We start from the raw sequence: 144,179 nt of genomic DNA on the forward strand, positions 1-144,179 counted from the left end.
AAAATGTACAATATAATTGACATATATTATAGCTTGCTTTAAAAGGGTTAAAGAAAAAAGAAGGAAAGGCTTCAAGCTGTCATAGTGATCAAAATGGTATTCATACTGCTTCATAGCCTACCCGAAGCAAATGTTGATCGGATATAGGCTTATTCAAGTTCATTCTGGAAAGCATGCGCGGTAAACTTTTGGCCCCTATGTCGTGACTTTTCAAAATTGCTACATTGAAACTGTAGAAAATAAGGAAGTGCTCTCTACTCATTTTCAGCGGGAGACCGCCCATATATTGAATCCGTATTTACAAGTAACTCCAGTCTTTCGCTTATTTTGCTATAACAGCACAAAAGCAAACAGGGGCGCTTCACTGTCCCGCGCTCCTCACCAAAACTGCCTTTTCCTCACCCGCTTTTCGAACTGCACACTCGTCCGTCGTCTTCCTCCAGCCTTTTTCTCTCTCCCTATTTATGAAAACGTCACTTCAAGTCCCTCCCTTTTTTGAATCTCATTAGTTTCTTGTGTGTTTCTCCCTGTCAATAATCCTGAATCCAGACTCTCTCTATTTCCATCCCTCTCTATCTGTCAATCAGCGCCGCCTTTGAACTGAAAACCACTCCGACCAACTTCAACTCACTCAATCCGAGCGGCTCAGCTCCATCTCCGGCTTCTTTTTCTGCCAAGGTTCCCCTCTTTTTAGTTTGTATAAACCGCCAGTGCTTGGAAAACGCCAATACAGACTCTAAACTTTAACTCGGATTCTAGATCACCAAGATCAAGGGTTTAAAACTTTGTGTTTTTGCCCCCCAAAATTGCTCGGGAAAATGCCGCAGCTCAACGGCGGTGGAGGGGACGATTTGGGTGCGAACGATGAAATGATTTCCTTCAAAGACGAAGGGGAGCAGGATGAAAAAATTTCGGAGAACTTATCGGCAGAAAGGGATTTAGCAGATGTCAAATCTTCTCTTGTAAATGAATCAGAAACAAATCAAAACAGCTCGTCAGATTCGGAGGTAAGTGAAATAATTGGAATCGATTGGGCATTCGTAGTTTACAAACATTTACTTATTGTGCGCGAAATGTGCAACCACGGTATATAAAAGTAATGATTTCCCTATGTTTTTCTTTAATGCAACCCCTGTGTTTCGTTGTTTTTCAAGGCGGAAAGACGGCCTCCGCCTAGGTCTGAAACTTTCAGAGACAAAACAAGAGAAAGTTTAGAGGAGGGTGAGTTTCTGCTTGTCTGTCTCTTAGATTTGTACACAATGGCATATGAGCGTACCGAGTGGGTTTCTTCTAAAATCTCAGATGTATAAAAGTTGTCAAGGCACTTATAAAAGTTTTTCTTCTTTCCCCCCGCCATGTTAGCTGCGAAAAGGCAAGATGGAGGGCTGTTCAAGAGCCCACCGTACCCGGGCTATCCATTTATAATGATCCCCGATCTAACAAGCCCGTACCTTCCGAATGGATCACTTTCTCCAACAGCTCGCACAGTAAGTTCATTTATTTACACCGATGTGCGTACATTAATGGACACACACGACCCACGTAGCCTTGAACAAACGCGCATTGACACCCAGCTAGGTGTGTTTAGCTGTTAAATGTAGACAGAAGTTTCGCAACTTTTCATGAACTGTACAATGGCATGCATGTCGCTTGCAACAGTGTGCCTGCATGTTTCTCTGTAGCATTCTAGGAATAGGGATAATCAATTCATTTCCATCACCTCAAATAAAACAAATGGTATGCAAGGTCATGCGCACATGATGAATATTCTATTTTTTTGTACACCTGTGATCAAATTATAGTACAAAATATGAACATTAATCTCAATAATAACATAGCAGTTTATAGTGGACAATTGAAAATTATGATTATTATGCTGCCTCTTCTTGATTTTATTATTATTATTGTTATTATTATTAGCATTGTTATTGTTATTATTATTATTACTGTATTATTATGTGAGTGTTTGTTAGGCTATCTCTGGCTTTGATTTCATACCGCCCCCTAATATAATGTTGTACTGAGCCTTCGCTACGTTCGCTACAACCTAATTGAAAACGTTTTTTTCTTTAACGCTTAACACATGACCCATTTAAACTTTTTTTAAAATCCTAGGGCAGTATAACAACACCTAACACAAGTTTCTATAAATATATCAACATAAAGGAAACTCAGAAAAGCATTGAGAAAGGACCTTATAAAAACAAAGCCAATGTGTTAATTAGTTTATTTATGTAATTTGCATTTGTCAAACTGCATTGACATTAGCTGAAAGAGCCCTGTCATTGACAGTTACTTTGAATATGCAGACATTAATATTTTTACCTCAAACATTTTAAATAAATTTGAAATAATTTATTTATAGGCTGGAAATTGTTTGGTTTTTACATGTTGTAGCCCATGTATACCACGCTAGCCTGTAATGGGTAAACCATCGCTCTTAAAAGCATGTGCCATGTAAAATGTTATTTATAAATAAATTCATGTTATTTATTAGAGGCAATCAGCTCAGCTATAATTATGTATACTTACTCATTTATTCGCCACCTCCTAGTCCCACTGGGCAATAGCAATGCTTAGGCCGGATCATTTTCTAAACCTTAAAAAAAAAAAAAAAAAAAAAAAAATTATGGTTGCAATTACAAGTCATTGCTTTAGGACCTGTCATCTCATCTTACAAGGTTAAGGCAAAGACCAGGCATTAGGAAATATGATCTTACCCCCACATATACCTCTGGGTAATGAAACTGATATTTGTTTCCTCAATTTAGTGCACCACACACACCTTGAAAATGAACACACATGTGATAGACAATGTAATGCACCCTTTTCTGTCTGACACATGTAAGTATTTTAAGCATGTCTTATAACATGTCTACAAAATAATTGCACATATATGACACTTTATTTACATCTTACCGAATTATCTTGCTATTTGTATATTTTATGATTTGGTGTTTTTATTAAATGTGTGTCTTGTGCATATTTGTGACCGTTTGACATTCTTTACCATTATTACGCAGTAGTGTGTCCCTCATGTTCACAATACTGGTGCATTTGCAGGACTAGTCATCCTTTATTCCCATCAGTGCACACACCCACACTGGGTTTTAGCTGGCTATTTGTTTCAATGGGTTATTTTCTTTTTGCACATGTTCACTATAGTGCCAGGTCCAGTGCTTGCGCACATAACTTCCACATTAGAATATGCTTATATACCCAACTGATATGAGCAAAGTCATGGAATGCCCTTGCAGTGTAAGAAGATGCTGCTGTACATGTCTCAAATCTGATATCAGGTCTGTGTACAGTCTACCTCCTTGTGCCCATTAGTTCAGTGGTTGTCAGAGGTAATTCAAACTTGGAAGGTTTTCATAGTAGCCTATTTGATCAGTTTTGTTACACACTGTCATTCCGTCATTCTGTCTACTCCATACTCCACCACCTCCCTGTATGCAAGATAAGATCATCTGCAAAAATAACATTTTAGAAAAACCCAGTGATCCGTGTTTAATTGGTTTACAATGCAAGGAGACGTTGCAAACGTGATCAAATGCACTATAAATGTTCAGTACAGCTTTATTCAAGATCACATCATACCTTTTTGGCTTATGATGGTTTACCTAGTGCACTAACCCAACCCTCCTCTCAGGTCGGTTACATTTAGCACCGTGTGTGTCCACCCATTAGTGCTTTTTTTTGTGTGGCTGTTGTATTCATAAATGTATAGCATCAATAATTCACCTGGGCATTGATTATCTGTCTTCCTCCCTAACTAGTAAGGAAGGCTACAGAATATAACTGGTACTGTGTCTGTGATTAGAAATGGCTAGCTCACTCCATTGTTGCGTGGTTCTTTGATACAGCAGGCTTTGTCGGTTGCTTTTTCTCCTCAATCCAATTTTCTCATTTGATCAATTTTGGGTCTCATTGGTACAGATGGTTCAGTACTATTGGAATTCATGATTTGGCATGTGTGCAATATTTGTTTGTTGTTTCCATACTTTTAGACATATGTGATATGTCCAATGTGATATGATTGTGATGTTAGTGATGTTACAGCCTTGCCACTTGATTTCTCTTTTTTTTGTCAACTGGCCATGATCTTGACATTTTGGGCATGCCTTTCCATGCTTCCTGTGATTCTGTTACTGCATGTCTTTTTTTTGTGTGAGTCTGTGTGTGTGAGTGTGTGTGTGTGTGTTTGAATGTGTGGAGGTTACTATAATCTGTCTGACCTCAGACAGCTATAACGAGCGTGAGTTTGTTTTTTCCAACCACCTAAATCTAAAAAGCTGTACAATTTGGGATAATTTAGCAATTTGACATGACGTTATGCCCAGGGTGTTAGGCCTCCTGCCCTCTTCTTCCCCTCATCCTTCCATTCTTTCTTCTCCCTCCTTTCTCAACCTCACACAAAGGCCTGCTGGTTCAGTGGGAACAGGTTGAATTGGTGAAGTGGCCTGGCCAGCTAACTCTGGGTGCCATGCTGTTCCTTGCACCTCTCTCTCTCTGCGATTGTGCAGATGCTCATGCTAACATGGGGCTTTCTGAAAAGGCGACGGGTTAACTTCAGTGCTGCTGGCTAACATCACACCTCAACAGGTATGCAGAGAGGAAAGAGAGGGAGCGGGGGCTGGGAGGCCAGCACTCTGGCATAGGGCTGCAGGGCCGTAAATCCGCCGGGTTTATTTACTGCCTCAGACTTATGAATGTTAAGATATTTGACGCCACCCCTGGCCCCATAATTCCTGGGGCCTGGAGACTTTTGGCTGGGGTTTTTGGTTTTGGGTTTTGGGTTTCAACGTCTAATTATGAGTAGTTTTAAAAAGAACCAAAAAAGAGAGAGGGAGCGAGAACGCAACACCCAGCATCCCCTGGTCTATTTAGAGTGAAAAAAAGACACTCGAAACCCGTGGCGATTCCACAGGAAGCTTGGCAAGAGGCATTGTATGATTGAAACAATAGCCTTTTTCCTATTTTCTTTGTTTCACTTGTATTGTTGCAGCAGTATCTCTTCTATTGCGGTAGACCCACCTATTTAAAAATGAATGGCGCTTGCCTTCACAATTAATGACCTACACAATTTTGACATTTTTGGGAGGGAATGTTGGATTTGTGGCAAGATTAACATCAGATCAGCAGTGGTATTTGTACATTAGCCCAAATTTAATACATAGTGTAATCCTTTGTGTGTATGTAGATGTACAGGTATGGCCAAAATTGTATAATTGACACATACAGTATCTTTTTAAATATGTTAGCAGAATATGCATAACACTAGTATATCATATGGATTATGTGTGTTCTGGTACAGCTCTGAATGGCTTGTCCCTGCGAGGTGAGGAAAGATATCTTAATGCGGATTTAGGGGATAGACCCACACCTTATCAAATTGGCTTTCCATGTTAATAGGGCTTAATTGCAATCCGCAGGGGGTTCATGGCACTACGCGTCCACATTTAGTCTTTCCTCGCAAAATGCACTCCACATTTTTTTAGGCTGTGAAGGACACGCTCTCTTTCTCCCTCATGCCCTCTTTTTCCCTCTATCTTTTCTCTTCTTTCTCACCCCCCTTCCAATTCTTTTCTCATCCCATGCAAGGAAAATAAAAGGTCCTTATTTGTCTTGAGCTTGATAAACACCCATAAAAAGTGCAATCTGTTTTGGATTTGAGGGAGTAAAGTTGGGAAGTAAAGTTTGGCACCATTAAACTAAAATCGAGGCCTGCTAGACATTAGCGGCGCACTGCACATTCTCCAAGCTTAATTAGTCCAAACTGTAATTGTTCATGGTCTGCCAATAGGAGTAATGCTCAGGAAAAGTGGAGTTGCACTAAATCGGCCCACAGTTTTTAAAACAATAAATCACTTGCATATTTGTGTCGTGATTCAGATGGAGGCTCGACCTCTCCATTCTCGACATGTGGTAAATTGTAAAGTCAATGAATCACAGATGTAGAGAAAGAGAGAGGGGAAGGAGGGGGAGAGAGGGAGAGTACAGTAAGGTTTTGTTAGCGCCTAGTGAATGACTGGTAAAGATTTGCGATGTAAATATTTACTGATATTTTTTTCTTTCACTGGCAGGATTTAATTGTCTTATGTTGATGATGTTGGCAGGCTAAGCTGTGAACCCATACAAAAATGGCTCTCGGTCAGTTCGTTTGAAACGACACACAACAAAATCAGTCAGTCCAACATGTTTATGGGTGTGTTTTTAATGAGGTTTTTTAAATACTGTGATGGGAGTAGTTCCCTGGTGGTAGTGAACAGAGTTTGGATGTAGTTTATGCCCAACTGCACAATCAACCCTGGTTTTGTTTAATTTATTTATCAAACCTATGCAATTGAGCTTTGGGTAATAGAACTACTAATCTCATGTTCAATTTCAAATGTGTGTTGTGCTGAATGCACATTTTTTTAATAAAAATAGGCCTATAACTGAAATATCTAACTTTTCTTCCTCAATAGAACTGTGGCTGGGAAGGCACATTGCATAGACTACTGACAAATACACTTTCCCCCATACCGCAACAACTAACCCCCCCCAACCTTCCAATTCCCTATCACTGGGCCACACTGCTTTATGCTATTCTGTCTCAAAAAACAGCATTGGCTTAGCAGCTGTGCACTGGTGCCCCCCTCTTCTCCTTCCCCTCCACTCACCCCCTCTCTCATTTTCTCTCTCTCCCATGCATTTCCATAAAGCTCAACACAAAGATCTCACTGTACATCTGGAATGCAACTTTTGTCATCTGTTAAATATAGTCTTACTGCCGGCCCACAGGGCTTGGGGCTCCCTGAAACATGGAAATCAAATGATATCCTATTTGTGTGTTTGCATTTGCATCTATGTACCATATGTGTGCGGCATAGTATGTGCATGCAGTGTGCACTCACGTTTTATGTTCCATGTACTATGCTCCCTAGATCCGAAGTATGTAAGATGCATGGATGTTCCTTGAATTTCAAGGGGCAGTTCTTAGGATTATTTGCTCTATTGTCCTTATATCTGTCAAGTGTTCCAATACAAACGCACGTGTTGGGAGTGTTGGTTGCGTTAGCCCTGGACTGCTAGTCGAGATGTCAAGGTTTACCTTGCAGGCAATGACTCCTTAGATGATACTGATAGACAATGTCATCCTTTTATTCTATAATTCTACTGAAGCTCAAAGTTGTTTTCTCTTTCCATCAATTATGGGATCAATATAGTTTAGAGCAGGTGCTAGCAGGGGTTTGTATTCCTTTACAATAGAGCTGAGCTTTTGCACTGCATCCAGTAGAAAGATAAGATGTAGCTCTGTAGTATTGATTGCCTGTTTAAGGATAATTAGACCAATGACCTTTTATAGTGAAAAACTCTTTATGTAGTATTTTTTAAATGCATATGTAAGATATGTTACTGTATGTTTTTTAGGTAAATAATAATTGATACTTTTATTTGTTCAATTTAAGACTAGGTATATTTATTTTTCGTCTGAGTGTGCATATTTCTGTAAGCCCATTCATTCATTATGCCGTGAGTCTCCAGCAGCGAAAGGAGTTTAGCAGAGTGGGAGAGAATGTGGAGTTTAAGAAAAGCGGGAAATGCGTCCAGCGACGTGTGTGTGTGTGGTCTGAATAGGGTGCATAATTCTGTGAATGCCGGGGCAATGAGAACAGCGACAGTTCCTGGTTCGATCTCTAAACAATAGTGCCCCCAGGCCTCACATTTATCTTCCCCTCCAAAAAAACAGCAAGACTAAGAGAAGGGGGGGTTGGGACGAGTTTATTGCCACAGTTGATGTGGACAGGCCATGTGTGTGGTGGCTTTTCCTCTTAATAATTCTGGCCACTTCTCCACCTGTTTCCATGCCTCGTTATCAAAATGTCGACCCCAAAAGCGTCATCAAGTGAGTGGATTGTTTGATGGTGGAGGAATTTTGTGGTGCTGGGCTTGTTTGGATTGGAGTGTGTTTGGGGAGGGTCAAAGTGCAGGGAGGCTGACATGCTTTCTGTTGGGAAAGGAGCTGCTCCTCTAACCCTTTTATGATGAGAGATAAAAGTGCTTGAGTTTTCCATGAGGGGGGGGGGGGGGGGGGTGTAACTTTATCATAGCTCTTAAAGATCATGTTGGACTGTATAATGACTAGCCATGCCAATGTGCAGGGAACACCTGTAGTAGGCCAGGCTTGTATGGATGTGTCAGATTGCTCTAGATTGTTCCACTGTGTGGAAATCTCACTCAGGAGAGCTTAGTGTTTTTGGGAGAAGTGATTATGAATCATCACCTGCAATGTTTGGTGAAAATATGTGAACCACCACCCTTTAGCACTTAATCTTCCCTATACCATCTCACCATTGTTATAAGCTACAGCGAACCTACCCGTCTATTTTTAACTTCAAAGGGAAAATACATGGCATATATTAAGACATTGTCATTACAATATTAAATCCTGCATAAAAAGATGCAGCAGTCTGACGAGTGTCCTATTATGGTGATTATCTGCTGTATTTCAGATATTCACAAATGTCAAGGATTTCTGGATTTGTAAGGAGCATAGATAATTTGGTATCCTGTCTGTCTAGTTTGTGAATGCACATTTGGATTCTGGAACTTTCCCTTTGTTCAAATAATCTGGACAAAAACCTTTCAGATGCGAGGGACCGTTTTGTAATATGTCAAACACATCATGGAGAACCATGTCTTTTTTAAATCTTCTAATTCAACTTTTAATTGCAGGAGGATAAGCTCTGCGGAGTGGTTTGTGTGTGTGTGGGAGCGCACTAATGAGGTGATTGTCTGCTTGTTTGCCGTTAAATGTGCTGGATTTATAACTGCTTGAAAAGGTGAGGGAGCTTTTAGAGCCAAAGCAGAAGAAATGTATCTACTAATCTCCAGATTATTGTAGGATTTAGAACAAAATGTTTCAGAGATTACTGTATGTAAAAATGCACAAGGCTAATGAAATGTAAGCCCTTTGCACACACTGTGGAATAGTGAGAGATTTTACGGGTCTGTGCAACAATGTCAGGAAAAAATAGATTAAGAGAACATTTCCAGTGTCAGCTCTTTAGCTGCCCGTTAGAAATCTATTTACATAAAATAATATTACCCTACCCCTTAAAATAGACAGCTGTCACTTTGTGTACAGTAGATAACATTTCATGAGAATTGCTGGTCACATGGGCACATGCTATGTTGTGTTCTTAGTAGGCAGTAGAGTAGATTGAATACCACATCTGACACTGTTGTGGGATATTGTACGTTGTGGTCTGTGTGTGTGTGTGAGTGGGTGGGGGGGCTGTTTGTATGAAAAGCATAGGTTTAAATGCCCCTAATGCATTCTACTCTCCACTGAGGAATGGTGTCAGCAGTGTTTGGGGTCAATTCCAAAAGTGAAGAAATTGACTCCCAGTACTGAGTGAATTGTCAATTGGCTCCCCAAGGGGTCAAAGTGAATTGAGTGTCTGTTTGGACAACTGGCCCGAGGTGGGATGAGTGGCCTTCGCTGTCAGCCAGAGGGGACTGATGTGGAATGAGGACCAAATCAACTGACAAGAAGAAGAAATGTAGCACTGTTGAAGTAGAAAACAATTGAATTCAGCATCCCAAGGTATGGGTTGAAATAATGACCTGTTGTTCATGGTGTTAGCAAGTCATATAGTACTAAGATAAATATCTACAGGGAAAAGGATGAAAGTAAAAGATGATTTTCTAGATTAGGCCTAGTATAGTATTATAACAGGTTTGATTGACAGTCAACAGAAACGATTTATACATAATAATTATAGAAAACAAATATGAAGATCTTTGAACTTAAGTGATTAATAAAATATTGAAAGTATACTAAGGGGTCTGGATTGTCATCCTGTCATCTTGCGAGGGTGACAGGTGAAGATCATGTGACCGGCTTCTGTGACGTCTGTCACGGTGCCCTTTAGAACGAGGAGTTTCTTTACCCCCGCATCTTATTTTTTATCTTACCATTTACTGCCCCGGTATCTTTATGCGTCGAGCATTCTTCAAATATCAATAAAGATATATTACTGGCGTTGTCATAACAGGTGATGTTGAGTGGCAAGATTTCAGGATGGAATATTTTCCCAGTTTTAACTCTTGATCTTCTGGTTAGCTAATCTGCCTTTGCCAAGGTGACTAGTCTATAATTTCTGTGAACAAATAAAACCCATTCAGACATAACAGTCGAGGTAAAAAATATAATACACCTTTTATGGCCATGCTAAGTCTTTATTGTCAATTCAGTCCAGATTCTGTCTGTCTGTACATCTTTGGAGGATTACCCTGAGCACTTTGACTAAACACTGAGCCTGTCTCTGGTCTGTCCTGCACTGAGGCCTCAGTGGAGAGCAGCTGCTCTGGTAGGGCCAGGCGGGCGGAGGAATTCTCTGCTGTTTAAACAGTGGGTCGTCTTAGTGCAGGCCTGAAGGACCGGAGGGAAGGAAGTTCCTCTGTGTTTACATAGCTGAATTGTCCTGTGGGCCCCAGAGTGTCTAATGCACTACTGTTCAAACACTACACAAGTGTAGCGATGACCCCCACCCACACCAGTGTTCACAGCCATAGCCTCGTTTGTCTGTCTCTGTGTGTTTGCATGGTTGCCTACAGGCCTCATTTAGTTCCTAGGTACCACAGCCATGGGTTGCTTCAACCTGGAGGTTTGCATGATTGATATTAAATAAATACAAGACTGTATTTATCTCAGAAAACAGGGGAGAGTTGAGAAAGGGTGGGGTTGAGACAGACAGACTGATAGAAGGGCCCTTTGCTCCACCAAGGCCTTGCCTACTGGGCAGCTAGACATTGACATATGGTTGAGTCATCAAACTAATTGTTGTTTGAATTACCTGTTATGATCCAATGACAAATCTCCCACCATTGGAGCGGAAAATGTAGCCGGGATTGGCATGATGTTAGCAAGTGTGTAAACTGCGCTTCAACAAGATGGATAAATGCAATTATTGGGCAGACCTGGAGAGGGGAAAATCCATTTAAAGTCTGTAACACTACACAGGGGCCGTGGTTAATTCATTTGGCCAATTTACGGGTGACGTATGAGTGTCGGGGCACATTAGTCATGGAGGGGAGTTGGGCCTGAGTGTCAGTCTGTGTGTGTGCAGGGGGAGGTTGCCATTGAGATTCACTGCTGTAAAGAAACACAGTCTCCTTGGGACCAGACCCCCCTTTCTCCTCCCTACCTCCTTCTCCCTCTGCCTGCCATTTCAGCAGATAATACAAATGGACCCTCAGCAGGGAAATGACAAAAAGATACACTGAGTGCAGAAAAGCGGGATTGCTGTGCAAATGAGGCGGGGAAAGAGGCTGTGGTCCGCTGGGCGGTAGAATGAGCACCGGCAGCATCTCCATACCAGTGACTGCAGCGCTGAATCAGGTCCAGTCCACTGCCCCAGCACCCAGCCTGGACCCCTGACCTCACATCCCCCCCATTACTAGTGGTGTACTACTGGAGTACTTTTCATACAAGCAACAGTGGTGACAAGCTCACTATATAGCGTAAATATATTATGGATAAAGAAGTGCTAGCACTAGTAGTATTAATAGCAGAATGTTTCAAAGTGGCTACAGTGGTGTCAGTTGTAGGCCTAGCTGTTGTTGGACTACAACTCAATTACACCCCCCCCCCCCCCCCCCCCCCCCCCCCTGACCCAGCTTGACTCTGATACTCTCAGGGGAGTTTACAATTAAGTTACAACTACAACATGGAATCCGATGTTTACTCCAGGCACGCTATCTCCTTCTCACTGTTCTCTTCACGGGCGATTGCCCTTCAAAACCAACTTCTCGTTTTGAATTTAATCATTGATAATTTTGGTCATAAAGTCAGTCTTGTCCAAAAAACAGGGATTTGCTAGATGAAAGGGAAAAAAATTATGTTGCGGAATGAAGGGTACCGTAAGAGTTTTCCTTGGGTTGGGTTTATTTCAATCATGACCACAGCTGGCAGCACCCAAGTAATCATCAATTCGGAGCTCAGCTGCACGTGAACCGATCGTAATGCCCATGGTCAATTTGTTTTGATAATCGATATCCCTATGGGGCTAGTTAGGGACCAGCAGTAAATTACACAATGTACATGGGACATTATTTTTAAACAATAATAACTCAATATTTCAATGGGCCACTTAGAAATGTCCTTGTTTTTGAAAGAAAAGCACATTTTTTGTCCATTAAAATAACATCAAATTGATCAGAAATACAGTGTAGACATTATTCGTCTTGTAAAGGACTATTGTAGCTCGAAATGGCAGATTTTTTATGGAATATCTACATGGGCGTACAGAGGCCCATTATCAGCATCCATCACTCCTGTGTTCCAACGGCACGTTGTGTTAGCTAATCCAAGTTTATCATTTTAAAAGGCTAATTGATCATTAGAAAACCCTTTTGCAATTATGTTAGCACTGTAATCTAACCCACAAATGCTGATGCTCCAGATACTCAACTAGTCTTAAGAAGGCCAGTTCTTCTTTAAATCATTTTTTGCAATATATATATATATATATATATATATATATATATATATATATATATATATATATATATATATATATATATATATATATTTCATAAAACGGCATTAGCACTTACCCGTCCAGAAGTACGTCCTGTCCTTGCAGAAACAGCTTCTCAACAGTTTGAATCACAACACTCAAAGATTCCTCAATCAAAAAGTCTGTCTCACTTTCACTTTTTCACTTTCACTTTAGACTTTGACTTCGCTTTTCCTGATTTATTCGCCATGATACCTTCAATGAAATCGTTGAAAATACAACTTTCCGAAATACAGCTGCGCGTAAAAAGCCTTACAGCAACTCCTCTGATCGTCAAGGCGAGAATGGAGTTCGTTACGCGTGAGATTACAAAAAAGGAATGGTGGTCCAACCCAAAACCATTACATACTGGCGTTTACCTCAGCTCATTGGCTATCTACCCAGCTAGATTTCAAGAAGATCAGTGGTCATTGGGCAGAAATAGTCCATCAACGAAGCTTCGCTAAAATGATGGGTGCGCAAGGTAGTCATTGCTCGTTGTCTTCAAATCAGTTCACTTCGGTCAATACTCCCCGCAAAAAAACAATGGCGTTTGGCTGTGTTGCAAACATCCAGAGGAATGCACTGAAACCAGCCATGACTAGATAAACAATGGTTTACCGCGTGTAATTACGTCAAATGCTCCGTAAAAACATTGATAGAGATGGAATTCACGGCACAAACGGGTTACAAAATGTTTCGATTTAAGCTATAAAAATTGATTTTATCAAAGAAAACGGCACTTCATTTTATCACTGGGACCCTCAGGAAGAGAAATAAGAGCAAGATATCAGAATGTTATAATTTTACCTTCAGATGTGAATGTGTAAAAATTGTCATGGCGGAAAATGTTTCTGTTGTTGATTGCTCTTCTCAAACAAAAGCATGATATTTGTTCTCTGTAATAGCTATTTTAAATTGGAAAACGTAGTTTGATTACCAAGATTCTATTTCCCCTGATGTTGATCCCTGTACAGGGATCGCAGCCATAGGAGGTTAAGAAGGCCAGTTGTATTGCTTCTTTAACCAGGACAACAGTTTTCAGCTGTGCTAACATAATTGCAAAAGGGTTTTCTAATGATCCTTTTAAAATGATAAACTTGGATTAGCTAACACAACGTGCCATTGGAATGGTTGCTGATAATGGGCCTCTGTACTCCTATGTAGATATTCCCCCCAAAAGTCAGCCGTTTCCAGCTACAATAGTCATTTCCAACATTAACAATGTCTACGCTGTATTTTTGATCATAGTGATGTTATTTTAATGGACCATAAATGTGCTTTTCTTTAAAAAACAAGGACATTTCTAAGTGACCCCAAACTTTTGAACAGTAGTGTATATTGAAAGATTTTAATGAGATTTAATTTAATTGTGTAATTTATTGACAGTCCCTATCTATCCCCAGAGTCCCTATCTAGCCCCAGAGGTAGGCTATCAAAGGTCAAACCAACTTTGCCACAGTCGCACACCATTCGGCTGATGGTAATTGGCGAAATCAGGAAGTTCCAAGGCCAAATCAGGAAGTTCAGCACCCCTTTAAAGAAGCAACATTACTCAACACTCATAGAAATGTTTATTTTTATACAGTGGACCGAACGTCTTTTTGTCTCCCTCACAATCTGTAGCCTATTTAAAGTTGAAAGATTTGGCCTGCTCTGTACACAGTCATTGTCTCCCGGGAGAGAAACCACTCAACAGTTACGCAAGTCGAGCGGTATGCAAAAATGGTGGTTACAGCAGGGCGGGCGAGAGACTGGGGGAAGCGTTGGTTTATAGCTCCAAGCCACAGATTGAATCAGGGGTTTGATATCTGAGAAACATGAGAGGGTATGGCCTCTCTAGCCATGGTATTGAGGCTTTGTAAGTGGTCTTGATCACACTTAAGTGCCTCTTGGTTAAGATGTTGCTGTGTGTGTGCCTACTGTGTGTGTGTGCACTGTCAGAGGAGTTGTAGGTTAGTGTTTGTCACCTGACTGCCAGGCAGCGAGCTTCAGGAAACCAGAGTCACTGTGTGAATGCTGGCACTTGTTCGAGACAGGTGTCAGAGCTGCCTGCCATGGCGCCCACCCTGCTACACACACAGCAGCTGGGAGGGCAGGAGTCCATGGCTGTGGTGTGGGGTTAGGAGAAGGTATTGGGTGGAATTCTTCGCCCTAATCTCAGCAGGGATTAGTGTTGTTAGCAGGCCGCTAGATGCTACTACTGTGGACCAATATTGGCATTTCATTACTTAATCCAAGGATGTGGGTTAGTTTGCATTATAGGCCTAGTGATTGGAGCTGTAGACTCCTGTCCTTCCAGCTTGCCAGAGCAGAATCTTCCGTACTCAACCTATCTGCTATTCCCCAAACCCTTAGCCCCAGAACTATGGCAGAGTTGGAGATTGCAACAGGAAACCTTTATTGTCAGGGCCATGGAGTGGATGTGCATGAGATCAAAAAATCGAATGAAACTTTATTAGTCAAATGCGTCGAATATGACCTTACCGTGAAATGCTTACTTACAAGCCCTTAACCAACAGAAAGGAAAAAATGATAAAAAGTAACACAACAAAATAACAATAACGAGGCTATATATCTAGGGGTTACCTGTACCAAATCACTGTGCAGGGGTGCAAGTTAGTTGAGGTAATTTGTATATGTTGGTAGGGCTGAAGTCACTATGCATAGATAATTAACAGCGTAGCAGCAGTGTAAAAAAACAAATGAGGGAGGTCAATGTAAATAGTCCGGTGGCCATTTGATTAATTGTTCAGCAGTCTTATGGCTTGGGGGTAGAAGCTGTTAAGGAGCTTTTGGTCCTAGACTTGGCGCTCCGGTACCGCTTGCCTTGTGGTAGCAGAGAAAACAGTCTATGACTTGGGTGACTGGGGTCTCTGACAATTTTTGGTCTTTCCTCTGACACTGCCTAGTATATAGGTCCTGGATGGCAGAAAGCTTGGCCCCAGTGATGTATTGGGCCATACACACTACTTCCTCTCAGCCTTATGTTTGCCTGGGATGCTGTCTGTATTCTCCTCCTCTGCCCACCACCCCCACATCTCCTCATCCTGTAACTTGGCCTGTGGCATCGCTTTGCAGACCCCCATATTTTACGAATCCCTCAATTTCTCAACATGCCATGTGGTTGGTAACATCCAACCATCTTCCAGAATCCCCCCTCCTCCCTACTTCCAAGTCGCACACCACTCTCTTGGGAGAACAACTGCTGGCCGCGCTCTGTAGGCCAACAGAATTCCTCACCCCGACTAAAAAAAACAACAGCTTGGAAGTGTTCTATATATGCTAAGGATCGTTTTACAACATAGGACGTGCCACTAGACGCAACTGTTCTCATTTAGTGGGGAGCTGCCAGTCTTATTAGGGTCATTAGAGGGACAGATATTTTTCACAACCATTATACTGTATATGGATTCAGACTTGGCCCAGTCTAAATTACTCAACTTGGCGAGTCAGTCTCATATATCCCCCTGAAAGTTCCTGTGCTGATTTAGCCCATGGTGCTCTGTTCTAATCGAGGAGAAGAGGTGGGAGTCGCCATAGTGTTCTTGTTGGTAGGGGAAATGTTCTGTTGCATTGATGTCATCTTTGTCCCTCCGATGGTTAGGGCAGATTTATAGCCCTCCTCTGGCCTGTTGGGCAGCACCCCCCACTAGCACGAGGCTCCAAATAAATGTTGTAGAACATGACACACCAGGGTGCAACCAATCAGGACAAGATATATACCCAACGACCAAACGAGCAGCCAATCAGCCTGGGGATTTACAACCAGTCAGACCCAAGCATTTATCTCTCAAGTTCAAGTATTTATGAGCATCGGTGCAGCAATATTTGTGCTATTAAGTTCTTGCCTAAACTAACCAGGATGTGTTTTTCTTCATTGGTTTTGGCTTTGGCATTTGCAATAGTGTCAATATCGAATCAATATAGGTTGGCATCAGTGTTGGTTTGAAGCACATCTGAGTAGCCAACACTTCGAAATGATGGGCTAGAGATTGACATGCTTGGGGAGCTGTGGTCAGAGATGCTGGGAAAGCCGACCTCTAATTGTTCACAGAAGCCATTGGCAGGAAGAGCGAAGCATCAGCAGGGCGGACACTGAGCGGAGCTCTCTCACTGCTGAGTTTTCAGGAAAGGAGCCGAGTCCCGGGATGCTCCCCAAAGACAAACTGCCGGGCCCAGAGAGAACCCGTAAACCAAACTCTCTTCCCTCTCTCCTTTTAAGAGACAAACACTTTTCCTCACTTTTAAATTGCCCTTGTTATGTGGTTTACCAAACTAGGCTGTTGGGAGCCGAATTGTTTTGCATAGGCCCATGTATTATTTTCTTCATGAAAAATAAGGGTCTATTTTCACTGCCACTGATGATAGTATTATAGTTTTTTTTTTAACTAACACTGTCCTGTGCTTGTATTCTTCATTCCTTTTTGATCTCCGTCACAGATGCTTGGCAAGAGGCACATCTGCTTTCTCCCTCCCACCCCACACTTGTAGCACAAATCCTGTTTTGTGGTGTTTTTGTGTGCCATGATTTAGCAAATAACATCAGTAATGATTCAATTGGGCATAAAGTAATTGAGAGGCGGCCTGCTTGCCATCTGTCTCTTGAGATTACTGTTTCTGTGTAATTAAAAGTGTGACCTTGAGGCCGTGGTAGGATGGGCCAGTGGGCTGTCAGAACCACAGGCCCAGGCTGGGGGGCGGATGTGTCCTGTATACACACTAGTGATGTGCGGGTTTACTCATAATCTGCAATCCCTGCAGTTATATCCGCAGGTTTAGGGTTATGGAATATTGTGTGGATCAAGGGCGGGTGGGTGTGCAGGCTGGTTGAATAAAGAGAAAACAATACCTTAAAAATCCATATATATATCATTCTTGTGCAATTTTTATCTATAGGCTACACTGAGGTTTTTCTTTCATTATTTTAGGCTATCCGGCATTAGTGCATAAGCCTAAGCTTTCGGGCCTAACTGTACGAGCGCCAAATGGCCTACACGCCAATCGCCAAATGCTTTTGGGAATGGGTAGTGAGCAAGGGTTTATTTAGTCTTGTAGGGCAACATATACTGACAGAAGAGAAGCTGCATGTATATAATTATAGACAAGTTGACTAACCTAGCCTTCCAAAATGTCTGAAATTATAAGCAGAAAAATATATTTAAAAATCCTGCACGTCCTGTCAAAATAACATTCTGCCGTCTCTGACTTTAGCCTACAGCGCATTGTCTATATTTGCGGGTTAGGGTCGGGTGCGGGCCTCAGATTTTCAATTTATCACATATAGTCAGGTAGTTGCGGATGGGTTATTAGCAGTTGCGGGCGGGTGCGGGTGAAAAAACAGCTGGCCCGCGCACCACTAATACACACAAGTACTGGTCCGTGTCAAAGCCCCAAAACCTCCTTCAATTTGGAGGGGCGAGAGGAGCCCCACAAAGTCATGGTGATCCCTGTGTGCATCCAGTGTAACCACGAGAGGGCGGAGAGATAGGGAGGTGAAGTGGGGGCTGAGGGGGGCCGAGGGTGGAGCTGTTTTAACTCTGATTTCACGTCTGGTTTTGTTTTGACTCCTGAGGATCAGTTTCCCTTGGACAGTGTCCAGAGACTACAGAGCCTGCTTTTTTCACCCCTCTGAAATCCCAGAGTGAAGGGTCCTGTAAGGCCCGGAATTGGATTTTAGATTTTATCTTGTTGCATGTAGTAAACAGGACAAGGAGACAAGGGGTGAACTCTGCGTGTGTGTGTGTGTGTATGGTATGCATATTCTTTGCATCCCCATTGTGGTAACACGCCTAGGTCAGAAAAGGAACTTAACAACTATATCATGATTACACATACACACACATTCACGTACAAACACAGGATGCATGGCTGAAAAAGACATTAGATGATGTTACCAGTGTGGGCTGGATGGCGTCTTGCAATACTTCCGCTGGGAGCGGTCAGGGGGGAGAGAGAAAAATAAGGCTGAAACAAAAATAACTGTTTTAATTGCTATGGCGCAGCCACAGTGTGCCTGGCAAGGCTCGGGTGAGGTGGCACCAGCCATAGGGGACCATGACCGAGACTGGGCGAGGCTCCAGGGAAATTACAGGGTGCTCAGGGCAAGAAATAGAGCCGGCGGCCTCCACTGCCTGCTACCCCTTCAGCAGTCCGCCTGCTCCACTTCAGCTATCATCCCCAAGTGCTACTGTTGCCATCTCCTACCACTTTCCGCTCACTGTTTCATATTGTTGCTCCAGAGATAATTGGAGAAAGGTACTCCCACATACACAGCGTCTTCCTTCAAGTTATCTTTTCAAAGTTACTTTGTTTCACGTAGTCAGCGTTTCAGTCAATAGACCTGTGTAGCGGTAGGCCTAGACATTCACAATTTGGAAATAACCCTCCATACTTTCTAGTGTAGCAATATTTGGGCTCAGTTTCTCAATTTGAGGTCCTTCTTTTTTTCTTTTTTTATCCCATTTCAGTGTTTTGTTGTACTCTGCGCTTATTTATTCTAGCCTCTCAGGCTATCTGTTTCTCTTTCTCTCTGCTCTCTCTTTCTCTCTGCTTCACTCTCTCCCTCTCCTCCCTCTCCCCCTCCTATCTCACACAGTATGTGCTCTGATTACCTCTCGAAACTGGCAATAAGTTGATTGCTTTACAGAGATGATGTAAGCCCATGCCCTAGGGTACATCAGGTTGGATTTCTCCTGCTTTATCTTGTAAAGCCTAAATTAACAGCTGGTTTGGTTGGAGTTCTTCTGGATCTGACTAAAGGATTAGGCTTCGTCCTCATGTGAGTCAATCTGGTTTGATTTATTGCAGGTCTATCAAAAAAGATCAATGGGAGTCCTTTTGAAAGTAAATCCTTAATGTCATCATTGGGATTTTTTTTTTCTCTCACACTCTCTCTTTCTTATTCTCTCCCTCCCCCCTCTGTCCTCGTCTATCCTCCTGTCTTTTCTTCCCCCTAACCCGTTGTTGATAAGGAGGGAGCTAGCGATCTGCCCTGTCGATGGTATTCTGTTGTATCATCGGATGGATTTTTCTCTCGCTCATTAGCTATCCATCACGGCGAGGCAGACTGAAGCCGAGCTTTAGCAACACAAGCCCTGATCACACCCCAAACGTGTCCCCTTATTTTTTTTATTTTTTTTGTTTTAGTGCATCTACCTATTTCTGTATTTTCTCCACAGTTCAGCCATCACTCAGATATGCTCTAGTATGGCTACAGAGCCTGAACACTAGCCTAACTTTTGTGTGCTTCATTTCTCTCTTGCTGTATGCACTATTTCCCAAAGAAATTCAATGACGTAACCTAACTATTTTTTTTAAAGGTCAATGAAAGCCTGAATGTCTTATACTGTAGATTGGACGTAATGGTTCTGCATGTGAATGAATAGCAAAAAAGGCCTATCCTTCAACTACTCATTTTCAATGGGTAGTGCCCCATCTGTTTTGTGTTTACATACAATACCTTAGCACTTGATGCGAGGGAATAATTTGTAGTTCTATCATAACCTATACATTCAGCCACTCACATTGCCTAGGCCTACTCGTACTCAGACACACACAAAGACATGGAAATGCAAAAAGTCCAGATTGACCTGGCAGCTGTTGCGAAACAAGATCCAGCCATGTTATATATTCCTCCCTCTCCCCTTCTCGCTCTCTCTCTCTGTCTGTCTCTCTGTCTCTGTCTCTCTCTCTCTCTCTCTCTCTCTCTCTCTCTCTCTCTCCCTCTTTTCAGTCTCACTTTCTCCTATTCCTCCAACAACAGGCTCATTATGTTGTACCTCCAGTCTTTTTTCTCCACTCTCTCTCTCAAGGCCTTGACTCTTAAGGAATCTGTAACTTGAAGAATAGGGCTGTGGCGGTGACCCACGGGTAGATGGACAAACACAACTGACATTGATATTGGCTGGGCATTTAGATGTGTGTGTTGGGCGTAAGACTGCTTGTTGATGTGTTTGTTTGTATGCTATGCAGTGTTCTAGTTGGTTCATGGATGGCAGGGATAGTAGGTTCTCAGACTTCTCTCAAGGATGGTTCCTTGTTCTCCCAATCAAGGAGGGAAAAAGTGATGGGGGGAAAAGATTGATACAGTTTCATATCAAACCAGATCAAAAATCAAATCACATTTTATTAGTCACGTGCCAAATACAACAGGTGCAGACCTTACCGTGAAATGCTTGCTTACAAACCCTTAACCAACAGTGCAGTTCAAGAAATAGAGTTAAGAAAATATTTACTAAAGGATCAGGATATTATGTTGGAAGATATATCGTATCATATCGTTTTGGCAATATCGCATTATCATTTTTGCGCTAGTTGGCTGTACCTGCACAAAAACTCCAGTATTTTTCCTTAATAGATTATTCTCCATCTTTTTTTAAAAATAGGGAGACAATTTGTTTTCAGCACTTTTATTTCCATGACTGATCAAAACGAGTTTTCTCATGGCTCGCTCTTGTCCCTCTGCGGAAGACATATGGTGAGCAAGATGTTTCCAACATCGAATCGCAACAAAAATTGAGTATCGAATCATAATATATATAGAATTGTGAGAATCGTGGGTATTGCAATACATATTCTATCGACACCAAAATATCATGATAATATTGGGTGATTCCCAGCCCTGCTTTTCATCCATCCTCAACCATACACCTCCCTGAGGTGTCCTCTGCCTTTCGCCACTCTTTTTCTTTGGTTAGATTTTGTGTGTGTCTGAGCACGCAAGTGTGTGTGTCTGTGTGCAGCAAAAGCTTGGGGCCGATCGATGTCAAGTTCAGGTGTGTCCTCCTCGCAGACTTGGCTAGCTGGCAGACCAGGGGTGGAGGGGCTGTGGGGGGAGATCGACGGGATACGTGGGAACGAAGGGTTTGCTGTCAGCCAGCTGGACCTCTTAATCCTATAGCCTTGGGGAAAGGGTGTGTGTATGTGTCTAGTAAAGGTTTGACAATTTCAGCACACCTGCTACAGTATTTGGCCCAGCTGAGCCTACATTTTGTGTGTGTGTGTTTGTCCATGTCCCGTATTGTGTGTGTCTGTGCATTTCATCTCCACTGTGTTTGCTGTAGTCCTCACTTTAACAGCACACTGTATATTTATGTAGAGACGACACAGCCTCACCCCCTTGATGTTCGAAAGGCGATGGGGGTTGGGGGTAGGTACTACACGGCTGGTTGGGGGATTGGGGGCAGGGTAACAAACACTGCCAGTACCCCCCCCCCCCCCCCCCCCCCCCCCCCCCCCCCTAGTATCAAACAAATGCCTATTCTCTGATTCATACACACATTATTTTCACCTCTCATTGTAGCTAAAACAACAGAAGAGAAAGCAGCCGATTGCATCATCTCCCGCCGTTCATTAAAAGCGAAAAATACTATTTAGCCACATTCCTTGCAAGCTTGCTCTCTCTTGCTCTCTCACTCACACCACTCTTTGTCTCTCCCTCTCCCCCTTTCTCTGTCTGTCTCCCTCCCTCTCTCTCTCTCTCTCTCTCTCGCTCTCTCTCTTTCTCTCGCACTCTCGCACTCTCTCTCCCCTATCTCTGCCTAGCTTGCTCTCTCTTTTTTGGCGTAGACTTTTGCATATATCACAGGCTGGCAGACTAAGAGCCTGGGACTTCCCCACGCCACACTCCAAGCCTTTGATCCTTTGCTTTGGAGGTAACATCAAAAGGAGAGGCATAGAAAGGCAGCTACTACTGTGAAGTTCAATGTTCAACTTGATGGCTTGGCTGAGGGCTTTTTTTCTCTCCTCCTCCCGCCGCTGCACTGCTTCCCTCAGCTGACAAAAAACACACAGTTTGTAGTCAAGGTTTTTTCTAGTCCATGTTAACCTTTATGGAACCTATCTGGAACACAACAAGAACCAAAAAGCACCTCATGAATCTGTATCTACATCTCTATAGGTTTATATATAGGTTTATTCATAGCCTCTGTATTAAGGTGTGCAGTGTAAATTATTGCCCATGCCAGGACCAAGCATTTTCTTCTTAATGCGTGGATGACATGCAGCTCCCAATATTGCAGTGGGTTGCGTCAATGCTGGGCCTCGTTGGCGGATGGGTCCAGAAGAGAGGATAATACTTCATATTGTTTGCTACACGCATGTTCAGATGTATTCATCTGCCTGTTGTTTTTTTAATCTTTTTTTATCTGAGAACTGTCAGAATGTGTTAAGGGGAGGAGAACATCCAGCCTTTCAGGTCTTGTGTTTACATGGGCGTGCGAGGCACACTATTGTGTTCACTCACTGGTAAACCACACATAACTGATCTAATGATGAACGCTTAGCTTATTATCAGCATCAGTATCTCAAAAATGATCCCTTCGAAGGGAGAAAACTATTTCAGAATTTAGCTAATTCTGGATGTGGCCATGTGAAATACCACAAAACTAGTGAGAATATAGGATATATAGGGGCTAAATGGTATAATATAGTGAGACTCTGGCGCTACGGGAAAATATTTTTTCCTCTCTTTTAAAAAAATCTCTGTCTCATTGCACCAATTAGTAAAGACTTGTGGACTGCTCTCTCTCCTCTCTCTCTCACACATGCACACACACACTCACACGTGTCATTAGCCCGCCTGCTGTAACATGGGCGGTTGTGCTGAGCTCTACCTTATCTCCATGTCAATCACAGCGTGTGAACATCAGTGTAAGGATCTCCATCCAGCCTGGCTGTCAGTGTGTGTAACGCCCGCTTTGGCCCGGAGCCGCACCTCCCCAGCTAATAGATGCAAAATGAAACTGATCAATAGATGGCCTCAGCTCGTTATCGACGTATTATCATGGTGTGGGATTTCTGTCCGTTTTTAAGGGGCTCGTAGAAGAGGTATGAAGAAGGGAGTAACGAAGTGTTTTCAGATGTACAGCATATCAGCTCATTGGTGACAAAAATGAATATTTTTTTATTTTTAAGATGATTTATTTATTTTAAATTATACAGGGCAGAGGTCACAAACAGCAGGCCTTCTCACACTGTCCTCTGTATCTTTCTCCCTTTCCACTACCTTTCCCTTGGCTGGGGGAGATAACTCCTAGGAAAACCAAACAGGGACATTTGCAGCAAAGCCAAACAGGGAGTTGGTAAAATACCTTATTAAAGATTCATCAATAATTGGCTTTTGTGCCCATGTTTGTGTCGGTGGTGAAGGAGAATGTCTTCAGAGTCAGACAGATCACCCAGTGATTAAGCAAGGCTGTAATTAGCCGTGTGTGTGTGTGTGTGTGTGTGTGTGTGTGTGTGCACAAGGCAGAGAGGGGTGTGTGTGCAAGGGGGGGAGTCATTGGCAGTTGATTTGGAGGTGAGGGGCGGGGGCGCCTGGGTGGGGTACCGAGGGACAGGAGACGGGAAGGAGAAACACCCACGCAGACACAGCCCGGCCCAAGTAGCAGCCTCCCTGACCCTCCCGGGGTCCTGTTGTCACGGCAGCCTCCTCCATTTTAATGAGCTCCAATAACCACATCCTTATTACTTATTTATTTATTAAGCTGCGACAGTGGAGAGCTAGTTTCCTACTGCTATATTGTGTGTGTGTGTTTAATGGATGAAAAATAATTATTCCTGTATCACAGTCAGTAAGATCATATGGCCCTCAGGAACGGCAGATTAGTCGATGTGTTTAAACTAGGCTTAATCTGACTCAGTCAATGGAGGTATGAAGATGTTTTCTGTAGTATACTGTATTACAGTTTTTACAATCACTTTGGCACTAATTTCGGAACCTTGATGTCGTTTTTCAAAACTCTAGACACAAAACTCACAACCAATGATCAAAATGCCAATTTTTCAAAACTATAACACTTTTTCCAATTGCTTGGATACCCAACAGTTACTTATAATTTTGAGCAGTTGTATCAATTGATAGTTAGATCATTGTAATGAAATGAATAGACAGTCATTTCAGATGTAGTGTGTGAATTGCATTTTGAAATGGTAATACTTTGATGTTAAGTTGTGTCATTTTGAACAGGTGATTTTAGTTCAATGAACAAATGATCTTAGCTTTATGTGTACACATAGTTTTATGGAAACTGACAAACAATATTCCATGTTTAGATCATGAAAGTTTCAGGATAACGAGATCCATTGACACCAATTACCGTGGAACTTGAACCAATTGGACTACATTATCTATGGATGTAATATTTCATCATCATTCTTTATTAGACACTGTTTCTATGGTCCCATGTACCACTTTTCCAGACCATGTTTTCAGATTTGACATTACTGTACACTCACCTTATTAGGTACACCTATCTAGTACTGGGTAGGACCACTTTTGCCTCTACAACTGCCAGAATTATTCACGGTGTTGTACGTTAAGAGATGCCCTTCTGCACACCACTGTTTTAAACAGCTGTTATTTGAGCATGTGTGGCCCTTCTGTTAGCTTGAATGACCTCTCTCACAAGGTGTTTTGCCCACAGAACTGCCGCTCACTGAATGTGTTTTGTTTATCGCACCATTCTCTGTAAACTCTAGAGACTGTACTGCGTAAAAATCCCAGGAAGGCAGCTGTTTCTGAGATGATGGAATCACCATGTGTGGCATCAACAATCATACCATGGTCAAAGTTGCTTAGATTACTCATCTTGCCCGTTCTAATGTTTGATCGAACAACATCTAAAGCTCTCTACTCTATATACTCTACATATTGAGTTGCAGGCAGCCACATGATTCGCTGTTCGAATGTAACCTTCCTTGATGAGCTAAATCAGGTCTGTAGAGCTGATGGCATGACCTATGTCATTGTGTGGGATAATGTCAGGTTCCACAATGCTCAAATGGTGCAAGCATGGTTTCAGGCCCATCTGCAATTTACCACCCTGTACTTACCCCCATACTCTCCTTTCCTTAACCCGATTGAGGCGCCCTCATGAACAAGCCACCCTTCTCCAGGCCATGGATGACGCATGCAATGACATCACGGCAGACCAGTGTCAGGCCTGGATTCGCCATGACCGAAGATTCTTCCCAAGATGTTTGGCTAATGAAAACATCCATTGTGATGTGGATGAGAACCTGTGGCCAAATCCACAAGACAGGGTTGATGGAAATATAGAAGTACAGTAAAAAATATTTTGTTTTGCTTTTTACAGTAAGCCAGGTGAGGAATACTGCAGTTGACCTCGAACTGTTTTTGATTTTTTTTGTAGCTAATTATTTTTGCTTTGATTCAAAGAAACCTATGTTGTGATTTTATTGTATTTCATCACTAAATTTCATATTTTTTTCAATGATTCCACTGTGTCTGTAGTATTCTCTCTTCTAGTCCTTTTACAGTGATGTATTTACGTGTAGTAGCATAATGAAACATGTATCACATATTTTGTACTACAATATGTAATGATTGTACGAACAACTACACAGTGAAACTATTGGGATCTTGTGTGTGGGTGATCTAAATTAATGTTCCTATGGTATTTCATGATAAATTAGTTATTTGAACCCATGATTCTGCAAGTGCAAGGTTTCTTTAAAGATATGAATGCACAATGCAATGTTTTGAAGTGATGACCGTGTGATGACCGTTTTGCGTTTTGTGTCTAGAGTTTTGAAAAATGAACACACGGTTCTGAAATTAGTGCCAAAGTGATTGTTAAAAACTGTAGTACAGAGTATTGCAGCTGCCGTAGCGCAAACTGTCTTCACAGTTTTGGAGGTGTAGGGCTCCATGCCTGTGTCCTGAAACCATTCATGTGTCCGTCCTGGAACCATTCTGGATTTTGAGCTGGAGCCCTGGTAATGGGTCTCTGGCCTGCATAGGGAATGGGCCTCATGAATATAGAGTCTAAACTGCTCCAAGGTGTGTGTGTGTGTGTGTGTGTGTGTGTGTGTGTGTGTGTGTGTGTGTGTGTGTGTGTGTGTGTGTGTGTGTGTGTGTGTGTGTGTGTGTGTGTGTGTGTGTGTGTGTGTGTGTGTGTGTGTGTGTGTGTGTGTGTGTGTGTGTGTGTGTGTGTGTGTGTACTGTATGTATGTTGAAGCCTTTGATGGTTTGTGTGTGTATGTACAGTTGTGGACAAAAGTTTTGAGAATGACACAAATATACATTTTCACAAAGTTTGCTGCCTCAGTTTGTATGATGGCAATTTGCATGTACTCCAGAATGTTATGAAGAGTGATCAGATGAATTGCCATGCAAATTAACTGAATCCCCCAAAAATATTTCCTCTGCATTTCAGCCCTGCCACAAAAGGACCAGCTGGTATCATGTCAGTGATTCTCTCGTTAACACAGGTGTGTGGTGAGTGTTGACGAGGACAAGGCTGGAGATCACTCTGTCATGCTGATTGAGTTCGAATAACAGACTGGAAGCTTCAAAAAGAGGGTGGTGCTTGAAATCATTGTTCTTCCTCTGTCAAACATGGTTACCTGCAAGGAAACACGTGCCGTCATCATTGCTTTGCACAAAAAGGGCTTCACAGGCAAGGACATTGCTGCCAGTAAGATTGCACCTAAATCAACCATTTATCGGATCATTTAGAACTTCAAGGAGAGCGGTTCAATTGTTGTGAAGAAGGCTTCAGGGCACCCAAGAAAGTCCAGCAAGCGCCAGGACCGTCTCCTAAAGTTGATTTGGCTGCTGGATCGGGGCACCACCAGTACAGAGCTTGCTCAGGAATGGCAGCAAGCAGGTGTGAGTGAATCTGCACACACAGTGAGGCGAAGACTTTTGGAGAATGGCCTGGTGTCAAGAAGGGCAGCAAAGAAGCCACTTATCTCCAGGAAAAACATCAGGGACAGACTGATATTCTGCAAAAAGTACAGGGATTAGACTGCTGAGTCCTGGGGTAAAGTCTCTGATGAATCCCCTTTCCGATTGTTTGGGGCATCCTGAAAAAAGCTTGTCCGGAGAAGACAAGGTGAGAGCTACCATTAGCCCTGTGTCATGCCAACAGTAAAGCATCCTGAGACCATTCACAATTTTGCCTAAGAACACAGCCATGAATAAAGAATGGTACCAACCCATCCTCCGAGAGCCACTTCTCCCAACCATTCAGGAACAGTTTGGTGACGAACAATGCCTTTTCCAGCATGATGGAGCACCTTGCCATAAGGCAAAAGTGATAACTAAGTGGCTCGGGGAACAAAACATTGCCATTTTGGGTCCATGGCCAAGAAACTCCCCAGACTTTAATCACATTGAGAACTTGTAGTCAATCCGCAAGAGGCGGGTGGACAAACAAAAACCCACACATTCTGACAAACTCCAAGCATTGATTATGCAAGAATGGGCTGCCATCAGTCAGGATGTGGCCCAGAAGTTAATTGACAGCATACCAGGACGGATTGCAGAGGTCTTGAAAAAGAAGGGTCAACACTGCAAATATTGACTCTTTGCATCAACTTCATGTAATTGTCAATAAAAGCCTTTGACACTTATGAAATGCTTGTAATTATACTTCAGTATTCCATAGTAACATCTGACAAAAATATCTAGAAACTGAAGCAGCAAACTTTGTGAAAATGAATATTTGTGTCATTCTCACGTGTCATTGGCCACTACTGTACTGTACTGTACTGTGTGTGTGTGTGTGTGTGTGTGTGTGTGTGTGTGTGTGTGTGTGTGTGTGTGTTGTGTGTGTGTACGCATGTTCTCTATCTGAAGGATGTTATTTCTTTACAAGGTGAGTGTAGGCTTCTTCTAAAGGAACCTGCATTCTTCCCTTTATGTTTCAATATAATTATTCTCCAACCCGACGGCCATGGAACTATATAGATACCTAAATAAACAGGTAACCTTCTTGTTGTGTCAGGGTGATATCCATCCAACATCACAAAGCCAATCATCATCATCATCCTACTCAAGGTGGCTGCAAGTAGAGGTTCCAAGGCTCTGGCTTAACCTTCAACTTCTTATTTTATACTTTTAATATTACCACTTCTCCTAAACAAAGGCAAGCATGTACACACAATGTGCACCTATTACCCAAACTTTTCCTACCACAGAGCGAGCTCCTTGCACAAGGGGCTCAGACACACCTGCTGTGCTAGCTTGCTGAGCTCACGTAGCCGCTAAGTAGGTCAGTATGTACGAGAATCCACCGGGCAGCAGGACTTGGATCTGACCTGAACTTCTCATCTCAGCCCTGATCTCACTCTCTCACTGCCCACACTCACTATGTTGCTCTGGGCTTCTGTAGACTAGTGTTGCAAGAATAATAGTACAGTCATCAAGCAGATGCTTTCATCCAAAGCGACATACAGTTTACAAATTATGTGTATTTACTATTTGCTGGAATATGTCTGGGAAGAGGCCCAGACATAGACATTGACATTGAGAGATGGGCGGTGGAGAAACGTGAGAAGTAACAGTCAGAGAACTGGAGACAGAAGCTGAGATCGAAGCAGTACCTGAGAGCAGAGCCAGCCAGGAAGGCCTGATGTTAAAGATGCCTGTGCTGTTCATTAGTGTCCCGGGTCTGTCGGAGGAACAGCAGGCCCTGCAGTCCTTAGCCTCCCAGCTCTATTTATAGACTGGCCCAGAGATGCCCTTAATGACATGGAGGCAGAGACAGGGGGAGTCAGAGAAATACAACACTGTTTACTTTCTGAGTCTGTATGCCGTAAATCCACCAAGAATTTGGAGTCTGGGGTGATGTCACATCCTTGGAGAAGATGTGAGTGCCCCAGTATGTCTGTGACTGGTCTTTCTTCTTCCAAGTGGGATTGGATTACTCCAGCTCCATCAGCCAATCAGTTTGGTTTCTCATTGGTTCAGATGCTTTTTGTCTTTCAAATGGAGCATTTTACTGCTGTTATTGATTTTTGTTCATTCCTTAGTTTAGTTGAATATGTGTTGCGCAATCTTTAGAAACTTTCCAGCAAATCAGCTGGTGTTTGAATAGCGCATTTTGTCCACACCTGTTAAGTAAACAGTGTAGGAGCAAGACTGCACATATCTCATGAACCCGTGTTTGAGACCAGAGTTAACGTCCAGAACAGGACAGATAAGGAAAGTGTTCAGGGACACATTTTGAGAAAACAAAGAAAATAATCTATTCCAAAATAAACATTTTTTATTGAAGAGTACAATGTCTCAAACTCTTTTGAAACCAGCTTGGCTTTGGCCACGTTGTTTTCAGACAGTCCGTAGAATATGTTTAGAGGATGCAGGAGGCGGGACCGGGGGCATAAAAAAACATCCATATAAAAGTGTCAGGTTGAGTTTATCTTGCGCGAGAAGGGGGGGTGGGGGGGTTGGAGTGGGTCGACGGCCGCGCTGTCAGGGCCTTGTGGAATCCCCTAACGGTTCGGGCTTTGGAGTAAATACAGGCCCAGCGGACCCCTTTCCCCGCCCCAGGGCACACAAACCCCAGGCCTTCCCACATTCCACTTTTATTTTCCTGCTTGCAAAACGCCTCTGGCTATCAGAGCTGGTGGGACTTTTTTTATTTACTCATAAAATGTGTATTAGAAGAACTAAATCAGTCATGAAGAGCCCTCTCTCGTCGACTAACCTTCTCTCAGTTTTGGTTGGACTTTCTTCCCTCTACTCCCCTCACTTTCTGCCTGCTTATATCGCTCTTCTTCCTTCTCAAATGTGTGGTGTATCCTATAGATTGGGAAAAGGTCTCTCTTTTGACCTGGGGGATTTCAAAGGATCTGGATTGCATTATTCCCCCCAATTACAGAAAATTACTGTTCCCGCCCCAACAATTGGGTGTATGTTTAACCCCTGCACCTGTGGCCTAGACAAAGGAACCCACAAATGTCAAGAAGGAAACACATTTGCGCATCATTTTCAAGTATTATTTGAATGTAGCAGCTGTCCTTAGAAGAACATGAAGTTAACTAAACAATACTCTTTCTCAGACCTTTAGTCTAACTCAACCCCAATAGGACTTGACACTGGGGCACTGGGATAGTGGGATTTACTCTGTTTCGATTCGGTCTCTCACTTGTTTTGGGCACAGCAAACACAAATAAAGCTCTTTTAAATGTGTTGTTTGATTTGGTGTAATCTGCAAGCTGTTATTCTGATCCCGGGCCCCTGTCCCCAGGGTGTCATTGAACATGATGAACAGTTAGTCACAGTGTGTTCCTGTGTGTGAGCATGTGTTCAGTAATGTGTGTGTGTGTGTGTGTGTGTGTGTGTGTGTTTGTGTGTGTGTGTGCGGTGAACATGTGTGTCTCTTTGTGCATGCAGGTAGCTTTATCATTATCTTTAACTCTGCATTGTTGGAAAATAACCCGTAAGTAAGCATTTCATTGTTAGTCTAAACCTGTTGTTTTCAAAGCATGAACCATTTAAAAAAAATATATATATTTGAGTGTATGTGTACATGCATGTGTCACTGTGTGAATGCACATGTGTTGCTCCTTGTAGCCTACATGTCAGTGTGTGTGGTACACGCCCACTGCTACTACTGTATGTCTGGATGGTGGTGGCTGTGTCATGGCTGCACTATGAGGCAGCAGCCCACACGGCCACAGATGGGCCGGGGATCTGCCGAGGTCTCCAGAGCAAGACCCAGGCTCCATATGTTGGCTGTAAATTCGAGCTGCTCGCCCCTCTTTCCCGCTCTCTCTCTCTTCCGTCGATCTCCCCCTAACATTGTTTATGTGTCAGGAATGCCTCTGGACCCCGTTCGGCCTGAGACCGAGATTCACTTCATCCTCTCTCGCAGTCCCGCGGGGAATATTCCCGGGGTTCCGAGCCACTTTGGCACGTTAGGAGCCCTATTTGTCCGATTGGGGAAAAGCCTCTGCTGTTAATCCAAAACAATATGAACAAGTCGGTATGTGCCGAGGCTCGGGTTGCTTGTAATAAATACGTCAGATGGGGTTTCAACAAGAACAGGTTTCACAGCATTGACCACCTCCAGAATTCAGGGTAGCTGACTCAGTATACATAGTTTATAGCTAATAATTGTGCATCAGAATATTTTAATGGATTTGATTTGCTTAGCTTATTTTTCAATAAATACATTTTGGGAGTGCTTTAGTAACATTATGCGTTAGACTAGTGTTAATGACATATGTATCAAACTATTTCAGGTTAAAATGTTCTTGTAGCCTATTTTTTATATATTTGAAATAAGAGTCCTCTCATATTCCAAATCAAATATTCAGTTCTATCACCCAACTTATGGTGTGGACATGTGAGGAGGATGTGTGAGCACTCACAATGCACTCTGTTGTCTCCCTCTGTGTCCTTCTGTATAACGGATGGCACTGGGTTAGCCTCAGCTTCTTTGCATTGTGATGAAAGTTAGTGTGTCTGGGTCACATTCAGCAGCTCATACCATGCCAAGCTGAACTTTTGCATCAGTCACTCAAATATGGTGAGCAGACAGTCCAGCAGTTGGACCTTGGTAGTGAAATGTGGGGGCTTGGGGCTATTTTTTAAGACCACCCTCTTTCCCTCTATCATTCACTCTCACCCCCTTTCTAGCCAGTTTGCTTGTCACTATGGGAAATCTCCAGGCGAGAGAGGGAGAGTTCATCCCTCTGTAAGGATTTAGAGGACTCCCTTGTCTTTTACTTCATCAGAGACAATTGAGTCATTCAGCTCCCATTGTGGGGCCCGGCGAGGCGAGGAGGGGCAGAGGGTTAGAGGGGGAGCGAGAGGGAGGGAAGGGGGAAGCCCCTGATGTACAGTGTGTACTCTGGGTGGCTCTTAGGGGCGAGAGATGGGGGGATGGGTGTAAAGGGAGGAAGAAGAGGTGGGGGGCGAGAGAGTTATCCTGGAACGCCGAAGCAATTTGTCACATTGGAATGGCTCTTGAGTTACCAAGGTGGCCCTAATAGTGGGGGAGTTTTTTTATGGGTGGGAGGAGGAGCCGGGCGGCCAAGGGGGGTCAGGGGTCACGGCCTACTCAAACCCAGGCGACGCATCCATCAGTAGGAGTTGGAGGGAAGGAGGAGGGTAAATGGGGAGGAGGTGGAGGTGTGGTCGGAAAGCTTGGCACTCCCCGGGGCTCCGTTCTCTTTGGCATGCTTGTAAAACCTACAGGAGGGATTAGCGTGTGAGAGCATTTGCAATAGCAGGCTGAAGTGGAGCCGCCTGTTAGGGCATGTGCTCTCTTCCTCTCTCCGCTTCAGCGCCACACTCTGGAGTGTCACCTTTCACCCACCACCTCAAGACAGAGGCTTAAGGGATGTCCCCTCACTGAAGGCCTCCCTGCGGTTGTGTCTGAATATTTGTGTGCATCTGTGTGCTCAACTTGGACAATAATTTGGCAAGTCTAGTATATGATAAGACCTTCCCATGACTGGAATCAGAATTCGTAACCTGCCATCCACCAGCCCCTCTTGCACCAGTATAGGCTGTCTTGAGTTACCTCATAGATAACAGTGGTACCATCACTCTCAACACTCCACCCCCCTTCATGGCAATTAATACCCAATATGGGTGGTCTGTAAAAATCACAAGACTACAACACTGGAGCTTTACAAGTCGTACTTTCCACCCTTCGATGCACAAACAAACACAAACAAAGACAGTTGCAGTAAAAGCCTTGTGGGGGTCATAAATGAGTGGTTGTGGAGCCAGCCAGAGGACGGGAGTCAATAACTCCCTCCAGCACAAGCCACAGCAATGCACCCCGTGGTGAACTCTCCGCTAATTACCACTGATTTAGCCACGGTCTCAGGAAAGGTCGTGACACACACAAGCACACACACAAATACACACGTGCCACATGCTCGCAAACACAAACTCTTGCAGATGTAGTAACAACCACAGACAGGCAGATGCACACAGCAACAGTGTTGAAGTGTACATATTTCTTCTAGCACAGGCCCATACTTAGAGGACAGAGACTTGCTCTGATTAGGTAGTTGAATAGGCTACAAGAAAGGAGCTGTTGTCATCGGATATCAGGGCAGCAGGAGGGCCATTGTGATTGTTTTATTTAGAGGATAGGAGGATAGGAACACAGACGTAGATGGAATGACAACATTCCAATTCTAGCTCTGGATGAGTTCTTTGGCCAGAATCCTAGCTAGCCCAGCGGTTGATGTTCCGATTGCATCAGAGGCCAAGATACAAGGCCAACTTGACTTGTCAGAATTTTCCTTTGGGGGGGACCCAGTGTGCTATGAGGCGGCATACTTTACGGATGCGCCGGCCTTGACGCTAGAGAGAGCAGTGCCTGTGGTCTCAAGGTTAAGAAACAAGTCCATAACCCTCTTGTGTTTCTACTAGCCAACTCTAATGACCATGGCTGTGACGATACCAGTATTGTAAAAAAATAAAATCCATGGCAAAAGTGAAAACACGAAGCAGACCAAACTCTTTGGTCCTTTAAAAACCTGTTGTATGTATGTATGTGCTATAAATAAATAAATAAATAAATGTGACTCTGGATGACACATAGTGATGTTTGTTTCCAACATTAGGGCTGTTTTCCTTAAGAAGTTAAATCTGCTTTGTGTTTTGTTTCCTTGCCATGATACTAATGATCGTCCCGGCTCTACTAATGACCCCATATTTCTTTCACTCCTTTTCTCTTTCCTCTCTTCATTTTGTCTTATTGGCTTGGAGTCTGTTTTCCTATCTGACCTTGTTGCGCTCGTTTTCTGTTGCTCTCCCTGTGTATATTTAGTTGTTGTTCATGTTACATGTACATCAACTGTACAGGGTTTTATAGTTCTTTGTGACAGTGTATTTTGCCCTCAATATTTGGACTGTCCGCATTCCCATCAGTGTGTGCACAGCCCTACCTGCAAATTCAGGGACCTCCTGTCACTGTTGGACATATTGTTTGCTTACCTATTTGAATGTACTCTCTTTCAGTAAGTGGTATGGAAAGGTCTTACACAGTGTGCCCTGCTTTGATATTTAGTAGTTCTATTTTTCACACTGTACAATAAGTGCCTGTTTCACCCTGTTGACCCCCCAGTAACTTAACTAATGTTGGGGGCCCTCTCTGAGCGCAGGCAGCTGAGGTGACCTCAGTTTGTACCCCCTCCGACTAGGTGGCCTTGACATTTGTTAGGGAGACTATGTCACAGCCGATAGCAGGGTCATCCCCTAGGATCACTGGGTCAGAATGGAGTAGGAGCTATAGCTATAGCAAAGAGCAGGCACAGCAAATAGATGTCTAGAAGGGAAAACATTCAGCTGTGGGTTGTGGAATGATCGGGGGGAAATTATGCTTTGCATTATAATGTTATTGCATTATATGAGTATCCTTGAATCCTTTTAAGGTACTTTTTGTCAATATGACCTGTTGACAAGGAAGATATTGGTCACAATACTTAAGATGCTAGGCTTCTTCTTTATGATGGTCTTGCCCCTGTAAAGTTTGTCTTACAGTGGTTTAGACTTTGCTCTCCCTGATGGCTTAGCTCATAATTCTTAACACTTATGGAGGAATGTTCTTTCTCCTCCTTCCTTCCTCGTCAGGAAACTAAATATGGTAGACTATGTCGCCAAAGCAATTGGCATGTCATCTGATTTAAAGGGCTCTACCCAATTTATGAGAAAATGCTCTATGTCTCGTGTAAGTCTCTCTCTCTCTTCATCTCATGCTCTCTCGCTCCCCCTCTTTCTCTCCCGCTCTCGCTCTCGCTCTCTCACCCCTCACCCCCCACTCCCTCTCTCTCTCTCTCTCTCTCTCTCTCTCTCGCTCTCTAGCTCTCAATCTCGCTCTCTGTGTATGTGTCACTCAGGCCTAATAAAGCCAAATCAATCATTCACTGGGACAGTCACTAGGTGGATTCAGACCCATAATAGCGGCCAGTGGATCCACAGTGCACGGTTTTATGAGGCTGACCAATAAAAGTCATTCAAGTCACCTGGAATCTCAGAGTGGTCACATTTATGGCATCAAATCATTCTAAACCCATAATCCACGTACAGTAGCCTTCTCAGGCATATAAGCAGTGATTTAGCTTACCTAAGATTTGGAACGGTTCTAATTCTTGAATGGATGCCCTACAACACAACTACTGTATCCCGTTCAAACTACTAGGACATGTAGTTCTCTTTTTTAATGTTTATGTAACATATCTGTAATATGTAATATGTAATATGTAATCTACTGTAGTAGTTTTTTCTGACTAATATGACACCGAAAACATAATGTTATGAGGCAAAACCCATCATGTGTGTCACCCGCTTTGGGATCCCCATCTGCTTGCTTTTGAGTTTGTTTTTACTTTCTAAATCATGTGATCACATTTAGAATGTTGATTCCTTTGTGTTAATGTTTTGGTTTTTAACATTATGCATTGGTAACATGTATTTCTTTTTTTGTCCATTTTGTTTCTTTCTCACCATACAGTACCTACAGATGAAATGGCCCTTGCTAGATGTTAACCACGGAAGTCTTCAAAGTAGACAAGCACTTAAAGATGCCCGGTCCCCGTCACCAGCACACATTGTTGTAAGTAACCCCCACTTTAATCCTTTACATTTCCCTACCTCCTTTTGCCCCTAAAACAGAAATACAACCCTTCTCCTGTATCCTGTATTGTATACCTCTGTATACCCTCTTTTTCTAACACAAAATCTGTTGAATGGATGTCAGTGACTAACTGAAATACCTAGAGACCAGGGTTGGGATCAATTCGAATTGAAGGCAGTCAAATCAGGAAGTAAACAAAAATTACAATTCAATAATCGAAAAAATTAATTTGAATCACTTCCTGAGTTGACTGCCTTATTGAGCCTGAATTGAGCCCAACCCTATTATAAGCATTATATTGACTGTATTGATTGCGTAAAGCCAATTGTAAGGGAAAGCTCACTCTGTGAAAGGGATAAGCTGGCAGCTGTAGTGGAGTTGCCAAAGTGGCAGATGGCCATTGCTCTTTGGACGGCCACGCCGCTCCCGACGCAGTGTGTGTGGCGACACAAGGCCCAACCCAGTGCTTGCTGTACAGTAGAGTTTGCAGATGGATACTCTTCTGACTTTATGAGCACAGTAAGGAAGAGCTATAGCCATATCGTTAACTAACCCACACGGTTCACTTTCCAAAGAGCATGACCGCCCTGCGTCCGGGCTGGCTACGTGACTGGACAGTGATAGTCTAATAGGGACCATGTCAATATTTTAAAAGCTAGTTCTCTATTATTAACAGATTTGTCCATGTTTGGCCAATGTAAAAGTGGTATATAGTGAAGAATATAAAAAGGTGTGGAATAAAGTTGGTGTTAGTAAGATGACTAAAAGTGAGCCAGTATTGGCATGGTGGGTAGCATTGCTTCTAGAGTTGTAATTAGGATAGTTGAGATATTGCCAACATTAAAGTTCATACATGGTCTCTATGACATAATATTGGACATACACTTAGTTAGGGCTACACTATAGACCCATTGTGCATATGAGTGTCTGATTTAGACTTAACCACATAGCTGACCCCGTGTTGACCCATGGAGCGAATATGTGTAGTCAACATTTGTTTAGGTCATGAGTTTTACACAAGGATGTGAATAATTAGTGGCTTAAACAATGTTAAGGAACTGTCTCCACATGAGTCACTGTTGGTATTTGATAAGTAGAGCTAGTTTTTATGAGCTACAATTAAAAAATACTATCATCAATGGTTTCCAGTTCAACAGTAAGAAAAAGTTGGAAAACCAGCCCTCTTGGTCTTTTGCCTATTTTCTCTAAGTACAGCTTAAAATAGTCTGTTTTTTAAAGCAGAAACCCTGTCAAAAGTTATGCTTAAGACAAAGAGATGGCGATGACAGTGCTCTAACGAACACAACAAGCAAACTCAGTAGGACAGGCCCTCGTTATCCTCAGAGCGACGCCAGTGTTATTTTTATACCGTAAAGTTCAGGAGGCCCAACTTGCGTGGTTATTTTAAGAGACACCATTTCCTCTGAAATCATTAAGCTGGTAGGAGGCAGTTAAGCTGCAGGTAAATGCTTCAGTTTTTATTCCTCCATGAGTCATATGGCTTTAAATACTTATCACCTCATATCTTCCATTGCTCCTTCGTACCGTGGGCTTTAGGAGGAGTTTGACATCCAAAACACGGTTACAGTTAAAATGCTTTGTAGTCAGAATGCATTAGCATCTTGTTACTCCAGAAAACGCGTCTATCTTCATTGTTTATTTATTTATTTATTTGTTTGATAAAAACCACGGGAGTTTGTAAGATCAGAGGTGTTGCTGCACCTGAATGCACTTGCTGTTAGTGTAAGTGATCAAATTGAATGTGAGATGAAGCTTGTATTGTCTTCTCCCTCCTGCCCTCCTCCATTTATCTCCAAATGAGGGAAGTTTTATTAGAAAAATGTGTTTCATGGTTGTCATTAGATTTGGATTTGGTTGTTTGGGGTCATGAGAAATTCTTGCAAAAACAATTGTCCACAGAAATTCTTGCGGGAAGAAATGGGGTCCCAGGTGAAAAAGTTTCAATGCCACTGGTTTATATGTTCCTTTACATCAGCCATCCAAAGTAAAAATAAATAAATATTATTATTATTGTTGGACATAAAATACTGTAAAACCACCAACAAATCAACTCCAAGTGATTTGAATCATGGAAATCTGTTCCAAAGTATTCCCAACCATAATAGAGATACAGGTAACTGCCAAATCCAAAATAAAGGAAACACCAACATAAAGTGTCTTAATAGGGCGTTGGGCCACCATGGCCAGAACAGCTTCAATGCACCTTGGCATAGATTCTACAAGTGTCTGGAACTCTACTGGAGGAGGGATGTGACACCATTCTTCCACTGGAAATTCCATAATTTGGTGTTTTGTTGATGGTGGTGGAAAACGCTGTTTCAGGCGCCGCTCCAGAATCTCCCATAAGTGTTAAGATTGAGATCTGTTGACTGAGACGACCATGGCATATGGTTTACATCGTTCTCATGCTCATCAAACGATTCAGTGACCACTCGTGCCCTATGGATGAAGGCATTGTTATCCTATAGCCATGATAGCCCAAATAATGACCAAAATAATAACCTGCCCAGCATTTTTATACATGACCCTAAGCATGATGGGATGTTAATTGTTTAATTAACTCAGGAACCACACCTGTGTGGAAGCACCTGCTTTCAATATACAGTACTTTGTATCCCTCATTTACTCAAGTGTTTCCATTATTTTGGCAGTTACCTGTATATGTGATCGTATACAAATGTAAGCAAGGTTTGAAATTAGTATGTTTTAGTCAAATATCATACAGTGAGGGAAAAAAGTATTTGATCCCCTGCTGATTTTGTACATTTGCCCACTGACAAAGAAATGATCCATCTATCATTTTAATGCTAGGTTTATTTGAACAGTGAGAGACAGAATAACAACAAAAAAATCCAGAAAAACGCATCTCAAAAATGTTATGAATTGATTTGCATTTTAATGAGGGAAATCAGTATTTGACCCCCTCTCAATTAGAAAGATTTCTGGCTCCCAGGTGTCTTTTATACAGGTAACGAGGTGAGATTAGGAGCACACTCTTAAAGGGAGTGCTCATAATCTCATCTTGTTACCTGTATAAAAGACACCTGTCCACAGAAGCAATCAATCAGATTCCAAACTCTCACCTTGTGGGGTTGCAATGATCATGAGAACGGTGAAGAATCAGCCCTGAACTACACGGGACCGCAGCTGGGACCATAGTCACCAAGAAAACAATTGGTAACACACTACGCCGTGAAGGACTGAAATCCTGCAGCGCCCGCAAGGTCCCCCTGCTCAAGAAAGCACATATACATGCCCGTCTGAAGTTTGCAAATGAAGATCTGAATGATTCAGAGGACAACTGGGTGAAAGTGTTGTGGTCAGATGAAACCAAAATGGAGCTCTTTGGCATCAACTCAACTCACCGTGTTTGGAGGAGGAGGAATGCTGCCTATGACCCCAAGAACACCATCCCCACCATCAAATATGGAGGTGGAAACATTATGCTTTGGGGGTGTTTTTCTGCTAAGGGGACAGGACAACTTCACCGCATCAAAGGGACGATGGACGGGGCCATATACCGTCAAATCTTGGGTGAGAACCTCCTTCCCTCAGCCAGGGCATTGAAAATGGGTCGTGGATGGTTATTCCAGCATGACAATGACCCAAAACACACAGCCAAGGCAACAAAGGAGTGTCTCTAGAAGAAGCACATTAAGGTCCTGGAATGGCCTAGCCAGTCTCCAGACCTTAATCCCATAGAAAATCTGTGGAGGGAGCTGAAGGTTCGAGTTGCCAAACCTCAGCCTCAACCTTTAATGACTTGGAGAAGATCTGCAAAGAGGAGTGGGACAAAATCCCTCCTGAGATGTGTGCAAACCTGGTGGCCAGCTACAAGAAATGTCTGACCTCTTGGATTGCCAACAAGGGTTTTGCCACCAAGTACTAAGTCATGTTTTGCAGAGGGGTCAAATACTTATTTCCCTCATTAAAATGCAATTCAATTTATAACATTTTTGACATGCGTTTCTCTGGATTTTGTTGTTGTTATTCTGTCTCTCACTGTTCAAATAAACCTACCATTAAAATTGTAGACTGATCATTTCTATGTCAGTGGGCAAATGTACAAAATCAGCAGGGGATAAAAACAATTTTTTCACTGTATCTGTTTGGGCTTCTTGCGGTCAATTTTCATTCTACAAATCGACCTTTGGCTGAATCTAGTCGATGATCCCCGCTTTACGTAATCCCCTTATAAAAAATTGTGGCCGTAAACAGTCGTTTCTTTTTGCTTTCAAATGGGAAAAACACCTGGGCACATTGACCGATCTTTGGCTTGAAATGTGCCATCTGCACTGTAGCGATAAAAACCAGCCGATAGGCACAAGCGATATGGAGAGAGCGATCCGAAGTTTAAGTGACCCTTCAGCAACTTCAGAAAGTCAGAGAGAGTGAAATACTAAATAAGACAAAAATATCAAGTTTGAGACGGAGAAGGACAAAGACTGATGGACAGATAGACAAAGAGATGGAAAAAGACATATGGGCAGATACACATAGAATCAAACAAAAACATACTGTCTTGTGTAGAATCTATGGATAGGTCAGTTTCAGGGGCAGAAGTAGGTGGAACTCTTGAGGGTCAGCCATGAAGGGAAAGGAGGAAGTGACCTCACAGGGGCTTGCCGTTACGAGGGCGTGGCCCTCTCCTCCATGCCCGCAAAGGGGGCACGCCTGGCCCTTTGATGTGTCTGACCGCGCCGCGGGGCAGCCTCCAAACCGCTGCCGCTGAACTTTTAGACCATTGGCTGAAAGTTATTATTTATTTATGTCTATTGATGTGTATTTTTTTCAGAAAGAAACCCAGGGAGATACATTTTTGTCTTGTGCTTCACATAGTCAACAGTCTGAGAGAATTTTGTATAGAATAGCACTCAGTTCGTAGAGTCGTATGCTACAGTATCTTCATTTGACTCATTTTCATACACATATTAACACAGTCAATTCTCAAAACACAATGAGTTGACAGTCATCTATAAAAAAACTGAAGGTTATCCTTTCTTGTTAAATTGTTGGTGCACCAAATACAGTAGGCCTACATCGGCTGATGTATTATGCCATTTTCCTAGTAGCTTAGAGGTGCTCGAAATAGGATTTGTTTTGAGCCACTTGACAGATTTTTGATTTGTTACGGGATCTGTTTCGTGTGTGTGTGCCCCCACATCACAGCTGGCAACTGCTGCTACTCAAGCAGGACATAGCTGTGTCCCAGTAGCATAACATGGTGGTGTTCTGGTCATGCCATTTATTTACACATTCAAGTTGAGAAAAGTACTTTACATTTCAACTCTGTAAGGCAAGAATTGTATAAGGGAATGTAAGAAAGGGTACGTCACTTGTAGTTGGCTTTAAAATATTGAGTCATCGTCTAACTCAGTCATCGGACTGGGGGGGGGGGTTAAAAAAAACTCTCCAGGCCACTCTTGAGGTCTAAAACTAGATATAATGTATGTAGTAATTATACTGGACCTTTACATGTTCAAATAACTGTCCTTCTTCTGGCCCGCAAATAGCTTTTGATGAACAAATCAGTTCAGAATTTTGAAATCCCAATGTGGCCCTCGAGCCATAATTTCTGCCCACCCGTGGGTTAAGTGATGAATAACCTAAATTAGAGGCCACTTTAGAGTTACTATTGTGGTGCAAGTCAAACATTTTTGACAATGTTTCTTAAATTGACATGCTGGGAACTGGGGCAGAAATATGTTTGAGAGCGAGAGAGTGTGCGCATACACACACAAACAAATACACATACACACACACTCCACACCACACTAGTCCTTTCCTCAGAGTCTGTTCAGGCTGGACAATGTCTCCATTGTTTTCTGGGCTTTCACTGGCAGCAGGGGACGGCTGGAGTGTTAACCATTTCCCAACCAGGCCTCAGTGTAGTGTGTGTCCGTGTGTGTGTGTCAGGAGCAGTGAAGAATGGAACTTGAGGGAGTATAGTGTCCTGTTGTGTGCCTACTCCAAGTGTATGATAATGAGCGTTGAGTAAGTGATGGAATCTGACCATTACATCTATGTGTGGCAAGACCTCCCACCTGAACCAATGAACACTTGGCTTTCACGTTTTAGGCCAATTTGTCTCTCCATTGAAAAGTGCACTAGAACAAGAGCTACGGAATGGGAGTGGGAGTGGGAGTTGGCTTGAAATTAAGTCTCCTTCCCAATTTTTTGAAAAATAATAGATTTGTTCAGGAAATGCCCACAATGACTTCTCAGTCCCCCACTGTGGCTAAACAGCTTGGCCGGTCATCCTTAGAAATTCATGGCCAGTGGTCTCTTGTCCACTCCACGTACATCTTTGTATGTTGAGAAATGTTAAATAAAGACAAGTCTCCTCCCTATGAATTGCAGTCCACCTGGGCTGTACAGACAATAGCTCTGTGGGTTGGAAGCCCTGGTGGGAGAGCCTGGCCTCACTGTTAATGAGTGCCCCCAGGGTCACAGACTGGAGACACACTGCCCTCACTGTTTACGAGGGGAGACCTCTCTCTCTCCCTCTGTCTCTCTCCTTCTCCCCCTCGCTCTCTCTATCTCTCTCATTCTCCCCCTCGCTCTCTCTATCAATCTCCCTCTCCCCCTCGCTCTTTCTCTGTTCCTCTACCTTGCTCAGATAATCATCCTTACTTCAGTCTGCAAGCTCTGGGTAGACTGAGCAAAGTCAGTGGTAGCATTATCACAGAAGAATGCAATGCTGTCTGTTGTTATGGCAGTAGTGCTCTAGACCAGAGCCCCTTTGGCTCTTCTGTTGGTAGGAGACATGGCCTCACCCTTAGACAGGGGGCTTTGTGCCTCTTCTGGCCACCCAACAGGCCTTGGCCCTGTCCATTGTCTCAAACCAGACGTTGCACTGTCATGCTGACATCATGACCATCTTGGGGGCCAAATGTGAGACCAGCTGAGACGTGTGTCAATCATGGGAACTGTGACAAGAGTGGGTAATAGGGGTTTGCTGTTTCACTCAGTGAAACCCAATCTAGACAAAGTCCTTGTTTCTCTACAACACTGAATGTCCAGTTGTTTACAGACTTCCCAATGACAGTCAGTGTCTGCTGAGCAGCCAACAAAGGAATGACTGAGCAAGCGATAGTGGAATTTATAGGGATTTATAGAGGAACAATTCCATCCAGATTCTGACCTGTAATAGTGCGTAGCCTATTTTGTTGTACCTTTTCCTTTATTGTTCGATATTTTTTCCTCAGGAATGCACTCTAGGCCTAGCGCACGCCACCATTAGTTGTCATCTGATTGCAGGAAGAAATGTGAATAGCGGCTTTTATACGCACATGAATAGTTGAGAGATCATTTGTCCTTTTTACCTTTGGGTGGTATTTAGCCATTATGTAGGCTAACCCCTGTATACTTAGGCCACCCTGGGTAATGGGCAGATCTAGACTGTGTTTGTGTGCCTGCAAGCAGTCACACCGATAACCACTGTATATACTGTAATCCTGTTGAGAGAAATCTGTCTCCCACAGGGTCAAGCAGTCATAGGGTCAAGCACACAAGACTTATTGACTTTTGTGCCGAGTAGGCTAACCTGTACAGTACAGTAACGTTATGTGTGAGGTTTCAGTACTGTATATGGTGAAAACACTTTGTGATAACTAACTTATGTGGTTCAGTAGTTTTTTGGGGTCTGTGTGTGTCTGAATGATTGTGTGTGTGAGTTTTTTTGTAAAATGATACATGAACTCTTCATCTCCTTCCCTGTTTCTTTTCCCTTTTCCTCTTTTTTCCTCCCTCTTTCTTTCCATGCCCTTCCTCTCCTGATTTTAGAGTGATGTAAAACATGATAGCTGCACACCTACCTAATGCACAGGAATACAGGAATACATCTCCCCATGTTCACCCTAGTGCAAGCTGCATTTACTTAAGAGCCAAAGAAGGCGATGTCTTTGAACCAGCAGCGAGAACAGCTGAGAAACTCCAGTGTATAACAGTATAACTGCCATGTAACCAACCCAAAGCCAACCCATGTTCTCATATTCTCTGTGTAATGTGTGTGTATACGGATAGGCATGGCACCCTGGAGAAAGCTGAGGTAGCCATAAGGAAAGGAAATAGAAGGTTAAATAAATGAATAGCCTAGCTAGTGAAAAAAAAGCATTAGGCCTATTTCTTTTGGGAAGTGAAAACACACTGCTTTACATTCATGTTCCTGGTAGGCTAGGATGATGTGTGTGTGAGCTGATATAATTGTGTGACTCGGGAACGTCCGTCTTTGCCTTTCAGGGGCCCTTCTGCTTGGAATTCCCCGGACAGTCAGATCTGAGCCTTCACCAATTTCAGTTGGTGAGAACTTTGAATTCCAAGTATCTTGTTAGCTAGCTGGTTGATGATGCCAAAATAACAACTGACAAATTATGATGATGTTGATAAAAAATTAAATAAAAAGTAATAATAACAACCATAATCCTAATGATAGCCTAATCATGCTATGTTGTTGTGTTTGCTACTGATTCAGTGCTGCTACTGCTGTGTTGTTGACTTGCTTTGTTGCTCTGAAATGGCAGCTGGTGCAGATATGTCTTGGATACTTTTGACAGCCTTAACCTACTGACCTTTTAGCCATGGTTTTCACACTAAATATGTACTCATGTCTTGTGCAACACATACATTCCTAGTTCTCTGACAATCCTGATTTCCCGAGATGCTTTTAAAAGACTGTGAACTGTGGTCTGTAAGTAATTGGCTTGTAACCCACTAGTGTTGTGATACTTGGTGTAGCCCAGCTCAGGTTGCTGACTGTGCTTTGTCTCTGGTGTAGCTAACATCAGATGGTTTAGAATGTTTATTCTTAAGGTAGCATTACGGTCTCCATCGATAGGGATTGTGCCCTTTGGCTTTACAACAGTGCCAAAGTGTCTATTGATTTAAGTCTCTGCTGTTTGAACATGGTATATAATGATGCTTTCAGGTCAAAAACGTTTCTGTCAAACAGTATAGGTTAAATCCATTTGAATTCAATCACTTTTAACAGCATCCTTTTTGATTTAAACCAAACTTTGCATACATTTTGCCCATGAAAGAAGTGGTCAGAAAGGGACTTTTTGGACCTGAATGCCAAAACATTTAGGCGGTAAAGGTGTTCCAAGTTGACCCATTTCACATATCTCAACTCAGTCGTTTATCTTTATGATGAAGACATGGATGTCTCACCATGAGACATCCATGTCTTCATCATTGGAAAAGATAAACGGTTGAGTTTGATATAATTTAAAAGCTTGCAAACAGGGTTGTCAAACTATTTAACTATTTATTTTTTAAATTAAAATAAAATAAAATAATAATACTTTTAAAAACGTTTTAAGGTTGATTATTTAAGAACGCATAAACGAGAAAAACTAATAATTTCATACACTACCAGTCAAATGTATGGACACACCTACTCATTCAAGGGTTGTTCTTTATTTGTACTATTTTCTACATTGTAGAATAATACCATATATGCATTCATGTAGTAACCAAAAAAGTGTTAAACAAAACACAATATATTGTTTTGATTCTTCAAAGTAGCCACCCTCTCAACTAGCTTCATGAGGTAGTCACCTGAAATGCAATTAAATTAACAGGTTGTCTTGTTAAAAGTTAATTTGTGGAATTGATTTCCTTCTTAATGCATTTGAGCCAATCAATTGTGTTGTGACAAGGTAGGGGTGTTATACAGAAGAAAGCCCTATTTGGTTAAAGCCCAAGTCCATATTATGACAAGAACAGCTCAAATAAGCAAAGAGAAACAAGAGTCCATCATTACCTTAAGACATGAAAATCATTCAATACGGAAAATGTCAAGAACTTAAACATTTTGTTCAATTGCAGTCGCAAAAATCATCAAGCACAATGATGAAACTGTCTCTCATGAGGACCGCCACAGGAAAGGAAGACCCAGAGTTACCCCTGCTGCAGAGGATAAGTTCATTACAGTTAACTGCACCTCAGATTGCAGCCCAAATAAATGCTTCACAGAGTTCAAGTAACAGTCACATCTCAACATCAACTGTTCAGAGGAGACTGCGTGAGTCAGGCCTTCATGGTCGACTTGCTGCAAAGACATTGAAGGACACCAATCAAAAGAAGAGACTTGCTTGGGCCAAGAAACATGAGCAATTGACATTAGACCGGGGGAAATCTGTCCTTCGGTTTGATGAGTCCAAATTTGAGATTTTTGGTTCCAACCGCCATGCCTTTGTGAGACACAGAGTAGGTGAACGGATGATCTCCGCATGTGTGATTCCCACTGTGAAGCATGGAGGAGGAGGTGTGTTGGTGTGGGGGTGTTTTGCTGGTGACACTGTCTGTGATTTATTTAGAATTCAAGGCACACTTAACCAGCATGGCTACTACAGCATTCTGCAGCCATACGCCATCCCATCTGGTTTGCGCTTAGTGGGACTATCATTTGTTTTTCAACAGGGCAATGACCCTACACACCTCCAGGCTGTGTAAGGGCTGTTTGACCAAGAAGGAGAGTGATGGAGTGCTGCAGCAGATGACCTGGCCTCCACAATCACACGACCTCAACCCAATTGAGATGGTTTGGGATGAGTTGGACCGCAGAGTGAAGGAAAAGCAGCCAACAAGTGTTCAGCATATGTGGGAGCTCCTTTGATGTCTTCATAGTAAAATAAAGAAAACCCTTGAATGAGTAGGTGTCCAAACGTTTGACTGGTACTGTATGTCAGGGGTCGGCAACAGGGGCCAAAACCGGCCCTCAAGCGAGACAAGCATCACCAGGAATTCAGCTAAAAATCAATTTTATTTAGGAAATCTGTTCACCAAGTAGTCCCACAAATTAAAAAAGAGACATGTGACCGTGTCTCAATGTAATGAAAGTATGAAATTATTATTATTTTCAAATTCATAGAATGGACTTATCCCTTCAGACCACTGCAATTTAGCTGGTACACCATTTCCATTTAACTGACAATTTAGATTCTAATTGCTATCACAAAGATGGCCGCCGGTCTACCCACCATTGAATGTTAACTTTAATGGTCATGTCTATTCTATTATCTATATTTATATGATTTCAATAGGTTTCCTATGGAGGATTGACAGTATAATTAAAACAACAGATATTCCCGTTTAAGTCAACATTGTGGCTGAATCCAACCATCTTTGTGGTAATGTTTGAAATTTGACATTTCAGTTTTATTCCCATTTTAGTATATTTTTCAGCGAAAACATGACACCTACCCTGCATCCAAGAGCATGTTGTGTCTCAACCGATGGCGGCACATCACAAAAACCTCAGATAATGTAAAGTAGGCTCTAAGCTACAACATGTGAATATGATAAAAATTGGCATCTACACATTTTTAGATAATTGACGAAAAAAGTACAAAAAAAAAGGTTATAAAAAACGAATTATGAAATGTTTTGACAACCCTGTTTGTAAGCTTTAAATTATATCAATAATTAGCAATACATTTCAATATCTTTTCCAGGGATGGACATTGTCTCATGGTATGCAAAATAGCTCAACTTTGAGCACCTTTGTCTTGGCATTCAGGTCCAAAACATCATTTTCTGAGCACTTCTTCAATGGGCAAACATGTATTGAAGGTTTGGTTCAAATCAAAAGGAGTGCTGTGAAAAAGTGATTGAATTCTAATGGATAATGTATTTGTTGATCTAAATCTCCATCAGTTCTGAGGTTCTTGGTAAACATTTGTCACACATTATGAGATGTGAATCGTTTTACAGTCTTTTACTGGAGGACTGTACTCTGTATACATACAAATTAGTTTTTGTGTTTGAATTACCATCCAGGAGAGATAATCTTTCTGTTCTATTTTTATCTACAGTTGTCTTGAAGAGGATTCTCTATATTATCGACATCTGTGGTTGAATGTGAGCCAGCAAGAAGTTAACTAGAAAATGCAGTGTGTGTGTGTGTGTGTGTGTGTGTGTGTGTGTGTGTGTGTGTGTGTGTGTGTGTGTGTGTGTGTGTGTGTGTGTGTGTGTGTGTGTGTGTGTGTGTGTGTGTGTGTGTGTGTGTGGTCTAAGTGAGTGACTGTGTGTGTCTGCCTATGTATTTATGTTGGGGGGAGGTCGATGTTGAAGACAAGGGACTCGGACGAGACAAGGCTGTCTAGCTTTTCTGAATTGTTCTGCTGTTGTCAGAAGGTGCTTAGAGCCATCCAAGGACCATGAATGCTTTGTTTCGTATTTTTATATTACTACCCAGTGTCTCATTTAACTATGGTGTCCTACTTGACGAAGGGTTTGAATGGATGGGGACATAATGGTTAGCCTTGGTCTGCAGAGATGACTACTGCCAGATCAGTGGGTGTTAGGCTAGATTATAGCTCACGGTTGCATGGTTAGCCTGATGAAGGGAGTGACAGGAATGGCGGGACATGGGTTGTCATTGAGGAGCCAAGAAGAAAACACATTTTTGTATCCTTTGAATGGACCCCCGGACTCTTGAGTTGCCTGCTTGAATCGATAAGGCTTATCAATTGCTTGTTGAATTTCCATGCTCCATCAAGACCGTTTTGGTAATAAAGTCGTTGCACTTGGAAAAAACACTTTCGGAAACAACAACCTTAAATGTCAAGTGGAGAGAGATTTTCCTCCTTCTAGTTTTCTCTCCCTCCCTCCTTTCTCTAAAAGGTGTCTGCTAGAACCTGTTTGACTAGGTAGGGCAGGAGCTCTGTTGGGTGTGTCTATGTCTGTGTTTCTGTGTGAGTGCGTCTTAAATATGTGTTTGTCTGCATATTCTTTAGTGTCCGTGTCTCTCTAAGGTGTAGATGTATGTGTGCCAAATCCAATGTAGGTGTGTGTGTATGTTTGTGTGCTAGATAAGCAGTCTCAGTCAGGTCAAGAAAGGTTGTCAAGCACAGTTGTGCGTGTGTGTGTTTTTGGTTTTACTATCCTTGTGGGGACCAGCAGTCCTCACAAATATAGTAAAACAAGGTGAATTTGGACAAGTGGGGACATTTTGCGGGTCCCCACAAGAAAAAAAGCTATTTTAGGCTTAGGGGTTACGTTTAGGGTTACAATTAAGGTTATGGTTAGGGTTAGGGTTAGGGCTCAGTCACACCAATAGTGTTTGCTGGCCAAGACTACTTAGCACCCCTGAACGTAATTTGCGAACTGAGTGCACATTGATTTTACATGTAGAATCGAGTAAAACATTTAGTCAGTCAGACGTCTTCAGCGGGTGGTGCCTAAAGCAGCGCACTGAACGATAGACAGGCGAATGCTAGACCCACAACCGGTGCGATGTGTGCGAGCCTTTAGGGTTAAGGTTAGGGAAAATATGATTTTGAATGGGAATCAATTGTTTTGTCCCCATAAGGATAGTAAAACAAGTGTGTGTGTGTGTGTGTGTGTGTGTGTGTGTGTGTGTGTGTGTGTGTGTGTGTGTGTGTGTGTGTGTGTGCGCGCACTTGAGAGGAAAATATAAAATGAAAGACAGTGATGATCGCACTGATCTTTTAAAAATAGCAGCTTAGTTTTGCAGTTGGTTGCAAAAATGTCTCATCAAAATGTGACCCTAAATCATGGTACAATGTGCAGACAGAGTTCATTTGTCATATTGGTTTTTAAGAAACTTAAAAAATATCCCACCTCATCCCACTATTTATTTTCCAAATAATGATAATTTACTTTATTTTCTATATCCCCCTGCTTGACCAATCCTCTCTCCCGCCTCCTCTGCCCAAGTCCCACATCTGATTCTGTGGCTGGGCTGTGAGCGTGTACTGTATTAGTACTTGAGGCCGTTTCACAGGGAAATTTTTTTTGACAGAACTCCAGGTGTCTCATTGCTGGAACTGCTATGGTTAAACAGATTTACCAATTAGTATTGGGCTGAGGGCATGGTTGGGGTGGGAAGGGGGGATCGGGAGCAGAGGGAAGGGTAAGTATGGAAGAATTTAAATGGAGAGGTGGGATGGGATGTTCCGGGTTGGGTAGAGTGATGGACTGAGATGGGGGAGGAGGAGGAAGAAGAAAGGGGGGTCTTTTGGAGGGTCTTGTGGCTGGAGAGAGAGAGGGACGCTGAGCAAGTCGATACGAGACCTCCTTTTCCCAGCGGAGGAATGGAATGACAGGTTCAGCTGAGTGACAAAGAGGAGAAGAAATAGGATGGGCGGTGTGAAGGAGGCAAATGAGGAGGAGGAGGAGGAAAAGGAGGCTTAGGCTTTAACTTAACAAGTGGCCTATAGTCCAGCCTGATACTGCCAAAAAAGGATGGCATTTTTTCTTATTTTGCTCTGTCAGTTAGTTTTTGTCAATGTTACTGCAAAATTGAGATGATTTGATTTACGCTAACACAAGTGGGCCTCAGTACACAATGTATTGACAATGATTCGTTTTTATAGAAATCCTTGCTTCCTCCTCTGTTCTCACTTTCTTACTAGGCTGAATTGTGTAGGATTATAGACAGAGGTGTAACTTTCTGAAACTCTTTGTTTTACCTTCAGAACAGCCTGCCCCTTTTCCAGGAAGTTTTTACATGAACTTTGGAGAGTAGGGTGAAGTGATTTAGAGAATATCCCTAGAGTCGCCAGTAGAATTTAGAGCACTGTTTGGCTCCAGAGTACAGTATGTGTTTCTGTGTCCATTATGACTCTGGTGTTAGCGCTCTATGAAATCACTGCGGGTGCTTACTTGGTCAGAAAGTTAAAGGGAAAAAAAGTAAATAAAGACAAAAGTGATGAACCCTCTAGAAATAAGGTCTTAAAGATTTCTCATTGAGTACATTGACATGCACACTAATACTTCTATATTAAACTGATTATGGCAGTGGGCAGGTTATACAAAAGTCACCTTACTCAATTTTTCTTAATTGGCGTAAGGTCAAAATCTAAGTAAGCATATTCCAATTAAAACATCTTTCATACTATTAGGACATGTAAACACCTTAATCGATCTCCAGCTGTGTTTTTGATCTGTGCATGTGCCAGCACCAGCCGATCGAGCCTCCCTCTTTAGTGCGAGTGAAGTGTGTTCGGAAACAACTGAATGAATGTGTCTTAGAAGTAGTTTTCACACTTTATGTCCGTACTCAGAATCAAATATGTTTCCCAAAAATAACATGTTCGCTGTGGTAGAATGTCTATATTGATTGCCGATTTTCTACATTTATCAGAGTGCCATCAGGTAGCCTGATTTCAGATGTGTCCATTTAAACATGATTATTAGGGAAATTGTTATTTTTGCAAAGCATACAAACGTTTTAATCGATTATATCAATCTGACTATCCACAATAAACGCTTTATTGTGTGCATGTAACCGCACTCATTGAAGGGATTGTTCACCCAAATGACAAAATCACATATTGGTTTCCTTACCCTTAAAGCAATCAATGGACAAGGTATGACTGCAATCCATGTTTTGGCTTCCCTGGCACTGTTTCCATATTAGCATTTGTGTCACAAATCCCATTCGAGTCATGGGACCGATATTAGCATATTTCGTTCATCATATTCAAGTCATCCGAAAGTATCTAAAATTGATTGTGAAGCTCAACAAAGTCACTTATAGATGATTTGAATATGATGCGTGAAGAACGCTGATATTGGTTCGATGACTTGCAGGGGAAATGTGTCACAAATGCTAAAACCTTAGCATTTGGAAACCGTGCCAGGGAAACTAAACCAAAGCATGGATTGCTGTCACACCTTGTCCATATACTGCTTACAGGCCAAGGAACAGGCCATGGTTAGCAGATGTTAATGCGAGTGTAGCAGAATGCTTGTGCTTCTAGTTCCGACAATGCAGTAATATCCAATGAGTAATCCGTAGGTTAGGGTCAAATAGCAGTGGAGCCCCTGGCTGCACAACTCTAACATTCTACTGCAAAGCCCATCACACAGGCCTGCGTATATAGTGCTACAGTCTGCTGTCGTCTTGAATCACCGTCAGACCCTCAGCACGCTCTCGCCTGCTAATCCACTGTTTGGACTGGCACAGCGCCCCTTGTGTTGGAGCACCCATCCCCTGGCTGGTTGTTTGCCTGACTGCGGTGGCCACACTTTGGGGTGAGAGATTTTTGGGTGGATTTTGGAGAGGGGTAGGGCGCACTGGGTGTGTATGGAGAGGCGATGAACCCCACATCCCCAAAGAGCAATTTATTGCTACAGTTGAATGCACTGTGGCAGTTAAAGTATAACACCTCCTTCTCCCTGTGTGTGTGTGTGTGTGTGTGTGTGTGTGTGTGTGTGTGTGTGTGTGTGTGTGTGTGTGTGTGTGTGTGTGTGTGTGTGTGTGTGTGTGTGTGTGTGTGTGTGTGTGTGTGTGTGTGTGTGTGTGTGTGTGTGTGTGTGTGTGTGTGTGGAATGCTGACTGTTTCCAGGGAGCCCTTAAGCTGCCCTGAATTAGGTTTAGTTTCCCTGCTCGTACGGCAGGAGAGCGGGTCGCGGGGATTAGTTAAGAACACTCGGTATCTAATTCCTGAATAGTTTTGCATTGTCCTCCTCCTTCTCTTTCCTCAAACCTCTTATATTGTTTTCACATGTGTCAGCTCAACCTGAGCGAGACTAACCCCCAATTTATTTTATTTTGTTCTTCTCAGCGGTTTCAGTGAAGACATCTCTGAACTTTCTTTATTTGTTTGGCTGTGTTTCTTATGTTTTCTTCCACAGTCAGTGTAGTCAATGATGACTGAGTCCCGGGCTCTTCTTTTGTCTCGTCTCAAAAAAAGCGATACAATTAGACTTGAGACTATTTTTCTTCCAAGTCAGTTTCTCTCTTAGGTGTTTTTTTTCTAATAGTTGGGAAAATCTGGAACAGCTCACACTGAGGCAGGTGATTTGTATTTGCATGTACGTGCATACCTCTGCTGGTGTGCGTGCACATGCTTTTTTATTTAGTTGTTTTTCCAGCCCTCTAAAAATCATCTCTGATTAAATGGCTTGATTTAAATCAATCAAGGTGAAGGAGAAATTTCTTTTATTTTGCTATGTCTGGGAAACATTGCCCAATTTCATTGAAATATGGGCACGTTGTTATGAAAAATCTGTTAGATAATATAGTTAGTGGATACACTATTATGTCTGGTGATGGATCAACAGATCTGCCATGTGCACCAGGCACTGGCCAGACTGTCAATAAAAGCACAAAAGCACAAGAGTTGCAACTCGGGAAATAGATCAAAATAATGAACCCACCACCAAAGTCTGCAAAGTCCTCAGCATTGGGATAGCTGTCAAAAAGCAAAAAAAAGCAGCTTACTTTTCATACATTATTAACATGATCTAAATGCATTATTTGTGCATTTATTCATTCATTTGTCTTGTTAACATCCTTTCTGAGCAAAATAAACAGCACAGATGTAGAGTGGCTGTGTGACAGTTGTGTGTGTGTGTGTGTGTGTGTGTGTGTGTGTGTGTGTGTGTGTGTGTGTGTGTGTGTGTGTGTGTGTGTGAGATTTGAATCTGAGGCATTGTGATTGGAGTGAGACAGGCGTGGTTTTGCGGACACACGACAGGCTCTTCTTTACTGGCTCATTAAGGGACAGTGAGGCGATGATGTCGAATCTGCGCAAGTTTTACGGGCCTGCCTTCTTCTTTGAACACTGTCGCTCTGTTATCTGTTACATGCTCTGTTCCTCCGTAACAAGACGTCCCCCCCTCTTCCTCCTCCTCTTCATGCTTATTTATTTTGTGCTCGGCAGAAACCGAGAAGATGCGGCTTGTCCGTAGCATTCGGCAGCTTTTTTTGTGTTTTCCTCGACTTTGTTGGAAAGCCCAGCGTTTGGGCTTTTTCCCCTCACACGTCATGGTGAACAGAGATTTTAATTGGAACTTTTGGCACTGTCTCCATCTTGCGTTGAAATGGCAGACAAGTGACTGACTGTTGGTGTGGCCGGCGGGCGAGCTGATTGGTGTGTAGCGAGGCATGGATAAATCAACTGGCAGCCTGAATAGCTCATTTGATTCTCACTGGTATTCATTGAGACCATAGCCGTTTTGTGTTTTGTTTTTTATGGGATTCTGTCTTTAGAGAAGAGTCTAAAATAACAGACAAAAGAAAGAACGCTTCTTAGTTTTATTAAGCATGACTCTTTCTTTTGTTTTGTTTTGCAGTGCAATGTACTCAAAACTGGTATCCAATTTATGTTTGCAATTAAATGCAAAAGTATGCATTAGCACATTTTTTTCCTCTATCACTATGATACAGTTTGTTGATAAACTGCTAAAAGGGCAGACTCCGAATAAATAATAAGAGACCCTTTTGACATGCTAGACTAGACGGCTGCTAAAACGCTGGTTTAGCTCTTTTTGGCTACTGCTCCTTGCTGTAGCTAATGCGGACCACATGCTCCGTTGCATCTGCATACGCACACATGTTTAAACTACAGATGACCCTGCACCGTACAGAGCCAGTCCTACTATACATATAGTACAATACGCTAAAGGCGAAGGAGTTGACAGGGGAGTATCGCCGTATATAGGGGGCTTGAAGAACAGGCTCAGATTGAAGTCATTGTAATCCTCCTTAAAATGATGTGGGTTTGTGTCTGGCTGTGTGTGAGACTGATTCTACGTGTGTGTGTGTGTCTGTGTGTGTGTCTGTGTGTGTGTGTGTGTGTGTGTGTGTGTGTGTGTGTAGGCTATCTATCTGGGCTGGTAGTCAGGGCTGTGTAATTACCTGGAAGGTTGCCACTGAGCCCCACTGGAGCAGAGAGGAGTAAAGCTGTGTCTTATGCAACGTGGGGTCACTTACACTAATGCCCATCTGAGCTTGAGTAACTAGCAGTAAGACCGATAACTCCTGTTTCGTACCAGTTGAAGAAAGGGAGATAATGACAGAGAAGTAAAGGAGAGGAAATTGGGATGGATAGAAGGTTGGAAAAGACGCTAGGAAATATGTGTCAAATTCCTCCATCACTTGTACCACGGCCAGTGGTGATCCGTTAGCCTCCATGCCAACGGCTCGATTGTCTCCTCTATTGTGGCCCACCTTCTTCTGAGAGAATGTGCTTGATGCCCACGAGCTCTCCTGCATCTGCACAAGCCTGTGTGCTGTGCGTGCATGCGTGCCGTGGTGTGGGCCTGCCTCTCTTGCTGTTTTAATTGTTATATCTCCTCACCCTTGATATGAGCAAAAAGGGAGGCCTCGGCAACGCCTGGGACTTCAAAGGCTACCTCCCCCAGTCTTACAAGTTGCCCGTCTCTTTGGAGGAGTAGGCTCCTGAGAGTGAGGGGGTTTGAGAGGCGGCACCGAGTCCCGGCTGGAATGAGTTTGATGGGCTAATTGTAGCCCCCAGTGGACACAGATGCACATCACAGAGAGGACTGGCAGAGTGGGGAGCACTGGATAAGAGTCTACAGCTCTGCTAATCATGGGAATGAATGGAGACGGCAGACACCCACCATCTCTCTTTTCCCCTCTCTCTCTCTCTAGTCTCTACCTTACCCATCGTTCTGCCCATGCTGTCTTTTTTCTCTGTTTCCATGGCTCTCAGTATCTTGCTTCATGATGGGGGAAAATAAATGGACGCTGCAAAGACTCCCTCCGTTCCTCTCTTTCTCCCTCTGCTGTCAATCTTTCTCTCCCTGTCTCTCCATATCTTATCATCTCCAGCTCCCAGCACTCATGATTTGTTGAATAGTTGTGCTCTTCTTTTATGCTTTTCCGTGTGTCTGCAGTTTTGTACCATCCAGCGTGTGAAGTATTCACCTTTGTCTACCGTTAAACTCCATAGGGATAGGCAGCGTAGGTCACGTGCTGGCACATACTGATGATCTCCTATCAGCGTGTAATTACGCTACTTGCCGTTGGTCACTACGTTTAATGAGCCCACTGTCCGCATGGAATCTAGGTATGAACTCTACACAGCGCAGAACAAAGGAATTCCCAGACAGACGCACATCCCTGTCTACTATAACTACTACTCCTACTCCTACTACCAAACACCACCACTGTAGAGGTGATCAAAAAATAATCTCCTCAGCTGTGAACTGTTCTTTCTTTCTCCCCCCCCCCCCCCCCCCCCCAATCTGCATCAAACAAAAATCAATAGATGAAACTTTGAAGCGCATGTATCAGTTTTTCTCCTCCTTTCTCCCCCCCCTCCTCTCTGGCAGTATAGTACACTACACCACTTGAGTAAAGCACAGTTACAAGGTAGAATGGTGCTGAAGATGACATCGTCAAGGAAGCGCCTAGTGTTGGGAAGGGCCCCGGCTGGGAAAAATCAATGGAAGGGAACACTTCCACACACGGAAACAGCACACAGGGAGTGAGAAAGGATATCTTTTTTTCTTCTTTTTTTCCTGAAAATTATCTACTTTTTTTAACCCAGAGAGAGAGAGGAGAGTAGTAAAAACAACTTCAGGATATCAAAATCAGTTATTTGGTGAGGTTGAGTTGTGCGAGGAAGCGTGTGTAGCTAGCTGTCTTTCAGGTCTCTTTTTGTTGGGCCACAGAAAATCTACTCATGGCATATCCAGGGCACTCAGTGGGCATGGATTCCATAGAGGAGGCACGGGATTGGGTTGTGGATACACAACAGTAAATGCCTAAGAATGCCATAAACAGTATACTACAGACTTTAATTTGATATCGATCAGGATTATTAAGTTGTGCTGTCAGGTGAAGGTCATTGTGACTGACACATTTGGCAACACTGTGGTGCACTATCAGAATACTATACCCCAACACTGGGAAGGATGCGTACTGAAGGGGCTGGTAGGGAAGCATGCTCACTTTCCAGTTTTTGTTGTTGGGCTTCCTGTTTTGAAAGCCATTAAGAGCAGATTTCCTCACAGCAAGAGGCGAGATAAAAAGCCCTCGTCTTTTGAAACAGGTCCAAGAGAAAAACGTGACGAAGACGGAACGATAGCGATCTGTAAACATCCCTGAGGAGGGGTCGGACGTAAACGTGGAAAATGTTTTTGATCCGATGAAAGCTGCGCCAGTGTTTTGTTCCATCACAGCTGTAGTATTTAGCTATTTAAACACAAGTGTCCCAGGGCATGGCCACATAAGTCCTGTATGGACCCCCTCCCAATTTGGCTTGTGACATCTGCATTTCAGGCGTTTTTGCTGTCAGATTTCAGCATTTACAGACTACTACTTTTATCATGTATTGATCGATTTGATAAATCATCTGTCGTAGAAATACAGTTTAATTATTCAATTTTAAGTTATTTATAGTTTGATAACTCAGCATTACAGTATAGCTTAGCCTGGCGCACAGTACCGCCTGACTGCTAGTCCAACCTATCTCACCTCAAGGATAGAGCAGATGTTTACAGTACTAATCTCTCTCAATGTGCCAAATGGGGTCTTACCCTGATGATGTAATCACCAGAGCATCTGAGGTCAGCTCACCCGCTGACCCCGGGCTGGTTAAAGACGAGTCTTGACTGACAGCGAATATCTTTGAACCTGGTGAACATGAACTTTTTTTGTTATTCCACACCTCAACTGTTTACATTGGCAGCCGAGTCGTTTAGTCGTCTTTCAGTTGTCTGGTTTTTTTTCCTGACATATACTGGCATTTGCCCTTCTCCTCGGAGTAATGGCTCTATTCTCAGCCAGCCTGGCTGTGTGCAGTGCAGAAGTTTGGTGCTGTTGTAGCTCCCCCTGCTCCCCTCGCTGCCCCCAAGCCTGGCTAGCTTTAGCCTCTTAATAAAACCGACAGGCTCTAATTGGACTTAATTGCACCCTTTGGGTGTCGTCAAATGGAGTGTTGCTAAACAAACTGCAGGATCTGCAGGCAGGCCAGCACTGAAGTCTATGGGAGTGTATCAGGGAATACAGCAGTGGAGGCTGCTGAGGGGAGGACGGCTCATAATAATGTCTGGAATGGAGTATAATGGCTGGAATAGACTGAATGGAATGGTATCAAACACGTGTTTGATACCATTCCATTCACTCCATTCCAGTCATTGTTATGAGTAATCCTCCTCTCAGCAGCCTGCACTGGAATACAGTACATAGGCCTACATCTATGTGTGTGTGTGTGTGTGTGTGTGGTGTGTGGTGTGTGTGTGTGGTGTGTCTGTGTCTGTGTGTCTGACTGTAAGTGTGTTGCTGTGAGTATATGAGTGCCTGCATGGGTTTCGTTGATGTACTAGTGTGTATTTGCATGATTATCAGAGTTGTCTGAGGGTGATTTAATAGTGGGAGTGTATGGATGCAAGGTGTGTCTGAGTGCGTATGTGAGTGTGAGCAATAGGTTGTGTGTGTGTCTGTGCTGTATTTGTGTGAATGCTGAGTTTGGAGGCTGTAGCAACACATTCCTCCCTCACAACAAGCCAACAAAACAAGAGAGCACAAGCCTGAGAATCTCCCACATTCAGCCAGGCAGCATCACCTGAATGTGAACCTCTGTGTCCTCTTCACTGTTAAATAGAGTTTGACAGTAAAACAGAGTGTCTGCGTCTTTTGTGGAAGTGCCTACAACTCCAGGTGTCAAAATGTCTTTTAAATCCCTGCTAATATAAAAAAACGAAACAAACCTCCCACAGTAGACTCCACGTCTCCGGGTAAAAACATGAAGTGCCACTGCCTGGTGTGGCAGCCATTTTGAGCTACTCAACCCGGTGGCACCGGATCCTGGTTAATGGATAGGGGCTTGTTGTAGGCCTAGGCTCCCTCCCCAGGACGGTGAGACATTGGTGGGCCTTCTCCACAGTGGCGTCTCTGGGGTCACTGAACACAATTGATTGAGAGCTCCGGATTCAATTCAATCATTGAAATGGCAAGGCCAGGCTTGTGTGTGTGGCACCGTTGACCCCGAAACCTGCAGCCAGAAAGGAGATAATCACATTGAGCTGAGCGCAGGGCTGCCTGGCTGCTATAGCCACACGTCAGCTGGGCTCGCTCTTCTGGGCATTTGTTCCTCTTCACCTCCTTCTCAGTTGTTTATTCTCTTTTATCCCACATTGTAGCCCGAATGGGTTGTTGATTTTCAGATGCCCATGTGTAATAAGAGATAGGCCTACTGCGGGTCATTAAACAAGTATGTAGGACCTTACTTGAATTATTATTTTAAAGATTTTACAAACAAGCGTCGCTTCATGTGAAGCTGTTGGCCTTGTACAATGTGCGCGCAATTGCCTGTTTGAGTGCGACACACTGTTTAGAGAGGCATTCGGGCCGGCTGGTTGTGAGTTGTGTAATGATGCAGTGGGTATGACAGAGCCCATAAAGTCTAACATAGCCTCATGACAGAGACCTTCTGCTGCACTGGGATGACTAGGAGACTGTTCTCCGCCACTCCACAAAGAAACAGAGCACATAATTAAGATATACAGCCAGGCTGGGGCTGAATATATAGACTGAAAATATAGAGTACCACCAGACCAGTCTCCCTCAATCAGGGCCTGTGGTTAGTGTTGGACTGCTTCGAACACGAGACGTGTGTCTGTGTGTCTGCTGTCTGAGCAGCATGTTATAAAAGGGTGCCGAGCAGAACCATAGCCTCTCTGTGTGTTGGGGTCACTGGCAGCCAAGTGGTGTGCGTATACTCAAATATATGTGTGCTTTTTATGTATGTGTTTCCAGTATGCGTCCTGCTCTCTGACCCAAAAGCATTCACTCTGTCCCATCTCTCCACACCCCTTGGTAATTTGTAGGTCCACTGTTAGAAGGCAATAGTGTGTGTCTGAGAGGATGCGTCCTCCTGCACGGCACCCCGACATTAGGCCCAACACACACACACGCCTCAGTCATTTCAGTGCTTTGTCACCCTCTAATGATAGCTATCCATCAATGAGATGGGTGGTGCTGGGGAAATGAAGATGGATTGAATTAGCGATGTTAAGTGAGATGGTTGGTGCGTTGTGGGGAACCCGTAATTACACTGCCAAGAGTACTGAACCCCTTCTACCAGAGGGTAACCTTAACACGTTTGCACCAGTGTTAATTACAAGGCATTTTATACGGGCGGATTCACCTCATGTAGTTCCTAATAGCAAGTGACTGGAACAGTCTTTTAGGGGGATTCGCTGGTTGTGTGTGTGAGGGGGGGGGGGGGGGGGGGGGGGGGGACTCTGTGTGTGTGGTAAGATGGAGAGAGTGGAAAGGTGTGAGAGAAGTTATTTTTTTCTTCCAAAAAGTAAGCATAATTATAAACAGTAGCTACCAAATTCTAGGACAAATACTAAATCGACCAATCATATTGGTGACTCGTGCCATTTTCTGACCACCACACTTATGCACCTACGCATTACACTGGATCATGTTTATTTGCCTATCTGAAAGTACACCATGGGCTATCTATGAAGAACATATGACGGTGTCAGGAATCATGGGAAGGCAGGGTAAGACCAACCAGCATAAACAAACGAGCAGACACGGTCAGATCAACACAGCCGTTTTTTCAACTCTGTGAGAAATAGAAATTGGGCTGAAGTGTTTGTAATTAAATAAGTTGTGGAAACTCCAAGAAATGGTTTAATTTCATATTGAGACACATGACTCTGGGATCTTAGCGAACCAATTAACCCTAGTGCAGCTCATTAAAACGCTTCTTTCATGGCAAGGAGCAGCAACTTATCTGCTAACACGGGACATGAAAGTGCACATTTGTAAATCCCAAACTCTAAAAGTAATTGGAAAGGTAAATACAAAAGGGAGTAATCAAGTGACACGGCCAAACTTTAATGGACTGGAAATAAAAGTGATTATAAAGAGTCACGACTCTACAATTGATCGCTAGTTTTGGTCTCAAATAAGCACAGTCTGTGGAGAGCATTTAACTAAAATAAGGGTTAGTGCTTTGTGTATATTATTGGTTATCCTGACCTGGATGCCATGTATTATAGTCCCGAAGAGGAAAACTATTACTACAGTCTCTTGCCCGTGTAATTTTCCTTTCATAATGCATCCTTATTTACAAAGCAATTGACATGATGGGAGTGTACTGTTTAAGGTACAGTATCACCAATTGCGCCACACAAAAGAAAGCTGAATTGCTTGCTTGTAAAATGCATGGAATTGAATGAATATAACAATGCCATGGTCCTCTATTATTGCAACATGTTTTAATAATTCCTTAGGCTAATAAAATATGTTAGTATAAAAAGACAGCATTATTTACATCTGGGTTACTGACAATGCCTTGCCCTGGCGAAGGACAGTTATTATTTTTAACCTTGTAATTGCTCTTTTAAACTGTCAATGTACAGGTAATGGGAAAAATATGATGGAGATCTCTTCAAAAAATAGTTTGACTTGATAGTGGTTGATAGTCATGTTTTGTGAAGAACAACCAATATGAATTCTCCCTTACAATTGATGCTGTGGGAGATGTGCGGGTGGCCCTGATTGAAGCACTGTCTGCTAGCATAGCAAACGCCATGCCGTGGTCGCCCAGTTTTTCTACCTCATTGAAAGTCAATTTGTGTCACGTCACAAGAACATTACTGTCAGTCATTACTTGACTTGAATATAGTAATTGTGTGTGCTTGGACCTGCTCCTTCACCTAAAACAGTATTTCAAATCACTTACTATGGGTCCTTTTGTAAGGTTTTTATTAAAACAATCTAATGGGTTAATGGTGTTTAGAGGCGCCACTCAGCTTTGTCCATGCCGAGGTCTTTATCTCACTGTCTGTGTGTCTGTGTGTGTGTGTGGTTGTCCACGTCATCAAGCCTTACACACAGCCGCACAAACAATCTCTGTCATCTGCATCAAAATAATTACAGGGAGATAAACAGAACCATTTGACCATTTTCACAGTGATCTAATCTGCAACAGGCCTGTGAAAGCACATGGGAAAGATGATCTAATCCCTGCTTAATGGAAATGATCACTTCTGTATGTTCAGCATTCATCGAGCAGAGGTATTACAAATGCACCTCTACTCATTTCATTCTGCATTTAGCCAGCTTGTTTGTTTTAGCCATATTTACAATGTTGTACATAGAAATTCAGGTAGATGTGTCACCATACATTTAAAGTTGTGTTCTTCCGTATTGGTGTGATTTATAGCCTATAGCTACACCTCAAATGGATCTAACCTCATTAAAGGCCTTCTTTTTGAGGTGCGGACAGATAGTGACTCTGATGGACTAGGGGAAGTGTATTGGTTACAGCCCTTTTGCTCTACGCCACCCGTCTCCCCTTGGCTAGAAGGCAAATAGCATCCGAAATCTGATTAGCCCCATTATAAAGAGTGATATTTTCATCCCGATGGTTCTCGGCACTGTCAGAGCACTCCACTGCTTCAGTGCCGGGAAAAGCCTGCTCTTTTGACAGATAGTAGATATCCCCACCGTCGCTTGTTTGGACATCCCTGTCTTTTGTGACGTGGAAGAAAGACGGGCAAGAAAATAAAAAGCAACTAAATAATGTCAAAAGATCAGAAATCAATGGGCCGGAGGAACCTGATCCGCGCATCTCTGTATGTGATCGGCCCTCTCCCCCATAGCATTACGAGTGTCTTTCCGCAGCCACTAAAGTTGCTTTTGTTCACCCCCTCGGAGATGTAACTCAAGCATGAGGAAGCCGTCTGACGATGTTTGGATATCAGCAAAAAATAGCCTTTTACTTAGTTTACTGGGTTACATGTTCATCAATGTTGCGAAAGGGGAAAAGTTGAGCAAAGAAATGTTTTTTTTTTTAATATGCAGGTTCATATTTCGACACACTGTGATGTGATGTAAAAAGCAGGAAATTATCAATTGAAATGAGTTGATGTATGATATTTAATATGTTATTTTTTATCTTTTTTATAGCATTTCAAGTATCCAGGATCCAGTAAGGGGAAGGAAATATTGCATTTAAAAGCAAGGTTAAACTTAAAAGTAAGGGGTGTGATACCATGCCACATACATTGCAAGACTATTTCTCAGTACAGTGGATTTTGGATATTGAAGTCTTCACTTATTTAGACTTTAATTAAAGATAGGATAAGGGTAAAAACCAACTAAATAATACTCAATAAACATATTTTTCCCTCAGATTTGCCATGTGATATGATATCTGGTGTGTTTAATCACTATTTTAAAATAAAAGTAGGTGTTAAATCATCATACAGTCGGTCTATATTTTTTTTTGACAATAGGTCGGTTAAAGGGTTATTTTTATCTGGGTCTCCATCCATCATAGGAAAATGTTACATTTCTTTAAAATTGTTATTTTCCGGGTTGGATTTGGCATTACAGGGTTTCAAGTTCTGTGGAGGAAGTTGTGAGCTGTTATAATGAGAGACGGAAAATGCGGCACCACTATGCTTTGTGTTGCCCGCTGAGGCCGGGAGATAGACACAGGATTAAAAAAACACACAAAAAACAATTTCTGGACATTTCTAGAAGATACGTTTAATTTCTTTGCTATTTGGAGGTCTTCTTTGAAAATGCAATTGTAATGAACACATTCAGAAACCGGAGAATAGATTTACCCTCAGCTTCAAATAAGTCTGTTATCGGACTCTGTCATTCGCTCCTTCCCATTTTCCAGCTGCTAATTGATGTTTTTGATGTTGCCGAGAAAATTGAAGAAAATGTCATGTGTGAACCAGTGCGGAAGTTAATAAGATTGACTTCGTTGACTGAATTCACAATGAGCGAAGGAGAGGCGTGTAATAGGGACCACTGCGAATTCGCCCGTCCGTCTTTGGGGGGGATAATATCGACAAACTGCGTACTATAGACCCAAAGTGGTCGATATGGAGAGATGGAGCATTTGGGATGATCCCCCCCACCCTAATCTGGATATTTTTTTTGGGGGGGGTTTGTTTTCCCACTTTGCTCTATAGAGTTGATGATTCGTGCGCATAAGCAGCTGTTTATCCAGAGGGCTCCTGCCCCGGACCAGGCCCAACAATTCTGTGGAATCGTCTCCTAGGGCTGCCTCCCCCAAGCTCCAAACAATGCTCATTCTTAATGCTGTTTTGAGTCTGAAAAGCCACAGAGCTTTAAAAAGGTTAGATTAAGATATGGTTAAAAGATGCACCGATATCAGTTAGGGTCATTGCATATGCTTGGGCGATGTGTAACAGAGCTCAAACCCAAATCCCCTTGAATAAAAGGATAGAAGCACCACCATGGTAGCTCCATCTTGAGCCATTTATTGAGCGTTGGCTGAAAGCCTAGTGCAGTCCATTGTTCTAAAATTCTCTCTGCATATATCGTTGTTTTATTCTTTCTCTTTATGTTCCGAATTTTATTTTCACTCCATTTTATTTCTTTGAAAGTATTTATTTTTCGATTGGCATTACGGTGAGGTGTAATGGGGTTCTGAGTTTTTAATTAGGATGCGGATTAGCCGAGTTTGGTTCAGCGCCTCTGATTATTTCACCCGGCCTTTAGGGGTCTGAGCTAAAACCCTAATACGGTCAGTACCCCCAAGCAGTCCTCTTTTTGAAGACACCGAACAAAAAAAGTGGCCTCCGCTGGCGTTCGGCCCTCCGAGGATCATGGGTAAGGGACATTATTCTCGGAATAGCCAATTAATTCCACTGGCAATGATCGGTTTGCGCTTCTTCCCCCCACCTCTCCAACCCACCCCCCCTCCCTCAACTCGCCATTTGAAATGCTAACACAATGAAATATTTTTCTATTGGTCCGTGTCCCTCGGCTAAGCCACTGCCGCCGGCAGAGAATTTAATCGACTGATGAGACCAGAGGCAGGCCCGATAAAAAGGTTACCTGTACGTGACATACACTCCAAGTAGCTAGCGCTACCTTGAACTCGAAAGTTCTGTAACTTTTATTTGACTTTTTATCGTTAGTGAGGCCACACTTGTGTTGCAGTGGAGGCTAGAAATTAAGCAAGGCTTCTAGTTACTGTTGCCGCATTACTGAAAAACGGAGCAACGTGACACATTTTTTATTGAGCGATTTCCTTTGTTTGATTGCGTCGTTTCTCCCAGAACCGTTTTAAATTATACAAAAATGTTTTAAAATTGGCTAGATTTTCAGTAAATGAGCTTTAATCAAATAAGATGCTTTATAGTATATAGTACATTTTTGCATACTTAATGCAGCTTAGCCTCTTGATTGAAACAATCATTTATAGCTCAATGAAATGGGTACTTCTGATTTGTTATGAAAATGGAATAAAAAATTGCTTCTTAGCAGAAATTAATCTTCTATTTATTGTATTTTAATTTCACTCCTATTAACAGTACAAGTTGAACAGCTGAGAGGTTTAAATTGATTTAATGTATTATTATTATCAATGGAAATAGAAATTAAAACAATATTATACATTTTCATGTTTGCAGTCATTGCACTGACACACGCTTTGTCTGGCTGGACTAGGTGAGATTAAAACAGTACAGGTGCACCTGTCACATTTGAACACATCAGGGATGGGTAAGGTAGGAAGGAAGAGAGGGGAGGAGGAATTGAGGCCCTTCTCAAATTGTTAGTTAAAGATATACTGGCACGGAATAGGTATATATGGTTGCTGCAATACCCCCCAACCCAATCTCAAATCCACATACACACACACACACACACGTGTACACACACACACACACACACACTTTGCTGTCTAGGAGGACTGAGGCAGGTGGCTCCCCATGGCTGCGGCTTCATGACAACATGCCATTAGAAATAGCAGGCCTGTTGATCAATCCTGCCGACATGACAGCTCCGCCGCGAGGCCTGGCTCTTTGAGTGCCGGCTCTGCGGCAGCTCCCTCTCCCGTTTCTCCCCACTAATTGGTGAAAGTTCTCTTATATATGCTCGTGGCACAGGGCTCTTTTTTCCCCTCCTCCTCCTGCTCCTCTTCTTCTTTTTCTCCCTCTCCTTCTTCTTTTGCTTTTTCTCTCCTGCCTCTCATGCCTCTCCTTCCCCTATCCACCCCCCAAACATATTTTTTTTGACTTTAACATTGTCACAATGGAAATGATAACTTTGAGCTATATATTGCAAGTGGGTTAAGAAAAGGATGCGTGTGCCGCAGGCGTTGTTCGTTCTGCATTTACTGCGGGTGTTGCGCAGCTCCGATTTGACATTGACTCTTGGCAATATACATCAATGCGAGATAGGAAGCATAAAAACATTGTCAGGTGATCTTACTTGCAAGGAGAATGCGGTCATGAACGTTATAGCAATATTAATTGCACTTTTATATTGTCAATTCACTTGATACTATTTGAAATGGAAAATCTAATTCCAATGTTTTGTCTTGCAATGTCATAATGTCATCAAAATTGAAACCAATGTAATTATTGCCTCTAACAACAGCTGCATAGCAGCATAAGTATTTGAATTTATTCAATTAATTGTATAATCCCTAGCTTTTTTTTTATCAAACAGAATTTAGTTGAGCAGTAAAAAATGTCAAAACAATTGTCAGGAAATTTCTCTCTGTTGCCTGCTGACTGTCACGGTAGCGTGGCGGCTGCGTTTTAATCCGACGCCGTCTCTCCCATCAGTCTTTAACACCACCCACTCTAGAATCTTCTCTGAACTAAATAAATGAGTGCGAGAGGGGAGAGATAAACACACATGAAATGTTTAACTGTCTCACATTTGTCATCTGTTTACACCTCTTAATTAAACAGACACAGCTTAGCCCTGGCACTCCAAGCGCAGCCACACACACACTTATACACACACACACACACACACACCTTTTGAGCACCGGAGCCTAAGCGCAAACACTGTCCGGTCCTTCATTTAGCCATTCATATTTACTTTAATCGGCCCTTGTGGGTTAGTGGAGGCAGAACCAGTGGGGTTTTTTAAAACCATTTTCCAGCCGTTCTAATAGTGGAATGGAGAGAGACAGCAGATAGAGCTTCTAGTGAGTGAGTTAGACACTGCTTTTTGTGTTATGTTATTTAAAGTAGGCTCTATAGAGGGTTGGCCCGGAAAATATGGTGTTCCGTGGGCATGTCTGGATTTGTTTATATCTCAAAATGTAATTGTGATTTAGCATGAACTGAAAACATTAACTACTACCTCCACCCAGTGGCACAAAAGGAGAAAAGAAAATCCCAGGTATGATTGGCATTCTGCAGTTTCTAATATGGAAGTTCATATTTTCCTGGGGGGGGGGTCGCCACAATAGCAATGCTTTATCTAGCACTCTGCATTGTTCCTCTTATCCTTACAATAATAAATACTGTAAATTCGGTCAGGAGACTCCCCTCTTTATCAGCAGTGAATTTTAATGGTAACATCTTTAGAACCGGCAGTGTAGCCGACGTGAATGTGTATTTTTGATGCATCGTATCATGCAGTCAAACTGTGTGTGTGTTTTCATGTAAGTGTTTGTTTGAATCAGACAGGAGATCTGCACCACTGTAAAAGCTACTGTATTCTCCATGTTAATCATTCCCTTGAATATGTGCAATTAACAGTGTGTGGTTGTACAGTAGTGCTGTGCCAGTTCTCCAGGCTGCCAGAGAGGGATGGAGAGAAAGAGAGAGCCGGTACTGAAGCCCGGGCCTCGGGTGAGTGGGAGAGAGGAGAGTAGAAGAGAGAGGAGACGAATTGGGGGTTCCTCAGAAGCCCCTCTCCAGATCCGAGGCAAGGGGGGATCAAAGTGGCTTGTTTTATGTGGCTCGCGTGAGACTTTGAAGTCCCCGAGTCACCTACAGCACTCACTTCATCAAGTTCACTAGTGTCTTAATAGCAGATCAATAAGTTTCAAAGTCGGAGAGTTAATTTGATACTAGTGCTGATGTGATCACGCTGGGCCACAGAGCTGCCTGCTCTCCTCCTTTCCTCTTTCCTTCTACTCACCTAGATTGGACCTGTTATAGACTCTCAACATGCATTAAGACATGGAGGGGTTTTCTACTTGCTGTTTACTCTTAAAGACAGGCTCCAGTGAACACCTAATTAATTGGGCTGTGTGTCTGTGTTCGTGCAATTGCTAAAATTATAATTATAATTGCTATTATTATTACTTTTATTATTATTATTATTATTATGAATGTATGCTCAAGTAGACATATAGACCAGCATTTGTCAATCTCAAATTGCCAAATGCATTGTGAGGAACACACAATTGTATTTGTAATATTAACCATATCTTCATTTAATATTGCTAAATTGGTTATATTTTACAACTCAATTACAAATTGCATTTGGTATTTTGGTATAGCATTTTTTTATTGACCATGATCATACATTTTTAAAGCTTACAATATCAAAATATGATATTTTAAACTCATTGTGAGGTCAAATATAATCAAGCTCTTATAAAAATTAAAGGTATATACTGCAAAGTTATCTAAAAAATAAAAACACCCGAAAACAATCACATCGATGCCTGCGGCTTTTTGAGGCGCCATAAAATGTTGATATTGAGCGGTCCTATGCTGCTTTCTTCAGTTCAATAGAAGACACTCCGATCTGTATTTTGGGGTGGTAGTGCCGCTGGGCTGTTTGAGTCGGATCAGCACCTTGAGAACAAAAGCCCAATTTTTTATGTTCATCTAAGGGTTGCTAATGGTATTAGGGGTCCTGCAGGGTGGTCGACAGGGACCCGACACCCCAAGGTGTGCCCATAGCTTGACCCCCGACCTGCACCAATTCACAGGGCCGGTGGCATTAATGCCCCACATCTGTCATTTTTCGTACACCCCCTTGGTGCCTTTTTACTATATTTCAAAGTGGTATTTTCCATGAAAAGATCGAAAGAAATTCCAAACGTGCCCTAAAAAAGGTTCCTATTTGGGTCGACCCCTGACGGATAACGGGAAAGGAAAAGGGAAAGCGGTGAAAGCACCTCAAAGAATGGTGAAAAGAACCGGTATCGCACTGTAGAGTTTGTTCAAAATCTTAAGCCTCAAGCGTGAGAAGACAAAAAAAAAAAAATGTGTGTGATCTGTGCTTTTTTGCTCTTCAAAAACATGCAAAAGCAAACTAAATGGCATGTTACCTGGCTAATTTCTCAGCAAGTCAGGTGCAGGTAAGAATGCTGTTGATTAAGGCACTGTATTTAAAAATACAGTCTCGATTAGAAAATATGTGATTTTTCAGACATGTTGTTTGATATTCGTCCCGGGTTGTAGGTACTGTATTTCAGATTATTGGGAAAAGGTTCCTTAGTTTGAACTGTAATGGTGAAAGCGGGTTGTTCTGATGGTGTAGGGAAAGGGTTTCACAGGTTTTAGTTGAAATGGTGGTAGCGGGTGGTAGTGGAAGGCTGCCTGTGTGGTCCTCGGTGATCGGCGCTGTGTCGGGCTCCACGTAGAGCGCTGGAGGTCCAGGTTTCTGATTAACGTTTCATGTCAAATTTGTGCAGGAATTATTTACTATTCCGTGTTTATATCTCTCATTCCTCTTCATTCCAACTCATGTTAGAAAGCCCTGAGGAAAAAGTATTCCAGAAGGAGGGAGAAACGTTGATTAGAATTCAGATTCTATCAAAAAAATTATAATAGTACTTGAATCATAATTTTTGACTGCTGTCACAGAAAATATTAGTAATTTGTGGTTTCAGTCCTTTTAGTAAAAACGGTTAAAATCGTGAGTCAGAATATTTCTTACGTCCTTTTTTTCTGACGTTCCTCCAGCTCACGCACAATGAAATCTTGCTTCATTAAAAGTGTATTAATCTTGTCTCTTGTCTCCAGGGAGGCACCTTAAGATGATGTTTTGTCTTTTTCTTTAAATTGTTGGAGAAAAAAAATCTCCCAGATTTGGTCCCTGTCAGTCAGAAATAATTGTGTGCTTAATCTTGTCCCTGATGGATGACTTGGAGTTCAGCAATGGGCCAGCTCCAATGACAAATACAATATTAATATTCATTAACTGCTTTGACAATGCTAATTTTGATGCAGTAGTAAAGGGCCTTCCAAAGTTAGCGGCCAAAGCATCAGAGCTGCGCAAGGTGGCAAGATAATTTGTGCTGGTTTACTGAGCTGAAGGCTTTTAAAGTCTTAAGGAAGGAAAAAAAGCTAGGTACCACAAACAAAATAAAAGAGAAACGGAAAAAGTTCACACGCATTGGAAACCAGGACTGCAGAAGTAATACGATCAAGAGACGGCTACAAAAATTTGACACCTCCGATGCCTCATCTTTGAGCAAATATATATATTTTTTTTAATAAAAGTTGCAACCAAAAAAAAAGAGTAACATGGTAAGTCAGCACATTCTTGATTTTGTTTAATCTTTTTGATCTTTTAAATTATCGCCATTTGAAGATCAATAGTAATTTTTTTCTGCTATGGTTAAAAGGCTCACAGCGGTGGTATGGTGGATGGTCGGATCACGGCTTTAAGAGTGGGCTTCCTCTCTTCAAGCCACCAGTTGTCCGGGCTTAATTTCCTATTGCAAGTTCGGTAGGAACCATACCGGCTTGTTTCAATTTATTAGTATTTTTGTTATTGTTAACTGCTGTTGTTGGCTTGTCTTCTGGCTTTGTTTGACTTTGGAGTCGGGCTGATTTTTCTTTTCTGTTGTCTTTAGAGATTAGTGGAGTTTGCAAAGCTTTAACAGTGTGGCTGGCTCTTTTGTTAATAAATGTCTGGTTGGTCTTTTTGGTATCGTATTTTACGGGGTCCTTTCATCAAAATCTGTGTCTACCGTCAGGCAGGACCAGGGGGCAATTTGGTCATAACACCACACACTCGCTGCCCGATCGGATTACTTTCTTTGGCTTTTTAAAAACATGTATTTTTGCCCTGTGTTGTGTTTTTTGATTTTGCGTTTTATTCCGTCCTACTCCTAGTGAATGGAGCGTAGCTAGCATTGAGGATTAATGACATGACGAGGGACACCCCACTGCTTGAGTTTAGCCAAGTTAGGGAAACTCCTATAGAAGACTCGAGTACCTTTATGTCTACCAAGCCGCGGAAGGATAGCCTCTCTCTCCCTCTCCCTCACTTCTTTCTCTCAATTCTTTTTGTTGTCCTTTCAACTTATCAAAGAAAGAGAGATAGACACAAAGGAGCTTATTAGGGGGGAAATGAAGATGGGCGAGGGGGAGAGAGAGGGACTCCTGGTCAGACGTGGAGGAGAGCAACGCTGCCTGAGAGAGTGTGTGTGAATGAATGAGGGGGCTGAGTGTGAACAGCCCAGTTTGGCCGCTCGCTCGCTCTCCTCTGTCGGACCTGGATGGGCTTGCCATCGCTGGCTGGTGCTCCACCGGTCCTTTCCCTCTTCTTTGGGCTGGTGTGTTATCGACTCAGCCGATCAGGCGTTTGGTTTGCGAGGGGCTGCCGTAGATGAGGTGCTGCCCCCCAGTGGATTAGTGGATGACATGGTGATGGGCGTCTTGTTGAAGTCTGTGCGCTACCATGAGCGCCAGCATGCTTGTTTTAACCAGGAACCGAGCAGCATCCCAAATACAGCTCTTTTAAATGGTAAGACATTATTTATTACCTCCTGTGCTTTATTGTTCAACTAATGTAAGTTGGTTTGTCTGGCTGTAAATATTATTTTTTATTGGAGTTTGTTGACATTATTGAATGTCTTCCATTTGGCAATTTCTAATAGTTTAGTTGCTAAGTGACAGGTTGAAAGGCAGTGTTTGATTGCTTTGTCTGACAGTCTGACATGGTCAACTTTAATTAAAAATTATATTTATTATTTTGTAATAATATATTGATCATAAATAAATCAATTATGATTAAGGTAATGAAAATAGTGAAGTGCATTGTACTACTAATAACTAAATATCAGGTATTTTTTATTCAGTTTCTTCTAATGTATTGTTTTTTTAATACATTTTAATTGTTGTTATTCTCAAATAATTTTGAAATAGTTTTTTTTTTTTATTGAATTTTAAATCATGAAACTCAATTTGTATTATCTGTAAATATTCTATTAAATCAATTATCATGGTATGTTATCACAAAACAATGTGCCTGGATTAGGGGCGTCTCTTTGAGTGTATGCCAATCATTTACATTTTGTGTCCAGTCTTGTATTCCTCAAAGTTAAGTCCAAATGAGCAGGATTTGTAACGGTCGCCATCCATTGTTGTCCATTCCGGTTTCCTCTCTTTCGTTTCTTTTCTTGCACACTTTTTGGTCTAGTGTGTGCACCGGAGACAGTGGAGTGGGATAGAGGGTCTTTTATTTCTCTCTTTTTTCAGAGGGGTCGTCTCTCCTGTTGGTCGCACTGTTGCCATTGTGGCCGGCTGATTGGGAGCTGTCCATCATTTGCGGGCGAACTGTCAGTTTACTTAAGAAAGTGCACGTGGGACAAAGGAGGTCGCGGGAGTGTGGCGGCCGAGCTGAATGGAGGGAGGGAAGGCAATTAGCCGCCACGTTGTTGGGGCTCTTTTACTTGTCAAGCTGGAGCCTCATTGCTTTTGTGGGAGCCATGTAAAGGACATTCCCAGGGCTTTGTTTTGGCATTAAGGGCCTCTGGCGAACGCCAGAGAAGAGCAGGGCATAAAAAAGAAGATTGAAATAAAATATTGGAGAAAAAGCCATGCGTTAGGTTTTTGTTGCTTCCGTTGTTGTCATCTTATTGTTGCTCAGATATTAAATATGCTGCTCCGCCTTTTCAGTTGCCCATTTTTTTTATATATTTTTGTATTTAATTAGGTAAGTCAGTTAAAAACAAATTCTTATTTACAATGACGGCCTACCGTGGAACAGTGGGTTAACTGCCTTGTTCAGGGGCAGAACGACACATTTTTACCTTGTCAGCTCGGGGATTCGATCAGGCAACACTTCAGTTACTGGCCCAATGCTCTAACCACTAGGCTACCTGCCACCCCTTTTTTGCAAATATATTTTTGTTCATTGTCACCAGGTAAAATTAGGTGACAATGTGTTTGGAATATACCATCGGTCAACTCTACCTACTTTTTTTGTCACTAAATCATATTGAAACGATAGATTTATTAAAAACCACAATTGTATATTTCCTTTACATTCAAAATATAAAATTAAACCTTGGTGAAGCAAGTTCTTGTGCAATTAGTTAATCACCCTACTTGTTAATTGGTGAAAGGCACATGTCCTGCATTTGCTTGCCCTGCTCTAAGGCCCTGGAAGTGGTAAGAGCCTGGAAAGCGCTAGGGACAGGAGCATGGTTGTGGGGCCCGAATATTCAGAGGAAATTATCTCAAGATAATAATGTTTCAGAGGCGGAGGACAGAGAGAGCAGTAGGGGGTATGGAGGCTTTAGGCCTTGCGTAGTTGATCTTCTCACACAGAGAGGTCAGGAGGATTTAACAGTGGAATCCACCACCCTCCCATCTTCAGTATTATTGGTCAGAAAAATAACAGAAAAGGAAAAACAGAAAGAAGACCCCACGTAGATGTCACGTCCATGTCAAAATGAAGACAAATACATTTCTTTCTCGTTTCCTCCTACCCCCCTGGAAAGTTGGGTTGGAGAGGGGACTGTCAGTATCACATGGATAAGTGACTGTTTGCTACACTTTGCTGAGCCTGCCCTCCCTTTGTGGATGTTGTGTCTTGTTCTTTTTTCTCCCCCTCTCTCTGTGTCTCTTTCCTTGCTCACTTTACCTTGTTGTAGCCAAAGCTTTTCAAGCTGCCAGTTCGACTCTGGGCATCCTGGAGGGACTGCAGAGCCCCCACACACATACAGACACATATACAAGTGTGCAATCTGGGAGTTTTGTAATAACAATATTTTTGTTGTCTATATTGTTGTGTATTTTTTTCTCGATTGTTGCTTGTGGGAAGATTTCTCTGCACTGAGAAGCAGCACTTTATATTTTTTTTCTCGGTTCGTTTTTTCGCTTTCATTTCTTGTGACCGGCACAAACTTTCCTGAGAGAGGAAGCTGTGAGGAGGTGCTGAGAGTGGTGGAGGAAGCTGGGAGATCCTCATGCTGTTTTGGGGGAGGTAGGGGGGCAGGCTAGGCCCCAGACCCTGAACCACATCTGTGGATCCTCAGACACAAATGTCTGTGGATCCTCCAATCATAAAATCCTGGGAACAATGGGCCACTCGTGTCGCAATGAGGATGCCTCGGTTTGAGGGACACACACATGCCCAGCCGCACACACTTCAGCACTTTGGGAGAAGAAGAAGTGAGGGCTAAGAAAAGACAAAGAAGAAGAAGTGGAGGAGGAAAAAGAGTGTGCAGAAGAAAGGGAAGGCCAGTGGTTTTGAACTCTGTAGTGAGGGAGGAGAAGTGGGGGGCAGGTGAATAGTAAGCGGGGGGTCATGTACCCGAGTGAGGGCGTTTTAGCGGGGCCGGAGGAGAGGGGAGCCAAAGGAGGAGTCCTTGCCTCCGGGCTCCCCCTCCTCCAGCAGATCGGCTGCTGGCATCTGAATCTCAGTGGCTGGGTGAGTAAACCACACTCCCCTATCTCCTTTCTCTGTCTCTCTTCATCTCCCTTTCTCTCAATTCCTGTTCTCCATCACTTTTTGATTATGTTACCGTTGAACTTTGAGGTTCAGATGATGGTTGTTGTGATTAAGGGGGACCCAGACGGGTATTCCCTCTCCTGTAAGTGCAGGCTGGTGGTCATCTGCTTTAAAGCTTTTTCCTTTCAAATATTCCTTTCTGCTTCTATTTATTTTTTAGGTGGCTGTGTATGTTTATGTGCGGGGAGGGGGTGTTCTTGATCTTGGCCTGTGTTTGGGAGGTGTGTGTGGGGATATGCTAATGAGCAGTGTACATTTACAGAAACAGGCCAAAGACAGAAAGCAGCATTTGCCATTTTGTTTTAAATTGCTATTCAAATCTATAAACCGTTATTTACTAATGAATTCAAATGAAAATAGTTAGTTCAGTATTACTTTGTATTATTTATCAAAAGATCATACCTTATTATCCAACTGAATAGTAATTCCTAGACAAAGCATTATTTGATCATGCTCACGTCTAACCATGAAATGGAAAATATAATTGAAATAACCCACAAATTAACATATTCCTCTCTTAATTTTGCCGTCTAATTCAAAATTATAATTGCCTCCTCTTTCAACTGAAAATGTAAAACGCTGATTGCATTTCAAAAGCTGATGACAGAACTCAGTGTAGCTCCTGCACTGTAGTATCACTGCTTCTAGACACCACTTCAACTCGGGTAGGAAAGCTCAAGAGATGATTACATTCTAATGGGGAAGTGTAAACACACATAGCACATTGCTCTTGTATATAACTCAATATGAAATACATTTTAGACAATTATTTATTAAAATCACATTGACAAAGTTATATGGAAGATATATTGCAAAATGTAAATTTGACAAATGACAGACTTCAATATGTATGAATGAATGAAGAGAGATGGAGAGTGAGAGCAAAGGCTTTGGCCCAGATACATTTTTTGTTAGGTCCTGTGATCAGCAGCAAGCATGTCACAGAAGCAAAGTGAATAGATTAACTTTTAAATATACTGACTCGGTCTCTAGAGCAAGATGCCCTTGGAGTGGGCTGATTTTTTTCTCCCTGTCTGGAATAGCAATACTGATCGCCTGGCACTTTCCTAAATTCTTTCATTTTTTTCCAACACAGCATTGAGATATTACTGAGATAGCATTTTAGTGCAAACACAACAGTGAGGGTTGTTTCCACATCTAAATATGGAAAATATTGATGTATTTAATGCTGCAGAAATTGTCCAGTTTTAAATAAAATATGGTGATCTAAGTTAGTGTGTGTATTTTTATTCTGACACTGTACACTCTTAGAAAATAAAGGTGCTATCTAGAACCTGAAAGGGTTCTTCAGTTGTCCCCACAGGATAACCCTTTGAAGAACCCTTTTTGGTTCCAGGTAGAAGAACCCTTTTGGGTTTCTCCTATGGGTACAGCCAAATAACCCTTTTGGAACACTTTTTTCTAAGAGTGTATATACAGTATGTTCATAGAAGATTACGCTTTAAGATATTGTATTGGTAAAGAAACCAACACAAAATGGTATGTAATGTGTTTCTCTGCTCGTTTGGCCCCAAGGTGTTGCATTAATGAAAATATGGCATCGTTACTAGGATTTGATGTGTAGCCTGCGATCTGTATCTTTGTGAATGTTCACTTTGATCTCCATCACTGCTACAGTGAGAGGGAAAATGTAGTTACTGGCAACAGAGATGTGATATGGGTGTCGCTTGGAGACGATAATATTTTGCCTGGAGCGGGCACTCTTAACGCCTTAGAGGTAAACTTGAATGTTTTATGAAAATAAATCCTATCACGCCAATAAGACCTATTGTGATCGTGGACAGTAATTTTGATGTTGCCATGTGTTTTGTTTTTGCACCTATCAGATAATGTAACAGTCTACACACACAAACACACACACAAGCTCCAATCATTCCCTCCCTCTCTCTCTTTCTCTCTTTCTTTCTTTCTCTCCCTCCCTCTCTCCCACTCCTCTTGCACAGTGTGTGTTTTCTGCATGGTGTCTCTGTGTGTGTGCTTGGATGCGGGCCACAGGCACGTTTTGGGAGGGGATCAGTGCCCTGGCAGCTTTTTATGCTTGCTCTGGAATTTGTGGGCCTGCGAGGACCCCTATCCATCACTACGCTGTCTGCCCCCCTGGTCCCCCTGCCCCCCTCACTCAACCCCACTACAGCTCATTAGAGCCTGCAAGGCGTTGTGACAACTCATCATATCATGAGATAAAGCATGGAGAGACGTGTAGGGCCCCCCAGGGGCCACAAGGTCGCCACCTTCACATTTAGTCTTGAAATTGCCCTGCAAGGTGCCACCAGGCGGAAATGCAAGGCCAACAGCTTTTCCCTGTCCTGCTTTTCTCTCTCTCTCTGTCCCCTCCTCTTTGTTTCTGTCTCTCACAGGGTATCCTCTTGTAACTGTCATTACCACATGCCTGTGGTGAAGCAGCTCAAAAAGTGATTTGACAAAGTTTGATTTGTTTCGTAGACTAAATGATAAACAATATTGTAAAAACGAAGTTATTTACTCAAATGTACCATTGGAACGTGAAATACCACTTGATAAAGGTCACGCTTTATTTTCAGATCCAAAACCATGGTCAGTTGAACCATAAAGAAAGAGGATACCTAACAAACGCGGACAAGTTGTGTCCGCCATACATCAGCCCCATTGCATGAGTGGCTGATGGGAATGCCTAGGGGTCAGGGTTCGGACAATGATGCTGAGTGAGTGTGACACAGCCTCTCCGTGGCAACCAGAGGGCCTGCACACAAACACACAGGCCCTCTCTCCATCCACACAGCCCAGACACTAGTGAGATCACCACCAGGGGTCAAGACCCTGATACTGCGACTGTCACTCACACCAAGGGGGTTCAGCGTACGCACGCATACACTCATGTGAACATGTACGCTCTCACAGACACACTCTCTCGAGAAAAAACAGTTGTCTTTCTTGGCAGTGTGAGTCTTTTTATGTATATATATTTATAAAGTGCGCTACAGTGTGTGTGCAGAGGTGTATGCACATGCCGTAGGACTACAGAGCTTCTGTAAAGGGTTTAGCCTTTCAGCAGTTGGAATTTCTGCAGGACACTTTCTTTGAAATGGTTAATCAAGGTCAAGGAACAGTAGTGTATACAAATTCATACAATTGTGTGTTGATTGTGTACCCGTTTGAGCGTGTGTGCACTTTCTTGAACAGCTCTCTCGTGATTAGTCTCCTGGTATATTTCTGTCTATAGTAATACTGAAAGTGGTGGGAGTGATGGCAACAGGGCCAGGAAGTCGGCTTTGCTCCTTCCTTTGTAGAGAAACAGAAAATACTCCCACGTAGTTCCTTTGTTTAGCATGTGTGCTTTGTATAATGCTTCACTTGTTTGAGTAGCTGTGGTGTGATTCCGTCAGCGCCTGTTGTCCGAGGGTGTTAAAAGCAGGTGCTGCACCTAGGCCTACTTTCATTTTAATGGGAAAAAAAGCAGGTGCTGCACCGAGGCTTCATTTTAATGGACGATGTGTGTGCGTGTGTGTGTGTGTGTGTGTGTGTGTGTGTGTGTGTGTGTGTGTGTGTGTGTGTGTGTGTGTGTGTGTGCACGCAGTGTAGGCTATATCTTATTTTTTGGGGGGGGGACTAAACTTTATTGTTGATATGGTGTGAACCTAGTCTGTGTTTTCTGCAAAGGCCTGAACTTCAGGTGTGATTGGGCTCATATCAGTAAAACAAAAAATCATCCCGCCTCTCTCCATGGCTGTTCTACTTAAGTTCTGTGCGTGTGTTACAGTCCATATGGGCTCTGCACTGTAGGTGTTGGAATCTGGTATGACTCACCTGTTCTCTCTGTGAAAGTGCAAAAGCTTAACTCATGGACTTGTCAGTGACGTCTGGACTCTAGGGCATGTAGAGGTGTGTGTGTGTGAGTCAACTTGACCCAAATGGAAGCTGCACAGAATGTTTCACTCTCACACCCCTCTTGCTGCATGTGAGCATAGAATTGAGGCATTCCCCAGAGTTGTTTTAAAATAACTGCACTGAAAAATACTTCAGAATGCATTTATTCTTTCGTCTTGATACAGACTAGCCTTCTCTGTAAGGCAGCAAACCTCCATTGCTGATGAATGTTTATCTCTATGGGCGACATTACACCTCCATCTTTCCTCCCCCCTTCATGGGGTGGTTCTAATCCTCCCCTCAGTCACACAGAGAGAGGCTGGCCGCTACAGTAGCCAAACAGCAGTATTGTCCGCATGGCCCAGAAGCCATATAAACTGGAGCACTTGCGTTGTCTATTATTTGCCTGGCTCTGCTCGGGGCTTCTGAAATGGAGGCCTGTTAGCCCCATGTAAATCCCTCTCTACATCTCTTTCAATCTCTCTCTCTCTTTCTTTCTCTCTCTCTCTCTCTCTCTCTCTCTCTCTTTCACACACACACAGTTTCTCACAGCTTCACTCTCTCTATCATGCTCAAACAGTCTCTCTCTCCCCCTTTCGCTCTCTGTCCTTCTCTCTCTGTCATCTCTCTCGCTGTCTCTCGCTCTTAATGCATACTTGGTGGATGGGCATTTTAAACAGTCTCTCAATGGAGACAAAATAACTCATTTAAATGGCCTCTAAAGCCTTTCAGCAGAGGGAGAATTGACAACATTCTTTCACATCATTACTGAAGGGGGTAGAGGAGAGAAGGCTGTTTGGGGCAGCCAGTGCGTTTTGCTCAATGGCTACCTCGTCAGCTGTGTTTGGCAGCTGTCATCTCCCCATCTTTTTTTATCCCTCTGTTGAAGATTTTTAGATTAGATATGGGGACTGTGGGGAAGAAACATGTTGATTTGTGTCTTGTATTCATTTTAACGAGTCGTGTACCACAACCAACACCCTCCCCTCTTCTTCTCTCACTCTCTTTCCTCCCTCTCTCCTCTCACTCTCCAGTCTTTTGAGCTCAGGGCTGTGAATGAGTCCCCAGAGTCTCTCCATGTTTCCCAGTAGTTCTACTGGGTTCATTAATCTTTCATTGGGACCATGCGGTGTGGAATGCCACCCCTCCCCCCTCCCTCTCTCGCCTGGCGCTACCCTTCCCCCTCCCCTCTCCTCTCTACCCCTCTCACAGCTCCACTGGAAGGGAACTTTACCCACTCCAGCCTGGTACAGTTCAGTTCAGACCAATCTGGTTGTCAGTTACACAGAAATGTATCTCATAAATTGCTCACAGTTGGTTCAGCCTATGGAGATGATGGATTTTCAGCATTAAGCTCTGCACACGTGTCTTGCCTAGGGCCCTCAGCTTTGCATTTGTATAGTTAAATGAGCATAGAGTCCATACATTATCCCTCCCTCCCTCTCCTACTTTAATGCATTTCAAAGTCTATTGGAAAATTGCCACAGTCAGGTTTTGGGTTGGTGCCTCGCCATGGTTAGGGCTGCTAATGAGTGTGTTTGGACTGCAAGAGTGCAAATTGAACTTGTGAAGGGAACATTACCCACACCCCCATTGCTCCTACTCCCTCCCTCCCTCTCTCTACTCACACAGAGACACACACCAGCTAGCTCATTCTCCTTTTCCCCAGCATACATCAGCCATGTTACCACAAGCCTGATTAGTGATGCCTCTTTGACTGCCGAGGGACAGAATATGAGTTGAAGAGCAAGACCAGCTCACCGCCAGTGGTTTAAACCAGAACACTAATCTGGTTACTGTGTGTGTGTGTGTGTGTGTGTGTGTGTGTGTGTGTGTGTGTGTGTGTGTGTGTGTGTGTGTGTGTGTGTGTGTGTGTGTGTGTGTGTGTGTGTGTGTGTGTGTGTGTGTGTGTGTGTGTGTGTGTGTGTGTGTGTGTGTGTGTGTGTGTGTGTGTGTGTGTGTGTGTGTGTGTGTGTGTGTGCGCCTGGAGAAGAGGGCTGAGCTCTGGTTAACATGGCCCATGGCGGAGCACCCCTCAGCTTAACTGTAATCTTTGGGTAATTGAAAAAGGGGCCTGGGCCACTTAGGAGCACAAAGAGCAGATTACATAGCTAAAACTAATTTGGCAAAAATGTAGAAATGGATTTTCTCCCCTCTATTATTACAATGCCCCCCTGTCCTCTTTACCTCCCCTCCTCCTCTACCCCCCTCCAAAACCAGACCCTGGGGGGACAGCGAGGGCAGGGGTAGAGGGGTGTATAGCAGAGGGAGGAGAGGGAATCAGTAGGGTGAAGCACTAAGTGAGGGGTTGGATGGTAGAGGATTGCTGACTGTTGTTATAATGGGTGTGGATTTTACACATTTGGTGGTCTGCACATGATCGATCTACCCCCAGTAAGAGGCCCCCTTGTCATGCAGCCCCAGTCCAAAACTAAAATGACAGCCCTGCATCTGAGATAGCATTACTGAGTCGAGGAGTGTCGCCGCAAAAGTGTTCTTAATTACCAAGCACACTATTTTCACTCTGCTCTGGCGGTTTGGCGCTCCGAGGGGGTTGATCATTTGATGGCTCTCAATTTTCTAGAGCTTTCTGAGCCATGTTGTAACTCTACTGCAGGCGCCTGCCATCTCTACCCCTAACCCAAATATTAATACACTCTTCTTTTGTTTTATTTTCTCCCCCTCTCCCCTCCTCTCTCTCCCTCTCTTTATAGTCTAATAAAGTCCCAGTGGTACAGCACCCTCACCACGTGCACCCGCTCACGCCTCTGATCACCTACAGCAATGAGCACTTCACACCGGGCAACCCCCCTCCGCACCTACAGGGAGACGTGGACCCCAAAACAGGTAAGACAGAGAACATACACACACTACACTATACTACACTACACTACACTACACTACACTACACTACATTGATGCCCCGTTGGGGAATGGTAAAAATGGTTGGGAAATAGGTAACACTCCAGCCAATGTTCCAAAGACACACAGTCCTCAAATCCAAAGAGTGATATACAATAGCCACGAGATCTTCTCCCAAGGTCAACAAAAGAGAAGAAAAAAAATGTTTATTTTGAATTCCTCAACAGAACACAGAAGAATTCTTATTGTTGTCCACATACAAAGGCTACCAATGCTGCCTATGCAACCACCACAAATACACACACACACACACACACACACACACACACACACACACACACACACACGACTGGCTGATCAAATGTAGTTTTATTTATGGAAGATATAGCCCTTACAAAGCACAGCATTGCAGGGCCTGCTTTCTCTGACCAGGTGTGAGGTATTTGAGGGCAGACAACAGTCAGGGCTACTCAGACAGAAAGCTTCTCTCTCCTTATGGCTGTGCTATTGTGTCTCTGGTCCTGCAGAAGTAAGTAAGCCTGTTGATTTGGCTCTGGCAGGGAGGGGAGGGTCACTATTTCCTCTCTCCTCTGACACTACAGGAGGAGGTGGGTGTGTGTGTAACTTCACATGCCTGAATGCTCCTCTCTCACACACACACAAACACACACACACACACCACAGCATGTTCCCCATCCATCTGACTGAATTTAAATGTAGCATTCCTTCATGTTAAATGTCCACCAGCAATAAACATTTTGACCTAGCAGGTCAACTCACTTTCAATATGTTGTACATAATATTGAGTTAGTGTTGAATAGCTTTGAAGGGTCTCTGGTTGTTTTGTTAGGGTTTTGAGGTAATAATGGTCTCTTATTATGATTTTCCTCACAAAAGGGTGATAATGACCCAGCTGCTGTTTAATGTGCCAGTTAATGGTCTGCTTAATTGAGCTTAGTGTTGTTGAATTAATTAACAAGTTATATTAAGACTTCAGCACTGGATGGCAATGGAGAGCAACGTTAGGAACTCTTTCCTCTGAGGAGTGCGTCAGTCAGTGCTGCTATGTCTATAGAACTAGGGCATACAACATTTTTGAAACACTCCTCAACTACAAATGTGGAATTAAAAAAAAAAGTTATTTAATGAGGCAAGTCAGTTAAGAACAAATTCTTCTTTACAATGACAGCTTACCCTGACCAAACCCTAACCCGGTTGACGATGTGCCAATTGTGCGCCACCCTAAGGGACTCCCAATCACGGCCGGTTGTGATACAGCCTGAAAACGAACCAGGGTCTGTAGTGACACCTCTAGCACTTGGATGCAATGCCTTAGAAAGCTGCGCCACTCTGGAACCCTTAACGATCTATAACTTTTTATTTAAAAAATTCTCAATTAGTTCAGCATCAGTTTTGAGAGACAAACCTCAGTGAGGGTGTGTCTACTTCTTGGATGCACAAAATGTTCCTTAGGCATCTGTCACTGAACAATGTCTATGGAAACCTTCCCATGGGGCCGATTTTCAAATACCTGGCTTGGCCCTGTGGCTTTTTGGTTATGACACACACCAGCAACACACCGGCTGTGGACAGATTCATGGGGCCAGGGTTAGTTCTGCAGTACTCTTCATCTGGGTCCACTGTGGCCATATTGGCACCAGCCAAACAAAAACTGCTCCACAGCTGCACTGATATGCAGGCCAGGCAGGACCACTGTAAAATAATGCACCAGAGCAAATAAAAGTCCCTCCGCTGTGCTGTCTGCCAGTGGAACTCAAACACTTCCTTGTCATGTTTTAACGCTCAACACCAGAAAAATGGAAAAGCCATAATTTCCTCGCTTTCGCCATTCCTCCTTTTTTTACGACAGACCTTTGGAGGCCTAATGTTTTGGGTGGCTTGTCTGCATGTTTTATTTGCCTGTCAACTGCCACAGCAAGTGATTGCGACATTGGCAAATGTGTGATTGTTTCGCAGTGTCCTCTGTAGGACATCTCTGTCACTGTATCAGATGAGAAAACTACATTATTTCTGTCTTTGTTAAAAACGTTAGGAGGAATAGGATGAACTAATTCTGGTTAAAAGAAGCTGGAAACCCAAGGGACCCTATTTATAAGGCCTACTTTACAATGTCATAAGCATGTCATAGATGTTATCGAAAGTCATAAATCAAATCACATTGTATTGGTCACATACACATATTTAGCAGATGTTATTGTGGGTGTAGCGAAATGCTTGTAAGAGCCTATGTCAGATAAAGACTGCTAGGCAAATACAACACTGTAGTGTCATCCAGTATATTAGCTATGAAACAAGCTGGCCATTAATAACTTGCAGAGACGGTTTATAACATCCCTTCATTCATGCTTATGACAGTAAGAGAACTTATTAGGTTTATATGAAGTCGAACCCTGTTTATCCCCCCCCTTTCTCTCAGCACGTTATGACACCGTACCGCCAGACTCAAACAGCTTTGATCAGGACGTGTGATTTAGCACTGTGTACATGTGAGCGCAACCGCTCTTCCTCCTCCTCCTCCTCCTCTCCACCCACCCAGCTTCCTGTGATGTCGACTCTGTTCATTATGAAACACACAAAGGAGGAATTTAACACTGACTGATGTTTCGGGGTCCATCTTTCTCTCCCTCTTTATTTGTCCCTCTACCCTTGCTCTCTCTACCCTTTCTCTCTCTTTCTCTCCAGGAATTCCAAGGCCTCCACAACACCCAGACATATCTCCCTATTACCCTCTATCGCCTGGCTCTGTAGGGCAGCTCCCCCATCCGCTAGGCTGGTTAGTACCACAGTAAGCAACATTTTATTATCCTCTTTCTCCACTGTCATCAAGCATGTTTTTTATTGCTCCACGCATGTGCTGGCTACATTGTTTATAACTATGTCTAGATGTAGATCTATTTAGCGGTTTGGATCATTAAGTATATCGTTACGGTATAAAATCAGCATCCCTAATGTAGATGATGTAATTTAGCAATAAGGCCCGAGGAGGTGTGGTATATGGCCAATATACCACGGCTAACAGCTGTTCTTATTCACGACGCAACGCCGAGTGCCTGGACAGCCCTTAGCCGTGGTATATTGGCCATATATCACAAACCCCCTGAGGTACCTTATTGCTATTATAAACTGGCTAACAACGTAATTAGAGTATTAAAAATCATGTTTTGTCATACCTGTGGTATATATACCACGGCTATCAGCCAATCAGCATTCAGGGTTAGAACCACCCAGTTTATAATGTCAAATGGTTCTCCGTCAGAGGCAATGTCTTCTGGTTTTGTTGGGTTTTCTAAGAGCTTGGTTTCTGTATTTTCCTGACTGGTAACATCATAAGCAGAGCACATAGGGAAAGCTCGGTATCCACTTATCTCAAACTGGGCCCTCTCAGTTTTGATCAAGCACTGATTTGACTCCTGGCTGACCACTGTCTCCAGTTCATACATTCTGGCAATGGACCAACTACTGGGCCTTAGAAGCACACTGCGGTTTCCTAACCCCCCCCCCCCCCCCTTTGCTCCAGCCCCAACTTGCTTCTTTGTGGCAAATGCATTTTTGCATTTCTCTGTATTGTCCAATTAGATTAATGAACCGTGATTGCCCGTATTTTACCCAGAATTCCACACGGGGGCTCTCCCCTGGTAACTCTTGTCAACACTTGTTAATATGACAAAAGGCTACAAATTAAGCTCTGTTAATTTAATGTTTTCTCACCGCGATGTAAATACCGGAAGAGGCCCCGAGCGCAGCCACGGCACCCTTTGATTTGCTGCACTTTATTTTGGTATAAATTTACATTCATTATTGGTTGTCTTTGGATGTGTAGACCTCAATTAGCGTGATGGCTCCATTAAAGAGTCCCGCGCTTCGTCTTTAATTATCACAACAAAACACCTAGTTCCAGCTCGGGGAGGAAGGGGCTCCCTCTCCGTCGACACCGAGCGAAGGGTTATGAAATTTAATTAGCCATTCCTATCAAATTTGTGGTATTCAAATTGTTCGGAGTTTGCCTCTCCTTTGATCCGCACTCTGCAATCCCCTAGATTTTAGTCCTGATCAAATGAGAATAAAGAGACCTGCGATCGGGGAGAGAGGGAGACCTCCTCTCCTTCCATCAACCCTGTTTCTTTACCTCCCTCTCTTCCCTTTGTTCTTTTTCCTTCTCCTAGGCAAGGTCAACCTGTTTACCCAATCACAACAGGGGGTTTTAGACACCCCTACCCGACTGCACTCACTGTCAATGCATCCATGCAAAGGTGAGTTGAGCCTTGGGAGATAAACAGGCATGCACACACACAGGAGGAGGCCATGACGCGGGTGCACACACAGGCGTCACACACAGTCTGCGTAAACTTATCCCTTAAGGAAAGTGCACACTCTCGTCTCCGTGCTCAAAAGGCCAATCCTCCAGTGTCCCCACTATGTGTTGAAATATTAATTATATTTATCACTTTCTAATGAGGCCCCTGAAGAACATTTACCCTAGCTGTATGTCAGCCACATCTGTAATGGACGGGGCATGTCCTAGTTGTTAGCCACCAGACACATTGATAAATAAACATATAGACACTTAAAAGGAGAGAATGATGTAGACTCGGGCTTGACACTTGGCTAATGCTTTGTTGGGTCCATTAGGGTCCAGCTCAAGAGGAGAGCTCTGGACTCAAGTGGACCCAGGGGGGCACATATGTTTGTTGTTGTTGTATTATGTGTCTTTAACTGGGCATGGCTCCCCTGGGGGCTGTGCTATAATTCTCTGCATTGTGTGGGAAGAGGGAAGAGTTAACTGTGGATGACAAGTACCCTATGATTTGTAGGTTCAGAGTCTTTTCGAAAAACGACAACAACAAAAACAAACAATTCCATATGGCCGCCCCTCCCTTTCCCTTTTCCCCTGTCCCTCTCCCTGAGCCCAGAACAGTATTCACAGGCATTTCATTGCAGGCAGCTGGAGAGTTTGGAACGGGGATGGTTTATAGTTTTGAGGGGAGGGGGGGGAGAGGCAGAGGCCTAGGGAGTATGGGGAACAGGCCAAACTTCAGTTTAATTACGTGCTGATTGGAAAAGCAGCTCCTGAGATTCGACTGTTCAGACCTCTGTGACGTTGATGGATAAGTGTGAGCGAGGGAGGAAAAGAGAGAGAATGCAAAAGAAGGGAAGAAGAGAGAGGGAGGCCTCGAATTGGATATGGAAAGGTTAATGTTGTGAAATAGTACCTGACACCCTCAGAACTTTGACATTGAACACGTGTGCACTCGGGTTCCTTATCCCCACCCTCTCTCTCTCTCCCTCACACACACACATACACGCACACACACTCTGACATGGCCTCTTGGTACACTTCTTTTAATTAAAAGCAGAAAAGCAGATTGACTTCACACTTTCTGTTAAAAAGAGAGGCTAGGTGAGCCAATAGCTCTTCGTTTGTCCTTTTTCTTGGTTAGCCTTACATTGAAACTATATACCTTCACGTGTATTCTTCATTAATACACATTACCTATATACTTAGGTTGATAGTTTATATCATTGTTGGCCACCCCATGACCCAGACTCCCTTGTGGCTTTAGGAACAGGCCCAACCATCTTCACAGTTCACTGTAGCACAGTCTTGTTTTCCATATGTGGGTGTCATCTATGTAGCAGGGTTAAGATGGCGCTAATTTCTCCTCTCTATCCCTATTGTGTCCCTCTTCCACCCATAGCAACCCCCATGAAGCAGTCCTTGCCCTACCCCCTCTCCCAATCCTAGCCCTGGTTGCCTTGCTCTCAGGTACAGGCAGGGTGCGTCTGGTGTCTGGTAGAGCACAGGCAGCCAGACTAAGCAGGACCTGGCAGCATCTAGTGGACCTGTGTTTTAAGTGACAGCTAATTCACCCCTAATGACGGCCTCTACATTGTGATCATCTTATTTCCAGCAAGGCTAATTGAATCTACTGGATGGGGGATTGGCTGGGCTGTGGGGCTGGGGAGAGCTAATGCGTTCTGATGAGCCGTAATTGAATTAGCATAGCTGAATAGGTGGAGGTCTCCATCTCTCTGGAGAAAGGGGCTTTAGCATGTCCTTGTTATAACTTCCACTGGGGAATTGACAAAAAAATAAAAGACGTCCGATTGGGTTTTCAACGGCGTAGAGAAATGGCACAGAGTGGGAAGGTTTGGATAATCGTGTATATGACAAGGTTTCGGAAGCAAAAAATTGTCTCGTCTTTAAAAGGTATTTTCTTGCTTAAATATGGCACAAGACATCCAGTAGTTAGACACGGACATCCAGTCTGTGTCTAATAATTACATTGAGATGTCCTGATCCTGTATTTTACTGGCTAGCCAGATCTTAACAGGAGAACTAGTGCTTCAGTACTAGCCCCTAGTGCCACATACCGGCCCAATTAGAATGGCGAGAGCAAGTCTGGCTCTCGTACCTTGCACCCACTCAATGCGCACCTTACACCTAGGTCCTGTTTAAAAAATACATTCTCTGGAAGGGGGAAAAAAGGCAGGCAAGAGAGAGCAGAGTCAGTCGAACGGAGCAAATGAGAGACATTATTTTGATAATGGGATTGGAACCGTACAGGTCCATTATCTCTGGCGGGCCCTGTATGTGACAGGTGGGGAGAAGTGTAAACCCCTCGCCCCCCTGCCCAACGCCTGCGCTTTGATATGTTCCCCCCTCATCGCTCTCTCTCCCTTCCTCCCTCGCTACCCCTCTTTTTTCCTGCGGAAGGGAAGGCGCGCCGGCCGAGTTCGTTATCCTGTACATTAACCAGGCACAGGGGTACTTCCTCACATTGGCAATTAAATGGCACTGGCTGACACTGGGCCTGCGTTGCAGCCAATGACCCACCCCCCATCCTTGCCTTTCAGATTGAGACATAGGAGCCTGGGGGTTGGCTAAATTGGTCCAAGGCGCTGTTCTGTTCTGTGCTGATGAGGCAAGATGATGATGCCCCCGCACATCAAAGGGATGGCCGTCATGTTTAAACCATAACCTGGGCCGCGCGGTGGCAGCTGGGGCGAGGGAGGGGGAATGTGGATGTGGTAAGGGGACAGGGAGCAGGAGGAGGAGGAGTGTAGAGAAGGAAGAAGAGAAAAAAATTGGATGCTGGAACAGAGAAAACTTAACAAGAGCACCAAGAGAGAGAGAAAGAAGGCGAGAAGGGAGGAAAAAGAGAGAGTAGAGGAAGTGTGGCGGGCTAATGATGAGTGATCCGCAGCCACTGCCACGGTCGCCTCAGCATATGACATGGCGCAAACACAAACGTGTCAATGATAAAGGGAAGAGAGAAGAGGAGAGGAGAGAGCAAGAGAGAGGGAGGAGGGAGAGAGGGAACACTCCCCAGAGATTGCCTGCAACAGAAACGAGTTGTTCCTGGCGAGTTTATGCTCATCATTATATTCTGGCTCCGAGCCATGCAGCCAGACATAGCCAGATAATGAGCTGTTTAAAAAATATATATAATATTCCTCCTTTTTTGCCCTTCTTCATCCTCCACTCTTTTTCTATGATTTGTGAACGGTCATGCATAGCTGAGATATATACTGTGCACACACAGACACAGACACACTCATACAAATAATCTTGCACACACACACATTTACTCTCTCTCTCTCTCTCTCTCTCTCTCTCTCTCTCACTCTCTCTTTCACTCACTCACTCACTCACTCACTCACTCACTCACTCACTCACACACACACACACTGCTCAATAGATGCTGGTTATTGCCCTCAATCACTGTAGCTGTGGGAGATGATGAAATAATTATACCAGTATTATGAAGATGTAGAGGGGGGAGATAAAGAATGGTAACACCATTAATAATTCGGATCAAGCATGAGGACAGATAGAATAGGCCTAACACAGTGATGCACAGAAAAAGGTGCCTTGCCAATGGTTAAAGATAAAGTGGTGCACTGGGACTGGGAATTGACATCAGCTCACACAGCGGTTTGGCACAAGACTCCATAGACCTGTAGTTTGTCACATTGTAAAGTGGGGCAAGACATCCTGGGACCTGTATTTGTCATCCACAGTCCGGAGAGAGGGGTGGTAGCACTAAACACTGAATTCACCTTGGAGAAAAAGGGAGCCAGTCACTATTTTGTCTCGGTTATGGAAGCAAGTGAGGATTTTATAGAATCCATTACAAGGACACGTGTAGTTGAAGTGTCTGTATGGACCATTTTGGCTTGTCAAAGATAAACCTTCAGTGCAATGGCTGCCCTGTCTTTCTATTTAACACTCTTCCCACTCCAACACAAACGGACTCTCTTTTTAAAATGAATATACTGTATGAAATATGACTCATTATGATGTGTAGCGTGTGTTTGCTGTGTAACAGTTTCGATGTGATTGTGAGATCTAAATTTTGTGATACGTATGGGCCGAATCCTTTCTTGATATACCCGTGCGAAACTCAAGCTTTTGTGTTAAGTCATGCATTGAACGTCAATGAGAGATTTGCGTGAAAATCTGACTTTCATGCTCGGACCTCAAGGTAGGATTCGGCCCTGTATATATGCACATCTGTATTAATGTCGAGTGAGCATATTCTGTCTCTGTTTGTGTCTAATATGTGTCCATCTTCCATTTCACACGTGTCCACTCTGACGATTTACACAGTTTTCTGTCCTCCAGGTTCCCTCACCACATGGTCCCCCCTCACCACAGTTTGCACCAGACCGGCATCCCCCACCCTGCCATCGTCACGCCCAACGTCAAGCAGGAGTCCTCCCACAGCGACATAGGCCTCAACAGCTCGTGAGTACACATACCTGGTTGTTTTCACCATTGTAAACTAAACAGCAGTGTAGTCAAAATTGGCACTGGTCTTGTTGTTCTAAATTCTACCATTACAATAATCTGTTTAATACCAATTCTGGGTATTTGCCAACCATACAGTACTATACTGTACACACTCCACAGGAAACACCAGGACTCGAAAAAGGAGGACGAGAAGAAGAAGCAGCCCCACATAAAGAAGCCGCTGAACGCCTTCATGCTCTACATGAAGGAGATGAGGGCCAAGGTGGTGGCCGAGTGCACGTTGAAAGAGAGCGCCGCCATCAACCAGATCCTGGGACGAAGGGTGAGAGAGAGACAACACCACTATACAGAGGCTCACTCACTATATCTTATTTTGTCTTTACCTCTCACGGCTCTTGGCTGAACATGGTCATGTTTACTGTTGACGATTATAGTCTTCTCGCCTTGCACTCACCTCTTTGTATTATGTCCTGTCCCTCTCTCTTCCCCTCCCTCTCTCTTTTTCTGTGTGTCTGTCTATAGTGGCATGCCCTAACACGAGAGGAGCAGGCGAAATACTACGAGCTGGCCCGGAAAGAGCGACAGCTTCACATGCAGCTCTACCCAGGCTGGTCAGCACGAGATAACTATGTAAGTTTTTAAGTTTTCAACATGTACATCCTGTATTTCTCCCCTCACAAGAACATGTCCCTGGGATGAGTGCTCTTGCTGTTCTGTCTGAGCTGAGAGCTCACCTCCTTAGCAATGCCTGCTGTCTGTTTCCCTAAACACCTTAGTCGATGGAATCTCCAATATACTTTACAGTAGACATGTTGGGCTATTTAAACAGGGCCTAAAAGCCCTGAAATGCTGATGCTGAAGGAAGTTTCTCTCCCAGCGTTGGTGTGTCCAGCAGTACAGATTGACCAGTGAAACTCTGACTCCTCTCAGCCTGCCCAAAGCATTGTGCACAAATCTGACTCCTTCACTACAAACCAACAAAGCCTCTATATAAAATGCAGCAAAATAAAAGAAGGGGGAAAAAGTACAAAAAGTGAGAAGGGAAAATTCTGTTATGGCCTGCAGTGGCAGTTAAAACCAGCGGGCAGAGAGAGCGAGAGAATGAATGAATAAATAAACAGAAATATGGGCCCCGTTTTTATTTCATGTCTCGGGTCTTCTGCAATATAATAACTAAGGTTCCTGTCTATTTCTCTTCTTTTGGCGGGTAACCAACAGGGCAAAAAGAAGAAGAGAAAAAGGGATAAGCAGCCAGGAGAGGGCAATGGTAAGTGAGCGCCAATTACCTCCTATTAGAGGAGCCCCATCATGTGTCAGGACTGTGTGACATCTCACAAGATAAAAGTCTAGCCCGTTTTTTTTTTTCTTTTTGTGTTGTTGTGCCTGGCTCGTTTTTTTGTACATAGTTATGCTACCCAATGCAATATTTAAATGGTAGACTTGCTTGTTCTTCCCCTCCTTCCATTCCCCATCCCCTCCCCTAGCCTTCCCCAGCTAATAACATTGAATATGCATGACCCCCCCCCCCCCACCAGCCTCATCCCTCCTCCTCACCCCCGCCAACATCACCCCTCTCCACTTTGCCCCCCAGCATTTATGATACTGTGATGTGTGTTTTGAGAATGTGAAATTTAAGCATTGTGAGAGCCATTAACTTTGCCAGTGTTGTGTGTGTCTGTGTGTTATAATGCCTGTGCCCTGCAGATAGACTGTGCTTGTGTGTGTGTCTGTGTCTGTGCGTGTATGGGTGCATGTGTGTGTGTGTGTGTGTAACATGGGCTGCCCCTGCTTGTCTGCATGCATGCACACAAACAAACAAAAATCACCCACTTCTTGAAATTAAGGAGGTTTGCTAATTCTATTATTTCTTCATTTTATATTCTTATTATTCATATTCTTCTGATAATCCATATTGTGAGTTGAGAAGGAGAAATGCGGCATATTAAACTGTATTTTACGCTCGTTTACGTGAAGGATCCCCTCTTGAAGGCCTCTCTATCTGTTCTTTTTTTCAGAACACAGAGAATATTTTCCAAACCCTTGCCTTTCACTCCCTCCGATTACAGGTGCTAATGTCATTTTGAGTCTTAAATTACTAACTTGTTATTTTTTTCTCTTTTTGGTTTATCATGTATTTATTTATCTATGTATGTGTATTATATTCTATTTAAAAGTAGTTTTACTAAGCTAAATACAATATTTTGAAGGATGTTATTGACTTTGTTTGCTGCTTTATTTCTTAAAATGTTGATTATGTTCATTTATTTGACCATTTTATTTATTATACTAGCAAAAGTATGCTTCATTTGATATACTTACACATTTATTTAATGATGCTTCTATGTTAAAGTAATTCATTCCAGAACAATCTTCCCCATTTGGCCAAATCAATATGTAGTATATATTTCTAGCAGTGACTGTAAAAGTTACAGAATCTTAATGTTGAGTTATGACCCAGAGATTTGATGTCGGTCAGGGTAAACCTCCTTAATCTATTTGCTTCAGTAGCTGCACCTGTTCCTTTCCCTGGGCCAGCATGAGTTGGGCCTATTCCCCTTCTATGCTGTCTCTGCTCAAACTAGGGCCTGGATTCAAACAACTCACCACAGGATTCCTCTTTTGACCCAAGTGTAAACTTTGCTCTACATATGATTATTAAGCCATTATGGCTGCATTTACACAGGTAGCCAAATTCTGATATTTTTTTCCCACTAATTGGTCTTTTGACCACATCAGATTTTTTCACATATTCAGTGCTGATCTGATTGGTCAAAATTCGAAGGGGGGAATCTGAATTGGGCTGGCTGTGTAGAGCCCATGGTAGAGTTCTAAAAGATTACACAACAAATTGTTTGTTGACAGGTCAAGGTAAAGGAAAACATTGTGTCAGGTGGTTGAATTCAGGTCTAAGTAGAAGTGCCCTTGCTGCATTCAGTAGGGTTCAACCCTTTAATGCTTTCGCTGGCAGGGACTAACCCAAACCTTCCCTTATTTTAACAGTCTGATACTGCTGCCTCTTTCACCTACCACCTATACCCTCTCCTTTTCAAATATGCTGATAAAAAGATAACTATGAATGGCACTTAGCAGAAATGTAATCATGTCTGCATTATTTCCCCCATCGTATTCTACCTTAAACAAATACCTATTATCTTTTTATTCTCTTTTTTATACTTAATCCTTGCACATTTATGCATTTGTTTACTTTTTGCTTGTGGTTTGATTTGACTAATGTCTGAAACACTAACCGTGTCTTCTGACAGTCCTTTTCTATAAAGGCATACTGCACAATTACTTGCATCTTTTTAATTAGGGGGGGAAATAAGCTAAATATGCCACGATTTCGAGACTCGCAGCCTCACTGGTTTACGATTTTTCTCCTTTATTTTCCTCCTCTTTCTCTTCCCTCCTTTTTGGTTTTTCTTCCTCCTCTCTGCTGGCTTCCCTCCCTGTTGTGGCATCAGACCTGAGCGCTCCTAAGAAGTGTCGAGCGCGCTTTGGGCTCGATCAGCAGAATAACTGGTGTGGCCCGTGCAGGTGTGTATGGTGTGTGTGGCATGAACGCCAGGGCCAGGTGACGGCTGTTCTCTGAGCTGGGACTTCCTCCTTCCCTCCCCGACTCCCTCTCTCCTTCCTTCGCCAGGCTTTCGCCACCTCACAATTCTTCCTCCAACCCAGCCCTGCCAGTTTGGCCTGCCTCTATCCACTAGTTTTATTGGTGTTTGGGAACAGGGTTAACAGGGTATGCGTCAATGTGTGTGCGTGTGGTTGTTTGAGTGGTGTTTGTATATAACTCTAGATTCTCTACATATAGATGTGGGGTTGGGCGGGTCCAATAGGGGGTATTCTCTTTAGGAATTAGCCACAATGAGGGGCAGGACTCATCAGATGGTAGACTGGGTCTGAGAGGAGTTGGAGGCGTGATGGCCTGGTCTGTGTGGAGGAAGTCCCAGTGTTGACAGCCCAAACCTAAGCCCTGCCTACATGTGTTGTCTGTCCAATGACGTGTCCATTTTCTGTGTTTTTGTATTGTTTGTGTGTCTACCTCTTTGGCTAACAGATGCAAATACCCCAAAGAAGTGTCGTGCCTTGTTCGGGCTTGACCAGCTGAGTTTATGGTGCAAACCATGCAGGTATACCCCTGTAGTATCTATGGGAGGACAACCGTATAGACAACCACTTCCTTCTCTTACGTCTTCTCAAGACATCCCTCGAAAATATATGTATTATGTTTTCTTCAATGTGTTAATTGATGGCCTTCTTTTATCTGTTCCTTTTCCTGATTGTGGAATTTTTTGCTATAGCTTCTCTAAGCAAGTCATTTTACTTATTTTCTTTGAAAACTAAAAGCCCAGTGGCAGAAAATGGATTTACTAGCATTGTTATTTGTACACTACCTCGGCGATAACAATAACATTGTAAAGAAAGGTCCCGGTTGCAACATTGTAAACAATCACATTTAGGAGACCTTTGGGTATTTTTGTTGTAATGTAATTTTTTAAAACACATTTATGGTTTCTGATACCATTCTTGTGTCAAGTTGAAAGGTTGAAATCCATTTTCTATCCAGGCTGTATGTAAGTGCCTGACATTCTAACTGTCTTAAGTGTCTGTCTGAATTGGCCCTCTTGATAACCTTGTCATGCTAAGACTTGGCCCTGCTTCTCAGAGGGCACCAGAGTGACTTTCTTCTATGCCCTCTTCCTCCTCCTCCTCTTCTTCTTCCTCCAAACTCCTCTCTGATAACCCGTACTTAGTCCCTACATGTTGTCTTTCTGTTCTGACACAAGCAGTCTTTGAATTGGGAATATTTTCATGGTAGGTATTTGTTTCTGCTAAGTAATACCCCTCTCTGTGTCTGGCTTGCACTGTGTCCCCACCTCTACCCTGACCATTGTGACATGCCGTTTGGTACTGTGTATCACTGGTCAACCCAAGGCATGCGACCTATCAACGCATTTCATTTTCCTTATTTTGTTTTCAATATTGATCTGGAGTTATTACTCCAGAAAGATTTCTGCCATTTTGTCATTGTCTCAAAGAAAACAGGATATTGAGTGATCTTACCGAGTCACTTTTCCCCTCACATTTTATGAGTGGTTCTAAACGTTGAATTCACATGGCATTCAATTAAAGTAATCCACAAAGACGTTCATACAGATGAACTCTTTTAGAAATGCTTTTACTGTAGTACTTTTACTTTTACTGTAGATTTGAATTAAGACGTACACGGTTGATCATATTGAGAAAGGGATGATATTCTCACAGTATTTCCTGATCTAGTCCATGAACGTAACGGGTAAATGATGAGCGAGGCAGCAACGGGGTGCCAGAGGGCCAGGCTTGGGAATAGCCAGGGATAATTCCTGCTTCGTTTAAGGAGCCGAGAGGTTAACAGACCTCACTGGGATCCATTTCCTGAAAGATGCATCTGGCGTAATTCCCCTGGAGACTGAGAAATCAATATGTTACACAGGCACATACTATCAATCGATATGTCTGTTAAAAAATGGATATTAGCTCATTTGTAGCGGTTTGACAGGCAGTTATCAGTTTAGCCTTGACAGAGGAAGAGACAGCCTAGCACTGGCAGAATAATAGCATTTTACGATGGTAGCTAACAGTCAATACCACACAATACTCATACAGGGTCTTTGACAGCCAAGCAGACAACTCAACCCAACTCCCTTTCCTTGCTTTTCAGTTGACATTTTCCGTGGTTCACTCTTTCTTGTGTGTCCATGTTGTGTGCCTGTCCTCTTTGTGTAATTGTTCAGTCACAGAAGTGCTTGCCTTTTTTGTTCAGCATGCTATCAGTGTAAGGTATATGTGGCTGTCCAAATGTCTGCTTTTCTTTCCCCATTCTCCCTTTTTCTTCATTCCTCTGTTTTATCAGTTCTCACTGATCGATCTCCCTCTCTTTTTTCCATCTCTTTCTCTCTCGCACACTGTTTGTACAGACAGGGTATGACTTGACAAACAGGCCATACCTTGATTGAACAATAGAACAGAGATGCTGACATTTCTCAAAGGCTAGCTGAACCAAAGCATAATTTCTTTCAGTCACTTCTGCCCTTCTCCTTCCCTCCCTCCACACCTACGAATTCTGTTCTTTCTCCATGCTCATTGTACCTGTGAGCAAGCAACACAGTCTGAACCACAGTGTATTTGCCCTTCAGGCAAGCACAGTCCTTGTGATAAGGAGTTGTTGTAGAGGTCAGGGTAAGACGAGGTGGGCAGAGGCTCCCCTCCCTCCCAGCCTTCCTCCACCCCAATTGAACATAGCACACACACAGCCATCTCAGATACAAACACACACACACACACACACGCTGCAGGCACGCCAGACAGGGGAGGGTCCAAACCCGAGCAGAAATGTAAACATGACGCCGTTACCCTTCATACTCACACATATGTCTTAGGGGCAGGTGCAGCGTAGTGTTCATGCCCCTGAACTCTTACCTCTGCATCCAAACTATCCCCTCTAAGGAAAGGAGAGAGAGAGAGAGGTCAGGATAGTGAAGGGAAGGGAGGAGAGAGGGAGGGAGGGAGGACTAGTATTTCAGAAGAGCAGGGCGCTAGCTCTTCACCAGGGCCAGCTCTTTGTTTCAGTCAAGATCAGAAGTCTGTGAGGAAACGTTTGAGAAAAAAGAAGAAACCCGCACACTGCTCTTGATAGTATCTCTGCTCTTTAATAAGCCTATCTGCCTTAAGGCCTTCGTCAGAGCTTTTGTAAGATTAAAATACTTTTTAAAATAGAAGAAAGAAAAGTGAGCTGTTATAGATTTGCCATGAAAACCATTCTTCATCCTTCTTTATTCTTCATCTATTTCTCATCCATCATTTTCATCATCCTGCTGCTTCTCCTATTTCATTATCCTGTCTGTCTGTTTGGTGTACTGTGTTGTGCTGTATATGTCCTGGGAATCTGAGAAGGCCACTTGTAGCCTTACTCCTCAGCTAGGTTGTAGTGGTGGCAACCACTTAAATGCACCAGAAAACAACAATCATTTAAGGCCCAGAAATAGGTTTTAGATTGAATCTTTAAGACACTGATATTATGCAAATTAAAAAAGATGGTGCATTTAAGTTGACTGCTAAGGCTCAGCTATTGCCCAGCAGATTGCTGTCAGTTCTGGGATGTCATGCTAAAAAGCGTCTTTCTCTGTCCCCCATCTCCAGGAGAAAAAAAAAGTGCATTCGCTACATCCAAGGTGAAGGCAGCTGTGCCAGTCCTCCCTCTTCGGACGGAAGCTTACTAGACTCCCCCCCATCCTCCCCCTCCTCGGTGGCCCCCTCCCCCTCCTCGAAAGAGTCCAAACCTCAGACTGAACAAATGCAACCTCTCTCACTGACTATGAAACCGGCCCACCAGCCTCTCCACCACCCGCACCTCCTGGCTGGGCATCCTCCTCCGCCATCTTTGGTTCTGCTGGAAAACTCTGCTGCAGCGGGTAAAATGCCTGGCGCAGCCCACAATGGAGCCCATGACCACGGCAATGTCTCGTCCTCGCGGCAACCGGGCTCCTCAGGCGCCTCCCTTGCCAGGCCCTCGGCAGCATCGCTGTGTCATTCCCACTCGCTACACCCCAACTCCACGGCCCCTCAGCCTCTGTCGCTCGTGACCAAGTCTATAGAGTAGCCTCCCTCCTTATTCACTCCTGTCCTTCCTTCCTATTTTTCTAGCTCTGCACACCTCTATTCGGGCCCTCTTTCTTTTCTATCTTTTTGTCTATTTCTGTGCCATAAGGCTTTGAAAATTAGTTATTGTTTTATCAAAGTTCATTGGTCAATATTTGACCCATCATTATCAAAAAAAATATATAATTATTATAATGAATGAATAATACAAAGAGCTGTAGAGTATAGCTTTGGGAATTTGCCAACATTTTCTTAACTTTTTATTTTTATTATTTTTTATTTTGTAGTGTTAAACAGTGCAACAGAAAATTGTTATGTAGTTCCACTTAAACATGTTTAAATGACAGATATAAAAAGGTAGGTTAGATGATTATTCAATGAGCCCTTTTCTTGAAAGAGTTGGTTCTCCTTCATTATTTGTATTAAATACGAGCTTGCGAACCAATCATTTGACACCCGTACAAACCCTGGAGGGCACGAGGATCGTGGAGACACCTCTCTTACTGAGGAACAACTTTAATTGTGATGTTACTTGTTCTTCTTTAAATGTACAGAAATATTGGTGTGTGTGGGGGGGTATTGTTTTAATGTGCATTGTTCCATTACGTTGTCTTTTTAGTTGTTGTTTACCTTTGGGGGTGGAGTCAGGTGGGGTGGTTGGACTTGGAGGGGAGACAGGGGAGGGCTATTGAGGTGGGTGGGGGGGTTGCGCTATTCAATACAAAATGTCACAACGCTAGGACCAGTAGTATTTATTGCTTTAGAGATTGCTTGTTGTATCTTGTATGTTGTCCCTTTTTAAATATTTTCTTTTCTTAATACATTGTATAAATATTTTTTCTTAACGTAAGCAACTTATATATGAAATGATCCATTTTTACAAGGAGGTTTTAAAGGTAAATCTTTTTGTTGTTGTTGACAACCTGGATTCCACCCAATGTACTGTGTAGATTTCACGAACAGAGGTATGCACAACTTCATTTCAAGAAATGCGTCTATAAGCCATTTTACAAAAGAAGAAAAGAAACTTGAAACAACAAGGGACAGTGGGTACCGTGTCTTCAGTAGTTTGGGAAAGTGTCAAAGCCCTTCTTTTTTATTGCACAGTCTCATCTCTACCAGACTGTAGATTTGTGTACAGATTTTCCGTGCCAAATTTTGTGATAATTTTCTCTCCCCCCTCTAACCACGCTGTAGGGTTTTTCTGTTGTTGATTGTTTTTTGTTTTTTAAAACCATACTTTGCTGTGACGTTACATAGATTGCTATGTATGTAGTATAAATGTTGCTATAACAAATGTGTTTGGTAGCAGATTGTCAAATATTACAATTTAAACTGATTAAAAAGACGGACATCATACTGTATAAACCCACAAGGGCCAAATTATGTATATTAGGAGGTTCATAAAAAACTATGAAATAACTACAAAAAAAATACACAAACTGCCACTTTTAAGTACACAGCTACATATAGGTAGATAGAAAAAATAGGCATGTTGATGTTGCAAGAGGCTGTAAAAAAAGCTACAAGAGAATCATCCACTCGGTACCATTGTAGTTGACATGACGCGACTGTAACCTGTCGATTTCTTCTCTGGTTTATTAAGATGCTAATGATGAATAGTTTGAATGTTTCCTTAACGGCTGTGATGTTCCTGTTCTATTTTATGCTCTTATCTTTTGTTAAATTTTTTGTTTTTTTCCCTGTTATTTTAAATGGTTCCAAAACCATGTTTTTGTAATGAATAAATGTTTATGCTGTACAGTCTCTGTAGCATGCAGTTCTGTATTAATAAAAGCGACTTAGTATGTGCAGATAAATCTGTGTCTAACTTTTGTGATAGAAAATGTGAGTGCAGCAACAAAATGAGAGTTCGCAATAGTGTAAAGGCATAGCCGTGGGGAATTAGGGGTGCTGAGGGTGCAGCAGCACCCCCTAAAAAATCATAATAGAAAATATATAAAGAAATGTACCTTTTTTTTTTTTTGCACTGGGCCTTTACTAATATTAGCGGACCAATATAGACGTCTGTAGCGTGGGCCATTTTTTATTGTTTTGCATGTCCGTTATGGCAAAAAAAGTAGTATAAAGTACAGTAACTTGCAGGATTCAATAGTTGGAATTGTAAGAGTTGTTGCCCTGTCCCTTTCTCTGCAATGGTAATTTTAATGGAATCCAGAACAAACAAAACCCTGTCCTCAAACATTTACATCAAAAGGTGCAAAGTTATGGGCAAACACACAAAACATCCACATCAAATTCAATATTTTTCTTGATCAAAAAACATGGAAAACAACCACTTTTTGTGCTGTTTTAATTTACCATCCTTACAAACCACTTAATGTCAAAGTACATTAGTGTAGTGTATTGTACATACGCTGGTCATCTAGATTTGTACCTGTAGACTTTCCATCACCATGAAAGGTACTTTGAGACATCAAGTGGTTTGTGATGATGTAGCTCAGTTGGTAAAGCATGGCGCTTGCAATGCTAGGGTTGTGGGTTTGATAACCACATGGTGACCAGTATGAAAATGTATGCACTCACTACTGTAAATAGCTCTGGATAAGAGCGTCTACTAAAATGGAAAAGGAATGAATAGACCATTTCAGTTGTACATTGAAATAAGTTGCATTTGCAAAGTATTTCAAGAAACTGGAAAAACATACAGTACCAGTCAAAATTTGGACAAACCTACTCATTCAATGCCAAAGTGTGCTAGTCCAATATAAACTGACCTATATAGATATTGTCAGCACGGGCAACATTTTTGTCTGCATCCCACTGTCGGCAAAAAAGTTGCTGCACCCCCACCCCCAAACTACACTGAATAAAAAATATAAACTCAACATGTAGTGTTGGTTGCATGTTTCATGAACAAAACAAAAAGTTAATTTCTCTCAAATGTTGTGCACATATTTGTTTACATCCCTGTTAGTGAGCATTTCTCCTTTGCCAAGATATCCATCCATTTGACAGGTTAAACAGCATGATAATTACACAGGTGCACCTTGCGATGGGGACAATAAAAGGCTACTCTAAAATGTGCAGTTGTGTCACAACACAATGCCACAGATGTCTCAAGTGTTGAGGGAGCATGCAATTGGCATGCTGACTTCAGGAATGTCTACCAGAGCTTTTGCCAGAGAATTTAATATTCATTTCTCTACCTCCAACGTTGTTTTAGAGAATTTGGTAGTACATCCAACTGGCCTCACAACCACAGTACATTAGAGTATCTAGTTTGAGAAACAGACACCTCACAAGTCCTCAACTGGCAGCTTCATTAAATAGTACCCGTAAAACACCAGTCTCAACGTCAACAGTGAAGAAGCGACTCCAGGATGCTGGCCTCCTAGGCAGAGTTGCAAAGAAAAAGCCATATCACAGACTGACCAATAAAAATAAAAGATTAAGATGGGCAAAAGAACACAGACACTGGACAGAGGAAATCTGCCTAGAGTTGTAACATATTGTGCTAACATAATTGCAAAAGGGTTTTCTAATGATCAATTAACCTTTTATGCTAACACAACGTGCCATTGGAACACAGGAGTGATGGTTGCTGATAATAGGCCTCTATTCGCCTATGTAGATATTCCATAAATAATCAGCCGTTTCCAGCTACATTAATCATTTACAACATTAACAATGTGTGTGTACACTGTATTTCTGATCAATTTGATGTTAGTTAATGGACAAAAAATTGGCATTTCTTTAAAAAACAAGGACATTTCAAAGTGACCCCAAACTTATGAACGGTAGTGTGTATAGTGTGTACTGTCAACTGCGTTCATTTTCAGCAAACTTAACCTGTGTAAATAATTGTATGAACATAACAAGATTCAACAAGTGAGACATAAACTGAACAAGTTCCACAGACATGTGACTAACAGAAATGGAATAATGTATCCCTGAACAAAGGGGAGGTCAAAATCAAAAGTAACAGTCAGTATCTGGTGTGGCCACCAGCTGCATTAAGCACTGCAGTGCATCTACTCCTCATGGACTGCACCAGATTTGCCAGTTCTTGCTGTGAGATGTTACCCCACTCTTCCACCAAGGCAAGTTCCCAGACATTTCTGGGGGGAATGGCCCTAGCCCTCACCCTCCGATCCAACAGGTCCCAGACGTGCTCAATGGGATTGAGATCAAATCAAATCAAAGTTTATTTGTCACGTGCGCCGAATACAACAGGTACCTTACAGTGAAATGGTTACTTACAGGCTCTAACCAATGGTGCGGGGAAAAAAGGTATGTGTGTGTGTGTGTGTGTGTGTGTGTGTGTGTAGGTAAGTAAAGAAATAAAGCAACAGTAAAAAGACATTTGAAAAAAAGAGTAGCAAGGCTATATACCTGTTAGTCAGGCTTATTGAGGTAGTATGTACATGTAGGTATCGTTAAAGTGACTATGCATATATGATGAACAGAGAGTAGCAGCACCGTAAAAAGAGGGGTTGCGTGATCACACAGTCGTCCGTAACAGCTGATGCTCTCATGCATGCCTCAGTGTTGCTTGCCTCGAAGCAAGCATAGAAGTGATATAGCTTGTCTGGTAGGCTCGTGTCTCTGGGCAGCTCGCGGCTGTGCTTCATTTTGTAGTCTGCAATAGTTTGCAAGCCCTGCCACATCCAACGAGCGACGTAGCCGGTGTAGTATGATTCAATCTTAGCCCTGTATTGACGCTTTGCTTGTTTGATGGTTTGTGGCAGGGCATAGCGGGATTTCTTGTAAGCTTCCGGGTTAGAGTCCCGCACCTTGAAAGCGGCAGCTCTACCCTTTAACTCAGTGCAAATGTTGTCTGTAATCCATGGCTTCTGGTTGGGGTATGTACGTACAGTCACTGTGGGGACGACGTCCTCAATGCACTTATTGATAAAGCCAGTGACTGATGTGGTGTATTCCTCAATGTCATCGGAAGAATCCCGGAACATGTTCAAGTCTGTGATAGCAAAGCAGTCCTGTAGTTTAGCATCTGCTTCATCTGACCATTTCTTTACAGACCGAGTCACTGGTGCTTCCTGCTTTAATCTTTGCTTGTAAGCAGGAATCAGGAGGATCGAGTGGCCGGAGACTTTGATGCAGGGAAACTTAAATCAGTTCTACCAAATCTCTATCAACATGTTAAATGTGCAGCCAGAGGGAAAAAGATTCTAGATCACCTGTACTCCACACACAGAGGCACGTACAAAGCTCTCCCTCGCCCTCCATTTGGTAAATCCAAATATTTTTCCCTCTGGCTGCACATTTAACATGTTGATAGAGATTTGGTAGAACTGATTTAAGTTTCCCTGCATCAAAGTCTCCGGCCACTAGGAGCGCCGCCTCAGGGTGAGTGGTTTCCTGTTTGCTTATTTCCTTATAGGGCTGACTGAGTGCGGTCTTAGTGCCAGCATCTGTCTGTGATGGTAAATAAACAGCCACGAAAAGTATAGCTGAGAACTCTCTAGGAAAGTAGTGTGGCCTGCAGTTTATCACAATATACTCTACTTCAGGCGAGCAAAATCTAGAGACTTCCTTAGATTTCATGCACCAGCTGTTGTTTACAGATCCGGGGTCTTCACTGGCCATGGCAGAACACTGACATTCCTGTCTTGGTGGCATTGTCATGCTAGACGGTCATGTCAGGATGAGCCTGCAGGAAGGGTACCACATGAGGAAGGAGGATGTCTTCCCTGTAACACACAGCGTTGAGATTTCCTGCAATGACAACAAGCTCAGTCCGGTGTTGCTGTCACACACCCTGCCCCAGACCATGACGGACCCTCCATCTCCAAATCGATCCCGCTCCAGGGTACAGGCCTCGGTGTAATGCTCATTCCTACAACGATAAACGCGAATCCGACCATCACCACTGGTGAGACAAAACCATGACTCGTCAGTGAAGAGCACTTTTTGCCAGTCCTGTCTGGTCCAGCGACAGTGGGATTGTGCCCATATAGGCGACGTTGTTGCCGGTGATGTCTGGTGAAGACCTGCCTTTATAACAGGCCTACAAGCCATCAGTCCAGCCTCTCTCAGCCTATTGCAGACAGTCTGAGCACTGATGGAGGGATTGTGCATTCCTGGTGTAACACAGGCAGTTGTTGTTGCCATCCTGTACCTGTCCCGCAGGTGTGATGTTCGGATGTACCAATCCTGTGTAGGTGTTGTTACACATGGTCTGCCACTGCGAGGGCGATCAGCTGTCCGTCCTGTCTCCCTGTAGCGCTGTCTTAGGCATCTCACAGTATGGACATTGCAATTTATTGCCCTGGCCACATCTGCAGTCCTCATGCCTCCTTGCAGTATGCCTAAGGCACGTTCACAGAGATGAGCAGGGACTGTGGGCATCTTTCTTTTGGTGTTTTTCAGTCAGTAGAAAGGCCTCTTTAGTGTCCTAAATTTTCATAACTGTGACCTTAATTGCCTACCGTCTGTAAGCTGTTGGTGTCTTAAAGACCGTTCCACAGGTGCAAGTTCATTAATTGTTTATGGTTCATTGAACAAGCATGGGAAACAGTGTTTAAACCCTTTACAATTAATTTTCTGTGAAGTTATTTGGATTTTTACTAATTATGAAAGACAGGGTCCTGAAAAAGGGACGTTTATTTATATATAAAGATACACAGTACCTGTTGAAAGTTTGGACACACCTACTCATTCCATGGTTTTTCTTTATTTTTACTATTTTCTTCATTGGAGAATAATAGTGAAGACATCAAGCTATGAAGTAGCACATGTGGAATCATGCAGTAACCAAAAAAGTGTAAAACAAATCAAAATATATTTTATATTTGAGATTCTTCAAAGTTGCCACCCTTGGCCTTCATGACAGCTTTGCACACTCTTGGCATTCTCTCAACCAGCATTTCAATTAACAAGTGTGCCTTGTTAAAAGTTAATTGGTGGAATTTATTTTATTCTTATTGCACTTGAGCCAATCAGTTGTGTTGTGACTTGTTTGGGGTGGTATACAGACGATAGCCATATTTGGTAAAAGACCAAGTCCATATTATGGCAGGAACAGCTGAAATAAGCAAAGAGAAATGACAGGCCATCATAAACATTTATAATGCTTTTAAGAATATATCAGTGAGGAAATGTTTTGAAAGACACAATTAAATACATCAAGGCATCTTAAAGAGACAGATGGATTGTGAATTGGAGGAAACCACCTCAAATGTCTCAATGCCTGCCTTCCCTTACCATGACACCTTGGGTCAAGGGCGATAACTCCTTGAGCTCAGTTTGAAATTACAAGAAAGAATTAGCGCAGTTGGATCAAACAAAATTTTCACCGGAGACAGTATTCTCTCCTCCAAGTCTCGGGAAGTGGCTTTATTCAGTGATAGCTAAAAAGACGTGCACAAAGCCAAGTTTTAACTGTTTGTCCGACGGTCCATTTTTGCATGTGTACTTATTTGTTAGGCACCCATACACAACAATATCCCAAACCATGTACCAGTAATAATTATACATCACACCATGTCAGGAAGAGCGGTGTATATTGTTATGTTTCTCTTGTTTATTTCTTTCGCCTGAAGTACATTCTCATTCAACTCTTCCTCTATACCTTCCACTTCCTTTCAGTACCAAAACCACTTGTTACGCGTAGGCCTACAGTCTCCCAAGTGGTGCAGCGGTCTGAGTCACTGACAATGACAGTGCTTACAATATTTGAGGATGACATTAAAACATTAAAACATTAAAACAGGCTAGTATAGGCTACATGTGCACCACCAAGTCAGAACAGTAGGCTAAGTTATGAGTGGGGGAAAGAGGGTGAGGCACATGGGCTACTAAAAGCTCACTACACAATTTACACTTAGTGTTACATCATTCATGCAGCAGCATACAAGACATTTTTGGACAGGAAGGTGGTGTGACATTCCTTCTTGTGGGCAAATTTTGTCATTAAAGACTGTCATTCTCTGGATTCATGGTTTGCCACTGATTCCTTCCAAACCACTCATTGTTGAATTTGCTATTTCCAACATGTTGTGTAATGTTTATGTTCAATGGGCGATGAGCACCGCTAAGTTTCATCTGTGAGTTCTCTTCATATGACAAGGACTGTAGGATTTGCCAGGAGATTTGTCGACGTGATTCAATATTTTTTTTATTTAATCCATATTAGAATAAGGCTGTAACGTAACAAAACGTGGAGGAAGTTAAGGGGTCTGAATACTTTCCGAATGCTCTGTATAAGTGAATTTGTCCAAATACTTCTGACACCTTCAAATGTGGGGACTAGATACATGAAGTGCTTTTAATTTCTAAACGATAAAAAAGATAAGGTATGAAAATACCGTCAAATAAAAGGTGACATTCTGTTCTGTCGCCTGATATGAAATATTTAATCTTAAATCCAAAATGCTGGAGTATAGAGCCAAGTTAAGTTTTAGCTTCACTGTCCAAATACGTACGTAGGGGAGTGTATCTCATCAGTAGTAAAGGCTCAGAGGAGTGTGGTCTGTTTGCCGGTTAACAAAGCCCCTTCATCCATGGCCACGTAACATAGTCACAGTCCTTCTGTCATTGCAATAAACGTTCCTATGTCAAGGCTGCATGGGGTGGAGGGCGGAGGCGGGGGGGGGGAGGTTGTGTATGTTGTCAGTCTGTCTGTCCCTTGAAATGATTTACAATGTCCTGAATTTAGCTAGCCATTATACTACTGTATCTTTAGACACACACACACACACACACACACACACACACACACACACACACACACACACACACACACACACACACACACACACACACACACACACACACACACACACACACACACACACATACATACACACACACACAGTGTACAAAACATTTGGAACATTAGGAAAGGCATTCGCAGATGGATGCACTGCTGCCATGAAGGGATGCACCTGATTGGCAATGATGGCCCAACGTGTGCCATGTGAACACAAGCCTCACCGTGACACGCGGCACAATGGGTACATGTACAGTGTCTTGCGAAAGTATTCGGCCCCCTTGAACTTTGCGACCTTTTGCCACATTTCAGGCTTCAAACATAAAGATATAAAACTGTATTTTTTTGTGAAGAATCAACAACAAGTGGGACACAATCATGAAGTGGAACGACATTTATTGGATATTTCAAACTTTTTTAACAAATCAAAAACTGAAAAATTGGGCGTGCAAAATTATTCAGCCCCCTTAAGTTAATACTTTGTAGCGCCACCTTTTGCTGCGATTACAGCTGTAAGTCGCTTGAGGTATGTCTCTATCAGTTTTGCACATCGAGAGACTGAAATTTTTTCCCATTCCTCCTTGCAAAACAGCTCGAGCTCAGTGAGGTTGGATGGAGAGCATTTGTGAACAGCAGTTTTCAGTTCTTTCCACAGATTCTCGATTGTATTCAGGTCTGGACTTTGACTTGGCCATTCTAACACCTGGATATGTTTATTTTTGAACCATTCCATTGTAGATTTTGCTTTATGTTTTGGATCATTGTCTTGTTGGAAGACAAATCTTCGTCCCAGTCTCAGGTCTTTTGCAGACTCCATCAGGTTTTCTTCCAGAATGGTCCTGTATTTGGCTCCATCCATCTTCCCATCAATTTTAACCATCTTCCCTGTTCCTTCTGAAGAAAATCAGGCCCAAACCATGATGCTGCCACCACCATGTTTGACAGTGGGGATGGTGTGTTCAGGGGGATGAGCTGTGTTGCTTTTACGCCAAACATGACGTCTTGCATTGTTGCCAAAAAGTTCAATTTTGGTTTCATCTGACTAGAGCACCTTCTTCCACATGTTTGGTGTGTCTCCCAGGTGGCTTGTGGCAAACTTTAAACAATACTTTTTATGGATATCTTTAAGAAATGGCTTTCTTCTTGCCACTCTTCCATAAAGGCCAGATTTGTGCAATATATGACTGATTGTTGTCCTATGGACAGAGTCTCCCACCTCAGCTGTAGATCTCTGCAGTTCATCCAGAGTGATCATGGGCCTCTTGGCTGCATCTCTGATCAGTCTTCTCCTTGTATGAGCTGAAAGTTTAGAGGGACGACCAGGTCTTGGTAGATTTGCAGTGGTCTCATACTCCTTCAATTTCAATATTATCGCTTGCACAGTGCTCATTGGGATGTTTAAAGCTTGGGAAATCTTTTTGTATCCAAATCCGGCTTTAAACTTCTTCACAACAGTATCTCGGACCTGCCTGGTGTGTTCCTTGTTCTTCATGATGCTCTCTGCGCTTTTAACGGACCTCTGAGACTATCACAGTGCAGGTGCATTTATACGGAGACTTGATTACACACAGGTGGATTGTATTTATCATCATTAGTCATTTAGGTCAACATTGGATCATTCAGAGATCCTCACTGAACTTCTGGAGAGAGTTTGCTGCACTGAAAGTAAAGGGGCTGAATAATTTTGCACGCCCAATTTTTCAGTTTTTGATTTGTTAAAAACGTTTGAAATATCCAATAAATGTCGTTCCACTTCATGATTGTGTCCCACTTGATGTTGATTCTTCACAAAAAAATACAGTTTTATATCTTTATGTTTGAAGCCTGAAATGTGGCAAAAGGTCGCAAAGTTCAAGGGGGCCGAATACTTTCGCAAGGCACTGTACTCCTGTGGTTCTCTCCATACCCTTGTCCTCCCATCACCGTGAAACAGTATGAACCGGGATTCATCAGACCAGGCTATGTTTTTCCAATTCTCCAGTGTCCAGTGTTTTTATTCATTAGCCCACTCCAACCACAGTTTCTTGTTTTTTGCTGAAAGAAGTGGAACTCTCTGTAAGGTTGTCTGCTGCCGTGTTGTGCACTATTTGATGGTCTTTGGGCACGAATGTTGTACTGGACTGTCAGTTGACTATCTGTAGCTCGTCTGTTGCTCTGCCAAATTTGTGTCAGCCTCCTTTGTCCTCCTTCATTAATAATCCATTTTCGACCACTGGCCTGCCGCCGGCTGGATGTCCTTAGGGTGGTGGACCATTCTTGATACACACGGGAAACTGTTGAGCTTGAAAAACCCAGCAGTGTTGCAGTTCTTGACACGCTCAAACCGGTGCGCCTGGCACCTAACTACCATACCCCATTCAAAGGCACTTAAATCTTTTTTTCCCATTCACCTTCTGAATGGCACACACACACAATCCGTGTCTCAATTATCTCAAGGATTAAAAATCCTTCTATAAACTGTCTCCTCGCCTTCATCTACCCTGATTGAAGTGGATTTAACCGGTAACATCGATAAGGGATCGTAGCTTTCACCTGGATTTACCTGGTCAGTCCATGTCATGGAAAGAGCAGGTGTTCCTAATGTTTCGTACACTCAGTGTATATTATTCACATTCCATTCAGAATTTATCTTGACTGAAACTCACTCTTGACCTTGAGGGGACCATTGATTCGACCTTTGATTTCATTCTTATTATTTTATCCAATTCCTTTCATTGCTATTTCATTGGTATTTTGCCTTATTGCAGTTCTTGGTATTGATATTGTAAAAAAAACTGCTTTTTATTTTTATGCTTTTGTCCTGCTTTGGTATATGAATATCAGTCTAACTTCAGTGGATCAAGATGATTACAGTTGTGTTCAAATATGCCGGCATCCTTGCATGTTTTAAAATACATAAATTAAAATACACTAAAGAAAAAAAAAATGTGTGTTCATATATGTATTTGTTTGATTTACAATTGCACGGGGCCAATATTTATGTATTTATATTTTTTAAACTTAAAATGTTAAAATGCTTGAAATTAAAATGTTTCACTTCAAAGTCAAATGGCCTGGACTAAATTAATTATCAAAATACATTTTGATTTTGCCTGTGGTAAATTGCAGGTGCCCACATAATAGTTAACGACAAACAACCACAGGACAGAATTATGTTTTTTTGTTGAAATGAGTTACTTAACACATCTGTGTAGACGTTTACTTAGATTTACAGGATAAAAAGCTTGGTGTACCCGAGTAAAGAAAATGGTGTCTTTTAAAGTAAGCTGGTGTGGAATGAACTGACTGACAATGTAGGGTAGGTCCATGCTGCAGGCAAATATACAAATAGCATAGAGCCTGCTTAAATCTAACTAAAGTATATCCCCTGACCTACAGGGACTGATAAATGTATTGTTGTCTGTCCTGAGTTATTAAAACGAGCTGAATCGGGTCTTGTGTGACCCCTATTCAAGTGGGACGGCAAAGCTTGTAGCTAGCTGTGCGTGTATCTATGGCTGCAAAAGTGAGAAATGGATCACATATAACCACAGATTGTCTCAAATACTGATATTCATTCTAACTAATTGGACCCCCTGACAATGCAGAATATTTTCAACAACAAATAATGTGGTTGCTTGTTGTGTGGCATATTGTGACATTGCTACAATCGTTAATGAATTCCAAAGTTACAGTAGAATCGAGGTTGACTGACTCTTGGAAGAGACAGTGGTGTGTTTCTGTGGCCGTTGTAAAGAGAAAGTGAACTTTCTCACCTAGTCTGCACCCACTTAGCTTTCCTGGTAGACAGGTGGCACCTTAGTCCATATCAATGACAACTGGATCATGAAGAGGGAACAGAAATGAAGAAGATGAGAAACGAAGGGGAAGGGAATGGCAGATGGTACAGTATGATCATGGCTGCATCCTACTTTGTGTGTGTGTGTGTGTGTGTGTGTGTGTGTGTGTGTGTGTGTGTGTGTGTGTGTGTGTGTGTGTGTGTGTGTGTGTGTGTGTGTGTGTGTGTGTGTGTGTGTGTGTGTGTGTGTGTGTGTGTGTGTGTGTGTGTGTGAGAGAGAGAGAGAGAGAGAGAGAGAGAGAGAGAGAGAGAGAGAGAGAGAGAGAGAGGGAGAGATAGATAGAGAGAGAGAGAAAGAGAAAGAGAGAGAGAGTGAATATGAATCTCAAGAGGATGGAAGAGAGAGAGGACGAGACAAGGTAGAAATCCCATGGAGACGCTGTGTAGCTTTCTAATGATTTGAGCAATGCCTTCGCTGGTAGCCCAAGAGTCCTAGACGACTTGACTTTGATTGGAGACAACTGCTGTGCCATTGAGGAATCGTGTGACAGCTGTAGAACTCTTCACTAGTGGAGTGTGTGCGGTGTGTATGGTGGGGTGAATGTTTGGTAGTGAGGGCTTTAGTATGTACAAACATTAGAAGTGCCTGTCCCATCTTAATTCCATATATTTCATCTAATCTATAATAATTTCTGAGACGTTAATATGTGAAATTCTCTCACGACTTTTATTTTGCTTGGCCTGTACATTTGCACTCACATACTGTCTGTTGCCACCTTTGAACATTTTTATTTTTTATAATTCACTATTTATTCTTCTTCCCCTCTCACTTTAAAAATCCTGGACTAAAATATTTAGAATTCAGAAGAATTCAAATTAATTTGGTTGGAGGCAGGTGATTCTTGTTTACTGTGTAATTGATCTGACCTGTGGTAAATTGCAGGTGCTTTACAAGGTCAAAATAGCTTTTCAAACAGTTTTGAAAAGTGAAAACAACATTGTACTCCATTGTAAAGTGCAAGGGTGCCAAAACATTTGAGAGCAACTGTAATTGAAGAGCATCATTGGAACAGTTATTTGAATTGGAAGGTTACTGGACTGTTTTTTCTTCTCTTATGTTAGATTAGGTGCGAATTGAATCTGTTTTCGTTCATGTATCTACACTGTTCTGGTTCTTCTTATGTGGGGAGGTGTCTGAATGTTTTCAGAAGATTTCTCTCTCAACAAAGATACTTCTATTCAGACAAGAGAAATCATTCTATGGTATTTTGTAAGGAGGCAACTGTCTTACAACTTTGGGAAACACGCTGCACACAAAATATGAATATGGTAGAAGGTTTTTACATTTTGAAAAACTATTTTTCAATCTAGAAAATACTGACCGCCCAAGACAATAGGAGATTTGGAACAATATAGTACACAATGCTTGCACAGAGTATCCTACAGTCTGTCTTTTACAAGGACATGTTAATACGCACAACAACAAAGTGTTATTTGATAAGTATTCGACTGACAAACAGACACACAAACACGCACACACACACATACACAACATATACACAAACAGAATGTGTGCGCTTGCGCTTGTGCGCCGTATTGGTGCCTGTGTGTGTGTGCGCATGCGACTGTGTATGTGTGTGCGTGTCACCTTCCTCTCCCTGCCACAGTCCCTAATGATGGCGGTGTGTAGCCTATAGTGAGCTAACTACCCTCACAGTGGAGCGAGCCCCCAGGCTAGTGCCACATCTCTCCGTCAAGGCCTTCCTTCATCCTGTGTTACACCGGCCCACTCAAAAGACAGGAACACATACACACTCTCAATGACAAATAATTCATATCTGCCTGAAAGTTTGCCACACTACCTCATTAAGCAGGTGTTGGAACTCTGTGACATTCTGAGACAGTATAATACAATCCTTGGCGCGGTGGTTTTGAATGGCCGTCTCGCAGAAAAAAAAAATGGATATGTTGTTTGTCACCTTCAGAATTCTCAGGGTAAATCCAACTTTAACAAATAAATAAATTGTGCATCTCTATAAAAGGTCCAGATATAACACCTCGAATCACTCCCCAAAAAATTTATTCCATTTTTTTTGTATACGTTACATGCACATGTTTCATTTACACTTCACCAATGACCCCTCTTTGATTTGTACTAAATGTGGTAAGTAGTCTAAGGACACAATGACAAATGTACAAGGCTGGCGTCAATGGAGGTTATTATAATCACACGACACCATCACTTCTAGCGATGTCCTGCAGATGTGGATGATGCAATTATGACACGGTGAGCCATTACGTAATATCAGGTGTTGCAAACTATAATCACCTCAGCCATTTACCACCAAAAAATGTGCCACGTGTCCTAGAACACAATGTAGACTGGAAGGAATAGAGATAGCTTCTTGTTATTGTAAGTTGTAGCCTAGATACATCTCAGACAAACCTGCACAAATAAATCTTGAACAACCCCCGCTCAAATACATACAGATTTATTTGGTTGTAAATGAAGACGCTGTCGCCCAATCCGTACATGTTGAGTTTGATCTTATATTTTTGGACACATTGATTTCCCCCTTAGCCACACGGTCGAGTGCACAGCTTCAGTCGTACAGGCGAAAACTAGTCTCTTTGATTTCATCTGCAAAATTGAAGACGAGTGAGGCGGGGAGGTGGGGGGGGGGTGGTGGATGAGGGCATATGGGGAAGATGGTAGGGGCGTGGGGTAATGGGGGGGTATTGGGGGTTACGTGGATCTGAGTACCGTTCCAACACTTCCCCGAATGCGAACACATTCAGGGCCGTCTGATTGGGCCAGAAACTGTTGTGTTGGGCCAGAGCCAGAACACGTGTGTAAAGCAGCGGTTTGAAAATTCGTCATTGGCGTTGATGTTTTTCGAGACGATCCAATCACATTGCTTTGTTTTGTACAACGCCTCTTGTGCCCCTCATCACCACAAACGACTTCGATGATGGCAGTCTCCGACTAAGAATTCAGTGTGAGTTGTCAGGCTTAATTTCAAGCATACTACATTTTGGAAATGTCACATATTATAAAACGTTCTATTTTCACATACCCAAATGGCCTACTATTGAGGACGCAAGTACGGGTATCTGGACACGGCCGGTCTGTCTCTCCCACCGCCCAAAGATAGTAGGGGAGACAGAGGAATACATTCCAATGTGATATAATAGTGTCCAGATGTACTGAGCCAGTACTGCTCCTCATCATCTGATCTGTGAGCTTGAGAAACCTCAGACATGGCTCCTCTCCTATCTGTCACAACTGCTCTGGGAACTATGCAACAAAAGTTCCCCATTTAGGGATTGTGAGTAGACATTTACAAGGGTTTTCCACCGCCAGAGTTCTTTTAATCTTAGAAGATACTGGTGGAGTTGTCTACCCTCACCAACCCCCTTACTCTGTCAGACAGGAGGTTGTACTACTCCACCGACGTTGACCTATCTGTTGTTGTAACAAATTAATTTCACTGTTACCTCGGAACATCTGTTCTGGCTTTAACACCGTACAGTACATTGTACAATAGAGCAAGGGCCTGAGAATGTGACAAAGCAACAACAAAAATAGTCATATATGCTGAAAGGAGATGATTAAAAATCAAATATATTCCGGATCAAACAGAGAAATAATGATGACAGACATCAGAAGTTGTTTGATTCTGGTTTTACTCAGGGAGTTTGTTTATATCTGGGCTGGTTTCATAGTATTGGTTCACATCAAAACCAATACTTCACATAAGTGTCATTAAACAAGCAGAGGCAGTGTGAATCTGTTATTACACCATTTTTTATGTTATTCCCTGTTATTCCGTCATCTACCGATCTCAGTCATATTACTAGGTCCACTTTAACTCCGCTCAGGTCACTTTAACCAAGAGCCATATCTTTTATTCTTAACCATAATCTGAGACGTATTATCGTTACTTACAAACCACACTTTTTTTTCTCTCACTTTGTTGCTCTCCTCTTTAGTTGAGAGCGGTAGATTTGCTGTAATTTCACTGAGGTGTAGCATGAATCTATGATGGCAACAGAAAGTATACCAGAGAGGAGATAATTAGAGAGAGTCAGCGTTCACGCTACGGTGAGTGTTGGAGCAGACAAGAGAGCCATTTTAAAGGAGATTAGTGCTGACATTTCCCGTGTCTCTTTGTGCGAGCGATCACACCGACTCCACCGTGTGTGTGTGTGTGGGGGGGGGGGGGGGGCTTTGTCACTTGTACGACTCAAAGTGGGAGAGGGAACAAGAGCTGCGATGACACCCAACCACTTGAAACAGATCAAAACCCGAACTAATAAGCCAGGATGCTCAAATGAACAATGCAGCTTGTTCAACTCTGCTTCCTGACTTCCTCCCGGTGCCTCTGCATTACACAATCTAAACAGACGAATTCATATCTATATCATGCGTAGAATACATCTAATGCAATTAGTGTCCTCTGAATAAGGATGTAGCTGAGTGAAAACAAAAAGCAATTTACGACATTTCCTGTCAACAACACCCCAGTAAGTAATACAAAATATCACCACCCCAAATACTATGCTTCAATGTGAGAGCTATCGCTACAGAGAACCGTTTCCATTCACGGAAAAAGCCCACAGAGACGTGAAAGCGCTATCTACAGAGGAGGGCCTGGGGTTAACAATGCGAGGGCGCTTTACAACCATAATCCAGCGCTATTGTCAAACTGTAGAGTGCTGTTGAAAATTAATTTGGGCTGTTCAGCAGTCAATAACATATTCCCTGGGGGCCTGCGGTTTTCCACTGCGCTCCTCAGTCATGTTAAAGCCTGCACTCCCCCACCGCTACTCAGCTAGTGACGGACTAAGCGTTATTGACTACTTACAGAGTTTAATGTCCCCGACCCTCCGGGCGATTCCTCCTCCTGCTTTATTTGTGTCCGCGGTGTTGTGATGGTGCGGTGAATGGGACTGTGTTTAAATTAGAAAGGATGGAAAGGACGGCTTGATAACCGTACAGTCTGACAGTGACATTACAGGGATAGGAGAAGGGAGCTTCTTGTTGCTAAAAGGAAAATAACAGTCTGTTGGTTAAAAACCGACCTTCCCTTTCAAATCATTCGCATGTACTGTAGGGCTGATGCTTGCTTAGTACTGGCTTGTAACGGGTTTCAAAGCATACACTGTTGCAATATAGTGATGACTTGATGTCATATCTACGGTCATGTTCATCAGTACCTGAGTTAGGAGGGAGAAATATAATGATATGCCATTCTTTGCTGTTTCTATGACTGTAGATAGACACTGGGGCTGGCCATTTTTGTGCTTCATAGAATCACAAGAACAGCAGTTATGGCAAACTCCACGGTAACATAATGGTGCTGAGACTCAGCTTTTTCCACTTTAAACCACTGATTGCAAAGTTAAACAAACCATACAACTATATATGGACTAGCTCTAACAATTTCTATTGAACATTTTACAACAACAAAAAATGTACTCCAAGAACAGTGCAGATATAAAGTTTGGTAATAGAAGGATGGTAAAATCTCCCGTTTTTGTCAATGTCAATGTTTTCCCCAAAACTCTGTTAAATATCTACTCTGAACTAAGATTTCAAAAGATGTCTGCAGAATGAATGGGGTATCAGCAATGACACCGTATGACACCTTGAGATTGAGAAAAATATATTTTGGTTATTGAACTACAGTAAGTGAAGTGGATTAACTAATGGTAACAGAGTGGTGGTAACAGAATGACATCATGGGTCCCATACAGAAATGCATAATTATGCACAATCTTCATGGTGATTTATCCTGAATCGGTACACAAAGGTAGAAAAATGAAATATCCTCTTTTAATTGTTTGGGTATTACTCTTCATATTGGTTACTATTCTAATAAGTACAGTACAATACAGTAAATTATACTGTACTCCACTCGAGTATGCTCTACTGTACTGTACTAAACTCTAATCTACTGTACAAAACGGTACTGACCTATACTCGACTCTACTTTTCTTTACTGTACTGTGCTCTAAATAAATAAATGAAAAATATGAAGGAAATATATATACTGTATATTTTATATATCAGTTATATATTATATACAGTACCAGTCAAATTTTTGGACACACCTACTCATTCAAGGGTTTTTCTTTATTTTTTACTATTTTCTACATTGTAGAATTATAGTGAAGACATCAACACTATGAAATAACACATATGGAATCATGTAGTAACCAAAAAATACATTTCATATTCTTCAAAGATTCTTCAAAGTAGCCACCCTTTGCCTTGATGAGCTTTGATGACCTTTGCCTTGACAGCTTTGCACACTCTTGGCATTCTCTCAACTGTTACAATGAAGAAAAACCCTGGAATGAGTAGGTGTGTCAAAACTTAGGACTGGTACTGCGTGTAGTATATATTTTATATTCTTTCACTGCAACCGCCAACCACAGGAAGACTCAGGAGCCCGCTCTCAATGAGTGTAGACAACCTGCTGCTGCCTGCTGCCGCTCTGCTCATCATCAGATAGGGGAAGAAGAGGAGGTATGGGGCCCTTGTGGGTAACTGGGTGGCCCTGCCTTGATTGAGTAACTGATTCAAATAAACAGCATAATAAATAAATGCGACTGGTCAATTGTGTGAGTCAGGGACTGGACATAAAAGGGAAAAATAAATATAGATATTTAAGTACACCAGAGAGCACAATTTAGCCACAGAGGATAAATAGTTTAGAAAAAATAAGGTACAGTATCTGCCAAAATGAAGGAAACAACAACATAAAGTGTCAAGGGTGTTACACAACATGCAACAATTTCAACAGTTTTACTGAGTTACAGTTCATATAAGGAAATCAGTTAATTGAAATAAATGCATTAGGCCCTAATCTATGGATTTCATATGACTGGGCAGGGGTGCAGCCATGGGTGGGCCTGGGAGGGCATAGACTCACTCACTTGTGAGATTAGCCCACCCACTGGGGATCCAGGCCCAACCAATGAGAATGAGTTCTTCCCCACAAAAGGGCTTTATTACAGACATAAATACTCCTCAGTTTCATCAGCTGTTCGGGTTGCTGGTCCGAGATGATCCCGCAGGTGAAGAAGCCGGATGTGGAGGTCCTGGGCTGGTGTGGTTACACGTGGTCTGCGGTTGTGAGGCTGGTTGGACGTACTGCCAAATTCTCTAAAACGGAGTTGGACGTGGCTTATGGTAGAGAAATTAACATTAAATTATCTGGCAACAGCTCTGGCCTTTTTATTGTCCCCAGCACAAGGTGCACCTGTGTAATGATCATGCTGTTTAATCAGCCTCCTGATATGTATTCAATACCTGTATGTTAATTCATGTAAGACTACACAATACTCATCACACCATGAGGTATATGCTAGCTACTATATTCTAACTACTATACCCTGTATACAATAAATGTTCTGCTCTAAGAGGCACTGTTACACAGTAAGCCACCGCTACCATTATCATCCATTACAAATCAGTCTCAGCAAAAATCCAGTTTCCAGCGTGATTGTACTTCCACTTGAAAAATACATTCCATATCCCCCCAGGGTCACCAACAAACACACAGTCGCTTCCTTGTGACAGAGTGAGGCAACAGCCAGCAATAGCCACAAAATTCCCTTGAAGAAACTAAATTGCTCAGTTTTTCACTGGCAATTATTTTCCAAAGTAAAAACAAAACTGTTCCCCGATGGTGCTCCCCTAACAAGATTGTTAACTCTCATAGCAGATTACAGAGTTAATTGCCTGGATCATTATACAATTAGTCAGATTTATGTGGATAAAGTATACGGGGCATAAATCGACATTTGTTTATGTAGCATAGCCTTGGAAACGAAACATGCATACATTGTGTTGCGCAACTGGATTCTCTTGGAGGAGAGACCACATATGCAAATAATCAAGGCTACTGGTCTGAGAGTGTAGAGAGGGAGGGGTTTACTGCATATCGAAGATGATATGTGTGGTATTGTTGGTATCAGTCAGGGAAATTCATTCTGTGACATTGTTCCTAGATTTCAATACACTACCAAACCTGTTTGAGTGTGTGTGCCTATGTACAGTTTCTGTGTGTCATGACACTTTATTACTTTGGTGTCAATCTGTTTTATGGAGGTTTTAAATGAGTGGAATCAGGTGTTTTGTACCCCTAACCACATAAAGTTAAACTGAGTTTCACTACTGAGTTTCACTATGGTGAAAGGCCCCATCCAGTGGCTATGGGTTGCAGCATTAAGCTAGTTCAAGTATGACACTCTGTGCTGATGTAATAGAGGTTGCATGGTAATGATTTCAAGGTGCTAATCTGGTGTTTATTAAGATGTGAGGTGCAGGTCTCAACATGGGGGAGGAAACAGACGATTGGCCTTTTAACAACAATCAATTCCTAATTTCCCATTGTCCTGCTCTCTCCCAGTGCATCATCTGAGGTGTGTGTGTGTGTGTGTGTGTGTATCTCTGTGTGCAAGTGTGTGAGCCATGTTTTACTCAGGAGGTCTCTTTGGCGACCCCTGACCCCTCTTTCTCGGAGGACACTGAGCTAAGAATGAAGCAGCATATCAAAGAGTGGAAGGGCATGGGGAGGGCAGTGGGTTTCTGGCAAAATCATCTCAATAAATAAATATCACAAGACACCGCCAGTGGGCAAAGCTTTGAAGTGGGGGGGTTGAGCCTCAATCTCTCTGTGGAAGTCCCTCTCGCCTCTCCTCCTGCGTCTTAACTTAACCATAAATCTCCACCGCTCACACCAACAAAATATGGGAAACGCTGTATACACCAACCCATTCGAGTGGCGCCAATACCTTTCCGAAGCATATTGTTTTCCGTGCAGGAGACTTGATAGATTCCACTATCAATATATGCTCCTGGTGGTGGTAAAGAGTCACATCAACACAGAAAACCCTTTCTGGTACTTGAGATGATACGTTGAAGAAAAACAAGAAGGCTCATTTTTTGAGCGTTGGCATCTCTAAATTGTGCACTAGTAGCTACATATCTTTCCTTTCAGCAGCTTGAAAGCGTTTGACTTCTGGCTTTGTCCATCTCTGTTCCTGGTCCCCCCAAGATCACCCACACACACACACACACACGCAGAGAGAGACACAGAGACACACACACACACAAGTAAGTCCTAATCAAAGACGATGGCTGTGCGCTGATCATATCACCCAGGCCAGGCCCACCCAGCTCCTGAGCTAATCATCACCAAAGTGCTGACACGACACAAACAGATGAGCTTGCTATATGATAATATCCCCACATCTCACCCCAGTCGACCCCAACAGCCGTGCCCATGTGTGACTAATCATCTGAGAGGGGCTGGGGGAGAGCAGCGTCATAGGTCCTTCTGGTTCCCATTACGTAACACCATGACCTTATTAGGTCTGTGACGGTCTCAGTGTACCGACCTTTCTGCAGAAACCACAAGACGCAGAGTGAAGGCTTTTAAATCATGTCTAGCCTGGCAACTATTTTTTTTAATGTATACTGCATTACAATGACTGTGGTCAGGGTAGGCACTAGGCAGTGCTTAACCTGTGATAATCATATTAAAATAGCTGTTATGAAAAGCCAAATAAAAAAGTAAAATTCTCTATATGTTTTCCATTATTTTCTCAATTGTTTTTTTTTGCAATGATTCTGGTGTTTTTTGTGCTCCAAAATCCCCAAATTTGCTAAAACTACATCAAAAGCTTAGGAGTCGCCAGGGTTTGCATCGTCAATCTGTGCCTACGTCAATCTGTGCCTAGCTAGCTAGCAACATGGACAAAATGCACCATGAGGATAGAAAATGTCTTAATTTACAAGTAAAGGTGGGCTTAAATGCATTTTTACTTTGCAATTAGCGCGTCAATGTTGGATGAACATGAGAATAACTGGTTTATTACAAATGTGTAATGGTATGTATGTAACTTTTTGTAGGGATTTTTGACTTGCGCCGTCATCATTATCAGTGACATACATTTTTAACTCTACATAGCCCTTGTAACAATATCAAGTTTGGGTATCAACTCTCAAAATGTATTGCAGCAGAGCTAGTTACAACAGAGGTATTACTGATAATCTGTGTAGACAAAATCATCCCTGAATTTTGGTCGCAACCAAGTGCCACTGAAGAAGACATCATGTGTCTGTTATTTGGAATAACTTGTTGCTTTCTAGCTACTAATTTAACAGTTTAACAAGATAATGTATTAGCTAGCTTGTTCATTTGTTTAGCCTTTTACTGCAGTGTGCTAAATCAGGGTCACACAGAGTGATTTTTGGTTGTCTTAAAAATATATATATTTTGAAACAGAAGTATACACCTCACACACATGGTTATGGGCTTAGAAAAAAGAAGAGTTGAAATGAGTTCAATTTTGAGTTTGCATCCCAATATTACACTTTATATACATGACTGAAGACTGAAATATAACAAAACTGTTTTACATAGCAACACAGTGCCTTCAGGAAAGTATTTAGACCCCTTGACTTTTTCCACATTTTGTTACGTTACAGCCTTATTTTAAAATGGATTAAATAAAATAAAGAATCCTCAGCAATCTAAACACAATAACGCATAATGACAGTTAATAATGTTTTTTGTTTTAAATGTTTGCAATTTAAAAATTAAAAAAAACTTACATTTATTTATTCATTAGGTGCATCCTGTTTTTTTTTCAGGTACATCGTGTTTCCATTGATCATCCCTGAGATGTTTCTACAACTTGATTGGAGACAACCTATGGTAAATTCCATTGATTGGAAATTATTTGGAAAGGCACAGACCTGTCTACATAAGATCCCACAGTTGACAGTGCATGTCAGCGCAAAAACCAAGCCATGAGTTCGAAGGCATTGTCTGTAGAGCTCCGAGACAGGATTGTGTCAAGGCACAGATCTGGGGAAGGGTACCCCAAAATGTCTGCAGCATTGAAGGTCTCCAAGAACACAGTGGCCTCCATCATTCTTCAATGGAAGAAGTTTGGAACCACCAAGACTCTTCATAGAGCTGGCCGCCAGGCCAAACTGAGCAATCGGGGGAGAAGGGCCTTGGTCAGGAAGGTGACCAAGAACCCAATGGTCACTCTAGAGCTCTAGAGTTCCTCTGTGGAGATAGGAGAACCTTCCAGGAGGACAACCATCTCTGCAGCACTCCACCAATCAGGCCTTTATGGTAGAGTGGCCAGGCAGAAGCCACTCCTCAGTAAAAGGCACATGACAGCCCACTTGGAGTTTGCCAAAAGGCACCTAAAGGACTCTCAGACTATGAGAAACAAGATTCTCTGGTCTGATGAAACCAAGATTGAACTCTTTGGCCTATATGCCAAGTGTCACGTCTGGAGGAGCAAAGTACAGACAGATGCTTGATGAAAACCTGCTCCAGAGCATTCAGGAGATCGGACTGAGGTGAAGGTTCACCTTCCTAAAGGACAATGACCCTAAGCGAACAGCCCAGGCAACGCACAGGACAAGTCTCTGAAGGTCCTAGAGTGGCCCAGCCAGAGCCCAGACTTGAACCCAATCAAACATATCTGGAGAGACCTGAAAATAGTTGTGCAGCGACGCTCCCCATCCAACCTGACAGAGCTTGAGAGGATCTGCAGAGAAGAATGGGAGAAACTCCCCAAATGCAGGTGTGCCAAGCTTCTAGCGTCATACCCAAGAAGACTCGAGACTGTAATCGCTGCCAAAAGTCCTTCAACAAAGTACTGAGTAATACTTATGTAAATGTAATATTTTCATTTTTTTTGCCAAAAAAAATCTACAAACCTGTTTTAGCTTGGTCATTATGGGGTATTGTGTGAATATTGATTAGGGAAAGGTCAAAGGGTCTGAATACTTTCCAAATGCACTGTATATACTACTCACTCACTTTGTTTTTATTGCATATTTTAAATAATTACCTGAATTCTTTAACACCACTACATTTGTCTCTACATAAACATAGTGTCAAAGTTGCAGCAAAGGAAGAACCATGAACAGTAGCGATCCTTTTGATTAACCTTCTACTACAGATACATTTTAGAATATATTTTTACGTACCAAATTAACAAAATAGTGAAAAAAATGTTTTTTTTTACCCGATTTTCAAAACTTTTAAATTGAATTTAGAGAACTATAATTTCTATAGGTCTCTGTAAAATGTTCAATGTTGATTGTATAAACCTGAAACTTGTTGATTGATTGAATTACTTATGCATATAATTAATGATTGTCACGGATGTCGTCTGGAGATAGAGAGGAGGCCCAAGATGCGCCGTGGTAAGTGTTCGTCATTTTAATGGGAACAACTGAACACTACAAAAGAACAAAGTGACAACCGTGAAGCTAATGCACAATCGTGCTGACACAAACACTACACATAGACAATCACCCACAACCCACAATGACAAAACAGGCTACCTAAATAGGATTCCCAATCAGAGACAACGACTAACACCTGCCTCTGATTGAGAACCATATCAGGCCAAACACAGAAACAGACAAACTAGACATCCAACATAGAATGCCCACTCAGATCACACCCTGACCAAACAAAACATAGAAACATACAAAGCAAACTATGGTCAGGGCGTGACAATGATGTTGTTCGCTGTTTAAACTATCACTTTACCTGTCTTTATTTTGACAAAATAACAGGCATTTCGGTGTCAAGTGTCAATCATAGAGATGCAGCAATAAAGGACTCTAGATGGAAATAACTCATTTTAGTATAGACATTGCCTTGGAGTGCTTCCACCATTTAAAAGAAATCAACTGGGTGTGGATTCCTATGGGCTGTGAGTGATCAGCCAATGATCAGAGAGCGCTGTCTTCCTCAAATTGGGTTGCCTATGGTTTGTAAACCAAAGACTAAGGCAATATCCAGGAGCCTAGGCCAAGATTTATACCAGCATCCCCTAATTTACATCTACATCAGTGTTTGCACGTGGAGAAAATGTTTTCTTAATTTCAGTTAATAGCATACAGTATGTCACTCTGGTTGTTGGAGCTATCTGTTGTTATCGGTTAAGTATTCATCCCCTTTGTTACTGCTAGTCTAAATACGTTCAGGAGTAAACATGTGCTTAACAAGTCACATAATACGTTGCATGGACTCACTCTGTGTGCAATAATGGTGTTTAACATGACCTTTGAATGACTACCTCATCTCTGTACCCCACACATATGTAAGGTCCCTCAGACGTTTTCCAATACTTCACAAAGGGCACCTATTGGTAGACGGGTAAAAAAAAAAAAGGAGACATTGAATATCCCTTTGAGCATGGTTAATTAATCACACTTAGGATGGTGTATCTATACACACAGTCACTACAGCGATACAAGCATCCGTCCTAACTCAGTTGCTGGAGAGGAAGGAACCCGCTCAGGGATTTTATCATGAGGCCAAAGGTGACTTTAAGACAGTTACCATGTTTAATGGCTGTGGTCGGAGAAAACTGAGGATGAATCAACACCATTGTTGTTACTATACAACACTAACCTAATTGACAGAGTGAAAAGAAGGAAGCCTATACAGAATGAAAATATTCTAAAACTCGAATCCTGTTTGCAACACTGCACTAAAGTAAAACTGCAAAAAACGTGGTAAAGAAATTAACTTTATTTCCTGAATACAAAGCTTTATGTTTAGCGGCAAATCCAACACATCACTGAACATCACTCTTCATATTTTCAAGCATGGGGGTGGCTGTATAATGTTATGAGTATGCTTGTCATCGGCAAGGACTAGGACGTTTTTTTTTTTTAGGATAAAAAGAAACAGAATAGAGCTAAGCACAGGCAAAATCCTAGAGGAAAACCTGGTTCAGTCTGCTTTCTAACATACACTGGGAGACAAGTTCACCTTTCAGCAAACAATAACTCAAGCTTGCCAAGACCACGTTGACGTTGAGTGGCCTAGTTACAGTTTTGACTTAAATTGTCTTGAAAATCTATGGCAAGACTTGAAAATGGCTGTCTAGCAATGATCAAAAGCCAACTTGACAGAGCTTGAAGAATTTTCAAAAGAATATTGTACAATTGTATGTTGTACAATCCAGGTATGCAAAGCTCTTAGAGACTTATCCCAAAAGACTCAGCTTGCCAAGGTGACTGAGGTGACTGAGGGGTGTGAATACTTATGTAAATTTGTCTGAAGACACTGTATATTATGCATAGCTGCACTTATAAATGTTATATTGCACAGGATGATGTAAGATTCAACTTTGTCACATCTATGATTCAGACAGTTTTAAAATACCTTTTATTGCATCATTTTCTGTATTTAACTCACTTTTTTTTCCTCTCACGTAATTTTTTACAAATACAATTGACATTTCCAGCGCAATGTGAGTGGATCTGTATTGTACCTCTGTGCTAATTGGGGGACATTTCAGTTCATTGTCATTAAAAATGCATTATAAAATGCATTGTATAATTTCAGCCAGCAGTTTTGAAAGTAACGCTCAAAACTTGTGCACAATTGTGTACAATATCATCCATTTCATATGATATGTTAAATCCTGCAAAAAATTTTTTTTTTACAAATTCCAATTTGTACAATATGTTACGAATTTGCAAGTGCTTAAGATCCCGTTCAATCTCTTTAATGAGAGCTAATAAGCTGCCTCTTATCCTAAAACAAACCTCTGCAGTGGTTTAAAGCTGCAATATGCAACTTTTTGGAAATGTGACTTATTTATAGATCTGTCGATACCGTTGAATGCAAATCTAAGAATCTGTTATTTCATTCCCAAGTAAAATTTTTGCGTTTTTTACTTCCGGTTTTGTACACCAGCTTCTAACAGGTGAAAATAAAATATTTTTGGTTATTGAAAATATATTTCACAACAGTTTAGACGGTACAATGATTCCCTACACTATACATTGCTTGTTTTGTCAGATAAACTGAAATTACGCAAACTATTATAATTTTAACAACCAGGAAATGGCACAGCGATTTTCTCACCTTTAAAAAATATATATATATTGAAATATATGCATATATATATATTGAAATACATGATAAAATGTCCTTTTTGGTAGCTGCTAATGCTGAGAAAATGGGGGTGGCCGACCAATGGGACTCGTGTCGGAATAGTCCACAGAGGATTGGAAATGGGGGAGGTTGGAAAAGGGGTGTTACTCACTACACCACAAACCATCATCTCAGCCACAGGGGATGCCTCACTTATCTTTTTGTGTGACAGATCTCCAAGATAATGCATTGTCAAATAATTATTAATATGGCAATGTGACTCGACGGACGCTCTCTCAATATTTAGATTTTCTCTGCCTCATAAACCCGCACAGCACTGCCCATCAATCAACTCGTGTCCGCCCTCCTCATCTGTCAACCCATCTGAAAATAAGGTGGCGCTTGGATGGCTTCTGCAAATAAGCCGGAGGGAGAATGAGGTCTTGCAAACCAGTTACATGTGTTAGGGGCTGTAATTTTGATTGAGGAATATTGTATGCATACCTCTTCCCTCAAAGTATGGGACAGCTTTTTCTCTCACCTTAAAGGGCCAAGGCAGCCATTTTTATCTCAATATCAAATCATTTCTGGGTAACAGCTCTCCCTCACCTTACTATGATTTTTTTTCTTCAATTAAAATGGTCAAAGATAAACAAAAATAGCTTGTTAGCTAAGAGCAATATCTCAAGCAAGAATTTAGCTAGGACTCCGGGAGTGGTCTGAGCGGGGAGGAGAAAACTGAAAATGTGCTGTTATTGGCAGAAAGGTTTGGAACTCTTTCTTATTGGTCTATTGCCTAATTGCCTAATTGCCTAATTATTCCGTGGTGATGTTACCACGGAAGGCCAAAACTCCATCCCACCAAAAAAAGACTGACATTTCAGCCAGTCTTTTCCAACAGCTCTTCCCGCTCTTTAATCCTTAAGAGTAGATTGAAGCACATTTAATTAACATGATGCAAAACGGCTTAGACGTTTAAGGGGGTTTAAAAGGATATTATCATAATTTTCAAATTTTCACAGTATTATTCCAACGTCATAGTGTGGAAATATACACTGAGAATACAAAACATTAAGGACACCTGCTCCTTCCATGACATAGAGTGACCGGGTGAATCCAGGTGAAAGCTATGACCCCTTCTTGATGTCACTTGTTAAATCCATTTCAATCAGTGTAGATGAAGGGGAAGAGACAGGTTAAAGAAGGATTTTTAAGCCTTGAGACAATTGAGAGATGGATTGTGTATGTGTGCCATTCAGAGGGTGAATGGGTAAGACAAATTATTTAAGTGCCTTTGAATGGGATATGGTAGTAGGTGCCAGGCGCAGCGGTTTGTGTCAAGAACGGCAACGCTGCTGGGTTTTTCACACTCAACAGTTTCCCGTGTGTGTCAAGAATATGGTCCACCACCCAACGGACATCCAGCTACCTTGACATAACTGTGGGAAGCATTGGAGTCAACATGGGCCCAGCATCCCTGTGGAACACTTTCGACACCCCATCGAATTGAGGCTGTTCTGATGGCATCTCAATATTTTAGGAAGGTGTTCCTAATGTTTGGTGTACTCAGTGTATATAAAACACAGGAAAAGCCCATTTTCGACTGCACTAGGCATTTAACTAGAACTCTTATTCAGAGTGACACGCAATTTCTATAGCATGCTGATACCACAGCATATATTTCTATCAAGAAGTGAGATGCATTTAGGAAGTTTTTGTGAACAAATGTTTTTTTTCTCAGGTTCGAAGGCATCTGCTCCATTTGTAGTGTGTGTCCTTGTAAAAAAATGTCTGTGTGAAGAAAAGTTTGAGAACCTCTGCTACTTGAGAGAAATTTCCAAATAAATGTCTAGGGACATCAACCACCACTTATAAGCACTTTGTTTATCTGTGCTTCTGTATTAAATCAGCTCTCTTAGTAAACTATACCACAAACCAAAATCAACCCAAAACAGAGTAGAATACCAATTTAACAGACACCGCAAGTCTTGTGTCTAACAGTGAATGTAAGCAAACTAACGGCCTGCCACTGTTTGTCTGTCACGGCCAGCGCCCACCCAGATAAGGATGGATAGTGCGGACCGCGGCTGATAGCCAGAGATGGGCAGAAAGAGAGCCCTGCCGTGTGGTCTTCCTCGTGCATTTAATTCAAAGGAGACGGGTGCACACAAAAACAAACTCCAACTGATCAATTGTAAGCAAAAAAAAAGAGGGAGGTAGGGAGGGAGGGAAGAGAGCCATGGTCTGTTTGTCATACGTGATCAGCACATTGGCCAAATGATGTCATCCATCAGAATGGACACTGCAATTTGCCTGCTATTTCCTCATCAATCATACTTGAGGGTTTGTATGGAGAGGAGGGGTGTGTGTGTGTGTGAGAGGGAACGGGAGAGAGACTGGACGGAGAGACACCAGTAATCCCCAGACTTCTGAACATTAGGGTGGCCTCAGCAGCAAAGTGCAGCAATGCGCTCAGCTAGAAAGGAGGCCTGTATACCCTGGGCTTATGGGTCAGTTTGGTACCCAGTAGCCTCACTTACAAGGCCTATAGCTCTCTGAAGGATGCTATGCACTCTACTATACATACCAGCTGTACTGCTACTGACAAAACAAACCCCCACTCTCTCCCTCATCAGTCCTGACCTTAACATTGCTCTGATAATGTGGGAAACAGGGGGAAAGTAAATCAGGTCAGGACTGGAGAAGCTCTCCCTCACCTCATTATTAACCCCCCCCCCCTCCCTTCCTCTCCTCCACCAGCCTCACCCATCCAGCAGCAACATGTGCTTCTCATTCACTGCGAGCTTCTTCAAACCCCCAACTGTTTTAAAACAGGGAGATGCAGATTTTGATTTACTGAACTCAGATATTGGCCCCCAGTGATTTGGATGTAGAGTCTGAACTACGACTCAGCGTTGGTACTGTAGATTAATGAGTGTTTGGGTACATATTTGGAATATTTGTGTTTTTTTGTTGAATGATTTATTACATTTAAAAAAATTAAAAAGTCATTTAGCAGACACTTATCCAGAATGACTTGCCATTAGCGCATTCGTCTTAAGATAGCTCGTTGAGACATATCGCAGTTGTAGCAAGTACATTTTCCCCTCGATAAAGCAGCTATCAGCAAACTCAATGCAGTCGGTGCCACTATGTTTACATATAATTTTTTTGTTGTTGCAAAGTATACATGATCTTTCACATTAGCACGTGGTTTTTCCAGGTCGTACTGTCACATTTTTTTATTACTGTATAGAGCAACTAAGTACAGGCTATACTCATTTTATACTCTGTGTGCTGTGCATTTGTCTGTTTGCATAGTGGTTGATGTTAAACCATTCATACTTGTCTAGGCTGAGTGGGTGTGCATACACATAAGTATGATTTGTCTGTATATTTTATCAGGATTTCAGGGGGTTGTGGGTTGACAAACAACTTGTCTTCTCCAAAGATGTCCCACTGAGCATTTCCGCGTCAATCATCTTCATACAACAAATACACACAAATGTAATGTATTGTTAAAGGACAGTCATACCGAGCTGCTTTTAAGTGTACTACATTTCTCATAATGCTTCTTTTGACAGTATTTGAGGGGCTAAATTTGGACACATTACAGTTAGATTTGGATAAATGTACTTGTTTTTTTGTTGTTTTTTTTACCGGTGTGCTTGCCTGACTCCCTTTCACACAGAGTGTATTTGACATTTATGAAGAATAAAAACGGCCGAACGAGATAGCAGAAGTGAAGGGAGTCAAACAGGATGGGAGGATTAGAGAGTGTGATAAGGGAAGCATGTGAAACACAAAAAGAAGAGCGAAATAAAGGGTGAAGGGAGCAATGAGAGGCACGTACACACACACACGCACGCACGCACACACGCACGCACACACACACACACACACACACACACACACACACACACACACACACACACACACACACACACACACACACACACACACACACACACACACACACACACACACACACACACGCTGTCATTCAACCTCAGTGCTGACATCCATTCGGGCTGGGAACGGTTCTGAGACAGGTTCTGTGTGCCAGTTCTACCACAGTAATACCCCATTGGGTCTGCGTTAAATCTCCCATCTGCTTTCCTGCTCATAATCTAGCTCCGGGGCAGCCACCTTCCCCCAACATGACTCACACACAGAAACGCAGTTAAATCTTTGTGCTGATGACGCAGTTTTAGACTTGTGTGAAGCCCACACACACTGTGCTTTTTATCTTTACCTTCCTTTTTTGACAGATCGAGAAGAGGGAAGAGAGGCGCCGTCCTCTGGAGAGAGAGGCCTTAAACTTCCTCTGTGTGTGATGATCGCTCCTCTCCCAGGAGGTTAAATCAGTGGTACAGTACAACTCTGAATATAAGCAACCAACTTAGCTCCAGCATGCTGCACGGCTGTAGGTTTGGGGCAAATGTAGCTTTTTTCCAAAGGCAAGTACATGATATTGGCAAGGGTTAGGACTTATGAAAGTAGTTAACAAGCAAAAATCTGCCCCGAGTTTTTCAATGGAAGGAAATAACGTATAATAATTTACTTCGAATATATGTCAAAGTGATATCCATCCTTTCTCTAAGTATTTCTAATAGTGAGTAAGTATTTCAACATACACATCCTTTCCCAAGGTCAAAGGATCGTCAACAGTGTAAAAGAGGCATATAAAACAGCAAGGGAAAAAAGAAGAGGCACATAGACTTCTCTCCTGTCAAAGAGCCGATGCGGCGATGAAACCCTGCTAAGCTCTCTGCCACAGCCTCCCAGTGGCACAAAAAGAGTCAATTGAGCTGTCTGCTCCGGGAGGTCAGAGGTCAAACTCATCCTGTCAAGATGACACAGGCGGCGAGCAGCGGGGTGTGGTCAGGGGGCGAGACCTGTTGATTCACCATGGTTTGATGGAGTGTGACGCTCGGGAGCACGGCTCCATTGAGCTATGAGGGAAATCAGCGGCGACACGAGGCGACTCGGGGTGGCCGCGTAATTCTGTCGCCAGCTGACAACCTGACAGATAGTGGAAGTAGGTACCAGACAATAGAGCAAGGTGGTGGGAGGATGAGAAAGTGAATAAGCTGAGAGGCGTGTGGCCAAAAAGAGTTTTGCTCTATCCAATGATTCAAGACGCAGAGAATGTTTGTGATTTCCTACCGTTGTGTGTTTATACACGTGTTTGTGGAATTAGGAGTTCATCTGAGGACTTCTTGGCCTTGAGAATTATATCTGGACACCTTCATGGAACCTTTCACGATATATCAATATAAAATGTTTTACATATAGGTCTATGATATTGTTCCATCCTAATCCTCTTAATGACAGTGTATCACACACACAGTTGAAGTCGGAAATTTACATACACAGCCATTTAAACTCAGTTTTTCACAATTCCTGACATTTAATCCTAGTAAGAATTCCCTGTCTTAGGTCAGTTAGGATCACCACCTTATTTTAAGAATGTAAAATGTCAGAATAATAGTAGAGAGAATGATTCATTTCAGCTTTTATTTATTTCATGACATTCCCAGTGGGGCAGAAGTTTACATACACTCAATTAGTATTTGGTAGCATTGCCTTTAAATTGTTTAACTTGGGTCAAACATTTCTGGTAGCCTTCCACAAGCTTCCGAAAATAAGTTGGGTGAATTTTGGCCCATTCCTCCTGACAGAGCTGGTGTTAGGTTTTTGGGCCTCCTTGCTTGCACACGCTTGTTCAGTTCTGCGCACACATTTTCTATATGATTGAGGTCAGGGCTTTGTGATGGCCAGTCTAATACCTTGACTTTGTTTTGCCACAATTTTGGAAGTTTGCTTGGGGTCATTGTTCATTTGGAAGACCCATTTGCGACCAAGCTTTAATCTTCCTGACTGATGTCTTGAGATGTTGCTTCAATATGTCCACATAATTTTCATTCCTCATGATGCCATGTATTTTGTGGAGTGCACCAGTCCCTCCTGCAGCAAAGCACCCCCACACCATGATGCAGCCACCCCCGTGCTTCACGGTTGGGATGGTGATCTTCGGCTTGCAAGCCTCTACATTTTTCCTCCAAACATAACGATTGTCATTATGGCCAAACAGTTCTATTTTTGTTTCATCAGACCAGAGGACATTTCTCCAAAAAGTACAATCTTTGTCCTCATGTGCAGTTGCAAACCGTAGTCTGGCTTTTTTATGGCGGTTTTGGAAAAGTGGCTTCTTCCTTGCTGAGTGGCCTTTCAGGTTATGTCGATATAGGACTAGTTTTACTGTGAATATAGATACTTGTGTACCTGTTTCTTCCGGCATCTTCACAAGGTCCTTTGCTGTTGTTCTGGGATTGATTTGCACTTTTTGCACCAAAGTACGTTCATCTCTTAAGGAGACAGAACACGTCTCCTTCCTGAACGGTATGACGGCTGCGTGGTGCCATGGTGTTTATACTTGCGTACTATTGTTTGTACAGATGAACGTGGTGTTCAGGCATTTGGAAATTGCTCCCAAGGAGGAACCAGACTTGTGGAGGTTGACAATTCTTTATATGAGGTCTTGGCTGATTTCTTTTGATTTCCCCATGATGTCAAGCAAAGAGGCACTGAGTTTGAAGGTAGGTCTTGAAATACATCCACAGGTACACGTCCAATTGACTCAAATGATGTCAATTAGCCTATCAGAAACTTCTAAAGCCATGACATAATTTTCTGTCATTTTCCAAGCTGTTTAAAGGCACAGTCAACTTAGTGTATGTAAACTTCTGACCCACTGGAATTGTGATACAGTGAATTATAAGTTAAATAATCTGTCTGTAAACAATTTTTGGAAAAATTACTTGTGCCATGCACGAAGTAGATATCCTAACTGACTTTCCAAAACTATAGTTTGTGGAGTGGTTGAAAACGAGTTTTAATGACTCCAACCTAAGTTAATGTAAACTTCCGACTTCAACTGTAGCTATGGATCATCAATTTTCAATTCTGATTGTACATATTATCAAATTCCAATTCCTAAATGGTGAATACTACTTGTAGGTACAGGCACAGGTAAAATAACAGAACCATCACAGCTAAGCAATACAGTCAAACACTTCTTTTTATTTATGAAGAGAAATGACCTTACACTGTTTTCATCTCTTTTCTTTCTATATCCATACAAACCCAAGCCCATTTTCATGGCCAACAAACATGGTGTGCGTGTGTGTGTGTGTGTCAGCCTCCTCTCCCTAGTTACTTTATGCTTATATTTGCGTTTACTTATTCATAACTTCGTTTTGGGCGCTCTTTTTGCCTCTTCATATTTGTCAATATGGGCTTGACCTCAACGGGCGAACCCTCCTCTCTGATGTTGAACCGGCAATAGCCTTGAAAACAGACCTTTAAATTAAATGTGGGAGAACACAGATTGTTGTATAATTCATCTGGCCCCCCGCAGAGAATCCTCTGTGCCGTCGTGTTACTGTCTAGATTAGATTTTCCATTTGTTTCCCGTGTGTTTGTATGATGCACAATGTGGATCCTGCCAAGGCCTAGTAAATTACCTCTTTAAACATTCATTTGCCTTAACCAAGAAGAGAGCAGGGAGAGAGGAAGAAAACTATTGATTTTATATACAATGAATACGGCTTTTTACCATGCACATATTTTTATCCCTCTTCTCTATATATTCTCATCAATCGGAAAATCAAAAAAAAAATTGAGAGAGGGCAATAGGGGGACAAACCTACAGAGAGTGACTAAGAGAATGTATGCGTGTGCAGAAGTACAACAACAACAACAACAACAAAAAAAGAGAAGGAGAGGAGGGGAATGAATTGGAGGGGGAAGAGGGAGATGGAGAGAGAGAGAGAGAGAGAGCGAGAGAGAGAGAGAGAGAGCGAGAGAGAGAGAGAGAGAGAGCGAGAGAGAGAGAGAGAGCGAGAGAGAGAGAGAGAGAGAGAGAGAGAGAGAGAGAGCGAGAGAGAGAGAGAGAGAGAGAGAGAGCGAGAGAGAGAGAGCGAGAGAGAGAGAAAGAAAGAGATAGAAAGAGCGAGATGAGCTCTTGGAATGATGCACCTCATAGGCCTCGCTCGTGCCTCCCGAAATATCCAGTGCTGGAAATGTGAAAGCCAGGTGCGCGACGGACGCCATTCCCCAGAGAGGCTCCGCTGGTATCATTAGCGAGGGAAACGGCGGGCTCAAGTGGCGTACAAACTTCAGCAAAACGTCAAGCGAGAGACACACAGCCGCCCCCCCCCCCCCTTTTTCCCTGCTCTCCATCTCCATCTCTTTTCTTCTTCTTGGTGTGTTCTGATGCGGCGCACTCTCAACCAAATTAATGTTTCTGAAAATAAAAGCCAGGACAACTTTTAACCAGTGGAAAAAGGAGAGAGAAGAAAGGGAAAGTGAGGAAGGAGAAAGCGATTGGTTTGGGTTTGTGTCGTTGCTGTGAAGAATAGTCCCTCTCTCCTGCTCCTTTTGAGGTCTGTGGTTTCGTCGACTACACGTCTCCGTCTCAACTCCACCTTATGGATAGGCCTAATAATGAAAGCAAAACAGATTGGCCAACTCATCATCAGGACAACTCACGAAAATGAGGGAAATGTGTACGGCAGCAGTTGAAGCTGGTATTTACACACAGTTTGTCTAATAAGCAAAATCCTGATCGACCTTCATCTATGGAGTATGGATTGATTGCATAATGATGTATAAAACATTACTCTCTCTCTCTCTCATTTAAACTTTAACACAATACAATTATACTATCTCATAACACTGAAAGTTTAGACATTCTACACTACGTGACCAAAATTATGTAGACACCTGCTCGTCGAACATGGGGGCGATTAGGCCTGGCTCGAGGTTGGCGTCCCAATTCATCCCAAATGTGTTTGATGGGGTTGAGGTCAGGGCTCTGTACAGGCCAGTCGAGTTCTTTCACGCCGATCTCGACAAACCATTTCTGTATTGACCTCACTTTGTGCATGTGGGCATTATCATGCTGAAACAGGAAAGGGTCTTTCTCAAACTGTTGCCACAAAATTGGAAGCACAGAATCATCTAGAATGTCATTGTATGCTGTAGCATTAAGATTTAGCTTCACCATGAAAAACAGCCCCAGACTATTATTCCTCCTCCACCAAACTTTACAGTTGGCACTATGCATTGGAGCAGGTAGCGATCTCCTGGCATCCGCCAAACCCAGATTCGCTCGTCGGACTGCCAGATGGTGAAGCATGATTCATCACTCCAGAAAAAGCGTTACCACTGCTCCAGAGTCTTTTGATGGCGAGCTTTACACCACTACAGCCAATGCTTGGCATTGGAAACCCATTTCATGAAGCTCCCTGGCGTTGCTTCAAGAGGCAGTTTGGAACTCAGTAGTGAGTGTTGCAACAAAGGACAGATGATTTTTACTCGCTACGCGTTTCAGCTCTCGGCGGTCCCGTTCTGTGAGCTTCGCAGCTGAGCCGTTGTTGCTCTTAGACATTTCCACTTCACAATAATAGCACTTACAGTTAAACCGGAGCAGCTCTAGCAGAGCAGAAATTTGACGAACTGACTTGTTCGGAGGGTGGCATCCTATGACGGTGCCAAGTTGAAATTCCCTGAGCTCTTCAGTAAGGCCATTCTACTGCCAATGTTTGTCTATGGAGATTGCAGGGCGGTGTGCTTGATTTTATACACCTGTTAGCAACGGCTATGGCTGAAATAGCAGAATACACAAATTTGAAGGGGTGTCCACATACCTTTGTGTATATAGTGTACAATTCATCAATAAAGTCCGGTGCCATATTGGATGCATAACTGATAACTGACATTACAAAAATCTGCTGCCTCACAACTTGACCCTGTTACATGGCAGGGATGGGTTAAACACACAACTTGACCCTGTTACATGGCAGGGATGGGTTAAACACACAACTTGACCCTGCTACATGGAAGGAATGGGTTAAAAGCACAACTTGACCCTGTTACATGGCAGGGATGGGTTAAACACACAACTTGACCCTGTTACATGGCAGGGATGGGTTAAACACACAACTTGACCCTGCTACATGGAAGGAATGGGTTAAAAGCACAACTTGACCCTGTTACATGGCAGGGATGGCTTAAACACACAACTTGACCCTGTTACATGGCAGGGATGGGTTAAACACACAACTTGACCCTGTTACATGGCAGGGATGGGTTAAACACACAACTTGACCCTGCTACATGGAAGGAATGGGTTAAAAGCACAACTTGACCCTGTTACATGGCAGGGATGGGTTAAACGCACAACTTGACCCTGTTACATGGAAGGAATGGGTTAAACGCACAACTTGACCCTGTTAAATGGCGGGGATGGGTTAAAAACACAACATGACCCTGTTACATGGCAGGGATGGGTTAAACACACAACTTGACCCTGTTACATGGCAGGGATGGGTTAAACGCACAACTTGACCCTGTTACATGGCAGGGATGGGTTAAACACACAACTTGACCCTGTTACATGGAAGGAATGGGTTAAACGCACAACTTGACCCTGTTACATGGCAGGGATGGGTTAAACACACAACTTGACCCTGTTACATGGCAGGGATGGGTTAAACACGCAACTTGAACCTGTTACATGGCAGGCATGGGTTCAACAATCAAGTGCAATCAAGAGCAATTGACCACAGCCTCCGAGGATTGGTTTCCAACCAAGGTGGTCTCAGAGGATTTTGTATTATTCTGTACGTAAATCTGCCATAGACATTTAGTGTGATAAGTTACGTTTCGTATGGTATGTGTTCATTTGTGGATGTCAATCATCCATTTCGCATTATATGTTACGAATTACAATTAATATGTTACGAATTGTAATTTGTACAATATATTATGAATGTGCCAAACATATAATATGTTACGAATTTGCAAACTGTATGATATGTTACGACTTTCAATTTTTTGTGGCTAACGTTAGCTAGGTGGCTAGCTTGCGACGTTAGCTCTAGGAGTTAGGGTTAGGGGATAAGGTTAGAAGTTAACTAGAAGGGTTAAGGTTAGAAGTTAGCTAACATGTTATGTAGTTGCAAAGTAGCTAAAAAGTAGCAAGTAGTTGCAAGAAAATGCTAAAGTGGTCTGTGATGAGATTCAAACACGCAACCTTTGGGTTGCTAGACATTTTCGTTATATGCCTGCCTACCTGTTCAAACTCGAGACAGATATGGGCTTTCTCCATGGGGCAGTCTGTCAGAGCCATAATTACAAGTTAGAGTTAAATAAACAAACAGCTGTAGTCCAACCGAGCCCTTCGGGAGCTATTTGGTTTGTGCCGTCTGAGGATGCTGCTGCCCGCTGCTACAGTTCTGGAGGGCATGCGAGCACAAACACACTGTAAACACACTCGCTCAGCTTACATCCATTCAAGCTTACAGTGCCTTCGGAAAGTAGTTCATACCCCTTGACTTTTTCCACATTTTGTTGTGATACAGCCTGAATTCCAAATGGATTAAATACATGTTTTTTCTCACCCATCTACACACAATACCCCATAATATCAAATGTACATACGGATTCACAATCCTGAGTCAATACTTTGTAGAAGCACCTTTGGCGGTAATTCCAGCTTTGAGTCGTCTTGGGTATATCTGTATCAACTTTGCACATCTGGATTTGGTGATTTTCTCCCATTCTTCCTTGCAGATTTTCTCAAGCCCAATGAACAGCAATCTTCAAGTATCTCCACAGATTTTCAATGGGATTCAAATCTGGGCTTTGGCTGGACCACTCAAGGAGTTTTGTTCTGAAGCCATTCCAGCGTTGCTTTGGCTGTATGTTTGGTGTCATTGTCCTTTTGGAACGGAAATGTTCACCCCAATCTAAGGTTGTTTGCACTCTGAAGCAGATTCTCATGAAGGATTTGCCTGTATCTGGCTCGATTCATTGGTTCCCTCTGTCCTTATCAGTCTCCCTATCACTGCCGCTGAGAAGCATCCCCATAACATGATGCTGCCACCACCATGCTTCACGGTAGAGATGGTGTTAGACGGGTGATGAGCTGTGCCTGGTTTTCTCCAGACATGGCGCTTCCATTCAGGCCAAAGAGTTAAATGTTTGTCGCATCAGACCAGAGAATCTTTGGCTTTATGATGGCAGAGTCTTTCACATGCCTTTTTACAAACTCCAGGCGTGCTGTCATGTGCCTTTTTCTCAGGAGTGGCTTCTGTCTGGCCACTCTCCCATTAATCCCAGATTGGTTAAGTGCTGTAGAGACAGTTGTCCTTCTGGCAGGTTCTCCCATCCCTGCCAAGGAACTCTGTAGTTCCGTCAGAGTGGTCATTGGGTTCTTGGTCACCTCCCTGACCAAGTCTTGCCCGGTTGCTTAGTTTGGTCGGATGGCCAGTCCGTGTTATTCCATTTTTTTTCTGTGGTCTTTCTGACCACTGTGCTCTTGGAAACGTTCAACACTCTAAACTGTTTTATACCCTTCCCAATTTTCTCTCTGAGATCTATGGACAGTTCCTTGGACTTGATGGTATAGTTTCTGCTCTGACAGAATTTAATTGAATTGGCCACAGGTGGACTCCTATCAAGTTGTAGTGACATCTCAAGGAGGATCACAGCACATTGGATGCACCTGAGCTCAATTTGGAGTGTAATAGCAAAGGGGTGTGAATGTTTATGTAAATGAGATATTTATGTTATATTATTTATTTGCTGTTATGGAGTATTATGGAGAATCTATGTCATCCATTTTGAATTCAGGCTGTAACACAACATGTGGAATAAGTCAAGGGGTATGAATACTTTCTGTAGGCACCGTACATGTATAGTATAGCTATTACCATATGTACTAATGATATTTCTCCTAAAAATAGCATTATAAACATACAAACGCTTCGACTCAGACATACTGTATTACATATAATTTCAGTAGCATGGAGACATTCTACAGACCTGAATGACATGGCTATTTTGGTTGGGCCCTGTTTTAAAAAGGGCGGAAATGCTGAAATAAATACACAATCTGTCAACCCAACTAACAATTTTCCCTTCTTATTTTATCGGGCACTTCAAAACGTAGAGTCTAGGCTGACCAACGGTACTGAGTGGTGCTAAACTTGGTGTGTTAGGTTTTGTCCCACTCCTGTTTTAGAACAGAGGGAACAAGAGAAGGGAGAAAGAGAGGAGTGCTCTGTGATGAGGGAATTCAGCAGAGCCCAATAGAGCATTGTTGCCACCTCAACAAAAACATATTTGTGTCCAAATAACAAAGTAGTCAAATGGTCCACCCACACACAGTTGAGAAGAAAGTGTGACAACGCCTCATTCCCCTCAGGAGGATGAAATTATTTGTCATGGGACTTCATATCCTCAAAAAGTTCTACACTGTAAAACATTCTAGTTGTTTTAACTAATTATTATTAAGCAACGGTTCTTATTTATTTTACTAAACTTTTAAATCAAAGTATTACCTGAAGCCGGATGGGAAGGTTATTGGCTGGCATGGTTACACATGGTCTGCGGTTGTGAGGCCGGTTGGACGTACTGCCAAATTCTGTAAAATGACGTTGGTAGAGAAATGAACATTCAATTCTCTGGCAAAAGCTCTGGTGGACATTCCTGCGGTCAGAATGCCAATTGCATGCTCCATCAAAACTTGAGACATCTGTGGCATTGTGTTGCGTGACAAAACTGCACATTTTAGAGTGGGCATTTATTGTCCCCAGCACAAGGTGCACCTGTGTAATGATCATGCTGTTTAATCAGCTTCTTGATATGCCACACATGTCAGGTGGATGGATTATCTTACCAAAGGAGAAATTATCACTAACAGGGATTTAACCAAATTTGTGCACAACATTTGAGAGAAATTCGCTTTTTCTTTTTGACTGTATGGAACATTTCTGGGATCTTTTATTGCAGCTCATGAGACATATTGACAACATTTTACATGTTGCGTTTATATTTTTATTCGGTGTAGTTGAATGAACATGTGACTGAATTTTTTGCATATGTTTTCCAAAGTTGGAGCTAAGTTTAGGCGAACTAAAAATGTTAAGTTCAGGTTACACGTTGACTGAAAAGTTGAGTAAACTTAAAAAGGCTGTGGAACCAGTTACTTAATAATAATTAGTTGAAACAACTAGAATTTTCACTACAGTGAGAGCATCTTGACTGGCTGTGTCACTATTTGGTATGGTAACTGCACCCCCTCAATCACATGGCTCTACAGAGTGTGGTGCGGACAGCCCAGTACATCACTGGGACCGAGCTCACTGCCATCCAGGACCTCTATATCAGGCGGTGTAAAAGGACCGCTTTTTTTACGACGACATTTTTGGTTTTGTACGCCAAAAAATTCAACCACTTGAAATCTATTTAGAATGGCTATATTTACACGGCCCAATCCCAGCCCTACAGCCATAGGAAAAACGGTAAGGCTCAATGGGCATCACTCAAAAGGTCAAAGGTCACAACTCACTATTTGATTGCTGTCATTCAACTGTCTTTATTAGTTATTGCACTGATCACATTAACATAGTCATATTAATGGTTTGTGCTTTAAAAAGTCACTAGAATATAGTGTGGGAAGCCAGTCCATTAGATAAACCCCACAGTAATAGGTATCAGGTATCAAAGGGAACAGTTAAACTGTGGCTGCTTGGATATGCTCTCTGCTGTTTATTGTTTAAAGTGGGGCTTTATGCACAGGAGGTGATACCAACACACTAACAAATCCCTTTCAACACAAGTGGGGCCACATGACATAAACTGTGTCTATTAACTAACCTCTCCAAGAGCCAAGGTGATTCATCTTCAGTGCTGTGTTTGAGTGTGTGCTCATGTGGGTTTCAGATCGTGTTTTTATGTAGTCTAAGAACAAAACTGAAGTGAATAAGGCCTCGCTATTTTTAACTCGGCGCTCCTTAGATGTGATATTTTCCCATTGACTTTTCTCCCGTACCTGAATGTGTATTAAACATTGTATTAAAATGTTCTTTCTCCTTTTTCTAAAACTAGAGACTACAGAAGATAAAGACAATGATATTCCTAAATAAAAAATACCACGCACATCAAAGCCTCATGTTTGAAAAAGCCAATTTCGTGCCCACTCAAGAACTGAACAGGTAGGGAGGCCTCCACGACTGAAAGGGATTTTTGATGTGGGTAAAAAAAAACTAAAAAAACTTTCCAATTGCATGACGACAGCTACCCATAGATTCCTGAAGACTAGCAGCTGAACCATTTGGCATCGTAAAAACAGAAAGACCGAAATCAAAGTCCCCTTCAACTCAATCACTCTCGCTGCGGCTCACAAACACTAATAACCACTTTCCTCTGCTTTTTTGTTGTTGTTTCTCCTCGTGTGAAACATTATTTCCTTTGATTTTGCTGTTTAAATTATTAGCACACCACCTCCGCAGAGACCGCGAGCGAATGCGCAAGGAGTGAGAGAAGGGAGAGCACGTTTCCCGCTGCGCACACGGAGCTGCGCGGAACGAATGAGCTATGGCCCCTGTCACTTCAGGGATGGATCGCGATCAACACAAGTCAACGCAAGGGAGTAAGAATCTCATCCAACGATAGGTCAGGTGTACAGTAACGTTGATAAAGGGAGGGAAGGAGGGCGTCCTCTCTCAACTTTACTGGACACCTGACCTATCGTTGGATGAGATGACACGCACATGACAGCACGCCTTGCCTCTATCTTCACCTTAATGTTGGCAACTTGGGGTCATTTTTTAGTTAACATGAGTAGGCCTGGTTGTAGTAGGTCCTGCGGTCTCCATGGAGACGATGTCCGGCATCGCGTGCAGCGCACATGGAGAAACGAAGGGTTGCGGAAACTGACGGATGATATTTTGCTTTAATGGTCTAGGAAACCGGACACAGTAAGGGACAATGCCGACATTGTAACAATTCTGAATAAACATTATGTCAAAGGCTACTTGAAGGACAGCATTGGATTTCGAACAAATCCTACAACCAAAGGATGAAATAGCCGCATTTCCCCAGCATGTCAGAAATAAGCAGATTTGATGTAGCATACACTGAAATACAATGGAAATAAGCCAACTTTAGAATGTTTCAATGTTATAGACCAATTTGGAATGGTTTTCAACTTTAAGATTAAACTTAAAAACCGCATAGCCTTACTACAGTGTTAGGCCCTACCTGCATTATATTCAGCAACAGACAATTAGCCTACTCAAATAATTACAATTATTAGGCTATGGAGGGAAGATATTATGCCCTTTGAGATAATGCATGATGCCAAAACAAGATCTGGGCAATTATTTAGGCCTATATTAATCATTTTTGCAATGCTCTGTCATGGGCACACCCCGGTACTAATGCATTGCATTGAATTAAATGTGCCTAAATTCTCTCTCCATCATTAAGTTAAATAAATAGGCTGTGACGCAGTCATCTCGCTGCTACTGATCTGTCCTTATTGCCTTTACTGCAAACATCGGCCTGCACTTCCATATTTGAATCCTAAATAAGAGCTGGGTTATTTCACCAATAGCGAGCATCAACAAGAGCGCAAAATAATATTATATAGGGAGAAGAACCATGAAGAGGCACAAAAGGCACACAACAAAGTGTATTCTCTGAATAATGTTAATAGTTACAACACAAAATACTCTATATCACACAGAGCTAAAACACTATAATAACTATTCAGTTCGGAAATTAGGCCTACAGACAGCTATTTCAGAAGTGTCAGGATTAGGCAAATTCCGTGACAAATACACCCTACCCTATTTATATGCTCTCAAAATTCACTCAAGATTTAAATAAAATGAAATAATAAAACCAATATAGTTTACCGAAAACCACAATAGCCTAATAATAAGCCCATAACAATAATATTTACAATTATAATATTGACTTGTTATTAGACATCAATACGAATTAAATTGTGTTAGTTATGAAATGGAAACCTTCGGTATGAGAAGCTGTCATTTTTATTTGATTTTGATTTAACAGACCAAAGTCATAACGTCCATGCAGTGCCCACTAAATAGACTACAAGGCACAATCGTCCTCAAACCAATATCCCCTCTAAACTCTAACACATTTGTATACTATAACATATAGGCCTATAGGCTATAAACGGTCCGTAGTATAGGAACCCATTTTCTGATGCATGTTTTGCAATGATTTGCAAATGCACCCTTAATAAATCATCTAATAAACTTTACTCTAGGGCAAGAAGCTGAAACAAGGTGGAATATATGACCTATAATATGTATTACTGTTAGCCAGCATATTAAAAAACATGCCATTATAAACCTATAAAACCAAATATGCTCCTGTCCTTGTCAAAAGGGTCAATAGCCTAATAATGTGCAGACCTACTTTGCAATGTACTACCTACCGCCATAAACATATTATCTTCAATCACATCAGATTACTATAGCCTACGTTCAAAAGTTAACAATGAATCGCCGTGCCTGTCGGGCATAGTTTTTGTAAATGCCTTAGATCCAGGCAAACAAAGTAATAAATTGTCTCTTGTGATGGAGCGCTGGTGCCGATTCTGTTTCAAAGCGTGCGTGTTCCTTGTACTCTACCGCCACCCGGTGGTCACAAGGGAGAAACCGCGTATTCTCCGAATAGCTCGTCTGTTGTTGCATAGCCTGGTATCAGCAGAAAAGCGTCAATCCGGTAGGTTTTCTACCTCATGGAATATGGTACTAATGTAAATACATTCCATTCAATGGGGGCAAGATTAGTGTCACAATATTGATGCCTAGAGATAAGGATCAGAGACCTGATGCCTAAGTGAATACATTGCATTCATTTAGATTGACCCATAGATAGATGTGCATCAAGTAGTTGACACAAGTCAGTTGCATTCATGTCTGTCAGTTTATTTTCTCTCTCTCTCTCTCTACATCCTCTTTACCCCCCTTATTTTTCTTCTCTCTTCCTCCCACTTCTTTCAGCCATTCCCCCCTCTCTCCCTCTCTCCTATTAATACCCTTGCTCTTTTTCTCTTTCCTTATCCCCTCGACTCTTGTCTCTTTCTGTATCTTTTCTCTCTTCCTCTTTTCTCCCACCTCCACAGACTGGATATTTATGCATATAAGTCCATAGATTGCTTTCAATGCAAAAATATATGCATCAATTGATTGGACGCTTATGTCAATACATTGCATTCGAGGCCAAGAAAGTTGGTGATAAAGTGGAAATGGGTCATTTGGAAAAATACTCAGACAGACAGACAGACAGGCAGACTCACAGACATAGATACATTTACAGACAGACAGATTGACAGAGACAGATTTACTGTTAAAAAAAATAATAATAATAATTTTGGGCCGATTTACTTTACATTTTTATGTAGGGTCATAATTTATTTGGGAAGATGTAACTTTTTCAACCCTTCAAAACAGTCCCCATGATCCCCAATTAAGTCACTTCCTGTATTCACAATGTACCGCCTCCTGGGGACACTCCTTAACAATGTCCTGAGTTTCAAGTAGTTACGTTAAGAAGAGAGAGCGGGAATAGAGGGTGGAGGGGTGAAAGAAGGGGCGGGGGAGAGAAGATAAGGAGAGGGGAGAAAGAGGAGGTTAAGGGAGAGACAGAGGGAGGCAAAGAGAGGGAAAGAAAAGGAGGGAGGGAGGGAGAGAGAGAAAAGAGAGAGGGGGATTAGAGAATGGAGAGTGAGTGCAGGAGAGAAAACCGACAGACAAGAATGCAATTGACTAATGTATCAACGACTTTATGAATGTCTATGCATAAATCTCTTTGAATGCAATGTATTCACTTCGGCATCATGTCTCTGATGCTTATCTCTAGGCATCAAATTGTGATACTAATATTCCCCCTAATGAATGAAATGTATCCACATAAGCGTCATGTTTCTTTAAGGTAAGTTTTTTGCAAACATACCAGATTGACGCTTTTCAATGATATCATGTTGCACAGCACACATGAGAGTTTGGCAAGTTGAGTTCTTATCCTTCATCAAATGTGATGATTGCATTTTAGAGATTCAGCCCAGAAGGCAAAAAATAAACCTTTCTCCTTGTTTGTGTCTTCATATCCTCCTCAGTCTCCCTTTCTCCTTTAGTCAGTTGCATGACAGTGAAACCTCTTTTTAACGACTAAGATAATTAACTTTCTCACAAGTAGGAAATAAGGCTATGGGAGAGAAAGAAAGAATCTTAAAGAAAAATAACGGCATGTCTGTTTACGCACCACGTCATCATTAAAGTGAAGGCGATGGGGGCCCAATGGGATAATCTGCATAATTAAATAGAGCAACAGAGTGACGCTGATCACTAAAGCTGCGGTTTTTCTGGCTGTGGACTCCTGAGAGTCCATTCTTCTCTCTGTACTAACATTATCATTAGACCCCCTCTCTCGCCTGCGCTATACACAGAATAAGCTCATTACTGGAAAAAAAACAACAACATCTTTACTAATGTCCCCCCGTTTTCCCGGTTCCCTTCTAATCTTGGTTGGCACAAATTATTCCATTTCAATTTCACAATTTTTTATTTTATTTTTTTAAACATCA

At 42.5% G+C, this 144,179-nt stretch overlaps 1 protein-coding gene across 35 annotated transcripts; it reads left to right on the forward strand.

Annotated features, from left to right (window-relative positions):
* Positions 1-364: 364 nt before the first annotated feature.
* On the forward strand, positions 365-99,088 carry LOC110499059 (transcription factor 7-like 2). 35 transcript variants are annotated; one of them, XM_036955891.1, is made up of 16 exons: positions 365-1,007; positions 1,155-1,221; positions 1,363-1,487; positions 35,789-35,890; positions 44,174-44,233; positions 80,708-80,840; positions 83,559-83,661; positions 85,040-85,126; positions 89,488-89,625; positions 89,767-89,953; positions 90,154-90,261; positions 90,835-90,898; positions 91,647-91,697; positions 93,692-93,764; positions 94,389-94,449; positions 96,814-96,951. In XM_036955891.1, the coding sequence occupies exons 1-15, from the start codon at positions 819-821 to the stop codon at positions 94,429-94,431; spliced, it is 1,530 nt and encodes a 509-aa protein (XP_036811786.1). In that variant the 5' UTR covers positions 365-818; the 3' UTR covers positions 94,432-94,449; positions 96,814-96,951. The 35 variants fall into 35 exon arrangements, with proteins under 35 accessions (XP_036811786.1, XP_036811788.1, XP_021431598.1 ...); XM_021575919.2 differs by lacking the exon at positions 93,692-93,764 and adding an exon at positions 93,096-93,168 and having other exon boundaries at positions 376-1,007; positions 94,422-94,449; XM_021575921.2 differs by lacking the exon at positions 93,692-93,764 and adding an exon at positions 93,096-93,168 and having other exon boundaries at positions 381-1,007; positions 94,425-94,449.
* Positions 99,089-144,179: the final 45,091 nt, after the last annotated feature.

Source organism: Oncorhynchus mykiss, chromosome 20 (genome assembly GCF_013265735.2).
Source record: "Oncorhynchus mykiss isolate Arlee chromosome 20, USDA_OmykA_1.1, whole genome shotgun sequence".
In the NCBI taxonomy this organism is placed as follows: Eukaryota; Metazoa; Chordata; class Actinopteri; order Salmoniformes; family Salmonidae; genus Oncorhynchus; species Oncorhynchus mykiss.

Bases quoted from the DNA above. Each gene is read 5' to 3' on its own strand.
- LOC110499059 (XM_021575895.2), top strand. From the start codon at position 819: ATGCCGCAGCTCAACGGCGGTGGAGGGGACGATTTGGGTGCGAACGAT. The intron at 35,891-44,173 runs GTAAGTAACCCC...TTTGCCTTTCAG, and splicing joins CGTCACCAGCACACATTGTT to GGGCCCTTCTGCTTGGAATT. The intron at 89,954-90,153 runs GTGAGAGAGAGA...GTCTGTCTATAG, and splicing joins ACCAGATCCTGGGACGAAGG to TGGCATGCCCTAACACGAGA.